At 35.6% G+C, this 129,757-nt stretch overlaps 3 protein-coding genes across 4 annotated transcripts; 1 reads left to right on the top strand and 2 right to left on the bottom strand.

The window, feature by feature from the left end:
• Positions 1–4,471: 4,471 nt before the first annotated feature.
• LOC136801352 (pre-mRNA-processing factor 17-like) lies at positions 4,472–23,077 on the bottom strand. The gene is made up of 22 exons (XM_067057990.1): positions 22,849–23,077; positions 15,533–15,622; positions 14,925–14,985; positions 14,748–14,816; positions 14,511–14,544; positions 13,830–13,867; positions 13,521–13,613; positions 13,244–13,293; positions 12,207–12,300; positions 11,719–11,842; positions 11,421–11,511; positions 10,876–10,921; positions 10,340–10,441; positions 9,969–10,033; positions 9,631–9,681; positions 9,459–9,499; positions 8,631–8,723; positions 7,444–7,520; positions 7,200–7,300; positions 6,782–6,825; positions 5,637–5,705; positions 4,472–5,142 (listed from the first exon to the last, which is right to left on the bottom strand). Exons 1-22 carry the CDS (start codon positions 23,020–23,022, stop codon positions 5,034–5,036), a joined length of 1,716 nt encoding a protein of 571 aa, XP_066914091.1. The 5' UTR covers positions 23,023–23,077; the 3' UTR covers positions 4,472–5,033.
• A 142-nt stretch (positions 23,078–23,219) lies between these two features.
• LOC136801351 (cytoskeleton-associated protein 2-like) lies at positions 23,220–44,391 on the top strand. 2 transcript variants are annotated; one of them, XM_067057988.1, is made up of 11 exons: positions 23,220–23,350; positions 32,566–32,670; positions 38,057–38,110; positions 38,531–38,563; positions 38,950–39,795; positions 39,965–39,997; positions 40,160–40,349; positions 40,637–40,807; positions 42,747–42,840; positions 43,212–43,344; positions 43,615–44,391. In XM_067057988.1, exons 2-11 carry the CDS (start codon positions 32,582–32,584, stop codon positions 43,880–43,882), a joined length of 1,911 nt encoding a protein of 636 aa, XP_066914089.1. In that variant the 5' UTR covers positions 23,220–23,350; positions 32,566–32,581; the 3' UTR covers positions 43,883–44,391. The 2 variants fall into 2 exon arrangements, with proteins under 2 accessions (XP_066914089.1, XP_066914090.1); XM_067057989.1 differs by lacking the exon at positions 32,566–32,670.
• Positions 44,392–71,244: 26,853 nt separating this feature from the next.
• On the bottom strand, positions 71,245–104,448 carry LOC136801346 (uncharacterized). The gene is made up of 22 exons (XM_067057981.1): positions 103,618–104,448; positions 102,076–102,126; positions 101,685–101,793; positions 101,249–101,411; positions 100,573–100,762; positions 94,544–94,615; positions 94,131–94,161; positions 93,602–93,633; positions 93,232–93,324; positions 93,023–93,070; positions 92,693–92,752; positions 92,455–92,490; positions 92,206–92,322; positions 91,917–91,964; positions 91,631–91,675; positions 91,202–91,249; positions 90,788–90,890; positions 80,562–81,497; positions 77,657–78,592; positions 76,674–76,817; positions 75,878–75,937; positions 71,245–71,593 (listed from the first exon to the last, which is right to left on the bottom strand). Exons 1-22 carry the CDS (start codon positions 104,437–104,439, stop codon positions 71,331–71,333), a joined length of 4,407 nt encoding a protein of 1,468 aa, XP_066914082.1. The 5' UTR covers positions 104,440–104,448; the 3' UTR covers positions 71,245–71,330.
• Between the last annotated feature and the right edge of the window lie 25,309 nt (positions 104,449–129,757).

The raw sequence follows: 129,757 nt of genomic DNA, 5'->3' as shown, positions 1-129,757 counted from the left end.
GTACCCGATTCCGTAATTCCGCCAATTTTTTCTCCAATTTCCGTCAAACCGTCTTAAATTGAACCAAAATTCCGTCACCGAAAATTCCTTTGAAATTCAATATTTTTGTCGAAAATTCCGCAAATTTTGAAAATCTTTTACCAATTCCGAAATTCCGCAAATTTTTTTGCTAAATTCCGTTTTTCCGCACTAAGCTTGTCTAATTTTCCGTCTCCGTCAGAGAACCCAATTTCCGTAATTCCGTCTAAATTTTCGCCAAATTCCGCCACTCCGTTCGAAAAAAGGGCCGATTCCGCTCCTCCGCCAACAATGAAACCCCCCCCCCCTAGTTATGACACTGAGCTAAATGACTAAATCTGATAGTGTTAGCGGAAAAGCATTATCATAATTGAATGTATAAAACATGCCTTGAAGATGTTTTTATCAAAAGTACGAAAATCCAGTCGACAAAATTTGTTGTCGTCTGAACGACATGAAAAGGTTCGAAACTTCCACGATTTTCCACTGTGTGTTTGGGGAGATTGATTCATTGCCTGGTTTCTCATTACACGTATTTTTTGTTTTTTTTAAGAAATTAGTTTTACCAAGCAGCCTCAATGTTTCGTAAGAAATTCATGATATTCATGACGTAATGTTTTCTACGGAAATACCCAGGTTTTAGCCAGTAGTGGTAAATTTGAACTATACAAAAGTTGCATAAAATTTGCCACTACTGGCAAAAACCGGGACCTTTCCGTAGGAAACATTACGTCGTGAATATCATGAATCGGCCTTTTGAGCCTTAAATGTTTCTTAAACTTTTTGACATAATCAGCCTATTTATTTTTCATGTAAAGAAAAAAATATTTGTTTCGATTGGAAGATTCTTAAAAAAACCGAATTGAAAAATGTTATTTTCTCATTCTCAGCCTCAGCATGTTTCTTAGATTTTTTTCGTGTTGTTCTAGATAAAACGTTTAAAGTTTTACATGACTCCATGCAGGACTATGTTAGGATTATAATAATATAAAAATCGGACGTAAAAGCTTTTAACTGATTTTTAGAGTGTCCTTTTTAAAATATTTTAAACGATTCTGAAAATGGTAAAATTTTCTGCCAAGCTGTGTAATATTCATAAAAAACTGGTTCCTTGCTAGATTGGGAAGTTCCTCAACGATACCTGGAGGAGATGAAATCATTGTTATTGTAGACCGCACAAAAATCACCGAGTCTGTTTCATAGACCTGTACAAGATACACTTCCTAGGGGTCTTCCTAGAAACACTTTCGTTTGAGGACGGAAAGGATAGTCTAAAAAGTTTAGAAGCCTTCTGTTCCTCCCCTTGAAATACTTTAAGCAAATTAAGATTTTGATTAGAGTGTTTTGAAACCATACATTTTTCATATCATTTTCAGATCAAAAGACCAAAAAAGGTCCAAATGGGCGATTGTTAAAAATTGTCGAAATGGACTTTTTACAAGTGACTTTAATTAAATATTTCCTTTGAGAAGGAAATATTTGTTAAAACGGTAATTTTTCTTCTCCTTCTTCAAGTCTAACGCTCGGTTTTGGTCAATTTCGTGAGTTTGTACATGAGTCTCTTTTTAAATCAAGCTCCGGCGGTAAAGACAGTACGATGTTCTTTTTTTCGAGGCGGAAGACGTCATTTCTTCGAAAAACGTCTATGGTAAATATCCGTACGGCGCTCTATTCTCCTTGTCGATCGGGCAACGTCGGCCGTTTCAGAAGCGTATTGTTGATCGGACCATACTGCTTTGTTTCTAACTGTCAAACCAAAGATGGCAGAAAATAGACAACAACTTTTGCTCTTTCGCTACTTTTCTTTGCTTTGGTTTTTATGCTTTGATGAGTTGAATTGGATCATGATTTTTGAAAGATTGTCACAAGGAATTGTCGATAGTGAACTTTTCTTAATATTTCTTTCTGGATTTGATGTTTCGTTCAAATTCTGTTGGTTTGGAATGAGCTGGAATGAGAGATGATGTAATCTCTTGGTCTTGGAAAAAAAGGACATTTTATCAACTTTCACAACAAACTAACTTCAATTTTGTTTGTATATTTACATAAATAGTACGAAGGCAAGTGACTGTGAATAAATCTGACCATTTTATACCTGAAAAATTACACTATTGCAATATGAAAAAAGTTTGCACCCAACGAATGCAGCAAATGCGCCGGCAATGCAACAATGGGAATGGTTGATGAACTGATTTTAGCTAAAAATTTAAACATGGAGCAAATCTGACTGGTTAATGATTGAATTTTGGTTTTTTTATCTGCAACAATGAATTAAACTGCTGTAGTGACAGTTAGTGAAAACTCGTTGCAGTTATAAGTTTCAAATTTTAAAGCTGATAACCGGATCCGGAACACCACGGCCCCAATATGAAGAATGTTATGTTATACTTCTTAAAAGGTTTATTGCATTGAATATGGATGTAAATAATTTGAAATCACCTCACATATTATTAAAATTTTTCTTGAACTTGGAGATTTTCTTCCCCGCGTGCAACGTGTGTTTTAAACGTGGAAACATTTGTCGTGAATTTGGAGATTTTCTTACCATCAACTGCTCCAACTTGGACTATCTGACAAAACATGGGACGGCAATTTGGCCACCATTTCACCGGACCTCCAAAGTCATTTGATTTGAGTTAATGAACGGCGTATTAAAAAAATGGCAAAACGATGGAGCGTTTGACATCACTCGCGCGGCAAGTTACACACACGTTATTTGTTAATCCCATCGGGCGATAGGCGGTTAGGCGGCGGGTGTTCTCTAATTGGGCTCTTCCAGAAAAAATCCGTTCATGGAGGGTGGTGGATGAATTGTCCAGGGGTATTGAAAAAATTACCAAAAAATTGCAATGTCCAGGGGGTAAATTCCAATGTCCAGGGGTAATTTTTTGTGTCCAAGGGGTTGATTTGATGTTTGTCCAGGGGTATAACCCGTGTCCAGGGGGTTAAAAATCTAAATGTCCAGGGGTAATTCATGAAAAAAATAATATATCCACCCCCCCCCCATGAACAGATTTTTTCTGGAAGAGCCCATTCTCCGATCGGCACTATCAGTGAAAGTTATCGTTACATGTTACGAAAGGAAGTATGATTGATAGGCTTGGTGGAGTTATCAAAACAAATTTGTTGTCAAAGAGAAGATTTAACAAGTTAGTGAAAATACAGACCAGATATCAAACAGTCCCATGTTTCGACCGATCGTCCCAAGTTAAAGCAGTTGATGGTATGTACATTTAAAACGTGGAAACTTTTGTGATAAATTTGGAGATTTTCTTACACGTGCATTCAAAACATGGAAAACTTTTGTCGTGAGCTTGACATTTTCTTCCACATGCATTTAAAAAATGAAGAAAACTCAAGTGATTTCCTGGCATGACAATTTATTTTCTTTTCTGACATTTTTTTGGAAATTTTGATTGTTTCCAAGTATGTGACATTTTTTGCTCTTGCAGCATGCTTTTAGAAATCATAAAATGGCCTCTGTTTGGGGAATTTATTCCTATCGCCATTCTTTCAGATTATGAAATGTTTCCCAGTATGAGATTTTTTTTTTTTTTTTTTTTTTGCATTCTGTCGGAAAATATCAAATTGTTTCCCTGTTTTGAAAGATTTTTACTTTTTAGCACGTACATTATTTCAAAAAACTCCAAAAGTTACTTTAAATTTTTACATTTTTACAATATTTTATATATGAAAGTATAATGCAAAATATTTCATCTCATTGTTAAAATTTTCTTTGGTTTTCTAACTGTGGAATATTCTCCTTTTTGTTATTCTTTCATTTTAAATATTTGCCCTTTTTGGCTACATAATATTTCTGGAAATCCTGGGAAATCAGCGCTTAAAATACTGTAATAATTATATATAATCAGGTCTTTTGATGTGTTCAACAACACTCTACTTGGCGGTGCGACGCCGGGTGACCGCTAGTATAATACTAAAATCCATTTAAAGTCCACCTAACGAAAATTAAAGTTCTAGCCAATTTGATTACTGTATGTTGTTCTCAGTCGGGTTCAGCTTGGATATATTTCGTGGTCCGTAGCTTTGAACCTACAGTCATTTTATGAATAATCCTGTAAACTGGCAATAACATAAATGGAATTTTGAAATTCTTAGGGACTTGTTGCTTGATGTTATCTGAGATTTAAAGCACTTTGAAATCTTTTGAGGACATCAATTATTATTTTAACATTTGTAAAGGAAATATTTATCCGCATCTTTGCGGCTCTTGTTTTTTATCCAAAAGATGAAAAATTGGAAATAAATTTGAAATCAGCAATATTCAAAGTTTACTCAGCGCATATCTATTTTCCTGCAGCTATCAATTTAAAGATTTAACGGACAAAAGCAATCGTCTACTTTCCTTGAAAAAGAGGGCATGATAGAAAGCACGTTTTTCGATACACGGTGGTCTCGAGTGTTTCCGAGGAGTGATTAAACCATTGAGTAATTGGTTTTCGATCATTTTCTTTTTGATATTAATTATACATAAATAAAAGTACACAGCTTCTTGTCTTGTAAAAAGCTGATGTAAAAAATTGTTAAAAATATCTGAAGACTTTGTTTATATCAAAGGGGGTGTTAAAAGCTTCCAGTAGAATAGTACCCAGAATGTAATTTAGAAAATCTTTGAAAGCGATGCAAATTGGTAGGTTAAAAAAGCTCACTATGAAATCCTTGAAACGGTTTCCTACTTATCAGTCCTGGTATAAAATGTAAAATTCAAACAAGTTCTTGGCGAATATTGAACAATGATGTCTGTAAAGCAATTCGCTTCTCAAAATCAAATCATAGCATTGTAACTAATTGTTCCTTGAATTTAAAGCGTAATACATCAACGAAATTCCGAACGCTAATGCTTGTAGAAACAGACGAGCATCACCGTAAGCACCTCTGTATACTTAAACTGGTCGTGAACCAATGCTCCTTCCAATGAAATATCTGATCAAAATGATCTCTAGATAATCAGTTACTTTTTCTCTCTCCATTCTTACTATCTCATAGTTGTTGTTTTAATCCCATAACTTAATCAGTCCGTCCCAACCACAAGTGACAATCTTGGACGTTTCGTGGGGCAGCCACTCACAACCAATACAAACTTCACTGTGCGCTTTGAATTTACTACAATTGAAAAGGAAAGTTCCATTAATCTAAAAATCTATCTTGAGAGCCGTTGAAGTTTCGATGCTAGGATAAGGCACCCCCTGTATCAAGTAAATCTGAAATGAACATTGCCAAAAAGAAATTTAGCGGCATTTTCAAAGCTCCTAAAGTGGTTTGAAGTGTTACTCTCTTTTAAGGCTTGGGACACAAGAAGTTTTTTTCGCGTTGGTGCAATGCAACATGCTCCATCTCAACAATCTGAAAAGCTTTTTCGTGTCTCCAACCCATTTTTCTTTCTACCAATAAAAGTGAAATCTCACTTTTGTCCCTGGCACAATGGAGCAAAATTGATTCGAATCAATTTTGGTCCATTGTCCCTGGGACAAAATCAGCATGTCTTTTGGGTATTTCCCTTACTTTTTGTCCCATGAAACAAAAAAAGAAACGCGAAAAAAACTTATTGTGTCCCCAAACCTTTACTCTTGACCAGGAATTTCTCGATTTAAACTTACCAATACAGCTTGGTAGTTTTCCAGTCCCAAATATTCAGTTTGCCATCTGCATCTCCTGATACCAAATAACTGGAGAAGGAGGAAAATAATGAACATCAAGTTATTATCAAAGAATATTAATAAATCCTTAAAGGTTTTCTACGGGAATAAAAGGAGCTTATTTTAGGCAATGTCTTCATGCTGAGCCAGATAAATTAAAGCTACTTTTTTTACGCAACAATATCCTGCAAACAAATGAAAGATCGAAAGTTAGTTCGAGATGTAACCTCACATTTTATTGCTTTTGTAAACAAAAAAATAGCAAAGTTGATTTCGAGCAAATTTACAATCGAATGTTTGATTATAAGATAGAAAACTAAAATTATAAACATAAAAACATTCGAAAGAGTATCAGTAAAAGTCCCTTTGTTTGAGGAATGTTTTTTGTCCAATGTATTTTTATTTTTTTAAAACCTTTTTCTAATCATGTCGCACTTGTTTTTACTACATTAGCATCATCAGACCTTTCAATCAAAACAAAACCTTAAAGAACCATTCAGAAAGTATGTACGCTCAAAAATAAGGAAAATTCACTCGCGTACGCTTTTCCGATTACCCCCACCCCCCCTACTCTACGAAAAAGAATTGAAATTATAACAGAAATTGACTGGCGCAAGCTCGGTCTTGTCAAAGTTAAAGAAACTTAAAGATCATAATAGGTTGATAAATATGCATAACACAAGTAAGACAAGTAAGAAGTTATAATGTTTATAATATTTTGATTTTTCAAATAGAAAGTTAAAAAAAAGAAACTGGAAAAACAGTTTGAAAAAATTTACAAAACACACATACATCTTCTTGTTTGCCCCCATCCACCATGTACGCTTCCGTACGCTTTTCGAAGGACACGCCTTCCCCTTCAGAGCGTACGTACTTTTTGAATGGCCCCTTAGCGGATCGTTTTATCAGAAATATAAAAACTTGGCCTGAATCAATAGTCACAAAATTGGAGTACGTATGAAATATAGACGTGGCATGAAAAATCATTTCTGGCAGATTTTTGCAATTTTTTTTCATAAAACTATTCCTATGTATGTGGTTGTCATTTTTATTTACTGTACTTAATACAAAATGATTTCGCAGAATATGTGTGTGAGATACTTTACCTCATATCAGGGGAGAAGTTGACTTGACAAGCGTAACCAGCGTTCTAGAGAAAAAGAATTGCACTTAGAGTTGTGACACTGGCATATAGCAAAAGGTGCGGGGCTCAAACTTAGTATTTCACCAGATTTGTATACACATCTACATCCTCGCTTCTTATTTTCTATTTAAACCTTTAAATGGTAAGCAGATTTGTGTGGAAGCGAGTAAAGTCAGTAAAATCCAACAATTGGCACAGCATCCCACGTGGTCTAATAATTGAAAGTGTCTGATGAAAATCCAAATATTTTGAAAGTCTCTAGGATGATTATCAATCGTAAACCGATACTGTTCTTGGCCGATACGATTTTTATCTAGGCTTTGGAGATCGACAATCGAAGGAGATCAAGAGAATCGGGTGGAAGAAACCACGTGACTTACCATGTGACCTTTGAATACTTTCTTTCTATTTTGACGGAAACGACTGAGAACGTTGTATATCAATATCTGATTATCCATGGACTGACACGCAAGCCATTTACCTGAAAAAATACCACAACAAAAATATTAATGGAAAGCCTAAATATGTAAGCTAACCTGGTGTTTAAAAGGTCCATTTAAATAGCTGTAACATTTTGCGAATGTAAAAGTGAATAAAAAATCTAGAGAAGAGTAATACACCCACCATTAGGTGCGAGTGTGACTGCTGGCATGGAATGCATGGTAGGGTCTTGTATTAGTTTTGTGTCCACTGGTATATCCCTACAGACAAAAAAATATCAAAATTATAGTTAGAGTTAGCTATAAATCATGTACATGTTTTTTTTTTATAAGCATATGTTTTTTGGAAAACAAGCTCAGTTATGCTTAGAGATATTTTAGACTCAGGCTCCAAGTATGTTTATCATATGCTTATTTTTCCGAAAAATTCCAGTCTCCAATTTTTCCAAAATCTGTCGTTGCTATACATGAGGATGGGGAAATAGGTTATGACACAAAGATTGTTCAGGAAAGTTGTGAACGATTACCGCGTTTACGCTTGTATTTTTCTAAATTAAAATTTTCACTTACACACCTCAAAAGCAAGCTCAGTAATATGCTTGTAATATGCTTATTTTTTAGACAAATTCAGGTCTTGGTATGCTTATAAACGTTATGCTTATAAAAAAAAAACATGTATTGCATCAAGGAAATTCAGAGAATTGCTGTGTTCAGACTACTTTAGGCGTACAAACTTTCGCGAGCAGAAACTTTCGCGAGGACGAAAAATCGCGAAATGCACGACATTTACTTTCGCGAATTTGATGAAAAAATGTTTTTCGCGAGCATAAACTTTCGCGAATCGTTGGATAAAAATGAGAATTTTCGAATGAAAATTGCCTTAAAAGTGAAAAATATTCCTTAAATCTGATAAAGGCGGTTGCTCTTCGACTTTAAAAAGGCATAAAGGATAAAAATATGCCGAAAATTCGATATTTATTACGATTTCGAGGTTTTATAGATTTCCACTTTTTTTTGAGAATTTTTCGCGAGCATAAACTTTCGCGAATTGCCCTATTAAGAATTTTCAAATACATTTACTTTCGCGAAAAGGGCCAAAATTCGCGAAAATCGCGAAAGTTTCTGCTCGCGAAAGTTTGTACGCCTAAAGTAGATCAAATTGTGTTAAATGCGAAAATTTGCCCAAGATTTAATCGGCTGCCGAGATCAAGTCATGGTCATTTTGCACCTTGGGATATTTGGGGCATTATAGATAAGGAAACTTCCAAAGCACTTGCCATCCTCTCCTAGAAAGAATACGGAGAAAGGACTGGTATCTTTATCAACAACCTTATATCCGAGTCATTCTGAAAAGTAAAAACAATAACATACCACTCCCATATACGGATACTCTTATCATCAGATGTGGTGGCGATACGTTGATTTCGATCGAAAAATGTGATGGTATTTACTGCACCTAAATGCCTGTTGAAAAGAAAACAAAAAGATTTAAATGTTGACAGTCGCGAACCTATACAGGAAATACCAATCGAATACATTTGTACAAGTAATCTCATGGTTATGAGGGAATTTGGGATAAATTTCCCGAGGTCAATTTTGAAATTTTTTGAAATTTCTCAAGTGCAACGAGGGAAATTTAAAACATTTCAAAATTTGACCGAGGGTAATTTATCCAGAATATCTAGTACTAATCTCATGGTTGATTGAAATTCGATTGACGTTTTTGCTTACGTTAATTTGTAATTTCCCGCGAACCTGTAATTTCCCTCCTAGTTTTTGTAATTTCCCGCAAAAGTGAAATTTTCATCGTTTGGAAATTCATCACCGACTTTCTTACTAACTTCAAAGGCTTAAGTAAATGGAATACTATCCAATTAAAACTCGATTCGCGTTTCTATGACGTTTTTGAGACCTCTTTTTAAATTTTCAGATTGATTTCCAGTGTTAAATTGACGTCTTTCAGAATTGTTAGAATTTCGATCTAAACCATGAGATTAACCAGGAATCCCATGCTTGTTTTCGTGAAATTCTGGATAAATTACCCTCGGTCAAATTTCGAAATGAGATTAAAAAATAAATCTTTAGCCTCGGGACCAAATCTAAAACATGTTAGACTAGTTTGAGAAAACAAAATCGAACAGTGAGTAAATTCAAGCAACGAAACTATCCAAGTTATCTACAACACAGGAAATGACAAACCTGTCGTATTCTTGCACAATTTCGTTTTCCCTTGTGTCCCACTAAAAATAAAAAGAGTAAAGACTTGTAACAATAAAGCATGTAGTTCAAATTTCATACAAGTCAGGTCCATTACTTTTAAAAGAACAAGAAGGCTTGCTTTGGTCAATTTTTATATATCATTAAAATATACCGTTATCATTTTCTTGTCGGACATTCCAGCGATAAATAGATGTTGTTTATCCTATAAAAAAAATAACAAAAAGAAAGTAAATAACCCGAAACTAAATCCCAAACATAGTAATGCTACCAAACGTTTGGAAGAATGATAATATTGAATAATTCAGACATAGAAAATATGGATAATAAACGACTCCATTCTAGAGGGATGAAAGACTGTTAGGTGTCAAATATGATGGCAAAGTAAACGGCAAAAATCCCCAAAAAGGGACAGAACAACAAACCAGATAATAAGAAAACACGCCTATCATAGAAAATAATCAAAAGAACAACGAAAACAGCAAAACTTACCTCGTCAGGGTTGAACTTTACACAATAAGGGATTTTCTTATTGGAATATCGTCCAAGACATTCACCTATAGAATCAAACCATTTCAAAAAGGTTTTACTTTGAAATAAAAGTATTCAGATAACAGGATAAATTGATTCAAAAAAAGACAGTCAGTCAGTGCAATATTGCTTTAAAATTTACGTCATTGTGTCAAAGATACCCTTGAAGAAAACTAATCAGAAAATATGTTCTAGATATAAGGACTAGGAGGTGATAAATAATATCTTAATTCAAAAATTAGTAAAACTTGTTTATGAGCTCAAAATGTAATTCGATTTTCAGAGAGTTAGATATACCAGCCAAGAAATTAAGAATATCTCCTTCATCGTACCAGTTTCAGTATCCCAGAGTTTGATCCATCTGTCGTATCCACAACTCAAAAACTTGGTGCCGTCATTACTGAAACAAATGTCGCGCACTGCCTTATTGTGTCCTGAATGTAAGAAAAAAATTAAGTTGTGCGCACCTCAATAAGTCTAGATTGTTACAATTTTTTTATAAACAATTTCAGATTTCGGGTCAGGCCGAGGTTGCTTAGTATTCTTGTTCATTTTTTGAAAAATTTGCTTTGACCACCCCTGATATTATACCATATTATGGTCAAGGGCTATCGTTTGCCATGCTTAGATTAACAATAAAGCTTTTACTTTACGAGATAGTGAAAAAAATGACTAATTTCAGGGCTCGAGCCTTAGCAACTTGTTGCTTATAAAAGAATGTGTAATTTTTCAGCCCCAGTTTGTTCGTGGCTTTCGGGTCTAATATTATAGATAAAGAAAAATTCAAAAGATATGTTCGTATAACGACAGCAATTATTAGCGTGACATATGATTTTATCATTATAACAGAAGAAGTGTATGACCATACCAAGATAGGTTCGAATGTTTCTGCGTTTGCCGTAAACCTCCCAGATCTAAAAAAAAAATTGGAAACGAACTTAAAGTAACGAAAGGCAAGAGGAAAGAATTGCATAAGTAAAGATCTTGGAAATACTAATTAGTAATTCAAGTCAAGACCCCGGGGGGGGGGGTACTAGGGTTGCGAGCTGACGGGGGGTGCCGCCCGACTTTCGAACTTTGGACCCTTACCGGGACTAAAAAGGAGAAAACAAAGGAAAATTTTGGGAATTTTACGACCCTTAGCAGGACTAATTTGACCAATTTTGACCAAATTTTGATCTTTCAGGGGGTAAAAAGTTGAAATTTTCCTATTTTTCCGACCCTTACTGGGACTGAAATTTGATTTTCTGATTTTTCCGACCCTTAGCGGGACTTTGGAAGCGGTTTGGAAGTCCAAAAAAGGTACCCTTAAGGGTGGCACATACCGTACCCTCCATTTGCCTAAGTACCCCCCCCCCGGGTCAAGACTAGGATTAAAAGCTTTACAGCAGAAAATATTTGTGAATAGCAAACCTTAATTTTACAATCCATGCTGGCTGATAACAACAAATGACCAGATTTTGGGAATAAGCGAATCGCTGCAACTCCTTTTGAATGTCCAGACCTGAGAACAAAGAAATTATGAAAATTTAGGGAGCAATTTTCCACCAACAATATACAAAAATAAAAGGATAGCTATCAGAACGACATGATGAATAAGGAAAAACTAGTGTCTAGGGAAAACGAAACATAACTTATTAGCCAGAAATCTCTTACAAAGCATCTTCATCCTTCATGTAAGAGACATGATTATGAAGCGAAAGTAGTTTACCATGTGTGTATGAGACGTTTGGGGAGGAAACATTTATCTGGTGGATCGTCCGATTTGAGGTCAGATTCTGTATCGTTTGGTATATGTAAGAATGAACGGCCTTGGTAATCAAACAAGTCGTCGACTGTAAAAAGAAAATTTTGAATTTGATTTTTGTTCTTCGTCCAGTCATCTAGATAACATGAGGGTGTATGTACCTAAGGTACCACATTATAAACCAGGTATGACAATTGAAACCAGCAACCGTTTTTAAAGCGTTTAATAAAAGCGTTGAACTCTTGTATCCTGTTTTGTTTTTGAAAAGAATACACAGAGGCTAGCAAGCTCTATCTTTGCTAGAAACAATACAATATTTTACAAACACTGGGTACATTATTTTCATTTCTTTTTGCCATCAGATGATTGGCCCGAGAAAATACTACTTTTTTTATTGGCACTTACGAAGACATTTTGAATAAGAAAAGTTGGGATGAGTTTTAATTGCTTACTATGAGCGCGTGACTTTTCTTCGATTTTTTCTTCTTCTTTTTTGGAACTTTTATCTTTCTTTTCTTCGTATTCATCAAGGATCTTTTGTTGTTCCTGTGAAAAGAAAAGAAATCAAAGAACTTGAAAATTTCTTGTACAAATCTAATTTTTTTATCTTCCTTTCCTCGAACCTTTTGGTTGGTTTACATAATGTGACCACTCTGCTTGTAATAGATAGGTAGAGAACTTTACACACATTTTAAAAATTGGCCTAAAAAGTATTTAGGTACCTTATAAAATCTAGGAGAACACGACAGTTAGACGAGGGTGTAGTATTTTTAAGCAATCTCGCACCAAATTCACACCATACTATTTCCCTACAACCAGAGGAGCTGTAAAGAGATGGAAAAACAGCTTTTCTGATTACTCAAAGTTTAACGATCACTTCTTTTGAAAATTCTATTGTAAAAACGTTGATTAGGTCATTAAATGAAAGTCCAGAATGGCTCGCTATACAAATCGGACGGTTTCTACATTTTGATTGACGATAAAAATAAAAATTTGTTTTTCCTTTTTTGCCGATTACTAGTTCAATTTCTAAGAATAAGGAGCAATATTTTTACCAATGTATAGCAAAAGAAATTCTTAACGCAATGATACTAAATTGGTTCTTGTAAAACTGTCAGAAAAATCAAGATGAAGTTATAATTTTCTCGAGCTCTAGCTTTCCATATTATGGTGCGGTCATGATGCGGTTATATCGCTAGGAAATTCTGAGCAAGAAGATATAGGTACCTTTTCGTATAGGAGAGGTGTACCCAAAATATAAGCCCTAAAAGTTTGCGCATAATCAGGCTTGAAACAAAAGAATCTTGTCACAACACGCTAATTATGCAGATTTTTTATAGCGACAACAAAAGAAACCTATTTACTCGACACAAACTCCCTTAAGGGCAAGAGACCTGGTATATGACGAGCCATTTTTCTATTGTTTTCAAGAAGCTGTTTTTCCATCTCTTTACATTCCTCTGCTACAACTACCTTAATGTCAACGTACCTCTGTTGGTTTGGCTATTTGCTTTTCATCTTTAAATTTTGCCCACGGTCCTAGAATCATAGAAAATTGTCAGTTGAATAGTAGGATGCAAGTCATGCTTGATAGAGTCGATGTTTTGTAAGGGAAAATGAAATGTGCTTTCCACTTTTCATCACAACTTTTCATCAAGAAGGTACATTTTAATGATAGATATATCTATTGAAAACGGAAGCCTGAATATTGATTTTAGAATTATACGTTCCAACGTGGATGATAAAACAAGATGATTGTCACAAACCTAGATATCCTTCAATTTCAGCTGGATCTCCTCTTTCTTCACGTTTTCTTTTATCACCTGTTCGTTTTTCAATATTTTCGAACACACTCATCCCTAGAAGATCGAAATGGTACTTTTTTCACTATAGAATGAACATTAAGTTTTTCATTATCAAAAACACCACGACCACACAATTCATGTTCTCTGATACCCCTAGATTTTGTAGATAGGTATTAGAAGTAATCTGGGGAAAAACTATAAAATATACAAAATATCAGTTTCACCAATTAAGATTCCAACCATAACAAAAACTTGCTATCCCTTTCGTACCTTTAGTATCAGGAACTTTTTCAAGGTCTCCAACAAATCTAGAAAACGAAAATGAATTGAATTTTTTAGAGGATAGTAACGGTAAATATTTTTTGTGTTTCATTCTCGGAGTAGATTTCAGAAATATCATGAACTTTTAAAAAAGATTATCAAAATATATTTCGTATTTTCCAAGGAAAAGTTTAAATTATTTTGCATCTGTAGAATTTATAAATTAAAATTCCTTTGAATCTATGAAATTTCCATGAATTGGTTTTTTGTTTTTCAATTTTAATCAAACGAGGTGAAATCATAATCAAAGGGCGCTCGATAAACCAACCAGGAGTAGAACATCTTCAATCAAAACAAAAGAACCGAACTAATCTCCAGGTGCCGTCATTATGAGCAAATTCTTTTTTAAAAACTTTAAAGAAGTACCTCCAGACATATCAGATGTCCCTCGTGACTATTCATAGTTTTACGATTTTATCACTTTTTAATCAGCATTTTACCAATTTTGTAACATATGTTTTCACACAGCTTTTTTAATTTTTTTAGTTACATCTGATGATTGCTTAGAGCATGAAACTCGTTTCAAACTGGTTTCGAAATATATTTTGATATTTTCAAATTTTAGAAAATTATATATGAATTATAAATAGAAAAGTTTATGATGAAACAATTAATTATTAAATCACTTACTTCCCTCCTTCAGCACTCGGGTCTACTGCATAACCTAAGGATGGTATATAAGATAAATATGTAAAGGGCCATTACATTAAAAGTCAAACAGTTTAAAAGAAATATAACAAGTTGCATGCATCGTTGTGTAAACTGCCAGAAAAAAATGTTACAAATCGCTTTTGAAAAAAAATCTTGAATGCATTTCTAATTTGACTGCTTCAGGTTTTATAAATTTAGGTTGGAAATAAACTTTACCATAACTTGCAAATGTTTTTTGCTGGTTATCAAAATGGAATGCACTGAAGTTTGCCTCTTCAACAAAACCTAAAAACATAAACAAAATGTTTTTGTGATCCAATATTACTGATAAGATTCATATCGATTTAAAATAACTATGCAAGTAATAAAACAGATAAATTCAGCAAAACGAACCTGATAAAGTATTTTTCTTTGCTAGTTGCTGGCGTGTTTTGAATGGGTTTTCAGGGCCAATCTAAAGAGCAACAAAATACTGTAATGTATTTCCTTTATGAGTGCTAACCCTAAAGAGGGCCACACCTAAATTAGAAAGTTGAAAAGACTGTCACCCTCAAAATGTTGTCACCTTCTAAAGAGCAGTTTTTAGAATTTAATCCTACTAGCTATAATTTGATGTTTCAATAGATAGAATCTTTACCTTCATAGTTCGGCCCCCCCCCCTTTCTTAAGGGGGGGGGGATGACACCTTCCAAAAAAGTGAAGAAGGGGGGATCAGAAATTTTCATTAAAAGGGGGGGGGATAGCAAGGAGGGGGGGTCGTTTAAGAAGGGGGGCTTACAAATGTTGTAGATTTCCACACTATGACCCTTTTGAACAAAAAAACTGCCTACCAAGGTTTAAGTAAAAATGCTGCAAAAAAACTGAAAAAGAACAAAAGAACTGAAATATTGTAGATGTTTTATTTATTACTAATCAACTACAGACTATATTCTAGCAATTTTAATCCTAAAAATAAAGATTTATTTGGTTTGAACATAAAAAGTAAAAATTCCAAGCCTTACCTCAGGAGCAAACATATCATCGTATTTAACATTGAGTTTTGTTTCCTTTTCATTGAAAGCCATTAAATGTCTTGAGCTATCATTTTCATACTAAAAATTTGAAAAGAAAAACTATATTATATGTCTTCATCAAAATTTTCCATTGCAAATTTAGTGGATTGAAAATAAAGCCATGCCCAAAAAGCCAGAGTATATGGGTTATTGAAATATTTTTGTAGAATCGTTATCAATCTACTATTAAAAATGAATTAAGAAGAATATCAATTACCCATATCAAAGAGAGCAACCTTAAATCCCCTTTTATATAAATATCATTGCATTGATCATTGGTTGGATTTTTCCGACTCAAATTAAAACATTTTTTCTGAAATATTTAGAAGAACTATCGGTTAGAGGACACAAACCAAATGATCAATTGGATCTGGCCTATTTCTACAGATTGAGCTGCTTTCGGCGTTTGATTGACACCGCCTAGTCCTATCCATCAATGGATTGGTTATTGATTGGGTCATTGTCGTCAATTGAATTATTCCAAAAAAAATTGTACAGGGGTATATTGACAACTAATCCCCCTGGAAATTTTGGATAACAAACTATCCCCTGGAAATTAGAAGTTGATACCCCCGGAAATAGGCCGTGGCCAGTGGCTGATTCAAAAATTCAAAATGTCTGTGCTTTGGCAATTGATTTTGGTCAATTTGAGGGTGCTGAATCCGAAATTGAATGTTACCAAGCGTTAAAACCCCCAGTTTTTGCATAATGTTTTGCGTTTCCAGGCAAAATTGCAAGAGGGTAGATCGTCAACTACCATTTTTAGCATGATGTCAAAAAAAACAAAGTGTAGTATTTTTTTGTGGAAATTTTATCTATTGTAAGACATTTTGCACAATTTTTAACCTCCTAGGTCAAGAATCCAGCATTCCCCAGGGGGGTCTTTGATTCGCACTAAAGCGAAAAATGAGTACTAATGGCATTTTTTGCCCATTTTAAGACTACAAAAGGCCAGGAAAGGGTCAAAATGGATTCTAACAAATGGTGTCTTGTACTAATATTCAACACAAAAAGACAAAATAATCCAAGCGAGATTGCACAATGTTTCAATTTCAGGCTAAAAAGGCTGATTTTCTCCGATTCTGGGTAGCAAAATGCATGAAAGCAGCATTTTTGAGGACCCACAACTTTTAAACTTTTTAAGGTACACACTTGAAATTTTCAGCAATGAAACACTTCAGACAAAGCTCCAGGAAAAATCAATTATGAGTTTTCAAAATTTCCTATAAATCCATAATGGCGCCCTAGAAATTGAGTTTTCATCCTAAATGCCAATATTTCAAGCTAAAACTTGGTTTTCTGGGCTAAAATCTCAAAAATGGTTTCAAATGGTGTCCTGAAATTTTTTGCTATTGAAAGTATTTTGAAAATACTCTGGGAGAATCTAAATGGTTTGGGTCAGAAATTTGCACTAGTCTGCCATTATGGCATTGCATTTCCAACTAAAACGCGGTATTTAGAGTTAAAGTCTAATTTTCTCAAGCTAAAATCTCAAAAATGGTTTCAAATGGTGTCCTCAAATCTTTTGGTGTTGAAAGTATTCTGGATATACTCTGGGAGAACCAAAATGGTTTGGGTTAGAAATTTTCCAAAGTCCGACATTATGGAATAGCATTTCCCACTAAAACATTTTTACTCAAGACCCCCCCTGGGGAATGCCGGATTTTTGACCTAAGAGGTTAAAAATTGGGCAAAATGTTACAATAGATTAAATTTTCACAAAAAAACACAAAAAAATACTACACTTTGAATTTTTTGACTTTGCCATTTGACGACCTACCCTAGAAGGCTTGAAATATCATGATTTTTGGGGGTCTTCAAATTAACACCATGTGATAGAGCTCTTCAAACTGAGCAAAAAATGTACTACATCAAAGTCTCAACTTCTCTAGATAAAAAGATATGGGCCTATTTGTGGTCAAAAAGTGATGGAAAACAGGGAATTTTCCCACAGGGTGGCCACTCAAAAAAACAAGTCAAATCCCAGGACTTTTCAAGGACTTTTCCAGGATGTTTTTAAACTTTTCCAGGACTTTTTATCCTAAAAGAAAAGCATTTTCTTCCGGAACTGAGCTATGTATGTGAAAAATATTAACGAAAAAATGAGGTGCAAAGCTTTTTCTAACTTGCTCCAAAGCAACGAAATAGAGAATGGGCCAATTTGATTTTAACCAAGAAGACAAGAAGCCCAGAGGGCACGAAGGCCCAGCGAATAAAAATATGAACTGAACAAGACTTAAGTAACAGAGAGGATTTGAATCTAAAACCAATAAAGACAATTGAAATTGTTTTTATTCTGCCAATCATGTTCTAAAAGAGCCAATCAAATTTTTCACAATATGAAATAAAACGCGTATCGCCTAGTAAATTGTTACACACTGACACCGGGCAGAATGCTAATGGAAGGCCCACTACGCTAAAGCTAGCTGGGCCAATAAAGCTAAGATTTGCATAGACAATCACATAGCTTTAAAAAGAATCTTACAAATTGCTATACTTGTTTAGGATATTTTTAGGTGACAAAGATTTTGTAAAGTGAGAGTTAACCGTTGTACATTACTCTTGTATTTTTGTTTTTAAAGTAACCAATACGGATTTCGAATTACTTTTCGAGCGAAAAAAATTGGGTTATATGTTTTAAATTGCATTCAGCTAATACACTCTTCTCGAGATGCATAAATTTATTGTTGTCCTCGTTTTCAAACAGATCTCATTGCTATAAAATTACATATTCACAATGATAATTGTGTTGTTTACACCTCATAAAACATTTTGAATTTCAAGTACTTTTGTTTTAGAGTTCATGTTTGCCTTTTGGGAATTTAAATTGGTCTAAATGTATAATTTCATAGCAATGAAATCTGTTTGAAAACGAGGACAACAATAAATTTATGCATCTCGAGAAGAGTGTATTGGTCATGAGGCGCACAGTTAGATTACCATTCGAAACTGCTAGATTGTCAAACCCCCCCAAAAAGCCAATTTCAACAATTTTAGTGGTGCATCATCGTTTTCATCAACAATTGGAAAATATCACTTTTTTAGAAACAGAAACATAGGATTATCTCTTTGAAACGCAACAAGATAATATTTTCGAAGATAGGACGTGATATTCTGAAAAACTTCAATGGGTGTATTCATAAAGCTGGTGTTTTATAAGTGTCTCATAGGAACCAGTTTTTAGACGATAATGCTTTTGGCTTTTAGCCAAACTACTCTTGGTACCTAATAAGTGTACCCCTCGCTAATTAATTTTTTGAAAAATTTTCCACCCATGACATTCTTATTCCACCCATGACATTCTTATTCCACCCCACCTCCCGCTAATTAAGTTTTGGGAAAATGTTTTTGATAGTTCCCTCTTTTGCCCTAATTCTTCTGTGTTAGCCTGCTTTTTTTCAAAAGTTTTCCACCCAGGGCATTTTAATTCCAACCTCCCTGATTAGATTTTGAGATTTTTTCAAACCGCTTAATTCCAAACCCCGTCCATTGGTACCCGAGAGTATGCCTTCATGTTTGACGATTTTGACAGTATTTATGACTTCTGCAAACACAGATATTAGAATACAGAAAATAAAAGCAATAAATATCTGATCAGAATACAAATTCCCTCACGCTTGATTGCTTATAGAGAAAGGTTAAATTCCGGGACTAACAAGAAAAAATATTCCAGGACTTTTCCAGGACTTTAATCAATTTTCTGAATTTCCAGGACGCTTTTCCAGGACTAAAACAAAATCCAGGACTTTCAAGGACTTTCCAGGACTTTCCAGGACTAGTGGCCACCCTGTCCCACAATCTGCATAATTTATGCAAAATTATACATATTTTTTGACCACAAATATACCTATATATAATTTCTGGACCAGTATGCTGAAGCTCTAAAGATGTGGGCAAAAATACACAATCTGAAGAAGAATATGGTCGCGCATATTTTCATTCCTAGAACTTTTGCAAAAAACAGGAATCACATACTGAATTTGAAAGATCTTCTATGTGGTATTTTTTTGCAAACTGCAAATAACTGATTTTTGACCTGCTTTGGCTTGGGGCTAGAAATGACACGAACGTGTATGAAGAGTTAAGGGTCTATTTATTTATTTATTTATTTATTAAAGAATTACAGTCCAGGCACACGAGGGCCTCTAAACCGATCTTGTACAAAAAATCTTTTTTAGGTACAGTTTGTCACGAGGACTTCCCCGCACCCTCCAATTAAAATCTTCATTTGACTTGGATTTATTCATCTCGTCTGCTCTTCTTTTCCATTCTTTGATTTGCTCTCTCTCCATTTTCGTTAAATCGTCGGTGATGCTCAATTTTACGTACTTCTCGTGCTGTCTTAGTTCAGTCAACTTCTTCATGAAGCGGTACTTTATATGGCTGTCTTTGAAGGCGACTTTGATTGGACGCACACCATTTGATTGTTTTCCAACTCGAGAGACGAAGGTTGGTTGAGTTTTTACGTTGACGTCGTTCAAAAGTTCGTTTACGAAATCGATATCTTCTTCATTTTCTTTTTCACGCACCCCGTGGATGATGATGTTTGCGTCTATTGACAGCTTTCTTTGGTCTTCGATTTGTTCTTCGACTTTCTCCCTTCTGAGTAACTGCTTCATGTTGTTTAGGTTCAACGAACTATTTACTTTCGCAGCGTCGGCAAAACTTTTTGGTTCTTTAGCCACTTGAACTTTCGAAATCTTAGCATTCACTGTCTCTTCAATTTTGGTGGATAGCTTCTTTTCCAGGACGGAAAATTGGCTCTGGATTAGATCAGCTACTTGATTTTTGTCTTTTAGGTATTCCTGACATTTTGCCTGTAAGTCTTTGACCACGGTGTTAAGTCTCTTTTCATTCTCACTTTTATGGTGTATTATGGTTTCACATGCGTCAATTTTTTTATAGCTGTGTGTACAGCATTCTATTCTTTCTGCTTGATGATGGATTTTTATGCTGAGGTCTTTTGCCGGAGAACAACAAGTTATGCATTGGTATTTTCTGTAACCTTTATTCAAAAACATATTCAGCTGGTATGATGGTAGTCCAGTGCAGGCATAATGTAGCATTCTTTGACATTTATGGCATTGAATCTTCATTTTTTCATTATCTTTAATGCAATTATGCTCCGTACAACGGTTGTTGTCAATCTCATCTTCATCAAGGGTCAGGTTCTTGTCAGGTGATGCCAGTTTTTGTCGAAATTTGGTTGTTTTTTCCATTTTTTGTAATTTTATTAAAAATTCTCCATTTTTTTGAAAAAACGAAGAGCACAACCTTTCTGATTGACGTCAAATTTAATTGGTCTATACTGTACTGATTCAGTGCTGCAAATAACGGCCGGTGACTGTTAATTACCGGTCATTTCGTAGTTTCTACCGGCCATTCTGAAGCTCAGTTTTTCATTTTGTTCGGTTAAAATTTGAAGATTAGAGGTTTAGATAAATACTTAAGAGCCAGTTTTTTTAAGAATGGGGCAGTTTGGGGTAGTTCCAATAGTTTGAAACTTAGATTTTTTTCACTTTTGGATTGTTAAGTACAATGAACTGAGTAAAATCCCAAAATATTTTGGGCTGAAAGTCCATAACGGCGGATTTATGCCAATTTGAAGTTTTTACATTTTTGGGCATTGCACTTAACCTTTAGAAGCCGAGAGACGTACCACGTACACGTCATAATATACAGGCCGAGAGACGTACCACGTACATTTTGATACTGGGGTCCTTTCAAAGTTAAATAAAATAAAGACCAGTTTGAATTTTTCTATTCTGTAAAATTTAGCAGACAGGATAGGGGTGAAGGCTCATTCATTCAAAATTTTACGGGTCCTGCTTTTATACATCTCGAGATATCGGAACTCAATGTCGGTGTATTTTTCAAATGTCAACAAAACATTGTTTTAGTGGTGGACAGAGGGTGTTTGATGGATTTTTGGACTGAAAAGTCATGTTTATGTCTGGTTTTTTCTTGGTTTCAGCGTATAAATATCATTATATGAGATAGAGAACCTTTATTGGCAGTTTCTATGTGGTTTGAAGGTTGTTGTTGTTAATTTTACAGGCTTAGGGTAAGTGCAGGGCCAATTTTAGAGCAACGGGACCACTTAATTTACCTGTTGTGGCCAGAGTGTCAATTTTGGTGGAAAAGTGTGCTTCACCGAAACTTAGATTCTGAGATGAAATGAGCTTCTTTAGCCCTGAAATTTCACACAATGGTGGCTTATAACATAAACTAAAACAAAATAATTTTTCTGGGACCAATCTTTACCTTGTACCCACTTTTTTCATTCAATTTGTCAAAAAAAAAGAAAAAAAGTGAAAAAATCATAAACATGGAATTTTTACTGTTTTGATTTGAGGCTGTGTAGTCAGGTTTAAAAGGGTTTCCTTTTTTTTAACGGCCTGAGGCCGTTAAGGTTCAGACCCCCTCCCCCTACGTCTTAGCGGCCAAAAAAAATCTTCAAAAGTAAATACTTTCACTGGTCCATGGCGGCCATGTTCTTTCCTCAAAAGTTCTTCTTTTCGCACGGAATAAACATGTGGTTTTAAGCCGTGACCTTTCAATTTTGAAACTGCAAGCCCTGCAGCAAGTCAGGGTGGGATGGGTGGAGCAAGGAGTTAACTGAGGCGGAGGTAAAAAAATTGCAGACTTTCGTCATGTGACCAGTCATTTTTCTCGTCGAAGCATTAATTGGTGCTCGGGATGGAATAAGGTGAACGTCGTGTGGTTGCTTTGGTCTTAGCCTTTCTTCACATGTTTCTACTTTTTGGACTGATGAAATTTGTAAGTGAGACTTTCCCTTTTATTTTTAACTTTTTTTAACGGCATTTGTAGTGACCCCCTCCCACCCCTTCTTACAACCCAGAAGCCGTTAAAAAAAAGGAAAATCGTTTGTCGACGGCCCCTAACGTGTTTAGCCAATCTAATAATCAGATAAGTCAATCTGTAATAACAGACTACAAAGATGGTTCCGCCAGACCCCCTGCTTGTTACACTCAAAAATTTACCGGCCAACTGAAGTTTCCCTATTTGCAGCACTGTGATTATTGATGTGAGTTTATAAGGAAGAGCCCCTGGAAACCTTTAATAACCCCTTTAGAAAATCTGAAAAATGAACCAAAACCCCTTGGAAAATCAAAGACTCAGATCCCCTGGAAAAATTCGTCAATACCCCTGTACTTTATGGTTAATAAACAGAATAGCCCATTCCATTGCATTGCCATTGACATTGTGAGCGGGAAAAAGTTTTTTGTGATATTGTGACTTACCTTTTTGGTTTCCACAAAAGGTGCAATTTGAAGTTGGTGTTTTGATTTAAGATCTTTCATTGAAACCTCACTGGAAAGATGAGCATGATCTTCTTCGTTCTTGCTTGGTTCTGTTGCATTTTGTTGCTCATCGCCTGAGTCAGATTCAGAGCCATACGCTGCTAAAACGTCCATTTTTTTTTTTCCAAGTGACTTTCGATATCTCACATTCGTAGATATATTTTTTAATATACTAGGGAGGTAAAAACCGAAAATAACTCAATCATTTTTTTGAGTTACTTTTATCTCCCTGATATTTATTTTAGCTTTTAGCCTGTCTTCCACAAATATCAACTCGGCAGGCTAGAAAATTTTAAATCTTCGCGGTTTTTTCAAAGAAAAGCGAAATTTCCAGCCACAAACTTTTTTTTGAGGCGCCAGACGTCGCCAGACAGCACATCATCAGACATTTTGTCTAGACATACAAGGCGCCATCAAAGAGAGCAATCTGCTTGATACACAGGTACAGTTAAATTTATTTCTTTACAACTTTTCTTGAAAACTATATAACGAATGCAGCTCATGGCGGCCCCTACTTCTACCTCTTGTGTACCTCTTTTTGGCTTTTGCTTGAACAGCTCATCCAACTCGTTTGTTGAGTCCAATCAGTTACATCAATATGCCTTCTTACCTGTCTTTAAAAATATAAATAAAAGTAATCACGGAAAAGGACGCGAAAAAAAAGACATAAGTGTGAGAACAGAGTAATCAAACTCGTTAGAAAAAGTACCATTCGAAGTCATAAAAAATCAACCTGAATAAATGCAATCGAAATCCCAGAGAACTTCATAATTCCCCAAACAACATTACATTACTATGTCAAACTCCCATTACATAAATTGTACAATTACGTCAGAGTAGACTACGCTCGCCACCAAAGAGGTTTATTTGGAAAGGGTAATTACATTTTATTGTTCGCTTCTTTTTTAAAGATTGGCCGGGTTGGAAAAGTATGAATTTCTTTGTACATATTTTATCTACCCCAAATATTAAGGAGGCTGAGTTTTAAACAAATGGTCAAGTTGAAACGAACGATAAATGTATCAAGGTCTGTTTTATTTACCCCCTGGTGACTTAACAAAGAGACTTAACTCGATGTTACAATCCAATTATTGAAAGTTTGTCTCGGCCTTTTTATAATGAGCGAGACATACGTTCTCTGATTACGCAATTTTCATATTGACATTTTCGAGGCATTTTGATGTAACTGCCAATGCTTTGATGTTTCCTTAAGGATGTTGGAGTCAGCTTGGCTAAGGTTAAAATAGTGGGCAAGTAGAGGTTCATCCGGAACAGTTGTGAGGAAGGTGTCTAAGTGTTTTTTGAATACTTCTTTTTGGGGTAGTTTGTCAAATCTCTTATCGGCCAGTATGGATTTCGTGTAACTAACGCCAAAGATCTTCGGCGTACAACTGAAACGTTTTTTGGCGCATTAGCGTAAGGGTACCGTAGAGTCGTCTAATCTCGACATACGTCTTGCAATCTCGACATAGCTTTAGGCTGGTCTTCGAAATAAAAAATCAAACATAAACAAATACATACCAAAGTTATCAATTAATCACTAAAATGTACTCTCTCTTTATCACGTCACAGATTGTTAATATAATATGAGAAATGTGAAGTGTTATTACTTATATTTGAAAAGAAAACTTTATAACGATGTAGTAATCGCTAAAAACTAATTAGCATACTTTCAACGAAGATGTCCAAATCACAACAACACAACATTTTGCACGCGAGGAATTTTTTGTAGACATTTTTACCGTGAACCGAAAATAATAAAAAGAACCCGGTTTCCTTTTGAATTTAATGTGACCGCCATACTGGCCATCACGGCATGCGGCCTGTTAGCGCCTAGAGCGTGTGCTTTTATATATAAGGAAGGGGAAACCAGGCTAAGCGCGCGAATTATTTTTATCACGTGACTTGAAGCGTAATAAAGTTGTAAAATTTTAATGATGGACACGAGAAAGTTACGAGGAAGTTTGCATGCGTTTCGTGTGTTGTGTAAAACTGCTTATAGTTTGGCTGTTTTTTTAATTGAAAGGATTGCAATTTTTACTGAACTTCTAGTTTGATGGATGAACTTGTTCGATAAGAATGATACCAAGAATTTCATTCAAGGTTTGTTTTGATTATTTTACAGATCCGGTGTCGAGATTGCAAGACGTATGTCGAGATTAGACGACTCTACGGTACTTACAAAGATTGTTTGATTTTCAGTTGGCGTAAAGTAATAATTCCAGCTCAGCTCGGCGTGAATGACTCCATAATCCATCGAGCTTACGCTCGCGTCATTCCCATCATGCCAAAAATATCTTCGATGCGAGATTTCGTGGAATCCTTACTGGCTTAGTATTGGTCTGCTGGGAAGGGTGTTGAATAATCAAGGGCCTCCAGATATTTTTGTGTTTGATATTGACAGCTTTTAGATTGCAAATTCTCCCCAATCTCTGTTTTATATGGCAGGAAATGCCTCCTTTACTTTCGTCATAATCAAAATTCGGGACGTTGCCTTCAATGACGATCCAGGTATAAATTATTTGATACCGCTCTCTCCGTCTTTCAAGGCTATACAGTTTTAATGATTGAGTTTTTCCCAATAATTTAGATGTCTGAGGGATGGAATTCCATGTAAAAAAGATTTCTGAATTTCTTCCAGTTGCTGGACAAGGCCACGCTTCCAGGGAGACCAGAGTTGAGAGCAGTAGTCCAAATGAGGGATAGCTAGTGCTTTCCATAAAGTTAACATGGTTTCAATTTTCCTTGATTTGAATGTGCGGTATATCCATATGCACTTACCGTCAACTGTCCCATCTTGGGACGAGTGTATGCAACATGGGACTTGTTAATATCTGGCCTGTATTTTCACTTACTGCTAGTTAAATCTCTTTGACAACAAAATTGTTTTGATAACTCCACCAAGTTTATCAATCGAATACTTTCTGTCATAACATGTCACGATAACTTTCACTTATAGTACGCCCTTTTTAACTTTTGTTTTCATTTAAAATGACCGAATGGAGAATTGGAGAACGCCGGCTGCCTAACTGCCTACCGCCCGATGAGATTAGTGTGTAACTTGCCGCACGAGTGACGTCAAACGCTCACATTCGCGCGTGTTCCACTTCTGATTTTTTTCATATTTCAATTTAAAAGCCTACTCAGTGCGAAAGAGAAATCGTGTATTTTCTAATACGCGGCTCATTTAACTCAAATCAAATGACTTTGGAGGTTCGGTGAAATGGTGGTGGAATGGCCGTCCCATGTTGCGTAAGATAGTCCCAAGTTGGAGCAGTTGACGGTATATTTTTTACTTTTTTCATTTGTTCTTGGATATGTTTCTCATAAGTCAACTGAGTGTCTAGAGTGACTCCAAGGTCTTTATCTTCGTCTTTATTTTCGATCAACATTGCTGTGTCAGAAAAATAGCGTGAACTTTGCTTCAGAGCGTTGTTTTTCCCGTAGGCAAGGTGCTCAAATTTAAGACCATTCAGCTGCATGTTGTTGTCTTCTGTCCACTTATAGACAGTGTCTAGATCATTTTGTACTGATAAACATCCTCCAGTTTGGATATTTCTTTCATAAAATGGGTGTCGTCAGCAAACAATGCCAAAAAAGAATGAAGGATGTTGTTATCAATATCTTGAATCATGATCAGGAACAATAGCAGTCCCAGCACAGATCCTTGCGGCACACCTGAAATAACATCTGTTTCTGAGGACAAGATTGAGTTTACTGAAACTCTCTGTGTTCGATGAGTCAAAAAGGATCTGATCCATTCAAGGAGCTTATCCTTTATGCCATTTTTCTGAAGCTTGTGTAACAAAATGGTATGGTCTACTCTATTAAAAGCTTTACTGAAGTCTAAATATATAACGTCAATGTTGTTTCCATTCTCTAGGTAATGGATCAGTCTTTTGGTGTGTTGAAGCAATTAACTAAGACAGGAGCGGTCTTTCCTAAAGCCATGTTGATTATTGTTATACAGATTGTTTGCTTCTAGATGATTCTGTATTTTGGCTCGTACAATCTTTTTAAAGACCTTTAAAACGTGGGATGTGAGGGCAACGGATCTATAGTTTTCAGCAAGTCCTTGATTCCCTTTCTTGTAAACTAGGGATATATGTCCAGTTTTTAAAAGTTTGGAGTGATTCCTTTGTTAAGTATGTTTCTTCAGATGATTGAAAGTGGTAGAGCAATGTTATCTTTAGTTTTTAGCAGAAGAATGGTTTAGATTTCGAGAAGCGATTAGTGTACAAGTAAAAGAATTTTGGGTTGGATTTGATTTTAGAGGTTGCTTGAGCTTCTTTCTGTTCCCTCTCTTGAGCAAAGGATTATTGAAGTAGTCAGTTCAAGGTGCTGGCGGGATGCTCATTAGTAAGTGTCTATAGTTGTGAGAATAGGCCTCTAAATTTAGAGCCTTTAAAGCCTCCTGTAACTCAACCAAATAGAAAAGAAAAAGAAATTTCATGCCAAAATAGCCGTTGATAAAAGGTTAGCCAATCAGATTTGCGCACTTTCAATCAAAACAATGATATCACGTGATTTCAACAATTGTTTAACAACCAATAGAAATCTGCGGCCAGATTTGGCATCTACAAAAATACCCGGCTACTGTAACTCTGTTGTTTTTATATTATTTTTCGTTTTAACTAAATGTTATACTTCAAAAACACACAAACAGAGTAGACGGGTCTCCCAGCTAGGGTATTAATGAACTTTTCCAGTGGTCAAATTTTAGATTTTCTCTCAGGATTTTCAGAGGGCTCTCTCTCCTCATAAAATGACATCAATGTTGTTCTCCAACTCGGTCTTTTTCACAAAATTTCAACTTTTCCATTCCAGGGGGTTCTACCCTGATTTATTCCAGGGGATAAACATGGCATTTAAATTTCCAGGGGTGTTGGTGAAAATGTCAAGTGACAGTGTAAAATTTTTGATTTGATTGAATTATTTTTAAGTTTGGAAAAAAAGTATATACTGATGTTGTTGGGCAGTTCCAGAAAAAAACCGTTGCCCCCTGTGGATGACAGGGTTTTTGTTTTTTTTTCACTTGGAAATCCTGAGAAATTTGAAAAAGGTTTCGGAAAATCCAGGATTTTTCCTCGTTATTTAGTCATATGTATCGAAAGTCCATGAAATTTGCTCTATTTTCTTGCTAAGTATCAGAAAATCCAAGATTATCAGAAAATCCAAGATTTTCCCATAAAAAATCTTGAATGTTACAGAAATACTGAAGTTTTTCAAAAGTAAATTGTTACGGAAAATCCTTGTTGTCCACAGGGAGGTAACAGACTGTAACTTTAACCGCCCAAGATATTGAAATCCAAAGTTCCAAATTCAGGACATCTACACTTTGTGGAAGCAATATAAAAATGAGAAAATTTGAATTTGGAAAACTTCTGTTCATACCAGCTAGTCATCAAACTAAAATAATCGAGAGCAGGCTAGAAGGATACCTGTAGATGAGTTCAATAATTTTGAATAGTAGGATTGATCACTAGCCACGTATGGTTGTATGACATTTAGAGATGATCTATACCATAAAAAGTCTAAAGTAAATTTTTTGATCCTGTCCTCTAATTTTCACCTAATATGGTTAAGGATACCTGAAAGTTTGAAATCAAACTTTGTAATTATCATTTTTGGACCTACCCCGGTGGGCTGTAGGTCCTATAAATTAACCTCTGTTCGTTCGTCCGTTCGTCCGTTCGTTACTAGCTTTTCTCGGGATTGGCTCATTAGTTTTTCCTAATTTTTGGCACAAAGATGCAAAATGGTAATGCCCAAAATGTGACGGAGCCCGATTTTCGAAAAAAATTCATTTCCGGCCGAAAATGCCGGAAATATGCCGGAAAAACCGGTTTTTTGGCATTTTCTCGAGATTTCATCATTAGTTTTTTCTGATTTTTTGCACAAAGATGCGTATTAGCAATGCCTAAAACATGGATTAGTCCGATTTTTGAGAAAAATTCAATTCCGGCTGAAAATGCCGGAAATATCCCGGAAATCGGCCGTTTTTTGCAGATTTTCATTGGACTTTTCCTTATATTTCGTTGTTTTTTTTTTCACACAAAAACATTATTTGTAGCAATGCCCCCACCATCAAGCATGGTTTTTAATTGTCAATAAAAGTGATTTTTGAAGCCGGAACTTTCTAAAATCGCCGGAACAGCCTATTTTCGCCGGAAAAAATGGTATTTCTTTGAATTCTCGAGCTGTCTCTATATTTTTTCATGAAATTTTGCACACTGATGCAAAATGGCAATACCTGAAATATGACAGAGCCTGAGTTTTCAATTAACGACTTTTTTTTCCGGCCGAAAATGCCGGAAATATGGCCGGAAAAAAAACCGTTTTTTTTTTTTTTTGGCATTTTCCCTCGAGATTTCATCATTAGTTTTTTTCTGATTTTTTGCACAAAGATGCGTATTAACAATGTCTAAAACATGGCCTAGTCCGATTTTTGAGAAAAGTTCTATTCCGGCTGAAAATGGCCGGAAATATCCCGGAAATCGCCGTTTTTTTTGCAGATTTTCAATCGGACTTTTTCCTTATATTTCGTTGTTTTTTTCACACAAAAACATTATTGATAGCAATGCCCACCATCAAGCATGTTTAATTGTCAATAAAAGTGATTTTTTGAAGCCGGAACTTTCTAAAAATCGCCGGAACAGCCTATTTTCGCCGGAAAAAAAAACGGTATTTCTTTGAATTTCTCGAGCTGTACTTTCATATTTTTTTCAATGAAATTTGCACACTGATGCAAATGACAATACCTAAAATGTGACGGAGCCCGATTTTCGAAAAATATTTTTTTCCCGGCCGAAAATGCCAGAAATATGCCGGAAAAACCGTTTTTTTTTACATTTTCTCGAATTTTCATCTTTAGCTTTTTCTGATTTTTTGCAGAAAGATGCGTATTTGCAATGCTCAAAATATGGCCGAGTTCGATTTTTGAGAAAAAATTTTTTCCGGTTGAAAATGCCGGAAATCGCCGTCTTTGCAGATTTTCATTATATGTTTTCCTTGAATTTCTATGTTCTTCACTCAAAAACATTATTGATAACAATGCTCACCATCAAGCATGATTCAATTGTCAATAAAACTGATTTTTGCGACCAGAACTTTCTATTAATTTTCCCTACAACCCTTCCCTCTCCCCCCATCAACAATCAATGATGAATTTATTGCGTTATGCATTTTCGCTAAACGATATATTTTCTGACTGATTTTTTTCTCCTCGCATTGCTATCTAACTTTCATCATCAGGTAGGTCCATTCAGCATCTAGCTTGTTTAATATGGCTTCTACAGAGTGTGAATGTCTTGAATTCAGAACTTTGGATGTAAATATCTTTGAATAGAATCACTGTTGACAACTTTGACTTGAGTTTTTCTAATGCTTTCCATGATAGCTATGCATGGATTAAGTTTTATTTTTGGACCTACCCCGGTGGAGGACCTATAAATTAACCGTTGTTCATTATGAGCTTTTCTCCAGATTGGTTATTCAATTTTTCTGATATTTTGCACAAGGAATCAAACCCTTGAATGTGACGGAGCTCGATTTTTGGAAAAAAGTTTTTCGGATAAGTTTCACATAGGGTCCACCACCCCCCAGAAATTTGGGGGTACCTAATAAAGAAAAGTTAGTTAGTTAGTGTTAGTGTTAGAAAAGCCAGGTACCTGGAAGTATTCTTAAATTTAGGGGTACCTGATATGTTTGGGGTTACCTGCATTTTCACAGACAAGTGGGGACGGGGGCTGTTGTTTTTGTATGAAGTCATGTTGGCGAGCCATTTTAACTTTCAGAAATACTAAATTTTTCCCACTGCGTGGGATACGAACATCAGTGAATTAGATGAGAAAACATACTTTTGGAACCCCTGAGATTAAAGGGGATATTCCACGCTCATTCTTAAGGGGTTTACCCTTGAACCTGTTAAGTGCCACTGGGATTATATGAGATTGGCAGGTCTGGGTGATTTAGAATGGGTGGTTGTAAAATTATCAATTATCAGCCAATCTAAAGCATTGAAAATCAAAGATTTTCTCTGTTAGGCCCAACTATAGTTAGGCCCGCCTTTACCACGACTATAAAGAAAGTATCTGGTGAAGAATGTTATTGAGGTCCTGTTCAAAATCAAGGGGATTGAAAAGACTGATTTGTCTGAAAGATTTCAAGGTTTTTATGATTTTATTAAAGAAAACGTCTAAAATACCCCTAGTATTTTATGCATTTTAAGGTTTTAAGGGAGTTGAGGATTCAACCTTGAGAGTTTAAAATTCAACCTTTCTCCCACTGTCGATAGATTTCCTTGAAATCCTTTAAAACTAGCAAAGATCAACTAAAAACCCTAGAAACCCTTGAAAGTTTGTGTTAAAAAACCCTTTAAACCCTGGAAAATTAGTCAAAAATGACCCTTGAAAACCTTTAATTTGTTGAAAAAGATGTTCATCATGGAAGTATTTTCCCAGGAATTGGAATTTTGGGGGTACCTGAACCCTGGAGGACCCTATGTTTCAGCAAAAAAGAACAGCTTAATAAAAAATTGGATCATTAATTTTTTCTGATTTCTTGCATGAAAGTAAGGTACCATCATAGGCAAAAGATGGTTTCAAAAAACATATCTTTATCCTGTAAGAATCACTATTTATAAGCATAAATCAATGTTCTTAGCCAAATCAATCAATTTTTTGATGAGATTGATGTTTTTTTTTTAAAGAATATTTATGCTTAGACGTGTTGTTATAGAAAAAGAGGCTAAATTCGATTTTTTTTATAAGCACATTACCAATTACTTAGTTATTAACTTTTCTCGACATTGGTTCATTCATTCTTTATGATTTTTTGCACAAACGTGCATAACTATAAACCCTCGAATGTGACTGAGCCCAATTTTCGAAAAAAGATTTTGGGGCAAAATCCAGCAAAAACAGCTTAAAAAGGGTTTTTTGGACTTCGTAGAAAACTGGATCATTAATTTTTCCTTATTTTTTTGCATGAAAGTAGGGAACCATCCTTTGTTAACAATGGCGGAAGCAGATTTTCACAAAAAAAACTTTCACCCTAGATCGGTGTTCCTAACCAAATTACTCAAATTTTAGATGAGATAGATATTCTCTAGACATTCTTCTTCCTTCCCTTAATACCCCCAATTGGCACAGGGGACAATCAGTGATGAAAGCAAACGACGAATTTTAATAAATCGTCACTTTTTGTGTTCTGGTTGTTTTAACGGGCACGCTCACGTAGATATCAATAATATGTGTTAAATGCATAACCAGGTAGGGCCATAAAAGTATCACTTGTTTATGCAGGAATCCCTTTAAATTCAAAATCACCTTTCCACTGATCTACATTTCTAATGACCAACCAATCATTCTCATTAAATGTGATAATAAGCCTCATTTTAATCCATTTTTGTTTTCACACTTTTCAAAGAAATTTGTAATTACTTGAATAAATTGTGCTATTTCAATGGATTACTCAATCCCCCACGGTCATCATTATAAGAATTTAAAAAAGAAATCAGATCAGGTGAATACTTATTCTTGGTAATCCACACAGTTTCATTACAGCTTGTTGCTATTATTGGAATCAATCACTTCACTTATTCTTGGTAATCAATACAGTTATTGGAATCAATCATTTTACTTTCTTCTGTATCAGGTCAGAGGCGCTCGTGATGGAGAAATTGAAGAGACAAACCACGCTCACTAAAGCAAACCAAAGTAATATTTTGAAACCAAAAAATACAAATACCATAGCTAAGAAGTAAGTTATTTTAATTTCTTTCATATTGTAAGAGTGCTCATTCAAGTTTTGATTTCAAAGTGCCCTAACTTAGTTCTGGACTGTAGAGTTTTACCATTAGATTTAGCACTTGGGAGCTTAGAATCTCAGGATTCTCAAGCTAAAAATGTTCCACTAATGCTGAGAATGTAGTCCAAATCGAAACACTCAATTAAACAGAGGATTTTTCATATGCGAGTTACGAGTTACAAGTTACGAGTTACGAGTTGCATTTAGAACCACGAGTTGCGAGTTACTTTTTACGAGTTACGAATTACGAGTTGCATGTTAACAAAATAAAATCGCGAGTTGCGAGTTACGAGTTGCATCTTAACACACAAAATTCGCGAGTTGCAAATTAAAAGTGCGAGTTGCAAATTGAAGGTGCGAGTTGCATATTAAAAGTACGAGCTGCAAATTAAAAGTAGGAGCTCCAAATTAAAAGTTCAAGTTGCAAATTAAAATCAAGTCTGAGATTGTTATCTTAAATAATAACAGCACAAAAAAAAGCTAAACCCAAAGCAAAGCATGGAAAACTCAGCCAAACTGTTTACGTTTTGTGACTAAAGTTGTGAAACCACTCAAATCACACATTTTTTCGCTCATTTTTGTATAAAACAAAACAGAGCATTACATAACTTTAAGTTTTTAAAGGAAATGCGCGTGTTTCTTCCTATCGAGAAACATCTTTAATGTTGCTTTTAATAACGTGGACGTTACCTGTCATTTTCAAGACAAAGTGACACTTTTTGACAAAATTATTGACAGGCTACTTAAGTGTGATACCTGCAAACTTTATTACACCAAATATTTTAATTGTACAGAATGAGATGCCTTTGATATAAATAGATAAATATTGTCAAGAGACAAACTTTGGGAAGGGCAGTTTTAGAGATAGAATTCTAATCAATTATTCTATTGTCCTTATGTTGATAAAATCACTTATTTTTATGAAATAATGATCTGATGGTCAAATATAAAGCTTCTTTAAGCAATCCCAGCAAAGGTTTTGTCCCCGGGGGTGGGGGGGGTACTATCCTTGCCGACCGACGGGGATGCTCCGCTGAGGTTCCAAAATATGACTCTATATGGGACTCGTTTTTCAAAAATTTTGCCGAAATTTGCAAAAAGAGTGACCCTGATTGGAATTGAAAATCCAAAATTTTCTAAAATTTTCTACTTTTACCCCAAATTTTTCGAAAAAGGCACTCTACGAAGGACTGATTTGGGGTTTTATCACCTATAAATTTGATGCTGATAACACAAAAGGATAGAAATCGACAACCTATTCAAGCTTCAATAGCTTTCAAATGGCTGTTCTACAATCATGTTAAAAATCTATTGAGAATTTAGCTTATTTCCTTGTTTTTCAAAATTTGGAGTTAGGGCGAGATTTTGGGCCATCTCTTAAATATAATTGGATATTTCATTTGGCACGGGTTTATAGATTTCCAGGCTATATTCTGAGCCGTACTGTATTGGACCATTTTTGAACTTCTGGATCCTCAGATCCCAAAGTCTTAAATCTAGCGTTAAAACTCTATCCTTCCAACCTAACTTAGAGCACTTCCAAATCGTTGTTAGTTTTGAAAATTCGTGGGAATTTCCCTTTTTCTAAAATATTACGACCATGATTGTACACGTTTTGCATGTGATCTTATAATTACTGTAGGTGAAACAACCCCTTAGAGCCATCATTCTCAGCCTGTTACCTTGTTACCCCCACCCCCCTATTACCCCCCCTATTAACCCCGTGTTACCCCACCACCCATGTTACCCTTTTAGTAACAACGCATCCAAACTTATTGCCCCCGCCCGGGAGCACTTTTCTCTACAGTTCTTTACACTCATGCAATGTAAATACTTTTTGTACATTTTTTTTCTTTCTCCACCAAATATTTGCTCTTCTTATGTATAATAGTGAGCAGCAATAATCATTTAATCATCAATAGAAATTTTCACTCTTACTGACTTTTCGATTTGTAACACGCACTTTTAATTTGCAACTCGCACTTTTAATATGCAACTCGCACTTTTAATTTGCAACTCGCAATTTTAATTTGCAACTCGCACTTTTAATTTGCAACTCGCGAATTTTGTGAATTAAAATGCAACTCGTAACTCGCGATTTTATTTTGTTAAAATGCAACTCGTAACTCGTAACTCGCAACTCGTATATTATCATATCACATTAAACAACTCTACCGAACTTAAAATACTTATCAACAACAAAATACACAGAAATCTCAGTATATTTTAACTATTTTTGAGACAATAAAATGTAGAAATAGAAATTTTTTTTGAATTTTTATGATATATTTTTTTTTAAAGTAAAAAATTTATAAAATGTTAAAAGAAGATAAAATTAAGTTAAATAAATATAGTTAGGAGTTAAAATATTTCGATTAGTTTTTAAGTATTTTAGTAGAAAATTTTTTAAATGAGTTTAAAATTCATATTCAGTATAGCCTGAAGAAGGACTTTCGATTTTGTCGTGTTTATCATCAACGGAGTAAAAGTCATTCCAATCTTTATCGAACTCTTTGCAGTATTCTTCATTTTCCTCTTTCTCTCTTTGTTTTCGTTCCTTTCTCGCCTCCTCTGCTTTGTGAATCGCTTCTTTCATTGTCATGGCAATTGGAAATCGCTTTTGAACAGGAGTTACTTTCAATAATGATGGAACTGTTTTTGTGTCTGTTTCATCGAATGCGTTTAAGTGAACTGGAGATGAAACTCGCTCCTGTGAAACGACTCGTGAGATTTTTGGACGATTAGCTGATGTAAGGGATGGAGCTTTCTTGATTGACATTTCTTTTTCAGTTGACGTTTGTCTTAGTTTTGGGTTTGTGATCATTTTCATCAGGCGTGCGTTTACAGGTCCTGGTGCATGGACCTTCATGTTTGATCCTAAGGCGTTTTTGGGTCCGGTAGAAAGGTCATCTTTCTGAGCTTTCTGAGTTAGTGAGAGATTGACAGGCGTATCCTCGTAATCTTGGAAAGATACAAAGCCTTTCTTTGATTTTTGAGCGCTTGAACGGAAGCCAGCGGCTTTTGTGGATGAGACTTGGGCGTTGACGACTGAGGATTTCTGTCCCTGAAGAAGAAGAAGATGAGTTTTTGTTTATACATAAATAAGATTAGGAGAATGCATTCGATATTTAGCCTCAAGGAGGGAACCTGCGATTACTTTTTCAATGTTTTGAGATAATTAATAATTATTACCTGGTTCTCCAGTTTAGCTTGTTGTTGACGTCTTTGTCTTGCCAAGGCCAATTTGACATCAGTTGAACCTTTTTGTTGTTTCTTTTGTTTCACCATATCAAGTCGTTCTCTGAGATTCCTATCTTTTTCTCGTTGATCATTTATCAATTTTTGTTTGTGTACTTCATGATCAAGTTCTTTCGTTTCTTGAGAATCTTGAAAGCGTTCTTTACGCTGATTGATTTTTGCATTCCTCTCTTCGATCAGTTCATCGCGTTTTTTCTTGGCCAATTGTTGTCCAAGAGATATCTCTACTGCTGTACGACGTCTCATTGATCTTAATGTACTGCTGGACAGTTGTGGACGTGGGGTACTGGCTCTATTGCAGGGACCAGTCAACTTATGATCTAATTGCCAAGAGAAACCAGATTGACCTTTTTCCAAATTTGGTGTTTGGCAAAGTAGCAGCTCTTCACGTTTCTTATTTTCTTTCTTCGCGGGAACGTTCCTTGCACAGGCCGCGCGCATCGCGCGTTCAATCTCCTCATTCACTTCATCCGCGAACTCGTCTATGCCACTGTCGAAAGAACTTTTATTTGTTTCATCCAATGTGACATTTGAACAACAGTCTTTGATCTTAGGTAAAGGACGTGAGGTGAGTTGTTTTGAAATAACTGGAGCAGGTTGTTCCTTTTCTCCGCCAGTTAATTGATGAGACCAAGGGTGTGGTCCTTTATTGGCGATTTTTGGAAGAGGTCTCCTTTTTGCGAAAATAGTATTTTCGACTGGTGGGAAATCCACCACACTTCCAATCCCGACTGTTTCCAATTCATTACTATTATTTATCTGGGCTGGTGTACGGAGTCTTGAAGAATCAATTTCTGGTGAACAGCATTTTGTATGGAGGTTGTTTCTTCAGATGAACTGTCAGAAAGCGAAGAAATGATTCTGAGTGATTCACATTCCTCATTGGTTTGATTGGTGGGAATTTGTTTGCCAACAACAAACAAGGTCGTGTCAGCTAAAATAAGAGTTTCAATGTAGTATTAAGGATTTAGAAAAGTTGAGTTCTTAAAACCCAATGTTCTGAAATTTTCTCAGAAGTTCTACTATTCCAATCGATTCCGCGAAAATGTAAGCCAGTTTGGGCGGGTTTCATTTTATTGTTTTATGTTCAACAAACAAACAGAAAAATTAGAATCAGAGAAAAAGTAAAAGACTCACCAATTATGAGACTTTCGCTTTCTCGAACATCTGCAGGCAGTGAAAAAGAATCTTCTATCAAGAAATCGTCTGGATCTGCCTCTCCTCTGCACCAAATCAATTTATGATACCACCTTCGATCAATAGCAATCGTCTCCTCTGCATTCGTTAACTTCTTGGCGAGTTTTCGCAATTTGTCGCGTTTCAACCTGCGCCATAATCGTTGAAGGATGTTTTGTTTACGTGGAGACACGTATGTCACTGGAAAATGAAATATAGGAAAATTATTTTGCAAGTCGTGCGTCAGTTGTTTATCAAAAGCAATCGAGAATTATTCGAAATTGAACAAAATTCGAGCACAAATCTTTGACTGAAAGAAATTTGTAGCTGTAGTTGTTTCACTTATAATGAAAGAACACTTGCCCTCATATCTTTGAGCTCTTGCAGAGAACCCTTCACTCATATCTGTGACGTGTCGCATGGAATTAATTTGATACTTATTTTTGCCGTCCATAATTCTGCAACCGACATCTTGCTTTGTAGCTACTCGGAAGTGATTTGAACAGCAATCATCGTCTTTTATTGAATTATTCTCATGAATAGAAGCAGCCAATCTTCGATCAGCCATTTTGAAGTCTTTTTTGCGTTAATAAGTCACTTCTTTATTCCTCTAAAACTTATCTGAAGCTTTTCTGCTTCTTTTTTTGACTAGTAACTCTTATTTTTTATTTGACGTCAATCATTTCGTATTTATTATGTATTTTAAAGTATTGACGTCACTCACTCAATTGAGGCATTGTAACATATAGAAAAAAGCTTAAACATAGTACAAATCCTGAAATCTGGACCTCCACCGTTCAAAATTACTACCATGGGGAGCCAGTTTCCTTTGTTTTTAATACGACAGGGTGGGGCGGTGGTCTTGATTAACATTGTTTTGAAGAATTTCTTTCCGCTTTTTCAGGACATCGAGCAATATGAAAAAGACGAAACGAAAGGTGGAAAGTCTTCAAAGAGGGTAGGTTTTTTTTGTTTGAAACTTTGACATTCTTTAACCAGGTGTTTTTTGTGCGTTACCGTATACCTTATCGGGGAAACTTCGTCGGGGAAAAGTAACGAAATTTTGGCCAAGTGACGAATATTTTTTCCCGACGAAAATTTTCCCCGGCCTTAATGCGTTTACCAACTACCAGCAAGTGACGAATATTTTTCCCAGACGAAAATTTTCCCCGACGAAAATTTTCCCCGACAAAGTTTTCCCCGACGAAGTTTTCCCCGATAAGGTAGATGAACTTTAGTATTGAAGTTTTCCGTGCATTGAAATTTTTACAACATTTTCTTCGCACTAAACGTGTTTTTAACAAGAACCTTTATAATCCAGCAGGTCATTTTGTTTGAACGTTGTATAATTATAATATGTTCCCAATTTTCGTTTCAGTCAACTTCTTGAGCAATGGAGAAAAGAAAAAGGGTGAGAATTTTCTTATGATCTTTGGTTTGTTCTCATGTTACATACAAGACATAAAAAATACCTAAGATGTTATGGAATCGTTCTTAATTGGTTCTTCTCTATTGTTGTATCGAAATCATTCAAATTTCTAGGCATGTCTCCTTATGTCGTTTATAAAGAAATACAGACGTTCGAAGTTCAAAACCTGTCTAAACCGTAACAGATTTCACAGGATTTCTAGCTTTAAATCGTCATACCATTTTGTGCACTTTTGCCAGGCCTAATTCGCGGGCCTCCTCTCAAAAAAGTTTCTAAATCTTATCTACACTTTCGAAACAATTTTAATAAAACATTTAAGATGTTTTCGTAATGAGGTTTTGTTTCAAATGATGTTTTCTCTCCTTCAGAATCTCAAAGAAAGAATCGTGTCATCCGTTGTTGAGTCGGAAACGATCATTAGCGGCTGTCGTTTCCAGTCCTTCCTACAAACCCAACAAAATAGAAGCCAAAAAAATTAAATCAGAATATCATTTCGATCGAAGAAAGACCTTTGTAGTATCCAAAGAGAATCGATTGGACATCAATAACAGTCTTCCTAACGTTCAAAACAACAAACGAAAAACGATGCACAGTTTAACCGATTTAAAGAAAACATCATCTGTCGAGGACAACAAAAGGCGAAAAAGTATGGCTCCGTCTTCTAAAATCACATCAAAAGCCGAACAATTAACAAATGAAAAGATCAATGCAATTTCGACACGTAAGAGTTTAGCAGTGGAAAGAAAATCTCTTAATATACTTCACCCTCAAGAACGAAACACAAGCTCTCGTAAAAGCTTGGCTCCTAAAGACTTCGTCAAAAACAACATTCAAAACATCAACAAAAGGAAGAGTCTTGCTCCGAACAGCAAGATAAATACAAACGAAGAACCGAAGGAATCTATCCTAAGCATCAAAAAACGCAAAAGTTTAGCACCGAATTTCAAACCAAACGACGACAAAGTATCGACTTCTAATAAACGCAGAACCATTCACGGATTCCCGGTGAGCGAAACCAATAAGACGGACGAACACAAAGAAAACATCAAACAAAACAAACGTAAAAGTATGTTGCAGTTTTCACTTTCGTCAAACAAGAAGTTAACGTCACCAAAGCCGTTCGCCAGTGAAGTGAGAAACAAAAGGAAAAGTATGGTTGATTTGGAATTCAATGCCGCTGCCACACCTTGGAAAAATGAAACACTTTCTAGAAGGTAAAAGTTTCTGCGAAATATATTTAGTCTAGGCATAGAAATCTGAGAGCTTTTAACTTCTGATTGCAAGGAAAGTGTGTGATTCTTTTATGGTGTATTTATTACGGTCCAATATGTTCCCATGAGTTTCGAGACTTGGTTAAATGACTTTCTTTTTCTTTGCTTCTAGGGAGCGACTTGATTTGTGGCTTGCTGCAAAAGGGTAAGTGCTTCGTTGTTTGCTTTTAATGAATAGTAATCGTTAAATGAAAAATAAAACTGAACGCTTTTACACTATTAATGTCTGGTCAGAAATACATCTTTGCTTGACCCTACGTTTTTCACTATTTCACCTTTTTGCACCTGTTTTCTTCTTACCAACTAGAAAAACTCCATCTACTGATCGAAGAAGATCAACGCTCTGTAACTATAAAAGTCCTCATCCAAAGAAATTCAAATCTTCAAACGTCCAGGAACAAGTTGAAACTCAAGGATCGTCCTCTGAGAATGTCAACATCAATGTACTTGATGACCTCGATAATCAATTAGAGGCACTTCTGGAAGATGTTCAAAATGTAAGAGAACAGGGAAAATCTTTTTGAAACTCCAGTTTCACCCCAATATAAGATATAACTGCTCTTTCATACCTTGACGACGTTAGAGGTATTGGCCTCTTGCATGTATTACTTATGGGGTAAAATGTAGTGAAATGCGGAAAAGTAAATGATTGATTTGCGTCAAGCTCTGTGGTTACAGCAGACTATTGATAACTCTCCATAAGATGAGAAATCTTATGTTCCCTTGTGTTTTCGAGTTAGGGGGACAAAACCGTACTCATTTAAAACTCATTTGTAACTTTCAGGACCAAAAGAGAGTCCGTACCAAACTCAACGAATTATCATCCAACCACGCGGAAGTGCAAAGGCTAGCGAATTATTGGATTTGTAAAGCTAGACTGGAATCTGTATCATCTTCCTCTAACATTCAAAACGTCATCTCTATACTGGAACAAGCGTGCACTCATGAAGCAAAGGTAAAAACTAAATATTTCTTGAATCTTTCAAAATCTCTTTGATAAAAAGCTTACAATTAGCCTCCGTCTCGGAAGAGGACTGGGCCCGAATTTGCGGACGTTTTCACAGTTTCACTTTCGTTTTCGGCTATACGACAGCGTTTTCAAGCAGAAAGCAGAGGAAATCTGTGAAATTATGGCAGGGAATGCTAACCTATTTTTCCAGTGTTTCTCAAGATTGGAGCAAGATTATTGTTCTAGAAAGTTCATAAAGGCCTAATAGTTTCAGATTAGTATGATTTCATCAGAAAAAAACATTTACACCAAAGCTCCTTATTGATATGTGAAGGCTACCAAAAATAGCAATGTCCTCCATCAGAACAACTTTAACATAAGGGACAAGGACAGTCAAGAAGTCTACTTCTTTGTTGAAAATTTGCACAAAATACTTAGAGAAAATGGTACTATGGAAGCCCATTCTATACTCCAAAATGATAGTTGAAAGATCAGCAGTTGAGAGGGTTGATTAAAATAGAACTCAAAGCACAAAATAAAGTATACATATATATTTGTCCAGAAAGAACTGGCATGTTTTTTGCTTTGTTTTGGTGTTTAAAAATATATACTTATCAGTCATAAAAAAATACAAATTCGAATATAATGAGGGCAATGAGTCTGGTTAAATGTTACTATATTTACAAGAAAGGATTACTGAAAAAATACTACTGTATGTATGTACTACTGATGAACTAAACTCAAAAACTAAAACTTTACCATAAATTTACATTACGACAATTTAAAAATCTATCTTTAATAGCAACAAAGAAAAAAACATGGCTCAGAGCTAGTCGGAGCCTCAATTCAGTAGGTATAGAGCTTTCAAAATTTGAAAACAGACACTGCATTGGTTACTACAAGACATACTATCCACACGGTTTTTTCGATTCATGAAAAAAATAAAGTATTTATCAAAAAAAGGTTCTTCCATCAATTCCAACAAACAACAATCAATATAACAGTTTTTTGAAAACCATCCCACAGTGTAAACATTATCAACCAACTAAACCCACACCGCCAAAATTGTAAAAATAAGTCAATATAATTTATATCAACAATTTCTCGTAAAATGTTTTTTTCCAACATTCTGATACCAATCATGGCTGGAGGCATCATGTGTAGAGTGACTGTGTGGCGTTTCATTGCTTTTAATGATCACGATATCAAACATTAACCAAACAAAACTGAGGCCAAGCCAAATCTGTCGATTAAAAATTTCCATTAAAATTATAATTGAAACTTATCTCGTAAAATGCTTTTTTCAACATTCTGGAGGTGTTCAAAGTTAGAGGTATCATATGTAGAGCCAAGCAATACATGAAAAGTCATTTGCTATCCCATTTGCCATGAGATATATGAGTCAACAAATCAAACAAAAACCAACAAATCATGTCTCTTCACTTTCATGTCACATCGTGTTTATATGGGGTATCAGAAAGCCAATCCACAAGAAGAGCCATCTTCCTTTATTATGGAGTGTTCCAAAACTATTGGTAGGTTGTTTGGAAGTAAAGAAACCCACACAGTTTGTTTTATTTTGAAGATTTAACTTGAAAACAAACTGCATCTTTCCAGTAGAAACTCATGTTTCAACCTGCTACATAACATTGGTCAGTCGGGTCTGCTACTAACATGTAATAGTTTTATTATAGCCGAGCTTGAGAATCCGTAGGCAGAACTTGTAACATGTATTATGTGTATAATTATGTCAGTCGACTTGAACTATGATACATTACTCACATTTCACTGGATGCATTTTCGCTGTGAAATTATCCGCAAAATTTTCTGACCGCGTTCTGAGACGGAGGCTAATACTAGATGAATTTCCCCTGAGTCATTAATTTTTTTCTCGGTATTTTTCTTACCGGCAATTTAAATTTCATTTCATCTTACGTCACTTTAGCCAGATGAGAAGATACGAGAGGAAATTTGCCGCTTCTTGCAACAAATTGAAAACGAAGATCAAGAAGAAGAAGAAGAAGAAAGCCAACCCAACGGTATGTTTTTATTTCCCTATTATGTTGCTCTGAATAGTCCTAATTTGATATGAAATTAAAAGGTTGAAAAGAGGCAGGAACATTTTAACAGTCGCTCAGTTTTGTGTATCAATATTATACTGTAGTAAGGATTTGCAGCCGCATTCGGAGGCGACCCAAATAAAATAGCTGTCTACCTGTAGGAGGGCTTCACTCTTTTTCCTGGATTTTTCCCGCTCACTTTTGATCCGTCTCTAATTGCTAAGCATTAAACAGTGAGGCATCCAGTACCATTTTGTGAGTCTTTCTGAAGGTTGATCCCAACACCTTGTACACTGTAGCCGAATCTATTTAGTTGGCATCAACAGTAATTTGATTTTTTTGATTTTCAGGTTCTCTAAACCGATTGAACTATGCAATTACACCAGGGCGTCGAGTACACTTCGCCAATAGAGATAGTCCAATCGATTTCAAATCTTCCATCATCAGATTCTGCATCGTTGAATCCACTGCTTTCAAAAGAAGGTATGAATTGTTGATTTTAAAAGTTTTTCAAAAGTTGTCTCACTTCTTTATCTTTCCTAGTGTTTGTTTGTTTGTTTGTTTGTTTGTTTGTAATTGTTATTTATCGTTGACATAATGTCAGATGATAATGGTGAAGTTTGCCTGTGAATGGCAGTCTTTCTTCGATATTACCTGTTGTTTTCTCTACCTCTCATACAAATTAACAGCTACTCTTTTCACAGTGTTTCTTCGACGTAGCGTCTAACGTTTGATCCATCGTCATTTTTTCAGGCTTAACAAACAGTTGAAAAGGAAAATCATGACACCCGTCCGAAGATCAGCAAGACTTCGAAGATCGGATATTCCGAATTTCCTTCGAGAAGACGATCGTCTCATTGACTCGCCCACTCAAGTTGAACAAGACATTATTGAAGGAAATTTAGGCTTTGTACCAAGCAAATTTATAAATACTCCTTTGAATAACGGCTGGTTGATCGAGGAAGAAGAAAAAGAACCGGTAGACGAAGATTGCGCATGCGAATTATCTTTCATGGAATGATAAAAAATTTTTTCGATTTTGTATATAGAAACACTTGTGAACGATATCTGGTTTTGAATTTGTATATATGGGATAACTTTGAGTTGTTGGTTATAAATAATCTATTTCAACTACATAGTGATGATAATGTTCAGCCATTTCTAAAGTATTTCTCGATATAATTACCAGTGAAAACAAAAATGGCTGTTTATTAGTGTATTGAATTCTTTAGATATTGAACCATGTGGATTATGACGTAAGTTCGTGAAGACTCTTTCAGGATAAAAAATATTGAATTGGATTTCTAAACTTTCTGATACAGTTACAATATGAGTAACGAAGAAGGCTTAGTCTTTGATTATCCTCTATTACTCTCTATCATATGTATCTTTTTCAAAAACATTTCATATGTAAATATGTTGTTTTCTTTCATCTGTGGTGGTCTTACAGCTGATTTTGTACATATCTTACTAAGTATTTTTTTCTTCACTTGCTTTGTGAATATATGCGGCACAATATTTGAAAGTCCATTACTCTACCTTTACTTGTCATTTATATAACCCTTTTTGTTGACCCAGTTTCAAGCTTTTCGTCGCTGTCCGTGGTGCTGCATGTCCGTTTTTGAAGAAGCGGCGCCTTCTGCTACGAAAGCCTGTCTTCGTATCTTTGATTGATTAAGACATATCCTTACAGATATGTCTCCACAGTTAATTTCAGAGAAAGCTAAGCTGTGTTATTCACGATATTAAATAAAGCCACGCTAAATGATATTCCACAACTCAAAGTGACGTGGACCTCTTAATACTTGAAATATAGATAGAAAGACGGATAGAAGTGATAATGTAATAAAAAGTCAAAACGCTGCTGCACAACCAGCCAAAAATCTTCTCAGCATTGTCCACGTGCATCCCAGACATTATTTATGTTACTGATAGACACCCAAGAATATTATTATCTGGCGCTATTCAGTACTCTCGGGTACCTAATAGCCGCCCCCCCCCCGCTAATTAATTTTTCGAAAATTTTCCAGGCAGGACATTCTTATTCCAACCCTCCCCCCCCCCGCTTATTAATTTTTGGGAAAATGTTTTTGAAAGTTCCCTCTTTTGTTCTAATTATATTGTACAAGCCTCATGCATTTTCAAAAAATTTCCACCCAGGACATTTTTATTCCAACCCCCCCCCCCGCTTATTAAGTTTTGACATTTCTTTCAACCCCCCCCCCCCCGCTTATTCCAATCCCCCGGCTATTAGGTACCCGATAATCCACACGCAGGAAAGGAGCTTCAAAGTTCACTTATAACCTCACTTTCTTATAATGAGCTCATAACGAAATTTCGGGCACAAGCAAGTAGGCACCTCAAAGTGTCGACAAGTCGAGGACACTCCATTGATTGAATCTAGCTCTTTCTAAGGCTGCTGGCATCCACTAACGGATTGGTGCTCCTTATAGACTATACTACCTGGGGTTTTGTAGAGGTCTGCGATTCAGGCTTAGCTCTTTCTTTGTTTTCAAGCGGCATATTTTTCGAAATCTGGCGACATTGTTCAGCCCTATGCTCAAAGCTGCCCCTCTTTATTTGCTTTACCATCTAGGGGGCCATAAATTACCGAATTGCGTAATCGGATTAATGAATTTCATTAAAAGTTTCAAATTATTTCGCTGTGTCTACAGTTCCAGCAGGTTATTTTTAACTTGCCGCTACATATCTACTTACATTTAGAGGTTGTTACGTCGACCAAGGGCAATACTTTCAGTACAGCCCGAAAAAACTGGTCATTATTGTATTTGTTAACCGTTTCCTTCAGCTTCGATAGATTTTTAGCTCTTTATCTAGGAAAAATAGCGAAATAAAGTGAAAAATACAAGCGAAAAGAGAGCCCCCCCAGCGGAGCCTCAATTCACGCAATCACGCAATTTTTTTTCGAAATTCACGCATTCACGCAAATTTTCTTCGAGTTTCACGCAATAACCCGATTTTTCAGAAATTGGAATTTTTTTTGGGAAAAATCGGGGAAACATTGGAAAATCGGGAAAACTGTACATAATCGGTGGAAAAAAGGGAAAATTCACGTATTCACGCACAAATTAGCCCAGATTCACGCATTCACGCAATTAAAAAGTACATTTTCACGTTCACGCAAGTTTTTTCAATTCACGCATTCAGATTCACGCATTTTTTTTCAATTTTCACGCATTGACGCAACCGAAAATGCTCATTCACGCAATCACGCAAACCGCTGGGGGGGCCCCAAAAGAGATCAAATGTTATAATTTCTGACGTCAGAAATAAAAAATGAGAGAAATGATGTCAACGCATTGTTCATTTTCCTTTGAAAAAGTGACGTCACAATGAATTTTCCTAACGATGGGCAACTCTGGGCAGTGTAGGCCCGTCGTCATGCGAAAAGAACCAATTGCATTGCGCAATGATACTGAACGTCGCTTGATGGCTTTGCCGACGAAATTCGGGGGACTTGGTATCATAAATGTAACAGAAGAAGCGAAATTCCAACACGAAACGAGTCTAAGTGCGACGGCCGAATTACGAGATCGTGTCGTAAAACAATGTGAAGAGCCCGTTGATTATACAAGTTCAATTTCAATAATCAAATCAAGAAAAAACCAACGACTAAAGGACTATGAGAAAACCCTTCGGGAAATTGAGCCTTCTTTACCATCCATTGAACGCAAAGCACTGGAAATTGCTCAATGTCCGGGTGCTTCATCGTGGCTGACAACTCTTCCTTTGAGGGAAGAAAATTTCATATTGAACAAGCAAGAATTCTCCGATGCGATTTTCATGCGGTACGGTTGGCAGATGAGGAGACTACCAGTCAAATGTGCATGTCAAGCATCCTTCTCCATCGAACATGCACTTTCTTGTCACCTCGGTCGTTACGTCATTCATCGTCACAACAACATCCGTGATGCGTTGGCGATGATGTTGAAAGAAGTTGCACATGATGTGAAAATTGAACCCGCATTATTGGAACTCACAAGAACTGATAGTGCTGATTTTAAGAAATCAGCTATTTGTGGTAATGAGGCAAGGGCCGATGTTAGTGGTAATGGTTTTTGGACACGGTTTCAGAGAGCATTCTTTGATGTTAAGGTTTCAAACCTTCTAGCTCCGAGTTATCGTGAAAAATCTGTTTCAACTACATTAGCAAGCTTTGAGAAGCAGAAGAAAAGAGCTTATAACCAACGAATCCAGGAAATTGAGAGAGGGACTTTCACACCATTGATTTTTGGTGCTACTGGTGGAACTTCCAGTGAATGTTCGATATTTCTAAATAGACTTTCTGAGAAAATCTCAGAGAAGCAAAATTGCATGAAGAGTGTCGTGATTGCCGGGATTCGACGCAAGATTTCCTTCATATTGATCCGATCAGTTGTTGCTTGTCTGAGAGGTGAACGTGCGAGTCGCACATTTACCCCAGACCAAGTAGCACTGAAAGATCAAAAGCTAAACGAAGTCTTGTCGTCTTTCCGTGAGTGAGGTTGTGAGGTGTAATATTTAAAAAATATTTTCATTTTTATTTATTTATTTAAAGACAATTAACTTTTGTAACACAAAAGACCCGTGCCGGGACTGGCTCCGGTAATAGTATATACTATATATAGCAAATTTGTTCTAAAGTTTATTTAAAGAATCAAGTTAAAAGTATATACCATCGGAGAGAAATAAAAAAATTTCATTGCGCAAAAAGCCGTGAAAAAGTAACCGGTTAACAATCAGCTAATTCGATTGACTTCAAAATATGCCATTTTTGCCTGATTGCCAATTATTTTGCATTCGATTGACAAAAATTTGGCAAATGTGGCAAAATTTGAGCGCCATAAAAAAAGATGTGGTGAATCTGGCATTATTGGCATTTTTGGAGCTTACCTCGAGACCTGAGTTCTTTTAGGCTACGTCATCTTCCTTCGTTTCGAGCGTAAAACTCCTACTCTTCGGGCTATGAGCACTGCTCTTGTTTTGAATATTGAAATTCTCCAGATAAATCGCATGCGCACTGAGGTTTTAATGAAAAAATAGAGAGTTTCGAAACCTAAGCCAATCAGCTGTGTTTTAAACATTCTTTTATTTAAAATCTCTATTGATAAACATCTTTTGTGAATGTTGTCTATTATGTTTAAACCTATTAATAAGCAATTCCCGGTGGGGGTCACTAGTGGCCGCCTATAGCAGTGCCTATAGACCAAGAGTAAGGCCTAAAAGCCTGGATCTGTCTATTGTGTAGACTAGAGTTCTTTTCGCTCCAATTTTGCCACTTTTGCCAGATTTTGAAAATAGAAGACCTTCCAATGCTAAAGCAAAACAATGCCGATCGGCAATTTGATTGCTTAAAAAAAACCAGCCGGGCGCGTATAAACAGCGAGATTATGTATCTGGAATTCTCTACGGGCTACGGTTGAAGTGGCGAGGGTAATGGCGAGTAAGGCAAGTAATGGCGAGTGAAAGCAAGTTCGATATTTGACGTACGGCATTATGTCGACTTTGCTTCTACGGTGTTTTGGTGTTTTTCCCGTACAAAGCAAAGTAGACAACGACATGTCGCCTTTGGTGACGACCCGTACGGGCAGCCCCTCAACCGTAGCCGTAGAATATCTCCGATACATAATCTCGCTAACACTTCGTGCTCTACAACACAGAAAACTGCTGACGAAGCATCACAAAACGGAAATCATAATGGCGGCCTAGCGATGTACAAATTTGCCATTAAGTTATGATCTTTTGACGGGAAAGATCTAGTTTCAATCACCAATTCCGCCCTTCTCCTCTTTTTCTCTATTTCCTATCTCTAACCTAACTCTGTTTTTTTTTATTTCTAGACTTAGTTTTTCTGAATTTGACTATTTGAAGCTATTTTGCTAATTCTGAAACTATACTCCCACACCTCGGTTCAAACCACCAAATGCAAGCAACTATGAAGTTAGATCGCAACCAAAATTCGATCCTTCAAGTCGTCCCGTCGTACTATAAGTCGTCCCGTCGCAATTTTCGGTAGTCGAATCATCCCAAGTTTCAAGTCGTCCCGTCGCACTAGAAGTTCGCAGGTCGTAATTCTTTTAAGTCGAACCATACCAAGTTTCTAGTGGTTCCTATCAGAACAGATCAGAAGTTAACTCGTCGGAGCTTGGTACATGCTCCAATCATGTATGTTTAACTGTTTTCATAAGTGTTCATGTCATCCATCAGATATATTATGGAGATGAAAGTATAAATATATAAATTCTCATTGCACACCATACCACACGAACATAACATTGTCTCCACAATATTTTGATTTTTGATATACGAAACCATAAAGTTTTTTTTCGGAATAGCCTAGAGTCCAACTCTCTGGGATGAGTCGACTGCCGAAATTTGCGACGAGTCAACTTCTGAGGCAACGACTCGACTTAAAATTTGGAATGTTTCGACTTCCGAAAGATTCCGACTTGCGAACTTCTAATGCGACCTGCGGACTTCTAGTGCGACGGGACGACTTCTAGTACGACGGGACGACTTGAAGGATCAAATTTTGGCGGCGATCTAACTTCATAAGCAACCTTGGTTTCCAAACCCGACTCCTTACCACTTGCACTATCGTCGCACAGCAAAATCACGCAATTCATAACATATTATACCGAACTGGCAAAAGACGGGGGTAATGTTATTATAATATGGGTAAAAGTACCCCTTTTTTAAACCTGAATTCTCGGGCCATACTCGGGCTTTACACGAATTCCAATAAAAGTTTTGGCCCGAGAATTCTCAGGCCATATCGAGGGTAGTAAAACAATCTGCCGGCACTTTAGCCAGTCTGTTACGGAGCTATGGCGCGCGGAAGCGCCAATAAATACTATCTTGTTTAAAACGAAACTATGTCATTTAAACTCGATTTAAACCGATAATATCTCGTTTAAAAAGAAACTATGTTTCATTCAGGGGATACTATTTCCCTTAAAAAGAAACTAAGCTTATTTCATTTAAAACGAAACTATGTTTCATTCAGGGGCTACTATTTCCCTTTAAAAGAAACTAAGTTCATTTCAGGAGAAACTATCCCATTTAAAACGAAACTATCTCATTTAAAAAGAAACTTTCATATCTATTTAACCGAAATATCTCAGTTCGTCGGAAACTTACGTCCTGAAAAGGCGAGTTACAGTAAACGAGTTATAAATACGGTTTTATAAAAAAGCTGAGTAAGGAAGAGTTGCAACTCGGGCTTGTAAAAAAAGGCGTGCTTTTCTCTGAAGTAGCCAAAAAGTCAAAATTTTGATAAGTCATTCAGTCACGGGTCGCGTTTTACTGTCTGCAGACACTTTGAGAAAATGGCCTCTTTGGCTAGTTCTTCTCCTAAGCTCGAGTTACAACTCTTCCTTACTCGGCTTTTTGATAAAATAGTATTTATAACTCGTTTACTGTAACTCGTCTTTTCTGGGCGTAAGTTTCCGATGAACTCCTTTAGAAATGATAGTTTCTTTTTAAACGAGATTTTCGTTTTAAGTGAGATAGTTTCTCCTGAAACAAAGTTAGTTTCTTTTTAAGTGAGATAGTATCCGCTGAATGAAAGATAGTTTCTTTTTAACAACATAGTTTCGTTTTAAACAAGATAGTATTTATTGGCGCTTCCGCGCGCCATTCGGAGCCGCTAGACTAGAGTAACGACAAACTAAAAATAACCTGCCGTGACTATAGCCACTTCGCTAAAAAATATATAACGCGCACGCGGCCCAGTTTGTCTTAAAGAAGTAAATGGATTTGATTCCCGGTTTCGGGGAGATTTGTCTGATTGAAGAAATTTTATTGGCTAAAAATTAATCCATCCGCCTGAAAACCACTTACCGTAAATCCAGATGACTTCGACCACCCTCTGTTAACTTCGGCCGACTTTGAAGGGCTGTAACTTTTTATAAAATGAATGAATCAGATTCATTTTTTCTACACGTTTGGCCACAATAAAGGTCTTTCGGATGGTACAATAGAAAAAACAAGAATATTTATTCCTAGCGAAAATGGGGCAAAAAACAGAAATCTTTGACCATCTTTTTTGAAACCGTGATTATAAAAGATTGCGAAAAGATATCTGTAAAAATTTTACACAGCAGTGCTGTATATAGACCAATTGTAAAGTGTAAAAATTCTTTTTGAAAAATGATGAATCGATTATTTTAATCGATTAAAAAACACTTAAAAAGAGAGCAATTCTTTCCTTTCAGGCCATCCTTTTTTGGACCTACCTCCGGGTGCCCCGGTGGAGGTCCTATAAATTAACCCATGTCCTTTCGTCCTTATCTGATATTCCGATGGTGGATTGGCGGCCGCCCACGCTAAAGCTCTAAAGGGAGCGGGCCAATTTCCCATCGGAGAGGAATGATAGTTGGCCTTTGATGTGCCGTATCCTCAGTCGGGTTCAACAGCCCTTGCGCGTAAAGTCATAAATATTTTGGTTGGACCCGACAATCCCCGAAAACGAGGGCTGGGTTACCAGACCTCCCGCTGCAAAATTCTTGACGCGGTTTCGCAAAATTCCGTAATGTAAACCTTCCAGATGTTGAAAATTTTCCCGACCTTCAGAGCTTTAGCGTGTCGGATGAAAATTTCACCATCTGGGTGCCAGATAACGTTCGTCCGTTCGTTCGTCCGTTCGTTCGTTCGTTCGTTCGTTCGTTCGTTCGTTCGTTCGTTCGTTCGTCCGTCCGTCCGTCTGTTACCAGCTTTTCTCAGGATTGGCTCATTAGTTTTTTCTGATTTTTTGCACAATGATGCGAAATGGCAATGCCCAGAACGTGACGGAGCCCGATTTTTGAGAAAAAATTTATTTGGGCAAATTTGGGCCAAAATCCTGTCATTACTTTTTCCTGATTTTTTGTACAAAGATGGAGGGCAAGATTCTCTAAAGAATGGCTCAAGTTGTTTTTCCCGGAAAATTCTTTTTCGCCTTAAAAAACGGATTTTCGCTTTAACCAAATAAGAAAATATAGCTTTTCTCAAAGTTGACTCATTATTTTTGTCTGATTTTTTGTACAATGATGCAAAATGGTAATGCCTAAAATGTGACGGAGCCAGATTTTCGAAAAAAAATATATTTGGGCAAATTTGGGCCAAAAACTGCCTAAAATAGGGTTTTTTGGACTTTGTGCAAAATCCTGTTATTACTTTTTTCTGATTTTTTGTACAAAGATGGAGGGCAAGATTCTCTAAAGAATGACTGAAGTGGTTTTTCCCGGGAAATTCTTATTCGCCTTAAAAGACGGATTTTCGTATTTTGGGGAAATTCCCTTTAACCAAATAAGAAAATATAGCTTTTCTCCCCGGGGGGGGGGGTACTAGGTTTGCGAGGTGACGGGTATGTCCGAGCCGAAAATCGAAAATCGACCCTTTGAGAGACTAAATTTTCGTGATTTTGGGACCCTTTGAGAGACTTTTTCCTAAAGTTTGGTCCATTTTTTCCAAATTTTGGTTTGATTTTCACCAAATTTTGGTTAAAATTTTTGGAAATCGTGACCCTTTGAGAGAGAAATTTTTGATTTTCGTGATTTTGGGACCCTTTCAGAGACTAACTTTTGAATTTGTACCCCTTTCAGAGACTTTTGAGGATTGAAAAAAGGTACCCTTATGGCTCGCACATACCTGGCACCTATTTTGCCTAAGTACCCCCCCCCCCCCGGGCTTTTCTCAATGTTGACTCATAATTTTTTTGCTGATTTTTTGCACAATGATGCAAAATGGCAATGCCCAAAATGTGACGAAGCCAGATTTTTAAGGAAGATTATTTTGGGCAAATTTGGGTAAAAAACAGCTTTAAAGGTTTTTTGGGCCTGAATGGTTCAAGTGATTTTCGTATTTGGGGAAACTCCTTTTTACCATTTTACATTATTCAACACACAAGAGATCCATACTCTCTATTCAAACTTACACCACATAAGCAAAAATCCCATCAGAAGTTACTCATTGAGAGTATGGTATTTTTAACCCAGTTTGAATTTGTTTACATTTGGTTTGAATTTGGTGCCAAAAAAGCCGTTGATAAGGTTATTCGTACTTCCAATCAAAACAATAATATCACGTGATTTCAACAATTGTTTAACAGCCAATAGAATTCTGCGACCAGATTTGGCATCTACAAAAATATCCGGCTACTCTGTTATTTCCATATTATTATTCGTTTGACTAAATGCTATACTTCAAAATCACACGCACCATTCCTCTGCACGCACAGAGTAGACGGGTCTCCCAGCTAGTTCTCGGCATTGAGTTTCAAGCCCGAAGGGCTAGAGGTCAATCTCTTTGGTAGGATTTGAAGCCAACAAATCCTACCAAAGTTGCGCGGCCTTGAGCGACCCGCCTGTTTTTTACACAAATGACAGATTGAAACTAAAATTTACCGCTTAATTTCGGGTAGGTAGAAAACCTGGCCCACCTCTCTGGCCCGGGCCATATGGCCTACCCTTGGCCCACCCTTTGGCCCACCTTCAAACATTTTTTTCCCCGATTTTATTCTCGGACAACCAGGTTATAATGATATGTGTGCGTCGGGATGCGCTATAATTTCATTATGATTTTATCATAAAGCGCGTTGTCGTTATTGCATCAGCCGTTTTACGACAAACAATTGGTCAAATCTTCTAAATGCTTTGAGAATTCGAGAATTAAACGCTTTTTTTTATAAGAATAGTGTACTTTGGATGAGAGGTTCGATTATTCTTAAGAAAGTGCCAAAATTGAGGGTGAAATATTCTTAACGTAGGTCTTGTCTATCTGACCAAGGGATCAGACCCTTAAAACTTTTAGCATAATTTAACAGAAGTCAGCCTAATGGTAGCGCATTGTGCTTTCACACTAGGGATCCCGAGTTCGAGTCGGGTTCGGGTAAACGTCAAAGTTTTTCGCCAGGTTTTGATACTTTATGTTTTTTTGGGTGAAGATTTCGAAAAAAGGGGTCCGAAGTCCTGAAAAGTTGAAGAAACAGCGCTACGGGGGTTGTTAGCACCCGTACAGGACTTAACCAGACCCTCTCCCGGGGGTCCCCTTAATCTATGTCAGATGTGTAAAATGCAGACTCAAAACTTTTTATTATTTTTTTGTTTATTTCAGTCTCGTTGTTTTTCTAAATGCCAGAAAAACCAAAGTCCAACCTCAGAATTGGTTTGCAGATTTTCAGAATGACAAGAATCAAATCTTTTTTAGAGTTGTAAGGTGGGCCAAAGGGTAGGCCAAGGGTAGGCCATATGGCCCGGGCCAGAGAGGTGGGCCAGGTTTTCTACCTACCCAGGAAATGGTTTGTTTTTTCTTCATCACTGTATATATTTAAGTTTCCATTATCAAAATTCTAGAAATGCTAGTTTGTATATGGCGCGCCAAAAGGCTTTTTAATACTAACTTTTTTTTATAATATCAACTTTCTTTTATAATACTAAATTTTTTTTATAATACCAACTTTCACTTTTATAATACCAACTTTAATTTTTATAGTATCAACTTTTTTTTATAATACCAACTTTTTATTATAATACAAACTTTCATTTTTATAATATCAGATTTTTTTTTTAAATAGCAACTTTTTTTTATAATACCAACTTTTTTTATAATATCAACTTTTTTTTATAACACTAACTTTCATTTTTATAATATCAATTTTTTTGGTCTCGCTTAGTCAATTTTCTTTTTTCACCATGTAGACGGACCTTTACAGTTCTTCACTGGAAAATCTACATGAGGCACATGGTCATGGATGTCCTGTCATTGACTTGGCTGTTGGCTGCTTGGGTAAAGGTCCAAAGACTGCTGGTAGTTCAGCTTATTTTTATCATTTGTGTTGTTTGTTCTCTCTCTGGCTGGTGGATTGATTCTTCAGACCAATCAAATCGGTTGGCTAGACGCAAAAATCTTTAAATTTTTTCAAAACTTTGGACCAATAATAAGTCGTCATCAGCGCGCAGTGGCCCTGATTACCCATTAAGCTTTGCGACTGTGAAATGGCATCATCCAGTCTATCAAAAAACCTTAAGTGGTCGACAGGCTAGGTGTAATCGCGCTAAGACTCTTTCTACACTTGATCGATTATACACGCATAGTAAGCGAGACAAAAGTTGGTGTTATGAAAACTGAAAAAAAAGTTGGTATTATAATAAAAAAAGTTGGTATTATAAAAAAAAGTTGGTATTATAAAAAAAAAGTTGGTATTATAAAAAAAAAGTTGATATTATAAAAAAAAGTTGATATTATAAAAAAAAGTTGGTATTATAAAAAAAAGTTAGTATTAAAAAGCCTTTTGGCGCGCCATATTTGTAGACCATATTAGAAAATGGTTATATATTTCGCAAAATAAACACTCACAAAAGCTATTACTTACTATTTTTACGCCCGCTTTTTAAACAGCGTCTTCTGTGGGCGTGATATCAGGCGGAGACAAAACGCCCACATCGTAAGATTCTCGGGTCGTCTTATCAGTGTAGCTGGAACCTCGATATTCCAGGATTAGAAAAAGCTATACCTGTTATCTTTTTTCTTTAAAGAATCAACAAGCCATCAATATCGATAAATTACACACATTCCCTCAGAAACTTTTAAAATTATCTGCCATTATGACTTTCTTGAAGCCGTTCCGAAATTAACCAATCGGGTTAGGTATCGGAATTCCTATGGGAGTTCTTTTCCCAGATTTGTAAAATAGCTAAGTCAGCAAAAAAACTTTTCCCGGGGGTTTGAGGAATAAACAGAACTGTTATCATTCGTTTTTTATTTAACCGATTATTTAAATTTGTGCTCAAAAATACTTTAATAAATAAGTTAATAATATTCAAAGAGGGAAATTGTTTCGCTTACACTTTTGCCACTTTTGCCCTTGTTCCCACTTCTGCCACCATCATGTTGAAACATTTTTAAAAAGTGTGAAAAGTGGCTCCTTCAGCTAACTTGTGTCAGGCAATGTGTAAAAACGAGACCACGTTTCTTCTAATACGGGCCCGAAACAGTGGTCCTTCTATGTAAAATTCCGACGGCAACAGAGCCTTATTCTAGGTCTTTATATTACATTTTCAATCGGTACAACATAAATTATGCCTTCTGCCATCTTTGAATAAATGTATTCTCTAGTTACATACAGTCTGTTCCTCTAAAGGATCCTGCATTGTAACACGCATGCGTAATTTGTCGTTCTTTTAGACCACATGTAGTTAATTCCCGTGATAAACGAAAGGGAATGAATCGCTAGGGATGGTACAGGCACTTTCGGTCGGGGTTGTGGACGGTGAAATATGTCGTTTTTTATGAAATTTGTCGTTCTTTTTGTCTATTTTTAGTAATGCAGGATTCTTTAGATAAACCCCCTCATAGCCACGGATAATTAATGCAAAATTAAAATCAAATTTATGCAATCGAAAGCTGCCATTTTGTTTACCACTTTTCACACAAACGATCATTTGGAATTAGGTGGGAAAAAATGTAAGCACTTTTGCCACTTTTAGACACATTTTGTAGAAACAATTTGGAACCTGGTGGCACTTGGGGCAAAGATGTGAAAAACAGCAGCGAAACAATTTGCCCCAAATATACTATTTGTATCTCTCAGAAAATAAACACTTACAGAACGACATAGTTTATCATTTAGACTACCCCCGTGTTTGGACCATTCTATCGTGGACGCAAAATAGGGCGGAAACTAAGTAGCACCCTCAGTGCAAGATTGCCGCCTCATCTTTATTCGACCACCCGAAAACGAGCTAGTCATTTTTTTCTCGCGCGCTCAAGTGGAAAAGGAAAGTGATCGATATTCTTTGAAGAAAAAACGTCAGAAACAAAGACCAAAAGATGTATTTTGTTGTTGAGAATCGATCCTGTGAAGATGAAAAAATTTCTGCTATGCGTTTTTTTCGGAACGCTGAAAAACTCTAATTTCGATCTTCCTTAAGGTAAAGCTAGGTTGCGAGCCGCCATTTTACAAATTCCGAGAATTTGAAAAAATCAAAACAAGCTAAATAAGTGGATTTTTAACATACGAGTTGCGAGTTGGTCCTACGAGTTGCGAGTTGCTATCAAATATGTGAGTTGCGAGTTACGAGTTGCTATTTTAACCAAATAAAAGTGCGAGTTGCGAGTTGAAAAAATTTTGGCGACATTTTGGCATAAGTAGAAATAAAGGACCAATCAGGGTTGTAAATCACTAAAGAAGGGTCGTAAAAACAGCTAAATCCAATCTCTTGACTCTTGAAAGCCTAATCCTAACACTTTCCAAAATTTAAGAAAAGTCGGGTTTAGGGGCCTAACCTCAAAATCGGAAAAGATGTGTTTCCTCTTCCACGATTCATATTTCGATTTTTATATGTTTTTTTTTCGACTCGTTGTCGGACAAAATTGTTGTCGGAATACTGACACTTTCGTCAAATCCAACGTCGGACATTTTTACTGTCGGACTAGAAAGTGTCGGACTACTGACGACCTCCATACAAATTAGTATGGTATATACAGTGTGTATATTGGACTAAATTTGACAAAAAAATGTTGAAGCTGGAAGTATTTTTTTTATCGGGATAAAATTTATGCAAACATATAACAAATCTGTCATCTAGATTATCAATTAATGACATTTAGACTTTTTTGGATTTCAGTTGAATTTATTCTGACCTAAAGATTATGTTTCACTGTCGTCATCATGTTCTGATTTGCTACATAACAAAATTTTTGGAAAGTTTTCCATAGAGTCTTCAGTTTTTAACCTATTTTGAGGAGTACAGTCATCTAAAGTAACATTGACAAATTTTTTTTCATAAGCTGTATTAAGTGTCAAATTTTATTATTTTATAGATGAATATTTCTGGACATTGTTTCAAAAGATAGCAATCAACTACATTTTGGTCAAAATTTCAGAATAGAACTTTAAGATTATATATGTCTTTTCAGTTCAAGTTCTGTTATTTTGATACAAAATGATTGAGAAAATTACTACAAAAAATTGAATACATATCTCTGCTTTTTTTTTGTAAATGTCACATTTTCTTTGGAGCAAAGCTGTTTCATTTTAAAGCATCTGATACTTTAGTCTGGAGACCATACTCTGTACAAAAATATTTCTATCCTGTTAAAATCCCAACAACTTCACTGAAATACTACTGTCTATACTTTGATATTTTTTTGAAACCACATAGACAGAGAAGTCGGGTCTCCCAGCTACTGATACTTTGAAGCTGAAAGGACTGATAAAACAAGATTAATTTTTGGAACTTTTTTCAATCAAAAATTACGAACCATTAAAGGCAAAAATAAAATTTGGAATTTGTACTTTACCTTCACTGTTCTCGAGACTTGACAAAATTGATAATAATACCTTGAACTGTTGAAGGAAGAAATTTTGGCAGGAATTTAATTTGGCGGGTGGTTGAAAAAGTTTTTTCAGAGGAATTTAATTTGGCGGATTGCTAGAAAAAAGAAATTAGGCGAGAATTTAATTTGGCGGTTGAAGGAAATTTTTGGCCAAAAATTGTTACCAAATAAGCAAAAACCTGTTTTTAAGGTCTGAAATAGCACAAATTTGGAGAATACACGAGATAAATTAAATTTGGCGGGAATTTAATTTGACGTATGGCGGAAAAAAGAAACTTTGGTGGAAACTTAATTTGGCAGATTCCTGGTAAATCCGCAAAAATTTTATTTCCGTCATAATTTATTCCTTTTAGGTAGTCCTAAACAATCGACCTCTTTTTAATATTGAAATTCAACAAAATCTAATATTATTTTCAAGCCTTTCCCATGAACATTTTCCATAGGACCAGTAAATATTTCTAACTTTTTTTGTTAATTGAATAAAACGAAATGTTCCAAGTTTATTAAAGTTTCATGTAAAATGTATTTCTGCAGATTTCTTTTGATCATCTGCCAAATCTCTAAAAAACTTATTACACCATGTTTTTATTATCAAAACCCTGATTCAAAAGAAAAATCTTAAAAATGGCACGTACAAAGATTCACACAAGAATATCAAATTCATTTACTAAGAAAACTCTATACAATGATTTATAGCTAGCATTAAAATTTTCATAAAATTTCGAATGGGTATTTTACATAATTCAATGTGTTCTAAATAAATAAATAAATTCTTAATGAATGATAGTAACAGGAACAAAATTCACCAAAATTAGTTATCACCAAAATTGAAAGAATTGCTTCCTCACCCTGCCTCGCCATAATAAGGGCCCCTAATAAGTTCTTGCCAGAATTAAAATTTCCAGTGATTTTCCTAAGGGGCCGTCCACATAGTACGTACGCACTAAGGGGGAGAGGGGGTGTCTTCTCAAAAGCATATGCTTGCGTACAGAGGGGAAGGGGAAGGGGAGGGGTTGAAAGAAAAAGTAAGTACGCAGAAAAAAAAATTCACAGCCCTTTTTTTGCTTGTAAAATTGATTGAAAGAGAATAAAAAGAGAATTATTATTCGCTTGTTCCTTAAGGTCGCTACCCACTCAGCATTTTATGGTCGTCGAACAAGGCGCGCGGCTTAATTATTGCATAAATTACATAAATCAAGCCTTCAAAGGTCGCCTTGAGCGCAACAAGAGTTGAAACTTTTCAACTTTTTTCGCTAGGCTGTGCGGCTTCCCTATTGTTCTTTTTTAAATAGCCAATCAGAAGAGACATTTAACTCTCTTGTACCGTGTGCAAAAAGATACTTTAACCGGATTAATTTTCGCGAGATTAAATTTCGCGGTTTCGCGAATTTTCGCCATTTTCGCGAAAATAAAACTCGCGAAATCGTTTGGGATAGCTCGTTCGCGAAATTAAATCCGCGCGAAATTTTTCAAAGGGGTCATTCGCGAAAATAAATCCACCTAGGTTTTTTTTAATTTTGCTTTTCTTAGTTCACTTTTTTTTCCTTTTATGACACAATGATATGAATAATACATCTTTAAAATTGACAATAGCTAACTAATCTATTGTGACTACATCACTTTCCTCATTTTCCACATTTTGGGACTTTTTCTCTTGAGAAGATAACAGCGAAGATGACGACGAGGACGCGTGGGTTTTGCCAGAGAAGCAACGCTCTGCATTTGACATTTTTGAAAATTTTGATGATGAGAAAGAATTGTAATTTTTGTACCTTAGTTGTTTTTAGCAAAATTGTCAAGTTTCAAGAAAATCGTAAAGATGACCGAAGTAAATTTCTTTTAAATTTCTTCCCTTCGCAAAATTAAATCCACGCGAAATCTTTGAAAAGGCTCATTCGCGAAATTAAATCCACGCGAAATTTTTCAAAGGACTCATTCGCGAAAATAAATCCAAAAAATTTCGCGAATTTTTGAACTCGCGAAATTTAATCTCGCGAAAATTAATCCGGTTAAAGTATCAACAATAGAAAAAAGAAAAAATGTGCAGCATATCTCCCCTTTATTTCGGATCAGTGGAATGGGAAAAGCGTTCTGCGACCAAAGCGCCCGAGCTGTGCGCCTTGTTCGACGACCATAAAATGCTGAGTGGGTATATATCAGCTGTTTCTCTCTCATGGGAAAAGGGGAAAACCCAAGCCTTTTGAATTTGATTTTTTTTTCAGCCAGGGGGGGGGTGTGAATGAAAAAAGTACGTACTCACCAGGGGGTATAGCTATTTGCATCTGCTTGCCTATAGGGGGAGGGGTATATATATACTCAATTTTTGACATTTTAGTGCATACGTACTATGTGGATGGCCCCTAAGTAACCCCAAAGTTCTATTTGAAACACTAATTTTTAGCATAAAAGAACCACTTTATATACTGTGCTATTTGCCCAAATTAGTTTTTGCCAAAATTAAAAATTGCATTTCTCTTCAAAACCACATTTATAAAAAATTCTATTTTATTTAGCTCCTTGCCAAAATAAGTTCTCTCCAAAGTAATTGTATTCCCCAAATTCTTATTTTTTCGCAATTTTTGCCTCTTGCTGATTTCACCATTTTATCTCCAATTGTCCCTTTTCGTTAAATAATTGTTTTTCAGTGAAGTGAAAGTAACAAAGATCAAGCATTTTCACTCTTAATTGTTACACAGTCCATAAAGTGTCCATCAATCTTTTCTTTCTTATTATTTAAACCAGTTAAACATCATAACAGTGGCCAAATGTTTAAAATTAACTTCAACTGACACTGATGACTGAGCAATGCATTTAGTTATTTAGCATCCTGGAAAACCAGGGCTAACAAATAGTGCAATCTCTCAGAGTTTTTATAGCTCATGCTTATTCCAATCAGCCAATTAGTCACAAAAGCAAGATGCAATGATGATGTTGAGGACATGATACTTTTCATGTTTTTACACACAAAAACATTATGTTGTTGTACAAAAATCTGATTGAATTCATCCTACTGCTACTGTCACTGTCGTTCATCGTTCCCAGCTGTGGTGACATGATATGGGTGGACAATTGGAGTTTACGTTCTTGAGGCTGGATATAAAAATTATATCGGCTACTTTTTGGATGAGCAGCATCAGCAGAGTCAGCAGCAAAGCATTAGAGCTGTTGAAAATGTTTTGTTTATTTTTCACATAATCTAAAAGTGAGAAAGACAAGAGCAGCCGTCGGCAGATTTTTTTTAAATATCTGTTCTTTTTTTCCAGGAGAGTAAATTTTATGGATAAATCTAGGAAAGACTTTCCTCCAAACACCCAGGTAAAATCCAGGGGTTGCCTTAAAGACATCTGTTCTTAAAATCCAGGAGCACATTTTTTAAGGAAAAACACATACAATTTTCCGGCGGACAATCTGTCCAAAAAATCCAGGAGCTAATTGTGAAAAACACAACCAGATGCCAGATTTTTTTCCAGAGAGCTTCATAATTTTCTTAAAAGGTCTCATTTTCTAGGAGCATTTTAACTTTTTTAGAGAATAGCTGTTATATTTTTCCAGGAGCATAATATTTCTAGAGAACAGATATACATTTTCCAGGAGTCCCATTTTTTCTCAGAACAGATGATATAATCCAGGAGAGCCCAGGATACAGAACAGATAGTTTTTTCCAGGAGAAAGGGACCTCAAGAAAAGATATTTCATACTTCCTAGCCGATGGCTGCTCTTGGAAAGAAAGCAATAATTTCAAGGTTGAAATTTCTTTAGATTTGCTGAGTGTGTTTCAAGCCAGTTAACTTATAGTTTTAACTGTTTAAGACCAGTTCACAGCAGTTTTCTGCACCAACCCTAAAACTTCACCACAAAAAAATATCCATATCAGAGAGCCAAATTTAAAAAACAGTAATTGGAAGTTGAGACTTATTGCAAGGGTACTAATTTATTTTGAGCCAGTAAAAAAACATTAAAAGACAGAGGAAAGCCATTCTCTATTCCAAACAACAAACACAGTCATTTTCTACTTGCATTTCCCTTCCAAATGTCCAAATCAACATTATTTTCTTTTCCCATGCCAAATGGTCATACGGAGAAAAACTATTTACAGCATTTTGATATAAATTATTTTAGTAAGTGTGCTCGCAGCTCGGCTGTACTTGTCTTCGCAACATATTGCCCACACTCAAGCCTCAAGCTGCCAGAGTCCAAAGGTCGAAAAATATCAAGATTCTTGATATTTTCTCTTCTAAAGTAAACGATTCCTCCAATTATACGGTACTGGCCTCTTTAAGTCGTAGAATCGTTTATCGGCCCTGGGCTCGCGAGGGTGCCAGAAGTCCAGTGGGAAAACATTATTCATTAAAGATCTCAAACCTGAACTAAACAAAAAGGATGAATACAAAAGCCGAGCACTAGTTATAAAAATTTAATTGTCCTTTTCTAATAAAATGTTTTTAATTATTTCTTTACGCTTTACTGATTTTTTCAATTTTTGATTTCTCCGATTTTTTTTTACAGTAGACATTTATTATGAGACGAGTGTTGTATGAGGAGGTTTTTTATTTACGAAGATGTACATGTTTTGGATTTTTTACTCACGATGCACGATGCACGATCCATGCATATATTATGTTAATTATTCTAATTATGCATTTACAGGTTTTAGTAATCACATATTTTAATTCCTTCTTTTGTATTCCTGGAAAACCAATGTAAAGAATGCTTGTATATATTTTAACCTGAACAATCAAATCAAATCAAAACATGAACTTTTTTGCCTATGCTTTGAATTGAATATCTTGTAACCTTTTTGCTTTCTTTATTTAAAAAAAAACGTTTCTCCGATTAAACCAACCAAATGCATTGGATTGAGACAGGGTCATAAACAAAAATTTACAATGTTGTGGTAAAGTAGGGAAGACGTTTTTTAATGAAGAGCGCGTGTCTAAACTCACCTTTTTTGAGAAAGATCAAATGAATTAACTTGATCATCAAACAAAGAAAAATATCAAATAAATAAAAGCACCAGTTATTGCAATTCAGTTGGTGAAATGCTTTTTTTCTTTCATTTTAAAAATGAGTGAGGCATGCGGCGAACATTTTCTTTCTCTCGCTATCAATTTTTGTTTTTTTCTACACAGAAGATATGAGTTATTTTAATCATTCTGATTATGATGATAAATTATTTCCCCTTCTTTTTTTAATTTTTTTTTCGTTATTGTTATAGGATGTTTGTAGCGAGTATTATGAAAACTTATTCGTGCATAATTAGAATAATTAACATAATATATGCATGGATCGTGCATCGCGCATCGTGAATCGTTGGATCGCGCATCGTAAATTACACAAACCGTTTTTCTTTTTAGATATTAATCTGAAGATGAGAATCAAATCTCAAAATATATTATTAATATAAGAGAAATACAAAATTGTTGGTTACATCCTGTTCAATAAAAACAAAAAGATTATCATATTATTTTGCATGAATTACGCTACCTTATACGTCATTATAAAATTATACAAAACGAAAGCGAGTCTAAGCCGGCCGCCTAGAGAGTGCGGGCCCTAATATTTTTTCTCTCACGGTCTTCAGGGGAAAACGAAAGTGATCGATATTCTTCGAAGGAAGAATTTGCCAAACAAACACCTTGACAAAAAGATGTATTTTGAGGTTGGGAATGGATCCTGCGAAAATGAAAAAATTTTGACTAGGCATTTTTTGGCAAAGCCAAAAACTCTAATTTTTTTCTTCCCTCAAGCTAAAAAGGTTACGGGTTTTGGGTAGGGTGGTCAGAGGAAATTTCAAACTTACTTGCAGAATACCAAACCAAGTTTAATGGAAAGCCATAACCATCAGAAAAAAAATGAGGGGTCATTTACCTTCCAATTCTTTAAAGTTCCAAAGATATTACATTTTGAAGTTCAGTTTTTCAAGCATTTTCGTGCACGCATCGCCAGCCATTTTGTACCTTCATTACGGCACCAAAAGCGAAAGTGTTTTATAAGAAATTCCGCGCGAGAGGTTTGGTGCGAGTTTTTTTTCTTACTTTTTTCATATTTGGAAAGAAAAAACATTGTTCTTTCTAAAAAATTCACGTTCGGTAAAAAAATTTGATTTTTTCAATGAAATAAACGCATTTTAAGTACATAATTTGACTTCCTGAAAAATATACGTAGCTCCAACCAACGAACGTGGTACGTCTCAAAAGCTAAACTATTGCGAGGAACGGTGCAAAAAATTCCAGATCGATAGCTGTTTCGGGTGGCTAGCGCTTTGGATTTTAGAACCCCAGGATAAAAAATTTTGCCGTGCCGCGAACAAGAAGTTTGAAAAAACTCACCCGCGAGTACTCATTTTCAAAGTTTGAAGGAACATGAAGACATGGTGTGCTGATTTTTTCTGCAAAAGAAAGCTGAATAAATTCTCTACACTTTGGAAAAAATACTTATTTTTTTTTTTTTTTTTTTTTTTTATCATCTCTTTTATCACCAATTTATGGTATAACTAATAAAAATGTACTTATAAAAATGTACTTATGTTAAAAGAGGTTTCCTTCCTTGAGATATGTAAGCTTGAATATTTTTTTTCGAAAATCTATGTTTTGTTACTGCCGCATGCCTAAGGTCCGACCTCCCTATTTTGGGCAATCGAGGCAAAAATCAGCAAAAAGCTGGTGTTTTCCGTAAATCTGAGAATCGCGATAAGATCCTCTTTTTCTAGCTATTTCCCGCGTGTTAGTGTAGACACAACTTTAATCCGGGGAAATGAAGCGTTTTCATTGATCTAAAATCACGGATGGTCACGTGACCAGAATTTTAATCCAGGGAAATACTGTGGCGGCAATGTTTTGCTTTAGTGAAATTGGCCATTTTGTTGTTTTGATTTGAGCGGGCGAAGTTTCTGTACAAACCAAAATATGGCTTCGTTGGAATACCGGCTGTTGAAACACTTGTGCTTATCATGGTCACGTGAATAAAAACACGCATTATGTTGAACCCGACTGTGGAGTGACAGAAATTGCAATTACATAAATTATATTGTGGAAGTGAACGCTTGAGACGAATGTTTGGTAAATCAAAAAGACAACTTTTGTAAAGATGTTGAGTTTTGTTTATATGGCACTCTACTGTGCGTGCGTGCGTGACGGACTACACTGGACAATAACATAAAACACAGTTCAGTATGTGAATTCTTGAAACCAGAAAAAACACAGGACAAGACTTTATCTTTAGCGTCATTTTTAGCATGCACCCAAAATCTAAAAGCAAGGATATCCATTAAATTTGACTCACAAAAATATAAATCCAAACAACAAAAAAACTTGGTTTTCGGTTCGAACTTTTTTTCAACATTCTCCATTTTCTCGCACCAAAATTAGTGAGTTCGTGATAAATACACACGAAATTCTTATAGTCCCTATATTCTACAGACCAATGTTTCTAAAAGTTAAAACTAATCTAGATTACTCAATTACTTTTTGGAAAAATAGGCCAGAATATTTTTAATTTTAAATCGATTTAAAGCGTTTTCTATTGAAAAAAATCATTTTTCATTTTTCTGATGGCGTTTTGAATCAATTTCAAGGGTTTTCTACTGAACAAAATCATTTTCAAGCTTTCAGATTGTGTTTGGAATTGATTTCTACTGTTTTGTACTGAGTCAAATCATTTTTCAAGTTTTCGGATGGCGTTTTGAATCGATTTCAAGCGTTTTCTACTTAACAAAATTAATTTTCAAGCTTTCTTACAGTGTTTGGAATTGATTTCAAGCGTTTTTTGTTAAAAGTGAAATCATTTTTAAGCCTTTAAATGGTGTTTGGAATCGATTTCAAGCGTTTTCTGCTAAGTGAATAAATCACCCCCTTAAAGTTTCAGATGGTGTTTTAAATCGATTTAAAGCGTTTTCTATTGAAAAAAAATCATTTTTCACTCTTTCGGATGGCGTTTTGAGTTAATTTCAAGCGATTTCTGCTAAGTGAAATCACTTTCAAGGTTTTGGATGGTGTTTAGAATCGTTTTCAAGCATTTTCTATTGAGAAAAATTATTTTTCACTCTTTCGGATGGCGTTTTCAATCGATTTCAAGGGTTTTCTACTGAGCAAAATCATTTCTCAAGCTTTCGTATAGTGTTTGGAATTGATTTCTACTGTTTTGTACTGAGTCAAATCATTTTTCAAGTTTTCGGATGGTGTTTTGAATCGATTTAAAGCGTTTTCTATTGAAAAAAAATCATTTTTCACGCTTTCGGATGGCATTTTGAATCAATTTCAAGGGTTTTCTATTGAAAATAAATCATTTTTCACGCTTTCGGATGGCGTTTTGAATCGATTTCAAGGGTTTTCTACTGAACAAAATCATTTTCCAAGCTTTCAGATTGTGTTTGGAATTGATTTCTACTGTTTTCTACTGAGTCAAATCATTTTTCAAGTTTTCGGATGGCGTTTTAAATCGATTTCAAGCTTTTTAAACTAAACAAAATCATTTTTCAAGCTTTCCTATGGTGTTTGGAATCGATTTTCAGCATTTTCTACTCAACACGATCACTTTTTAAGCCTTTGAATGGTGTTTTAAATTGATTTCAAGCGTTTTCTACTGAACAAACTCACTTTTCACGCTTTCGGATGGTGTTTGGAATCGATTTTCGGCATTTTCTACTCAACACGATCACTTTTAAGCCTTTGAATGGTGTTTTAAATTGATTTCAAGCGTTTTCTACTGAACAAACTCATTTTTCACGCTTTCGGATGGTGGTTTGAATCGATTTCAAGCATTTTCTACTGAACAAAATCGCTTTTCAAGCTTCCTGGTGGTGTTTAGAATCGTTTTCAAACGTTTTCTACTGAACAAACTCATTTTTCACGCTTTCGGATGGTGTTTTAAATTGATTTCAAGCATTTTCTACTCAACAAAATCGCTTTTCAAGCTTTCTGGTGGTGTTTAGAATCGTTTTCAAGCATTTTCTACTGAACAAAATCATTTTCCAAGCTTTCAGATTGTGTTTGGAATTGATTTCTACCGTTTTCTACTGAGTCAAATCATTTTTCAAGTTTTCGGATGGCGTTTTGAATCGATTTCAAGCGTTTTAAACTAAACAAAATCATTTTTCAAGCTTTCCTATGGTGTTTGGAATCGATTTTCGGCATTTTCTACTCAACACGATCACTTTTAAGCCTTTGAATGGTGTTTAAAATCGATTTCAAGCGTTTACTACAGAACAAACTCATTTTTCACGCGTTCGGATGGTGTTTTGAAGCGATTTCAAGCATTTTCTACTGAACAAAATCGCTTTTCAATTTTTCTCGTGGTGTTTAGAATCGTTTTCAAGCATTTTCTACTGAACAAAATCATTTTTCAAACTTTCGGATGGTGTTTTGATTTAATTTCAAGCGTTTTCTAATACGTGAAATCATTCTTCACGCTCCCCGATGGCGTTTGAAATCGATTTCATGCGTTTTCTACGGAACACAATCACTTTTGGAGCCTTTGAATGGTGTTTGGAATCGATTTCAAGCGTTTTCTGCACTTTCAAGGTTTCGGATGGTGTTTTGAATCGATTTAAAGCGTTTTCTATGGAAAAAAAATCATTTTTCACGCTTTCCTATGGTGTTTGGAATCGATTTTAGGCGTTTTCTACTCAACACAATCACTTTTTAAGCCTTTGAATGGTGTTTGGAATTGATTTCAAGCGTTTTTTACTATAAACAAACTTATTTTTCACGCTTTCGGATGGTGTTTGGATTCGATTTCAAGCATTTTCTACTGAGCAAAATCGCTTTTAAAGCTTTCTTGTGGTGTTTAGAATCGTTTTCAAACATTTTCTACTGAACAAAATCATTTTTCAAGCTTTCGGATGGTGTTTGAAAGTATGGATGGTGTTTGAAAACGATTTCAAGCGTTTTCCACTCAACACAATCACTTTTGAAAACTTTGAATGGTCTTTGGAATCGGATTCAAGCGTTTTCTGCTGAACAAAATCATTTTTCAAGCTTTACTATGGTGTTTGGAATCGATTTCAAGCGTTTTGTAATCAACACCATCACTTTTTAAGCCTTTGAATGGTGTTTGGAATCAATTTCAAGCGTTTTTTACTGAACAAACTCATTTTACACGCTTTCGGATGGTGTTTGGAATCCATTTCATGAGTTTTCTACTGAACAAAATCATTTTCAAACTTTCGCATGGTGTTTTGATTTAATTTCAAGCGTTTTCTAATAAGTGAAATAATTCTTCACGCTTTTGGATGGCGTTTGAAATCGATTTCATGCGTTTTCTACGCAACACAATCACTTTTGAAGCCTTTGAATGGTGTTAAGAATCGATTTCAAGCGTTTTCTGCTAACTGAAATCACTTTCAAGGTTTCGGATGGTGTTTTGAATCGATTTAAAGCGTTTTCTATTGAAAAAAAATCATTTTTCACGCTTTTGGATGGCGTTTTGAATCGATTTCAAGGGTTTTCTACTGAACAAAATCATTTTTCAAGCTTTCTGGTGGTGTTTAGAATCGTTTTCAAGCATTTTCTACTGAACAAAATCATTTTTCAAGCTTTCGGATGGTGTTTTTAATCGATTTCAAGCGTTTTCTACTGAACAAAAGCATTTTTCAAGCTTTACTATAGTGTTTGGAATCGATTTCAAGCGTTTTCTAATCAACACCATCACTTTTGAAGCCTTTGAATGGTGTTTGAAATCGATTTCAAGCGTTTTCTACTGAACAAAATCATTTTTCAAACTTTACTATAGTGTTTGGAATCGATTTCAAGCGTTTTCTAATCAACACCATCACTTTTGAAGCCTTTGAATGGTGTTTGGAATCGATTTCAAGCGTTTTCTGCTAAGTGAAATCACTTTCAAGGTTTGGGACGGTGTTTTGAATCGATTTAAAGCGTTTTCTATTGAAAAAAAAATCATTTTTCACTCTTTCGGATGGCTTTTGAATCGATTTCAAGGGTTTTCTACTGAACAAAATCATTTTTTAAGCTTTTGTATAGTGTTTGGAATCGATTTCAAGAATAATAAAATAATAGAATAATAGAATAATGTCTAAAAGCCAAAAAATCAGATTTCCAGAAAATCAGGATTTTGTCCCCACAGTGCACACACACTCCATCTAGCATGTCCCCATAGTGCAAAATTTTTAAATCTGGATTGTGTATAGTTCATGTCAAAAATACGATACACAACATTGTGGGGACATTTTTTTCTTAGTACCAAAACGAGGCTCGCAGAGGGGTTTAAAGGCTCTTTAACGTTATTTGCACTATGGGGACATTTTGTGCAAAATGTCCCCACAATGTAGGGGAAATACTTGCGTGTGTCCCCACAGTGTAGGTCGGGCAAGTACACACACACACACACACACACACACACACACACACACACACACACACACACACACACACACACACACACACACACAGACACACAGACACACAGACACACAGACACACAGACACACAGACACACACACGAATATAACAATCCGAGGACTTGATTTTTGTTACGACAATCCGAGGAACCGTTAAAAATCTAGGTTTCTCATGTTTTAGAGCAACGTTAGCAGCAACATTTTGGCTATAAATTAAACAAAGCTGCTCCTTGAAAATTCCAGTTAAAACACAACATAAAGCTCTAATTTAAAAAACCGCAAATCCGAGGACCTGTGTCGAACTTTTCGTTTGGCAGAAAAGGGTAACACGAGGACTCACCGTAATCTTAACTGTCACTTTTATAATTTGACAATTCGAGGAATTAGAAGAGCTTTTTTTATCGTGATCCCGGGAGTGGAATCTAGCCGCCGTTGTTCGACGTTTGAAGCCATAAAAACTGTACAGTTTTCAGTGAGGGGTTTTAAGAGTAGATTAGCATCAAACAATGGATGCAGTACAGACATACTACGGGGAGTACAAAACAAGAGACACCGAAATCGGTCTTGGGTTTTGAATGTTTCGGGCCGTGGGGAACTGGTCATTTTCCGAATTAAAAATTTTAAGCATGGGAAAAAGGCCAACCTTAAAAATGATGCTTATTCTGAGAATTCGAAATATAGGGCCAGGCTTTATAGACGATAAATGAGACAGAGTTTGATAGTTGACAAATAAAAATTTATCTTTCAAAGGTTTGGTTACTACATATTTATAAAAATGTAAAACTACGAGTTCAGGCTATTTGATCTACATATCTGGGTCAAAGAAATAAAAAAGGACAGCCGAGATGAAATATTAAAAAAAAAATGTGAATACAGAGAAGTACTACTTTGTAACAAAGCCTGTCTATCTGAAAGAAAGGATATTCATCCCAATTGACTTTGAACGGATTATATATTTTTGCACTTTCCGATAATCGAGTTTTGACTGCCTTAATCGTACTAATTTTCGCAGGGTACTAATTTTCGCGCTTTTCGCGGTTTTTGGCTAGTTCGCGAAAATCATGAAACCCGCGAAATATGATTCTTTGAAGATTCTTCAAAAAGCCCTAGGAAAATGAAAGAAGTTCGTCTAAAAATGACCAAAACCACGAAAATTACATGTTTTTTTATAAGCATTGCACTTATAAGCATATCTAGGCTCAGATATGGGGAAAAATTAAGCATATGGCAAGCATTACTTGAGCCTACGAAAAATGTTTTTTTCCTGATTTTGGCTTTTTTTGGCTGGAATTTTATGGATTTTCAGTATTTCCCTAAATTTATGCTTTAGATTTAAGCATCCTCTCAAGCATTTTTCAGCCTTATTAAGCTTTTGACTTAAGCATCTCTGAGCCTGTTTTCGGATTTTCGTATGCTTATAAAAAAAAATGCGAATTTTTCGATTTTTTAAAAAACCGCGAAAATTAGTACGATTATCAAGGTAGTAAAAAGCTCATAAATGAAGAACCAAAGAAACCCATTTTAAAAAGTAATGACTCAAATTTTAAATTACAGCATTCTCCATCTTTTAAAAAAGGATTGAGTTTATATCATTTATATTTCAGCCTCAAGAAGCCGAAAATCGTCCGATCTTTTCATTAGTCACCCGATAGGGTGTCAAAAAATATATAAGGAATGGAAATTCTTAAAAAACTTGATTATAACCAAGTGGGCTCAAAATACGAGAAGCAGCACTGGAAAAGGAATCGTATTATGATACTTGTATCAATTTTATCTGAAAAAAAATAAAACTATTCAATTACTTCACTGCCTTTTTTTTTGTCTTTTTTGTAACATTTCTTGCCGCCCTTTGTGCCAGTGTCTTTGCCTTTTTCGCAGGGTTCTTAATCTTATTATGAACATAGTATTTCAAATCAAGCCACTCTCTTGAGGCGAACAACGGAAAGTGTTTCTCCATAACATCGTCGCATTCTTTTTTCCCAGGGGGTTTGAGTGCTTTAAAGCAGGAGTCAAAATCTTCATTCATCACACTTTGTTGCTCCTTTGACCACTGCCTGCGAGCTATAAAAAATAGAAATACAAGTGTAATTTCAAGATCATTTTAGGCAAAGGTTATTTAAAATTAAAATTCCATAAATCGGCGTTTCATGCCTGAAAAACGAAACGAGTCCCTTGCCATCACGACAACTTGGGTAAGAAGAAAAATTAACTTTGCCCTCTTGAGTTCAGTTCTCCTGTGCCTCCGCGGCAGCAGAACTCCATAGAGCAAAGATAGTCTTTCTTCTTCGCTCTCATATAGTTCCAGTGATTCTGAACTTTTGTGTTCCTTCTAGATTTTTGACAAAAGTTATTTTATTTAACATATCTAATACACGTTTTTTTTTTTTAAGAAACACACTTTTAAGAAACATGAGGCTCAGAATGCCTAAAAACTAGGAAACATCTAAGGGACATGCCGAGGCTGAGAATGAGAAAATAACATTTTTTAATTCGTTTTTTTTTAAGAACCTTCCAATCAAAACTGACTATGGCTGATTATGTCAAAAAGTTTAGAAACACGTAAGAGACATTTAAGGCTCAAAAGGCCGATTTCTTAAGAAACATTGAGGCTGCTTGGTAAAACTAGTTTCTTAAAAAAAAACGTGTATTTGGGGTGCCGAGACTGCCTTCGTGCAAAAATTGTGTAGTATATATTTAATATTTGGCGTGCCGGGACTGCATCCGTGCGATTAAATAATAATAACAATAATAATATTGACCAATTTAACACGCTTTAACCTTCAAACCGAGGATATTTAAAAACTGGTCAGCACTGAAACAAATTGAACTCCTAATAATATTGACCAATTTAACACACTCGCTTCAACCTTCAAACCGAGGATATCTAAAACCTGGTCAGTACTGGAACAATTGAACTCCTAATAATATTGACCAATTTAACACACTCGCTTCAACCTTCAACCGAGGATATTTAAAACCTGGTCAGTACTGGAACAATTGAACTCCTAATAATATTGACCAATTTAACACACTCGCTTCAACCTTCAAACCGAGGATATTTAAAACCTGGTCAGTACTGGAACAATTGAACTCCTAATAATATTGACCAATTTAACACACTCGCTTCAACCTTCAAACCGAGGATATTTAAAAACTGGACAGCACTGGAACAATCGAACTCCTAATAATATTGACCAATTTAACACACTCGCTTCAACCTTCAAACCGAGGATATTTAAAAACTGGACAGCAATGGAACAATCGAACTCCTAATAATATTGACCAATTTAACACACTCGCTTCAACCTTCAAACCGAGGATATTTAAAAACTGGACAGCACTGGAACAATCGAACTCCTAATAATATTGACCAATTTAACACACTCGCTTCAACCTTCAAACCGAGGATATTTAAAAACTGGTCAGCACTGGAACAATTGAACTCCTAATAATATTGACCAATTTAACACACTCGCTTCAACCTTTAAACCGAGGATATTAAAAAACTGGTCAGCACTGGAACAATTGAACTCCTAATAATATTGACCAATTTAACACACTCGCTTCAACCTTCAAACCGAGGATATTTAAAAACTGGTCAGCACTGGAACAATTGAACTCCTAATAATATTGACCAATTTAACACACTCGCTTCAACCTTTAAACCGAGGATATTAAAAAACTGGTCAGCACTGGATGAACAATCGAACTCCTAATAATATTGACCAATTTAACACACTCGCTTCAACCTTCAAACCGAGGATATTTAAAAACTGGTCAGCACTGGAACAATTGAACTCCTAATAATATTGACCAATTTAACACACTCGCTTCAACCTTTAAACCGAGGATATTAAAAAACTGGTCAGCACTGGATGAACAATCGAACTCCTAATAATATTGACCAATTTAACACACTCACTTTAACCTTCAAACCGAGGATATTTAAAAACTGGTCAACACTGGAACAATACACTTTTCTCGAGATGCATAAATTTATTGTTGTCCTCGTTTTCAAACAGATTCCATTGCTATGAAATTACACATTTAAACCAATTTAAATTCCCAAAAGGTAAACATTAACTCTAAAACAAAAGTACTTGAAATTCAAAATGTCTCATGAGGTGTAAACAACACAATTATCATTGTGAATATGTAATTTTATAGCAATGAAATCTGTTTGAAAACGAGGACAACAATAAACTTATGCATCTCGAGAAGAGTGTATTGAACTCCTAATAATATTGACCAATTTAACACACTCGCTTCAACCTTCAAACCGAGGATATTTAAAAACTGGCCAGCACTGGATGAACAATCGAACTCCTAATAATATTGACCAATTTATCACACTCGCTTCAACCTTCAAACCGAGGATATTCAAAAACTGGTCAGCACTGGAACAATTGAACTCCTAATAATATTGACCAATTTAACACACTCGCTTCAACCTTCAAACCGAGGATATTCAAAAACTGTTCAGCACTGGATGAACAATCAAACTCCTAATAAATAATATTGACCAATTTAACACGCTCAATTTAACCTTCAAACCGAGGATATTTAAAAACTGGTCAGCACTGGATGAACAATCAAACTCCTAATAATATTGACCAATTTAACACACTGGCTTCAACCTTCAAACCGAGGATATTCAAAAACTGTTCAGCACTGGATGAACAATCAAACTCCTAATAAATAATATTGACCAATTTAACACACTCGCTTCAACCTTTAAACCGAGGATATTAAAAAACTGGTCAGCACTGGAACAATTGAACTCCTAATAATATTGACCAATTTAACACACTCGCTTCAACCTTCAAACCGAGGATATTTAAAAACTGGTCAGCACTGGAACAATTGAACTCCTAATGTTGCCAATTTCGAGACACTCACTTTAAGCTTCAAATGGAAGATATTTAAAAACTGGCTACCACTTGAATAAGGCGAGACAAATTTAGGTTTATGATAGATTCTTTCTACAAAATTTCGTGATCAAGATAAAAAATTATTGAAATTACTGAAAAGACCCAATTAGCCAGAAAACCTTCATTGTCAATAATGTGTCAACACAAAAAGAATTTTATAAGAGAACTTGCTAGCAAATTGCGAAGTGTCTGGGTATGTTCGAACCAAAAATTGAAAATCGACCCTTGGAGATAAGAATTTTTGACGCTTTGAGACGCTATAAAGAGATTCTTCCGGAATTTTCAATAATTCTGATCCTTTCGGTGAAAATATTTTGATTTTTGTGATTTTGAGACCCTTTAAGTTTATTGGCTTTTTTTTACTCTTGGATCGATTTTCAAGGTCTGAAAAAGGTACCCGTACATACATATTCAGCACCCGATTTTGCCAAAGCCACTCGGGACCCTCCTTTTGCAAAATTGCCTTAAAATTATAAAAATCAGCAGAAATTTTAGCTAGCATTTTTCATAAAAATTGAAATTTAAAGGTAAAAATGTTGTCAACATTATTTTTAGATTAAAACGTGCTCACTCAAGGCGGGATTCATGAATGAAAAGCCTTTCACACCTTGCTCTATGGTGCTTCATCTGGAGGAAAATTCAAAAGAAAATAAGTTGGATAGTAAACCTAAGAATCAGGAAAACCGTACAAATTTCAATTCCTTCTAAAATGGCAAAGTTTGGCATTCAGGTAGCCTATGAAACATTTCTTTAAAAGGAAATGATGAACATTATTTTATGTATACAAACACTAGAGCTTTATTCACGTAAGCAAGAAAAAATCAAAGAAAAAACCACGAGTCTCCTTTTCAGATAACTTGCTTTTTTCAATAGTTTCTAGGGTCTGTCTGAACTCTGGATAAATAAAAAGCTCTTCCAGATAAAAATCCGTTCATAGGGGGTGGAGGATGAATTGCCCAGGGGTACCGAAAAAGTCCTGAGAAATCACAATGTAAATTTGCTATAATATTGGGATAAATTTTGGTGTAATTTGATGATTGCCCAGGGGCAAAAAAACGAAAAGTTCCAACTTTGGAAAAATAATGTATCCTATACCCTCAACAACAATTTTTTCTGGAAGAGTCCACTTCGAGTGACTGCGATTTCAGACTATTTTTCTAATGAACATCTACGCATTAAGACAAAAGAACAATTATAACCAAAATTCTCTGATATTTCTCTAAAAAAATGCTTAAACATTCCAAAAACCTAGCATAAAATGCCAAATTTGAAAGAAATACGAAAAAACATGCAAATATTTGAATGGGAACTCTAGAATCTTAATACTGTAACAGCTTTGAATGAATCGACATTTAATCGACGAGCTTTATTTTACCTACATATCTTTGTCACACTCAAAAGTCTAAAGGATTACCTTTGACTGGTGTTTTCTTTGATTCTTTTTTCTTGGAGATAGCCTTCTTTTTCTTTGCAACTGAAATGGATGAAATGGAAACTTTCATTAATTATTACTACTACAAAACACTTTGAAAACACTTCGACTTTCAAAACAATTTTCCAGAAAAATTTAAAACAAGTGATACTTTTATGGACCTACCTGGTTATGCATTTAACACATATATAATTGATATCTACATAAGCGTGACCATTAAACAATCATTCAAAACACAAATAGTAACGATCTGTTAAAATTAGTCGTTTGCTTCTTATAAAAAAACACGTTTAGAAACCAAAATTTCATGCTCTTGAAATATTCTTTCATATTCAAGACTTCGAGAGCAAAAAAACATCTCTCTTTTTAGCTGAAATTTACCCCAAAATTTTTCGAGGGTTTATAGTTATGCATCTTTGTGCAAAAAATCATAAAGAATAAAATAGCCAATCTCGAGAAAAGCTAATACCTAAGTAATTGATAGTGTGCTTATAAAAAAATATCGAATTTGGCCAGCTTTTCTATGAAAACAAGCCAAGCAACCATAATCTTATTTCTAAACACATATATTCTTTAAAAGTAAGCCCTCCTGAGCAAAAAAACATCTATCTCATAAAAAAATTGAGTAATTTGACTAAGAACATTGATGTATGCTTATTAATAGTGATTCTTATAGATAAACATGCGTTTTTTGAGCCAACAACAATTTTTTTTGCAAAAGTCTGCTTGAACCGTATTTTGCCTATTTTTTTTATGTTATGGAAATCTTAATGGTTACCTTTTATAGATTTTGGTAGGTTTTCGTCTTTTTCTTTCTCTTTCTCTTTCTCTTCCTCTTCCTCTTCCTCTTCGTTCTCCTCGTCCTCACTATCGCTCTCGACCTCATCGTCGTCGTCACCATCCTCCAAGTCAGAGTGAATTTCTAGAAGAAAAAAAGTCATTAACCAATTTCTTTGGGTAAATCTTTCAACGGAAGGATATACCATGGCAAACAGTAGTATCAATCGAGATAAATGTTACAGCAATTAAACAAATTTCACCAGCTTTGAGATAAATTTTTAGAATCAGTTTCCGAAGCCTAACAATACTGTGAAAAATTGCCATTTAAAATTGAAAAAATCAAATGAGATGCACACGAAATAAGTTTTTTCCTTAAGGGCTCTGATCATCATAGTGAAGAATCAATTTTCTAATTTGAATAAAAAACCTTATGTGAAATTGAAAAATTTTTGACATGTGTAGGAACAAACTGCTTTAGAAATATTAAGTTTAACTGATATATAAGTGTGGTACGAAGTTAATCATATACTTTTTACAAAAAATGCGTACCCTTCATACTTTTTTAATTGGATTTTTTTTCACAGAAAAATGCACTATTGAAAATTTTTCAAAAAGCACTCTTCTGAAGATTTTGAAACAAAGAAGCGATAACAAATATTTTTCGAAAATCTATTTTTAGTTCCTTAGTAGACATTTAAGCCAACATTTTTCTTAAAATACTATTCTTCGCCAAAGTCTTCCATTTCTTTTTCATGAAACTTTTTCCTTGCGATTTCTATATTTTTAGATTCACCTGGATTCACAAATGATTGGTCTAACAGAAAATGCATAACATCATATACTTTAACGGTCTATATAATATGCACAAATTAGCATTTAGTGCATGCCAAATTACGAAAACTCACTATGGTCAGAGCCCATTGATTCCTCGTAAAATTTGAATTTAAATTTTTGGACGTTTATAAACATTAATTCACCTACCATTGATATCCAAATCAATTTCACTCAATGATTTTCCTGCGAAATCCGCCATCTTTCCCTGCTCCAACAACATTAAGATTTTGCCACACTTTGCAACTTGTAGGGTAGATTCCTGAAGACGGTAGTACTCTTTGTGGATTTTGACGTCGTGCCCTAGAAATGACGCAAGCATTTCGACCTCGCTTTCTTGAAGATTCAAGACTTGACTTAGAGTCGCAACATGCTTTCGCAACTTTGTTGACGTAATCGCCACGGGGCAAGATAATTCACACAATCTAACATGCTTGCGTATAGAATCGCTGCCACGGAGATAATGTAGTGAGTGGGGTACAGCAAAAAAGTATCTGTTATCCTCAAATATTCCAACTGATTTTCGAGTATTAGCTAAAATATCCATTGATTCGGCTAACTTTTTGCTTAGGAGGACTGGAACCTTTCGACCAAATTTTCCTCGGATTTCCAGACGCTTAAATATCTTGCACAACTCGAGTTCAAAAGGAGATAGGGATTTTTCTATATCTGGATGAACTTTTACTTTTTGATTTTTTAGTGCTTCCTCGAAATTGGCAGTTTTAAGTTTTGCAGCTTCCCCACTTCGTCTTCTGTTAAGTAGAATGATAGCTGTCAGGGTTGCAGTGGCCAGGTTTCGCCAAGCTTTTGTATCCGAGTTGTCGCGGGCCAGCGCATCAAACGACTCCTGGCGGATGTCGAGGAGGTGATTTTTCAGCTTCTTTAAATCCTCGGTTAAAGGCAGCAGCTGTGGCTTATTCCATTTCTTTGCAATACGTGAAACTTTCGCTATTTCATCATTCCATTTCATTGAAACGAGAGTTGCAAAATCGTCCGCGTCTTGCTTTAAAGCCGAATTTCCTTCAATGATAGCCTCGCCTTTGAGGAGGTAGCAAACTTTGTTTAGAAGTTGCCCCAATTTGATTCCTATAGGAGAGAAATAGGAAGGTATAAAATCATTAAACATAGCTTGTCAATTTAGTTTTCGTCAAATTACTTAATGTTACGAAAAAAATTGGTTATTTTGTGAAAACTTAGTGATTTTTTTGCACAGAGTACTCTACCGCTTAGAGTAGATTGAAATTCGGAGCAGTTGCAACTTTTATTTATCTCAACATTTTGATGTCACAGAGCTGCCAATTTTCTCAATTCTCAGGAAGAGCCCTGTATCATGTTATATCATTCGAATGCTCTCGGAAAATGATATAGAGGACTTTTGATCGACATGGTTGATTTCACAACCAAACCCTGCCAAACCTGAGAAAATCAATGATTTATGACACCAAAAAAAGTAGTGAAGTTTAAAGTCTGTTCACGATAAGTGTCCACTCTTTTTTTGTTTTCCCTGTAACTTTTTCAAGAATTGCTTCATTCCTTTTAAATTTGGTAACGTCGGAAAGATATTAATGAGTGGAATAATTTGTGATAAAAAGATGATTAACATGAAAAAAAAACTTCTTGCAAAATTAAGTTATGATTATCATTTTGAAACTTATATCCTAGTGTGTATTCACTGAGAAAAAAAAATTCAAAAATATTCATTCGATAAAAAGATATTACACAAAGTTTGCTTCTAATTGACCCCAAAAAAGAGCAAAAAAGATGCTTTTTAGAGGTCAATCAGCTGCTAACTTTGCCCCGCAAATTAATTTTTCGAAAATTTTCCACCCAGGACATTCTTATTCCAACCCCCCCCCCGCTTATTGATTTTGGGGAAAAATGTTTTTGAAAATTCCCTCTTTTGCCCTAATTCTGCTGTATCAGCCTCCTTTTCGAACATTTTCCACCCAGGACATTTTAATTCCAACCCCCCCCCCGCATATTAAATTTTGAGATTTTTTCCAACCCCTTGCTTATTCCAAACCCCCCGGCTATTAGGTACCCGAGAGTAAATGGTTTTGGAGTTTGACTTTTTTGTAGGTTAGAATTTTAGCTTAGAAACTGCAAAAACCGTTGCTAAGGCATCATTAGAGGCACAACATTTTTGACACCACCTCTAAATCGAATCTACTAATGCTGGGGGACATTTTTTGCAAAGTTTGACCGACTGTTCTCAATTTAAACAATTCGACCATTAAAACCTCTACTACACAGGAAATTAAGTTAAATTTTTTGCGAAAGATTAACACTGCAATGACTTCTTGCCAAAAAGTTTGAAATCGAAAACGAAAGTGACAAACAGAAAGACTTACAAAACACTGCTATTAAGATATAGATATCGAAATTCAGAAACAAAATTTATATCAATTATTAGCTTTATCTAAATCTGCATCTTTTCATATCAAGTTAAATATTTTCAAAAAATTCTTGTACTGTAAAAGTGCCTGGTTTTTTTTGGGAAAGTTAAAAGTGTTGCCAAACGATTTTTGTACCTGCCCAATATGTAAATTGTGGTAGATTTTTATGACTATTTTGGTAAAAGTTTGATTTTATTAGTAACGGTTAAAGCTTTACTGTATCAGGGTGTCCACTCAAAGTTTAACTATGCTTTTCCTTTCATTTTCCTAACAATTTTGAGCTAAATTTGCTGACATTTTTCTAAGTTGTTACTGTCCCTTGTACTTGAGAAAAATATAATGCGAGCGAAGCGAGCACGAAATTTTTGGAATTTGACACTGTTGTGGACTTTTACAAGCCATTTTTCTAGAAATCGATCAAAAATCCTGACTTTTCCTGACATTTCAGGAAAATCCTATTATTTACTGACATTTTCCTGACAATTTCCCCATTTTTTTGAATTTCCTGACATTTCCTGACTTTCCTGACATTCCTGACAAAGTGGACACCATGTGTATTTATCGAGGACATTAGGTCACATCCTTTTTTTACCAACTGAAAATAAATTGATAAATATAAAAAATGCATTTTGATAATATTTGAAAATCACTTTTCTTACCTAATGAAGGTGTTTCAACCGTTCTCTGTTCTTCATTCCAGCCACACAATTGATGAATGCTTTCGATAACGGTTGGAAAGTTTTGAGGTCGAATCATTCCCTGCAGATCATTTTGGCGCAATTCTGGGTTTCTTTGCATTGCGACGAGGAATCTTCCCAGTTCGCGTAGTTTGTTGCTAATATGATATTCTTGATCATCATTGTTGAGGTGCTTGCGGCAAAGCATGTTACCATATTTAATTATTGTTGGATCCATCTTAACTTTGTTTCCCACCTCGTCTCCCCTCATTTTAGAAATGATCTTGTTCAAGTCATTTGAAACTTCCTTTCTCACTGGTAGCAGAAGGACTGCCTTGCTCTGGACACGTCCCTCAACTCTCCTGTCACTTCGGCAAGGACAGTTTTCCATGTGTCGACGGAGATCACGGCGGTAGTAAAACTCCAAGCAAAATTCGGAAGGAAGGAATTGTTTAAAGCTGGTCGCTTTGATCGGGCGTTTCTTCACGATCAGTTCCCCCCTCAATTCTGTGAGAACCTTCATGTTGTGCCTGTAATTCCCTATTCGTCGCAGTTTGTCAATAATGCGGCGCCTTGCTTTCTTTTTATACTTTCGTGTTTCCAGACTGTCACTTTTTTTATAGCTTAGGGAAACCAGTTGGGCAACGTCAGGCTCTGACCGGTGCCTTCTCTGCCAGTGTCCAACAAGTTTTGCTCCCTTCTTCGGGCAAAACAGGCAATGATACTTCTTGTCCCAAACCCTTTTCTTATTCCTGTGGCGAGAGCACTTCACGTAGATCTTTTCAGTTGTTTCAACTTCAGATTTTTCTTTTTCTCCTTCTTGTTCTTGTTCTTTTTCTTCTTCATTTTCACGTACTTCTGGATTTTCTTCTCTTTCTTTTTCTTCTTCTTCTTCTTCGTCTTCTTCTTCTTCGGAACCTGAATATATAAATTAAACATACTACAAGTACCAAACCAGAAATGTTTTTCTAATCTTGAAATATCTTTGTTGGAATTTTTGACACTTTGAACCTTTGCGAAAAATGAGGGATAAAGGAAATAGGGTTATGCAATATAACATTCAACATTAAGATTAGAGATACATTGGCCAGGAACGGCTGTTTTGTCCAGTTTTTCCATTTTACATTATTTTAAATAGTATTTTTTTTCTAAGAGATCTAGATACATCGATTCAAAGGTAGGCTACTAAAGCAAAATCTTAGCCCCTAAAAATCGTCAATTCTGTGCAGGCGAGCAAATTTTTGAAAGTTAATAAATTTCTATTCAAATCCATTGGATAGCTGATTTCAAGTAAATCTGAAGAACTTCTTGTAGGGAGTCAGGAAAAATCAAATCTCGTCTCAAATCTCTTCTCCCGAAAATTTTCTCAGTCTAAGTTTCACTTTTAGTTGCCTGCTGAGGGTCTTTACCACCTTATACTGGTAGGTTGTGATGACAAAAATCTTTGAAATTTCTATTTTTTTTCTTTATAATTCGAAAAAATACATTACACGTACGACCATAACATATACTACTAACAAGACAAAAATCCCCCCACCCGCAAGGCACGAAAATTATATCGCTAAGGATACTAGACTATAGGAAAATCAAAGATTTGAGAAAAAATATAAAAGGAAAAAAAGGAGAGCTATGTGAGTAGGAAATTTCAAGCTAAAATAAGACACTACTAAACCGTTCAAACTCGAGAAGAAATTCAATGACAAAATTGAGCAGTGCATTATTTATGTCAAAAGTAAAATTAGAATGGCCATACAGCAAAAGAATGAAAAGCTTTAAAAATTAAAAAGTTTTCTCCAGTCAAACCTACAAACAAGAAAGAATGACCGAGCTATCTTTCTCTTAGAAAGACGATGTTACATCGAAAAGGTAGCAAATCTTCACAAGGGCCCAATGACTTTTCCCCCGCTTGGGACAGGCTGGCTGTCATTAACCCTAGTCATCATATCAAGATGACAACAAACTCCAGGTCGACTGACAGGAGAAGAAACCCCGGGGGGGAGTACTAGGGTTGGCGAATGAGGGGTATGTGCGGACGGGACCTCCGAAAACCGACCCTTAGAGAGACTGATTTTTGCTGAAAAGGTGACCCTTAGAGAGACTTTTTGAATTTTTTTTTCGACTTTTGAAAAAAGTCATACCCTTAGAGAGACTTTATTACAATTTTTTCTCTGGAAATCAAAAAATTTCCTAAAAATCCTGAATTTTCCGACCCTTAGAGAGACTAATTTAAAACTTTCTGATTTTTCCGACCCTTATAGAGACTTTGAAAGGTGAAAAAACCGACCCTTACCGTCCGCACATACCCATCACCCATTTTTGCCTAAGTGCCCCCCCCCCCGGGGAAGAAACAATATGGATCAAGAAAGGTGTCAACTCCTTGGGCACCAGTCATCGACGACAATAGACATATTATAGCAGTAGAATAATTTGTTTATCCTCCATTCATTTACACCGCTTTACTTATACCTAGTTTTGATTTCCTCTGTCTTTTAAATTCCCTAATACTTTTGACAGATTTCTAAGGCTTGGGTCTTAGAAATGCAAAGATTGCTTTTTTTAAAGTGGATACTGAAGGAAGATCTCTTATACGACCATCTAGGTTATTTCACTGTGATATGCAGTAAGGATGAAAAGAGTTTATTCGGAAATGCTCAGTTCGGATATTAAGTGGATAAATTGGAGTTCTTGTTTTTAAATTGCCCGGTGCTGCGAGTCTAGCTGGGAGGTAGTTACGTAGATAAGAGGGAGCTAAATTATTTAAAATTTTGTAAAAGAAGATCATACTTTCGCTATAGCGACGATCAGCAAGACTTTCAAGACCAAGCTAAGAATATAGTTTTTCTTGAGACGTTCCATGAAAACAGCCTGTTATAGTATATACTCGAGCCTATACACGGAAGTAGAATTTCCAGGATGGTCGTATATGATATCTCCATAGTCTAAAGCGGTCTGATGTAAGATTTGTATAAAGTGAGCAGAGATTTTCTAGGTACATGTTTAGGAAGTCTATTAATAAACCCAATACCCTTGTTGACCTTTTTGATTTTTTCATCTTCCTGTACCTGATTGGGATTATTTTCAAAGCAAGTTTTCTTTCCACAACTCAATTTTGTCATCAACAAAAACTTTCTATTTCAGCAATTTCGAAAGAAAAATTTTCTCTTGTTGGGTCGAGGGAATGTACAGTCAGAAACCTACATTTTGGGGGCCTCAGACCTGCATTTTAAAAACCATGTCACAATGACTAAATTTTATAGTTGGTATAAATTAGTATTTAATTATAACTATGTAACACCAACGTTTAATAAATCGGAAAATAAAAAAAAAAAAAATATCAAACAAAACCATATCCAATTTTATTTAATTTGAAACTATGGTCAAAATTTCATTTCAAAAGCTTAAGTAGATTTGGAAAAATTGGCAGATTCCCGAACCTAAACTTTGAGGGCCCCTAAAAATGTGGCCTGTTTTTAATGGATTTAAAAATGTGGTTAAAATTAGTAAAAAAAAAGAAAGGAAAATAGAGGTGTTGAAGTTTTGAATAATCCCAAAAAAATGGTGGCATATCATTTTTGCCGATGCTAGAGCAAATTAAAATTTGATGTACATTTTGGGGGCTATCTACTGTAAGTGGTAATTGAAGGAAAGTTTTGAATATAGTGGGAGACCAAGATGCTTCTGACATTTGCTGGTATAATTGTTGTTAAGTAATAGTTATCGTACGACATTTTCTTCGATATTAACTTTTCATTTCATTGTGGAAGCTTTTCATTCTAATTTTCTTTCTATATAGGAGATAACATGAATAGAAGCATTCGTTCCGAGATTCTTCCGTAATATTTTTCAGAGCCTTTAGGCGAGGAAAAATATCGGAAACAATCCGACAAAATTTAATATCAAAGAAAAAGTTAAATTTCTCTCAAAACTCAGATTGAGTACACAATTAGAGCATTTTATATTTTTTAGATGGTCAGACAATGGTTACAACAAGAGCAGAAAAAAAAAAATTTTCTCAGATTCCCCACCTAGTATTTTGAAAACGATTTTACTCCCTCCCTATTCTCATTTTCCAAAAAAAGATTACCCCTTTTAAAAGAGGGGAGGACACTATGAAGTCTGGACTTTCTTTCAAGAACAATAAATAGAAGGCTTCCGTTGACTGATGGTTGAAAGTTGTCGAAACCAAGAATGCTTTCCGGAGAAGAGAAAGAGAAGAGAAAGCTTACCGTTACAAACTCATTCAAAATTAGATCTCCTTTATGTTAAATAGGTATTTACCAACCTAGTGATTGCTGATCCTTGCTTGACCGGATGCAATATAAACCAATATAATAAGTCTTCCCAACAGAAGACTTGATGAACACAATCCAACTTGAACCAACACAAGAATCAATATGAACGTTTACCATTTACAGATTACACATAAAGCCCCACTGGCTATCATATATTATTGTTTATCACTTTGTATTATTCATCTATAAGGTAGAGATTAACAATCTCCCCTTTCTTTGTCTTTTTGTATTTTTGACAAAGTCTTATTCAACCAACAAAATCAATTTCGTTCCCATCCCTGGTGACCCCCTGCAAAGTGCAGGTTCTACCGTGTCTTGGCAGGATAGTTGAACGACAAAGTTTTCAATATATACATTATATACATTTTTGAACATTTACCATTTCGTTTCGTTTCTTCTCTTCATATCTCTTCTTTTTTTTTTTCTTTTTTTTTTTTTTTACTCATTTTTGTTGGTTGTTTTTCATAAAAGAAGAGAATAGTATATACATCATTATTAACAGGTAAATTTTTACATTAAAGCTGATTCGTTGTCAACACATTGACAACCGAAGAGGTATTAGCACCCTTCTTCGTTAAGCAATCAGCTAATTGAGATTTTGAGGGAACCCAAACAAGTTTTGAAATCTCATTATTTTGCAACATTTCACGAATGATTGCAACGTCAACTCGTAGTCTTTTATCAGACAACGACGTTGTTGAATTAGCAGCATTATACAGTGATTGACTGTCTATATAACACTCAATTCTACAACCTTCAGTTCCCAAAACCTCATTGAGAATGCTTTGGAGCCAATAGCACGATTCAGCTGCTTCTACAAGTGCCAGCATTTCAGCTGCAAGAGTGCTCTTTACCACTCTTTTGATCCTCTTTGCCTGCCAAGCAATTGGTGACAGTTTCTTTGAGATATCGTCTGATAGCAGTATGATATAGCCTCCTTGTGATCCTCCATCATTAAGGTTGGCATAGGATGCATCAGAATGCACAACAAATTTTAGGTGATTGATGTCTTTCAATGGTGGGAGCTTGATCATGACATCATTTTGCAATTTCTTCAACACTTTATTAGCATCTAGGATGTCGGCTACAGTAGCATTCTTCATCTTTGATGCAAGTTCACAGCAATCAAACAAAATATCTGGTCTGGTTTGCGTAGCAGCCCAATTCATCTGACCAACCAGCATACGTAGCTGCTTTGTTTCACCACTTCCTAGTGGTAGATTCCTTTGGGTTTTTCTCTCTTTGCTGACAGGAATAGGCTTTATTGATTGACAGTATCGTGTTTGTTCAATTTGGATTCCATTCTTTGTCTGTGTGATATTGAGTCCAAGATACTTGAACGAACCAGTTTCTTCTGTTCCAATCTCGAACGTTTGTTTGAATGGTTGGATAACTTTCTGCACAAAATCCATGGTGCCACCCCAGAAGAAATCGTCTACATGAATGACAATTATCCCTTGTAGACTTCCATTTTTGTGAGAGTAGAATAATCCTGCATCGTGTTTGCAACATCGAGCCCCAAGTGAGGCCAAAACCTCTTTGACACGAAGGTACCATGCTCTTGGTGCATCTGATAGTCCATACACACAAACATTCAGTTTCCAGATGTTTTTGTTTTCAACTTCTGGTGGGGGCTTAATGAACACATCCCTATCGATTTGTTTGCCTTGGAGAAAGGCTGCACGAACATCGATGCTGTTACATTTCCATCCATTTGTCATCATCAAGGTTGAAGCAAGTCTCAAAGCTTCTTTACTACAGGTTGGTGAATTGACTTGAAACGAGCTGTCTTCTTCAAACCCTCTTGCCACTAATCTAGATTTGATTGATTTCTTTCCATCAATAAACTTTTCAGTGAACACCCATCTTGTTGACACACACTTTTGTCCAGCATCGGGAACTTCTTGGTAAACGTTGTTTCTTCTCCAATTTGCCAGCTCTTTTTCTTTAGATTCGTTCAGCAAAACTGGGTCAACATCCATTCCGTTGACAGAGTAAAAGACGGTTTCAGCTTCTTGGGAATCCTCAATTATTGCACCATTTATGCCATTAGCCTCCTCATCACTTGATTCATTTGGATGCCATTCTTGAACACTGTTCTTCCAATCAATGCACTCGACTGTATTGTCTTCATTTTTAATATTGAGCCAATGTTTGTATTTTCCATTTGCTTTACCAGCCCGAGAAATGACTTCTACAGTTTTCCAATTGGTATCATCCCTTGGAAGATATTTAACTTTTTGTTTTGGTTTCGGTAGTGTGACATTTTTCTGTACCACACTATCTTGCATTTGTCCAGCTACTGATCTAGCGATACCATTCTCTTCAGTTTGTTGCTCAACATTGTTTGTCGGTGTTATTTCTTGTGTGACATCATCATCGGAATCGCTGTCCACACCTTGAGGGAGCTGTCTAGGAGTTGATGGTGCATCTGGATTTGGTACATCCTCCTGATTTCTTGGTGGGTTGTATTGAACTTCTGACTTCTCGGGCATGAGTCGGCAAGGGTGTACACGCACATACACACTTCCATGTTTAACCAACACCTGTTGACCATCTTGCCCAATTACTGTACCCGGACCTTTCCATTTTGGATCATTTTTCCTTTTGTAATACACAGAGTCCTGAGTGACATATTTCACATCCACAGAACTTCCAACATTGTGTCGCAGAGCTCTTCGAATCTTCTCTGATGCTTCAGAAGCTACAAAGGCCTTTCTTGCTGAGTGCATGGCGTTTAAGTTGTCACGTACGACTTCACTTGTTGTCTTTCCTTCAAGCGCAGGTAGTTTGTCGGTAAGTACTGATGGGAAATTCGGATTTCTACCAAAAACAAGCTGATTAGGACTGAAACCATGGATATTGTGTAATGCATTCTTTGCGCTAACTGCCCACGATAATGCGATTCGTAATTCACAATCTACATCCCTCACAATCTTGGTAACATTCTCTCCAATGATTCCATTATGTCGCTCAACCAATCCATTGCTCCATGGGCTTTCAGCAGCTGTAGTCTTGATTTTGATATTGAGATTTTCACAAAAATCTTGGAACTCTTGATTGTCGAACTCACCCCCATTGTCAACAAGAAACTTATTTGGGTAACCAAAAATCTTTATCCAGATGTCAAATAACTGTCCAACGATAACTTCTTTCTTCTTGCTCTTGATGACCGATGATGCACTGTACCGAGTTGCATGATCAACTAGATGCAAAAACCATGTTTTAGAGGATCCTTCTTTCCACTCCTTCAAGTCCATAGCAACAGTTTCGTTTAAGTAATGTGCCATCGACAAACCAACAACAGGTCTTTGGGGTGTCTTTTTGTACACTTGACATATCTTGCAAGACTCGCACACCTTTTTCAGAACGTCAATATTTTCTTGATCATCAACGCCAGCATCTTTCAAAAGACTTTTGATTCGGTGATAGGGCGCATGACTAAACTGTCTGTGTAGTTTTTGCATCATTCCTTTCTTCTCTTCTACTGAGTTTGTAGAACCAAATAAAGCCAAGCTATCGCATTCAGATTTTCTGTTGCTGTTGAGATCATTTGTGCAATATCCGAGTGGGATGCAATAGTGACCAGAGGAAGTGAACATAAGCTTTTGAGTTTGTCCAAAAATTGTGACGTTGTCGTGGATGAAATCAATATTCATTTCAGCCTTTTTCATGGCATCTTTGCTCAAAAGTAAAGGTAAGTCTCCATCGATGACATCAGTTTCGATAAATACATTCTTTCCTCCAATGTATGCTGGTACCTTTACTTTCTTCAAGGATTCCACACTATCTCCATTGCCAAACTTGAAGCTTGTGCTGCTTTTGAATTCCTTCACAGTTGATAGTTGATTTTTGTCCAGTGTCTCTAGATAGCATCCAAGCCACGTTTTTCCACATACATTCTTTGTACATCCAGAGTCCAACACTGCTGTGCCAAGGGTTTCTCCCACAAACTGCTTTAAAGTGTCACTAAATAAGGCTATCTCGTCATCTTCTTTGCTCTTGTTCTTGTGCTTCATTAGATTGTCATATGAATCAGGACAATCCCTGGCCCAATGAAACACTGATCCACAAACCATACAAGTTGAAGGAGCACCGTCTGGTCCAGATGGGTTTCGTCTTGGTTTTCCATCTTGATGTCTTCTTTCCGCACCACCATGCTGTCCACGACCTCCTCTACCTCTAAAATTGAATCGTCCACGATTAGGTCGAGATCTTCCACCACGATTTGATCTATCACGGTAATTTCCATAGTAAACTTCTTCTGCTTCCTCGTCTCTGCTTGTTGTCTCAAATGTCATCTCATCTCGCGACTCAAACTTCACCTGATTGTTTACAGCACCTACATCCTTGCTCTTGTTTGAAGATACCGAGAGGCTCAAATCTCCAAAAACCTTGCGTAGTTGGTCTTTCATTGAATTGTAAGATAGCTCAGTCATTGTTGCTCTAATTAACTTTTCGTGTGAATCTGAGATGTTTGCATTATTGAGGAACTCGTACGCTAAGATACCATCAGGAAGAATCATTTCGTAAGCTTTGGCTTTGTTGTACAGGCGTTCAAACTCGACAACAAAATCTGCAATTGGCATATCATTGGGTCGTTTAAACTTCCTAAAACTGTCATATGCTTGAAACGAGAGTTGCAGCTTATCTTTGAGATACAGTTTATCTAGTTGTGCAAGCACCTTGCTCACACCATCATCTTTATTTAACTCGTCCACCTCTAACTCCAGCGCAGCTTCCCTTGCTTTGCCTTCAAGAGATAATAAAATTGCCAAGCCCTGCTTCTTCTTCTCCAACGAAGTGAAGAGCTGCCAAATGGTTATTTCCTTCTTCCAGTTTTCGTAAGGAACATCCTCCTTCAATGCCGGCGGGGCTTTGATATCATTCTTGTTTGCCATAGTGGATCGTTGTTCCCTCTGCTACCAAATGTTAAATAGGTATTTACCAACCTAGTGATTGCTGATCCTTGCTTGACCGGATGCAATATAAACCAATATAATAAGTCTTCCCAACAGAAGACTTGATGAACACAATCCAACTTGAACCAACACAAGAATCAATATGAACGTTTACCATTTACAGATTACACATAAAGCCCCACTGGCTATCATATATTATTGTTTATCACTTTGTATTATTCATCTATAAGGTAGAGATTAACACTTTAAATGTTCGAAAAGGAAGCTCATCGTATTTCAAATTCAAGTGCGAACAATTTTTGAAACGAATCGAAGAATTGGAAAAGTCCGTGCCTTGTTTAGAAGAAATCCCGGATCTACTCTACGACATAATCAAAGCGGCCGGTGGCAAGTGGCAGTAGAAAAAAGAGGTAAAGGAGATAAAGAAGAAGAAACACATGGAAAAGAAACAAAACGACAAAGAACTATTTTACAGGTGCAAAAGCAAATTTTTCTGTGAAGGTAAATGTGCCGCCTCCAAACTGAAAGAATGCTCGGTTTGTCATAATATTCTTCATCGTCATCATTGTTCGACCGCAATCGAGACAATGGATTCAACTCGCTGGCGCCAGGAGTCGCAGTCGCACATGGCAGTGTCCAAGTCACTAAACCTCAGCCCAGTGTCCCTACAGATAGTATCTGGAAAAGTTAACTTTTAAACTTAGATTTTTAAGGGACTAATTCAGGTTTCCACAACAAAAGAGAGGAAATAACCTCAGAGGAAGCACGATAGCAGTGTCCGGCGAACTGCGCTCGCCTTGCTCGCAAAATCACCAAGCCAGATTTCAGAGATCCATAGATGATTTTATTTTAAAGTGCATTTTGAATTATGGTCAATTTTCCAAAAACCTGCATTCTGTGGGGTACCTGCATTCTGTGGGACAGGGACTGTTTCAGTCATATTAGAGGACATTATGGCATTTCACAGCAAATGCAAAGTAAAATAGAATCATACTATGTTCTGGAACAAAATCCTTGTCATTTTCATCATCATCGTCAACTTGGTTGTTTTCACCACCACCATCTTCTTCTTCTTCTTCTTCTTCTTGGTCAGTCATCTGAGAAAAATAAAGCTTGCTGTATACGCTAGTTTGACTTCAACAAAACAGTTTCAAGCCGAATGCAGAATGGAAATACCTGACATTCAAGATATAACTCGTGACTTAATATCCGTGGGGCACTCGATATGAAAAGCGACCGTATTTTCGGCCAAAAAAAGAAGTAAATTCTGATCCTTACAGTGAATTCTTTTCTAATTTTCTCTGTCAATAGGGAAGGGGATTAGTAATATTTTCTAAAATTTTCCTTTTTTGCAACTACCCTTGAAGTGTGAAAGCTTAACCTTTAAATAGTGTACGAGCAATCTTACCTCAAATGAAGGAAAGTCTCCTCCAAGTGCTGAATCACAGGGAATGCTCTAAACAAGGAAACGAGGTAACGCTTAAAAATATGAAACTAAAAAAAAAGTTTAAAGTAATGAGCTAAAATTTACAGGGACATATGCAATAAAACCCATAAAAGATTTAACAGCAATTACAACGTTAACTTATTTTGACGAGAACTAATTTCGGCGATCGACGGTACTTTTTATTTTGACGAAAGACCAGGCAAACCTTGGCTTGTATATGCATTTTTCAGCTATTTACATCGAAAATAGGGTTTTTTTGTGTGATTGAGGAGAACTTGGTGAATGCCCCCATCCCTAAAAAGAAGTGGCAACTTTCAAGCTCGCTCGCAAAATTCGCCAAAATAAGTTCCTTTATTAAGTTTAAAAATAAATTCTGACAAGATCACAAACCTCGTTAAAGGATTCAGTAGCTGATACTTCATGATTTTGCTGTATCTGTGAAAATAAAATTCGCACATTCAATGACGATGATGATCCCCTAAGATAAGTTTCCTTTAAAAAATTAATATAGTAAAAAGTGAAGCAAAAAGCCCAAAGTATCCTAAAAAAGAGTCATCGAAAAACATTGAAATGAGTTTTGCAGTAAGTTTGTAAATCATTTAAAACATGTTCCTAAAAGAAACTAATTTTCACTGAAACTTTCAAGTATTCACAATTAGTTAAAAATAAAAATTACCGGATCAAAGAAGCCTTGCTTATGCAGCACCTTGATATTAACCAAAGGCTTAAAGATAAACAGAGATGAATATGATACCGAGGTTGTAAGAGTCAAATCAAGTCAAATCAATTCTCAATTTCTTTTTCTCCTTTTATTTCAACTTCATACTTATATGTATGAGCTCACAAAATAGTACATTCACCATAGCTTCTAGAGCATCCTTCCTATTGGGAGAAGATGTCGCGATTTTTAAATCAAAAGATTATTACTATTCTAAAATGAGATCCAGAACCAAATCAAAACTTACCTTTTTAGAAAAAGGGAGAACGTCATCATCATCATTAACGTCATCATCATCATTAACGTCATCATCATCATCATTCTCATCATCATCATCTCCATCATCATGATATTCAAACATCTCCTAGTAAAACAGGAAAAATGCGTTGCACAATATTGTAAATGTTGTCTCGAAGTTTAAAAACTATAATCTATTGCTTGACGATCGCAGAAGACTTTACGTTACTTTAATACAGATCATTTTATACTCGGTTACCTTTTTATTCAAAGATTCCAATGGTGATGGCTGTATCTAGGAGCGAAAAGAAAAATAGACGAATATGTAATATGGAATAAATGAGTGCTTGAAAAAATAAATATAATATAATATCAACACGAGTTTCTCCCATTTTTACTATGATCTCTTAACGATAAATAATGCTCAATTCCATTTTTGAATGTCAAAACAATTACCTACTAAAATAATCTATAAAAATAGACGAGCAAATATTAACCTGTTGGTTACTAGTTGCAGCGTTTCTGTTTGAAGCCTTTCTGCTTGATGAATGTTTTCTCTGGAAATTTAAAAAACAAAATGCAAATGGAAGAATCTCCTTTATCCAGAAAACAAACTGTTACAGAGAATGTTAAAATATAAAATTACAGGTAATAAAATTCCAAATTGGATCAAGTTTAAATTGAGTAGTGTTGTATGGAATTTCAACAGAACAACCAAACTTAATTTTCATAGAAGTTCACGTAGTATCTCTTTATCTCCCTCGACACTTTATAGACATGTTAGAAACAGCGCAAAACCAGTACGAGTTAAGTCATTGAAAGTTTACCTCAGGCGTACTTGTTTCATTTACAATGTCGCTTGTATTTGAAGCAAACTAAAAGAAATAATTCATTGTAAAAATAGTACATAACACAAAATTCAAAATGCTCAAATTATACCATGCTTTGATTACACAAACACTTGAATATAGAATAGCGAAAGACAAAGTAATTCAAAAAGAAAGGAGACACTATACAAGGCTGATGATTATATTACCTCGTCATTCTGAAATTTGGCTTTCTTCGACTGTATAAATTTTTGAAAATGTATGTCTTTCCTTTTCTTTTTTGGATGTTTTACTTGTTCCACCTTAGGAAAAAAAAGAAAGAAAGAAAATAGAAACAGACATTTTGGAACAGCTGGGAAGAATATTTTCATTTCGAATCAACGCGTTTCTTTATTCAAAACTTTCCCATAACTACTTGGTCTACTACTTGGGTCGTTTATTTCAGGGATATTTTCAAAAGATTTAGATTCAGAGCAAGTTACAAAATATATCGAAAAAAGGTTAATGGTTTGCAGAAGTCGTCAATAGTTTATCGTATTCTTTAAGATTTATTTTAACAATTCCAAACATATTACTTACATATTCCACTGATTCATCAGATACATCAAAATCTAAATAAAATGGAATATGATCAATTCAACTTAAAATAATAAGTATAACGTTTTTGGTACAGGTTGAGACCACTTTAACAGGCAATTTTATCCCTTCTTTAAAGGACTGTATCTTTTGACCTAAGTAACATTATGAAAAATCTGAATACAGATTTGAAATCAGCGAGGCTGAAATATTCTACAAATCCTCAACTGGTTTCTGCTTTTTAAGAGTTTTTAAGAATAACTAATTACTGATCAGTCTTTGAACAACTTTCTACATATTTTTATAACAACTTTTGGGTTATTTCAAGGGCACAAATCTTTAACAACTCAGTCGCTTATAAAAAATGTTCATTCAAAAGATTAAAATATAACAGGTAACAAATGCACCTTAAGTTCTTATTTCGAGCCAAATTAGCTGGGCTAAATCTGAGAGAAAATTACAATCTAAAATATCTACTGTCTGAAAGTTTCCTAATTTTGATGCTAGTGCTTTACAATAACTGAATCTAAACCTTTTATGTCTTTCGATGAACAACGCTCAGTCTAAAAATTAAAAAAAAATCACATATAGATAACAAATTAGCAAACAAAATCTGTCTGAAACTTTGAAATAAAAATAAGCAAGAGAAATTTTGATGGTTTCACCGGTTTTGACAGAGAGCAGAAGAAATTTTCTTAGGGTAATGAAATAATTAAAGAATTTGGGGTGAAGGCAAAAGTGATATCTTAAGGAAATGAATTTTCACAGAATTCAACTTAGTCATATAGGTCGTTAATTATGGAGAAAATGATTTTATTGCTATTATCACTTTTTCTAAAGAACATGTCATTTCTTTTATTTCAAGTAACCAATGAGTTAAACATCTTGTAAAAACTCCAGCTCATCCCAAAGCAGACACAACTTATTGATATAAAGCAAACTAACCGTAAACAACTGCTTGCCATTAACTGGTAAATCCTCTTTCTTCATCGGATTTCTGAATGTTTGAAATTCTTCCTAAAAAGGATCATTTATAGTGTCTAAGAAACCTAGCTTTTAAAGTCAAATACATTAAAGATGCAAATTACCCACAAACATAGCTGTGCATGGATACAGATAGCATTTTAAAGCCTACAATATACAATCTACCTACTACATCACCAGCATAATTTTGTTGGCAATTTTAGGTACCTTATTAAGGGAATTTATTTTAGCAAATTTGGCGAATCGAGAAAAAATTTGTCAAAATTAGTTATTATTATTATTATTATTAATTTATTTGTTAATGCAGGTCAGGTTCTATATACAAAATTATATCATCTTCAGAATGACATCATTGATTCTATCAGAGTTGCACTTAACAGGCTAAAGAAATCGACTTTGAAGAAAATTGCTTCCGAAATTATCTCACGTGGTCCTTTGGTTTCTCTTGACTCTTTCTCTGAGCAACACTATCTTTACATTTTGGATATCATCGAAACTCTTATTTATATTCCACTCCCTAGTAAAGCAAAGAAAGTAGCACCAAAACATATTTGCAATGTATTTTTTGACAACAAAGCCATAGAACTCATTCATCTTCCTTCTATTTTAAACCAACCTGACATTTTAGAACTTCTTCCTGAACCTTTGACGACCAAAGAAAATAGACCAGTTGTCACTTATTCTCTACATAAAACTATACGAAATAAAATTCTCAATTATCAAGACGCTGTAAATTCTATTTTTATCGATGATGAGGTCTCATTTACACTTGACTCTGATCGTTGTGAATGTGTTAATTCAGAATTTTGTGATCCTTTCCACCAACACATTATAACTGGTGATTTGAGAATTGTAGAAAATTCTAAATTACGTAAACTTTTAACTAAAGGCCCCAACTACCGTGAACCAAAACGTGTAAATTTTAAAACAGCTTTAGAAAATATCATTACTAGTTTAGATGAATGCATTGATACTTTAGAGCAAAAAACTAAATTCAAAGCTAGGGCATTTAAATTTTGGAGGGACACAATTATTTCGAAAGTTGAAATTAAGATTAGAAAACTCAAAAAGAAAACGAAAATACATGACACTAAACCTATTCTAAAGAATCCAGAAGTGCTGGCATATCTGGAAACCTTACAGAAAAGATTTGTCATTGTCACAATCGACAAAGCATCTAAGAACTTTGCTTTGATTTGTAAAAAGTTTTATGTTTCTAGATTACTGAGAGAAATCTCTGGAAATAACACCTATCAGCCTTCTAATCTTGATTTGAACTCCATTTTAGAAAATAGCGAAAACTTGTGTAAAACATTTGGATTATCATTATCTGACAAAATGAAAACTCTCCCCATTATGTATTGGATTCCTAAAATGCATAAGAATCCTATTGGTTGCCGCTTCATCATTGCTTCCAAATCATGTAGTACCAAACCGCTGTCTCGTGCTGTATCCATGGTCTTCAAAGTTCTATACAAACATGTTGAGCAATTCCATCATAAATCTCGTTTCTTTTCTAGTTTCAATAAGTTCTGGGTTGTACAAAATTCTTTGCCTGTTATTGGACATCTTAACAGAATCAATGCTAAGAAAAAAGCAAAACGAATTTCGACATTCGATTTTGCAACACTGTACACAACCCTTCCACACGATCTTCTCATTGAAATTTTAACCAAAATTATTAACTTTGTGTTTGATTTAGGTTGTAGAAATAAACTTGGTTTTTCAAATACTTCAGCATACTGGACTACAAAAGGGAAGGATGATAGGTTCTTTACTAGTACTTCACTGTCTGAGTGTGTGTCCTTTCTGATAAAAAATTGCTTTTTCAAAGTTGGCAATTCTATTCTTAAACAGTGCATTGGAATTCCCATGGGAATAGATCCTGCTCCTTTTTGGGCAAATTTGTTTTTGTACCATTTTGAATCTGAGTATGTCAAAGGTCTCATTTCTGCTAGTTCGCCTAGTGCCTATAACTTCCACTCTGTAGGTAGATTTATTGATGATTTGTGTGCCTTAAATGACAGAGATGAGTTTCATAATTGCTACAAACAGATTTACCCTAAAGAACTAGATCTCAAAGTTGAGCACCATGGAAACCATGCATCGTTTTTAGATTTAGATATCACCGTTGAAAACAATATTTTTAGATATAAACTTTTTGATAAGAGAGATGCCTTTCCCTTCTTCATTGTAAGGATGCCACATGCCGACAGTAACATCCCATCGTGCATTTTTTATGGATCCGTCTTTTCAGAAATTTTACGGATAGCACGTAGCACACTCATGTTTGAAGATCTGACTCCTAGAGTCACTGAGCTTTTCATTCGAATGCGAAACCAGGGTGCTTCAAACGCTTTCTTGAAGAAGCAAGTTGTCAAATGTTTTTCCAGGTTTCCTGACTGTTTTATGAAGTATGGGAAAACCGTCGAAGAATTTTTACATATTTTCAAATTGTGAAATTGTTTCTTGTGTATTGTATGTGTGATTGTGTTTTTTTTTGTTTTTTTTGTCTAAAGAATTAGCATTAGCATCGGAGGTATTCATTTCCTGCTTTTCTTTGCCCTGTGCGGTTCTCCCGTCGCGGCACGCCGAACCGGGTTCTCGGCCAACTTACGATTCTATTCTTTTCAGTTTTTGTGTGATTTTTTCTATTTTTATGTAAGATTGTGTTTGTTGTAGTATCTGTTTGTTGTCTGTTATTTATTTGGAAGCTGCTGGTCAGTTCCTTTTTTTAGTATGTTTTCCGAAGGCGACTGAGTGTGGGCCCTTAAACACGTGGAAAGTCACTATGCCAGTCACAAGTCTGGGACTTCGGGTTTTGTTTTGTTTATGTATCCTTTTTTTTTTTTTTTTTTTTTTTAAATTTATTTGATGTGTTTGCTTTTGTATTTGTCCCCATTTTGTATGTATTTTGATGAACTTACGGAAGTGTGTTTATCAAAAAAGTTTTTTGCAATTCATTGTTTCTCCACTATTACTTTTCTTCTATCTTCATTTGGATTAGGTTTTTCTTTCACATACCACTATTTAAATTCCCTTTAACTTTTTGCTAAATTACCCTCTGTTTCGGAATGATTAAAAAATAAAAAATACCAAAAAAATCGTAAATACACACAATTAACAAAAATATTCTTAACTTTTTTCGTTTTTATCAGTTTGAGTTATTTATATATCAATACTTTTCTTTTTCTAAAATGACAGATATTACATATCTTCACTATATATATATAAAGCAGAAATGGTGAATGAAAATGTTCGTTTTTCTAAACGTTTTGGTCTTGCTGTTTCTGAGAAGGACTTGGATCTTCCATGTATCTATTGGACTCCAAAGAAACACAAGACTCCTACTGGTAAACGTTTCATTATCGCTTCAAAACATTGTTCCACCAAACTGATTTCTAGATCTGTCAGTCTAGTTTTTAAGCTTGTTTACAGACAAGTTGAAAATTTCCATACCAAAGCAAAGTTTTTGAGCAATTATAATAAATTTTGGGTACTTCAAAATTGTGATCCAGTACTAGATTCACTCAACCGAATCAATAAAAAGAAAAACGCCAAATCTATTTCCACCTTTGACTTTAGTACATTGTACACAAAGATTCCTCATGACAAACTGATTAAAGAACTATCAGAGGTCATTGATTTTGTATTTGATGCAGGTAACTGCAAGTTTATCGCTATTTCTAAAAATGATAAAGCGTATTGGTCAAAAACAAAACCCAAATCTTCTGTGTCTTTTACACAGAATTCTTTGAAAACTGCTATGAAACATCTGATAAAAAATTGTTTTTTCAATGCAGGTGATATTGTTATGTGTCAAGTGATCGGGATTCCCATGGGAATCGATCCGGCGCCATTTTGGGCTAATCTTTTCCTCTACCAATACGAACAAAGGTATATGAGAAGGATCATTGAGGAAAATAAGGTTAAGGCTCGCCATTTTCATTCGACTAAAAGATTCATTGATGATTTGTGTGCGATCAATGACGGTAACTTGTTTCAGTCTGTGTATAGAGATATCTATCCAGATGAGCTTGAACTCAAAATTGAGCACTCTGGTAATCATGCTTCTTTTTTAAACCTGGATATTACCATCAAAGACGGGATATTTATTTATAAGTTGTTTGATAAACGGGATGCATTTCCTTTTTCCATAGTCCGAATGCCACATAAAGATAGCAACTTGCCAGAATCGATTTTTTATTCTTCTTTTGTTGGTGAACTTCTCAGGATTGCTCGTTCTACGTTACTTTTCGAGGACTTGAAAGTTAAAGCCAAAGTTTTTATACAAAGAATGCGATGTCAAGGTGCTGAAAACGCAAAGTTAGATTGCAGTCTTCGACGGGTTATAGTTCGTCATTTTTCAGAATTTTCAAGATTTCAACTCTCTCAAGATTCACTCGTTCGCCAGCTCTTGCGGTGAGCGGTCACGGTGTACGGGGCTTCGAACCGGGTTATAGTCCGATTTTTTAAATTCTCATTCTTTCCCCACTCTTTCCATCTTATTCTTTGAACTGTAAAATGTGTGTGAGAGCCACAGGGTTGGATAGTGGCAATCCAATCCCAGTTCCTTCTCTTCTAGTATACTTTCTTCAACGTTGTGGCAGAAACGTGTCAAAGGTGTGGCAACTTTGTCTAGTAGAAAGTATACTTCTTTTCTCATTGTAATTTTAGTTTCTTCGGCTGGTTCCGTGTTACGTTTTAGTTTATTTTATATTATTGCGCGCGTTTTATACTTTCAATAAACACATCTTTTTACTATCTTTTATCTGTGGTGGTGTCTAATTAACACTGCTTGGCCTACCTACACAACCCTATTTCCATCATATAGGAGGATATTTTCACAAATGGCCGAAATCCTGTGTAGGTCGAAAACTGAGGAACAGATAATGTGTTTTCTTGAAATATTTTTTGACTCATATTGAGTTACTTCTTTCCATCTTAACTCATATTGAGTTACTTTCTTCCTTAAAGTCATTTTAGATCACTAGTTTTACATTGACGGATTTCTATGTCATCATATTTTCCTATTCTACTCCAACCTGATTGATTTTCTGTGAATGTTCATTCTAGATTTTTGTTGTATTTGTATTGTCTTTTTGTTTTGTGGGTTTTTGTATTTATTGTTTCCATTGTGAGTAGTTGAAGGTTTTATACTTCTAGACTATATATACTATATATATATTTTTTTTTTTTTTTTTTTTTTTTATTTATTTGATGTGTTTGCTTTTGTATTTGTCCCCATTTTGTATGTATTTTGATGAACTTACGGAAGTGTGATTATCAAAAAAGTTTTTTGCAATTCATTGTTTCTCCACTATTACTTTTCTTCTATCTTCATTTGGATTAGGTTTTTCTTTCACATACCACTATTTAAATTCCCTTTAACTTTTTGCTAAATTACCCTCTGTTTCGGAATGATTAAAAAATAAAAAATACCAAAAAAAATCGTAAATACACACAATTAACAAAAATATTCTTAACTTTTTTCGTTTTTATCAGTTTGAGTTATTTATATATCAATACTTTTCTTTTTCTAAAATGACAGATATTACATATCTTCACTATATATATATATTATATACAATTCCATATACATTGGCAGTAAAGACTGATGTGGACCTGCAGGCTAAAAAACGAAAAAGTAAAAGCAACCACTGCAAAGGCAAAGTGTTTTTATACATGCAAAACTTGAGGAGATGGGATAAGGTTTGGTGTTATTTCTGTGGGGAAAAAAAAGTTCCCACCATTCTTCCCAAATTACCCAATTATTGGACCATTTTCGAGTTTTTAGATCCGGATATCCTAAGCTCCTAAGTCTTAATTCTAATGTTAAAACTCAGTTAAAACTCACCCAAAGTTACAGCACTTTAAAATCATTTTTGGTTTTAAAATTTTGTTGGGAATTTCTTCGCCTCATATAAATGTCAATGATTGTAGAGATCACCTAGAGACAGACTAAAATCAAGTTAATCTATTTCAAATACCTGCTTTCTCCAGAAGAGATTTCGATCATTATAATTATAACGAACTTCCATTCCTTCTTGTATATCTTTTATGGCGAAAATTGATACACATGGGATGTTTTGACTATTTTCAACTATCTTCACTGCACAATTGGGTGTCTTCGAGTCGTTTATGTACCGGCCAAGTCTATCTATTTTTGACGCATCAATACTGTGAAATATGTAAATAAAACTAAATAATTCTTCTTTTTCTTCATAAAACCTAAAAGTAAACTTTCAAATTTCATTTTGTAAAATCGAAGAGAGTAGTGCCACAAAAGAAAGTACGAACAATTTTTGCAGCCAAATATAATGAAAGGACAAGAAAAAAAAAAAAACTAGAATCTTTTCTATATTTGAATGAATTTTCCCCTCCCCCAAAATAATGTTGAGTATAAGGTAACCGTTTCTATCCTTGTCTGAAAATCAAAATGTTACAAAGAAATTTGCTATTCAGAGTCCACTGACCCAATATGATAGTTGTAGTGTAATGAAAAAATTAAAGACAATCTTTTGCTTAATATTCACCTTCCAGAGTTACTTTTCTATGTTAGAAAGTGCTTGACCTCCCCTCCAAAATAATGTTGAGTAGAATAGCACACTATCCTTTTAAACAACATTTTTTGGGAGAAAACATATCAAATGAGATTGTAGTTACCAAAAGTTAGTTTTTCGATGAGATACAAAGTACAAGTAGCTTTTGTCGTTGTCGTCTTGCTTGCTCAATCTATTTTCACCTTCTTTGCAAGTTATCCTTTCTCCTTCGTAAGATGCAATGAATTCACCTTTTGTAATCAGTCGCTTAGCAAAGACACCATAACCTAAAAAAAGGTAAACAAGAAGTTGAAAAGGAAAAATATAATTTCATTAAATGACAGCTATTCTACAAAAACATCTCAAGAAAGGTCTGAATCCATTCTAGCAAAGTCCTATAACTTTTTAACAGTCTCCTCATTACTTGTTACTTATGTTTCACATCATCAAGCTTTTCCCTTTATTTATTTTTACAACCGAGAGTCTCTTTAACCAATATTGAAAAGTTACATAACATTTCAAACTCAAACTTTGGTACGTCACTTTTAAACAAAACATACCAATTAAATCATGTATAAAAAGTTTTTCAATGTACTCGGGATCTTTCTTTAATGCCAACCATTCCAAAGCAACCGCGTTATTGTCAACTTTGATTCTTTTGGGCAACACCTAATTGATGAAATTTTTATTGAAATATGTAAAGAAATATATCCAAGTACTTTTATAGCATACCCAGCTAGTTTATTTTTATTCTCAACAATCTTTAACAAACAGAAATCTTGAAATTTTTCACATTGCCTGACAATTGCATAGCATGAAACATCATGTAGCATTATAAGATTAGTTCTATACTTGTTCGATATTTTTCTTGAGCACTCTGTGACTATTTTCTCATGGTCTTTAAAAACAAATACAAATACGTACATGAGTTGGCTCTTCGAACAAAGTTACCTTTTTAACACGAGATCCTGTTCCAAAAATACTTCCCAATGCATCAACTACCTAAAATAAAAGATAGAGCCCAGTTTGTTTATCCCAACCAACCTCTTTCTTTGTATTTTTCTTTTTTGCAACATATACTCTTAGGTTCCAAATAAACGGGGGGGGGTTCGAATAAACGGGGGGGTTGGAAAATTTTCTAGATTTTAATAAACGGGGGGGACCTAATTGCCGGGGGGTTGGAAATTGTACTTCTGAAACCCAAAAATAAGGTAAAAATAGGCTAAAACTACGCTATTTAAAGCAAAATAAGGGACCTTCTCTTTGAAAGCTGAAAATATTCTTCGAGATTAATAAACGGGGGGGGGGGGTCCTAATAAGGTCCGGGGGGGTTGGAAAATTTTCGAAAAATTAACAAGCGGGGGGGCCCGTTTATTTGGAACCTAAGAGTAATGACTTCATTATTTTTTTTTCAATGGATGAAAATTTAAACATCAATGCAAAATTTTTTCATGAAAAACAGTGTAACCCATGGGCAAGAATAATTTCAACGATTAGCAGCCCTTATAACAAAACTTGCTTTGAGGTTGTTTGTCCTCCTTTTAAACAGAGGTGGGGGGGGGGGGATTTTTTCCCCAAATTGGCCAAGGGGTGGGGAAAATAATTATCAAGATTCTAGGGGGAAATCAAAAGGGGGAGAAAAAATCAGAAAAAAAGTCCAGTTTTCTGTTATTTTTATAACATAGTCTGACCATCCGTAATAAAAAATGTGAGTTCAAAACAGAAAAAAGGTTAAAACACAGTTTCCTTCAGGGAAGAAATTTTGCAGCATTCAATTTCGATAATCAGACCCAATTTTGCGAGATTAAATGCTGCAAAATTTCTTCCCCTAAGACTTTAAGACTCTAAGACTATTACAAGACTTTGTTAAGAGCTTTAGTGTATTGATATTATTACAGGGTTACCACGATTTTGTTTCGATGAAAATTTAGGAGAATCTAGTAGATTTTAGGTAATTTTCAACTATTTTTTTTTGGAGAAACTGAATTTTTTGGTTAAAAAATTTAGGAGTTTTGAGGAGATTTTCACACTTTTTCAATGAATTTCAGGATTTTTGAAGAGAAAATTCTACAAAATTTTCATAACTTTCAAAGATATATTTTTTTCATAACTTCCAAAGATATATTTTGTAATAGCATTAAATGATGTACAACCGATCAAGGCAATGTATGTATCTCAACATCATACTACCAGTGCTTCATTTATTACTTTTTGAAAATTGAATAATCAGAGTAAATTGAATTTTTGAAATATTATTTAGGAGATTTTAGGAGACTTTTCAAAATTTAGGAGAATTTAGGATTTTATCTTTTATTTTAGATATGACGAGAATAAAAATCCCAAAGCAAAAATGCAAAAATAATGCTTTTTTTTATAAACCTGAGACTAAAAGAGGGGGGGGGGGCAAAGAGATTTTTTCAGTTTTCAAGGGGAGGGACCATCTATTAGGACACTATGTTGTGGATGGAATCAAACCAATTAAAAAAAACAAACCTCTGAAATCTTGGGTCTAACCGAGGGGTCAGTTGACCAACATCCTACAATCAACTCCTTAATTTTCTTCATGTCTGCTACGTATAGCTGTTCAATCATGCCAAAATCGGGTCGTTTGTTTTCTGCTAGAGCGTTGATCAGTAGTGAGTCGTTCATGAAGGGTAACACACCTTCCCATATAAATGGCTTGTTAAACAAGATTTGAAAACAACACACGGCCAATGAGTATATGTCAGTCTCGAAAGACGTGTGGGCAGATGCTCCAGAGCATATTTCTGGAGCAGTGTATGCAAGCGTCATTCCAGCTTGCCAGTTGGTGGTACTGCAGGTTATAGCAGTCTTTAAGACAACTACATCGTCAAAATCAGACACTTTGACCACAACTCCAGTATCACTTTGTTGGACTAAAAAATTGTTTGGTTTGATGTCACGATGAATGATCTGTTTGTTGTGCAGATAGGAGATTCCCTCTGAGATTTGTCTCATAAAGTCAAGTCTTTCATTGAGACAAAATGCTTGAATTTCATTTTTGTAGTTGACGAGTTGTGCCAAATTGTTGAACTCGTTTCCATCAATAGATACCTGACAAAACTCAAACACCAGTGCAGAAGGTTTGGAAGAAAATCCAATGAATCTTACCAAATTTGGGTGTTCCAACTGCCTTAATTTTTTCGCAATTTGCGATATTTTTCTTTTAATAACTTGGTTTTTGAACAGCTTAACAGCTGTTGCTTTTCGTTTTAAAGTTATTTTGTGGATGGTTGATGTACCACCTTCATCAAACTTGGTTTTGAAATTTATTGGCAAACTATCTATTTCCATATTTTTTGAAGATCTAAAGCAAAACAAAAAGTAAGCACTGTATAGGGGAAGCACAACAATTTGGGGCAAAAAGTTGGAGTCAAGCGAGTATTCAATCACTTTAATCCAGCAGTCAGTACTCCATTTGATGGATATCTTTTTGTTATTACTAACAGATAACCCTGGATAACCGATTGATGGATGGAAATCAACTTTAATATAATCGAACTCCACTACAAACAGATATTGTTAGAGTTCCATTAGGTTTCGATTCAGTTCAGTAATCAAACTCTAATCATTCGATTAGGTTGATTGGAATTAATAAGTTGAATTAATAATTCCCTGGTAAACCTATCCTCGTAGAAAAACCTACATTGGCTTTTTTTACCATCTCTTATTCTAATTATCTAATCTGTGATTCTTTCATCTGAGCTAATTTAAAGATGCTACATGTGGAAAGTCTGTAAGAGATGGAAGATTTTATTTTCTTCAATATTTTTTATTTGAAGATGTGGAACAAAATTTTAAAGCATGTAAAAGTTTGGTTTTTGTCCATAATTTAATATAAAGTAATTTATTAAAATAAATTTTTACAATCTTGAGGAGAAATTACCCTCACATTAAATTATTATTAATTTTTTTGCTGCCATCAGCTTTTTTATTTACAAATTTTACCCCGGACCAAAAAGAATGTGATAACTTGTTGCTTTGATAAAATTTTCTACTGATTTAAAAAAGTAGAATGAACTAGTTTGGGTGAATAATTTTAAAGTTATTAGGTGAGCAAGACAGCAAAAATCCTCTTTCTCTTTTTGCAGTTTTTGTGTGTGCAAAAATAGCATTCGACCTCCCTATACAGGGTGACCATTAAAAAAGTCAACAAAATATTTCTAATTCGCAAAGCAATTAGTTCTATAGAAATTAAAAAAGATGGAGAGATTCTCTTTGTCTCTTCGCGTCATTTCATGATGTCCCAAGTGAGGTAAGGAGAAATTTGCATTCCACAAAAATTGGTATGACGTAAAAATCTCATTGTTTGAGACATTTTTAGAAACATTTTTTTGAGAAGAGCAGTGATTGAAATAGCAGAAAAACCAACCAGGAAAAAATCACTGACCCAAAAATTTTCGGAATTTGTGAGAATAACCGACCAATATTTGAGTGACTTAAACTAATCTTGCTGTTCGGTTATTTATGGACTATCTACTTTATTACTAGTTATTGATAGTTTTAAAAGCTTTGAAAAGCACTTTACCATTCTTTGTTTCAAGTTAATTTAAGCAACTAATTGACATGAAGAAAAGGGTTTTAAAGCCATCTAGAAGGGAAAAATTTTCAAAATTTTCTGCTCCTCAGGCCAAACAATGCTCGGCCTTTGGGTGACACTGAACATGACTGATTCACTAAAATAACCGACCAGAAGAAAAAACCTTATTTCGACCACCGGAAGAGAAACATTTTTAACTTGCTAGCGTGTCAAAACAGAACCAAGAATAATGGTTTGGTTATTAAATGACAAAGAAATTTACTAGAGGAATGCATTGTCAGAAAATTGGTAAAAAGTCTCATGGTACATTAATATACGCCATTAAGATACAGAATTTCTATACCAAGAATTGCTCTGTGAATTAGAAATATTTTGTTTTTTGACTATTTTTATGGTCACCCTATATATGAATAAACCAACATTTTTTAAATACCTTAATCCCTTTAATTTTTGTGCACCTTTTATTGTCGCGTCTTTAATTTTCACGCTCTCTTCAATAATGGATATTTGCGTATTATTTTTCCGTTTTTCCAGGTTGTAGAATTTTCTGCGGGAGGACTATTTTCCTCAGATGTATAATTTTCAAGCGTCTTTAGAGGTTTACCGTGCGCGTTAGAAAATTATGAACATCTGTTACCAGGTTACTTCTTCATTAATTCGATTAAATTCCATAACTTAGCACTTCGATCATATTCGATTGCCTTTGATTGTTGTTTATTTCAAAACAATGTCAATTGAATAAAGAACCTGGTCTGGAAGAAATTTTTGAGGTTGAATTTTTTTTAATCCCAGTCGTTTTGATCACATGACCAAAATAGAGGATAGAGATTGGTCAATCGCTTGTGATTGACCATCGTTTCGATCACGTGATCAAAATTTAACCTTTTAGCTTGGACTTCCTGACCAGGTTCTTAATTCAATTGACATTGTTCAAAAACAAACCTTCGCGCTACGTTTTCCGTGCCCTTTCCAACAAGAAAATATTGGCTCCAATCATGTATGTCCGCTATTGTTTTTTTTACGAGGCGGGTGGAGGGGTGTCAGTGGGCGTTTTTAAAAATCCTTCCTTGTAAAACACTTCTTGTGCGAGTTGGAATTCAGTGCAAGTGAAATTTAGTGCATCATGCGTTCTACACAATACATCTTATTGGACAGTTCACCACTTTGATTTTTGGGAGGTAAAAAAGCCATTGATCTCTGATAATATTTTAGAATGAGCTTTTGGTGACTGGCTAGGATCTATCTAGCCACTTTTTCTAGACCTCAGTGTTTGTTTATACCTCCTGATTTCGGACTTTCTGATAAGGTTATTATTGCAAAAGAAAAAAGTACTTCAGTGAGAAAAGATTAACAAGAGAAAACTTTTCACCTGACTCAGAGTTAGAGAAAGTCTGGCAATAAATAAACATTCAAAAAACCGAAAAAGACCATCACCATCAATAAATGAATAATGGAATACACCTTTCCCGTATATAGCGAAACATTACGTAATTCATGCACTCCACCACTGTGTCAAAAAGTTTTGGGAGGTAAACAAACCCGTTTTTGCCTGCGTCTCCTTAGGGAAAGTGAGTTTTTGTCTTATATCTTTTGATGTCCAGTTTTATTTGAAACAAAAATTGGAGGGTAATATATTGTATTATGGGTAGTAGAAACATACTTAAATTTGAAAAAAATCTATTCGATGGAAGTTGAGAAAAGTCCAGAAAACCACCTTTCTCCAAGCAAAAGCAGGCAAAAATTGGTTTGCTTACCTCCAAATCTAAAAACGGTGGAGAGCAAAAAATATGCGTGCCCAATTTTTGAATTACGGGAAAGGTGTATTTTAATCGAAGTTGATCAAACCAGCCAGAACCATAAAATTAAAATTGAATGGTAATATCGAAATTAATTGATTTTTTACATTTCCTTATGGATTCGATTAATATTCGATTAATATTCGATTAATTAGACTATATAATCGAATTTTAATAAGCGTTCGATAGACTTCGATTAAATTTGATTGATTTGATTAACAATCGACGTTCGAATACCTTCGATATTATTAACATCACCTGGTGTGTTGTTCTTAACTGTTTTTATAAGGCCAAGATCACAACTAAGTTGAGTGTGTGTCGCCCAACCGATTCACTTTCTATGTTAAAAATCCGACCCTTTTCTAGTCGGAAAGTGGGAAAATCTGTCGCATTTTTTAACGATATTATTCAAAGAATTTTGTAGATTCAGCGTACAGTAGCCAGCGTTTTGATCATCGAGTGTTTTTAAGACTTCTATCCGCAATTTTTCAAAGATTTTTTGCGTTAAAAAGCGCTATATATGCAACTGCTTTTTGCAGTTAGTCACACTAGCGTCCCGCCAAAATGCGTATCAAAGATTAATGCTGCAAAAGCGCTATATCATTTACTTGACTCTCAAGCAAAAAAAACTTCTAAAGAGATTCATGAAAAAATAACCCGGCGCTTTTTAATGAAATTAACATTTTCAAAAACTTTGAGAAATTGCCTAAAATTTGAGCCATAGATGAAAAAATTTGAGCCAAGCCAACCTTGAAAACTAATTTGAAGATCAACTTCACAAGAAAAAGATCTACGGGGGAGGCGGAACCCACCTAGATCCGCACAGCTGGATAGGCTATTTCCCGGAAATTTTGCCGGACCTCAAACAATGACCCATTTACATGTGCGGAATTATTTTTACTTTAGCGTATAAACAAGGCCTTGTCGAAGCGCTGTCTTGGGAATTGAATGACAAATTTTGGTTGGTTGATATTTGCAATTTGGCTGCTGCACGTTTTATTTTGTCTCAAACTTTCAAGTTTTAATTAGGCGGTAATCACAAATATCTTCGTTTCACGTCGCCCAACCGACTCTCGAAAATTGAGCAGAATTGAGGCGGGGAGTCGGTAAATTTGTCGGACTTTTTCTGTCAATGACCTTTCCTTCGTACTCAAAAATTTTATAATTGCCACTTTTTTGCAGCATTTTGACTTTGTTTATCATTACATGCATAAAACTGGATAAAAATTCTGGTCACGTGACCATCCGTGATTTAAGACCAATGCAATGAAAACGCTTCATTTCCCCGGATTAAAGTTGTGTCTACACAAACACGCGGCGGGAATTAGCTAGAAAAAGAGAGAAAAAAACGGGGGTCAAATTAAATGTTTCTCCTTTCTTGCGGCAAACATAAAAGCTCAGCACGGACCGACTGCCTATATGTTCAGAGCGCATTTTTCCGATGATTTCATGTGTTGACCGACCGACCGACTCACATTTAGGGGCTGGAAATGACGCGAACACAACTTATATGTGACCCAGGCCTAAAAGAGACTCTCCTCATTTCCCCTTTATCATCTTCTCAAAAATATAGAAGAGATGATTGAATGAAAAAAAAAAAAAATTTGAACAAGAAAATTACCTCAATTTTATTTTATGTGAAGCATCAAAAAACCTACTAGAGGAAGAATTCAATTTTCAGGCTATATCTTCCATTCATCCACTTCCAGTTTGTCATTGAGAATCTAAACCACAATGATAATATTAATGATAATCCTGCATACATATTTTTGGTATACCATGTACATTTCAAAAGGGTATTAGGTATTTTTTGGTACCAACAATAATCAACCACTTGCACATTCAACATATTGCATGCATTCCATGCCATGTCAACCATCTTTCTTACCGCCATTATGGCGCGAAGTGCGCGAATAACATGTGGCGTGTGAGGCGGGGGCGTTTTCGTAAGGCAAAAGCAGTTAATCTGAGCCAGTTCGCGAAGGACGAAACACGATGAACTTGGGAATATCATACAATGCGAGGAACTTTAAGCCATAAGTTAAGGGGTATGGAACTAGTAAACCATCAACTTCGATTTTCAGAATATGAATTATCTTCTGACAAATGACATGTGGACCAATATGGCTCGCTGCAATGTTTTTGTAATTTTTATGGAAAAATTTAAAATAAAAAGAGGAAAGAGGCAACAAAAAGAAGAAAGCTACTGCTCAGAATTGTGCACTGAATTTGTGGCAAATTTTTATGCCAGAGCCGAGTCTTCTCATACGACTTACATATATTTGTAAGTTTGTGTTTTTTTACATCTGAACTCAGAAGTCAGAGTCAGGAGTTTGTGGGACTTTTACAGCTCGTAAAATACGTTAAAAATTAATTCCTTACCTATAAAGTAAAGCGGCCTATATTTTATTAGCCTAAAATTTCATTTTTAAAAGATTCAGTTAGCTATAACTAAAATTTCATCGAGTCAGAATACAACGTTCCTCGGATTGAAGGATTAAAACAGGTGAAATCATTACAATCAGGGGGCGGGACTTAAAATGTTTAATAGTTTTCGCGCGTACCGTATTTCCTCCATTTAGCACCGCCCTCTTATAAGCACCGCCCTGTAATAAGCGGCGCACCTAAATTTTGAATTTCTGAATAAGCGCCGCCAATAAGCACCGCACCTTCTAATATGCGGCGCTTATTAGAAAAACTTATTGACTGGGATATAGTATTATTAAGTTCCTTTTCATTACTAGTGAGACAAGGAAGATAAAAACATCACACGCTTTTTTTTATAAGAATAGTGTTTTTTTGGCTGAGGGTGAAGTATTCTTAGAAATCTTCCCAAACTTAGGGTGAAATATTCTTAGCACATTCTTATTTTTCATATGATATTTCTTCTTATTATTTTTCCAGTGTTCCATTTTTATAGTATGTACCTTAAGGGAACTGATTTTTGCGGGAACTAAATTTTGCGGTTTTTGCGGATTTATTAGGCCCAAACCGTAAAATTAAGTTCCCGCAAAATTTTTCAAATGCGAAAAACAAAGGTCGAATAATTCACATTACGGCTCTAATTTTCTTTCAAGTGAGAAATCCGCAAAATTAAGTTCCCGCAAGTATTAAATATTAAATCTTGAACTGCGAACCGCAAAAATTAGTTCCCGCGAAAAATAGTTCCCTTAAGGTATTTTAACCCAATTTGCAGCATATCTTTCTGCCTCCAGAGCTAAAAAACGTCCATTTATGAACGTATCTTTTAAAAATTATGCTTACTTTTGATTTTCCCACCCTTTATTCTTACCAATTTGAGAAATCTCACCCTGGAGATATTCTTAAGATATTCTTACGATTCAGTCGATTTTCACCCTGGTATTATTATTATAGACGCTATTCTTATATAAAAAAAGCGTGTACAATATAATCATTCTTCATCCCTACTACCAAATAACTCCTAAAGAGCCATTTCTCTATAGATATCAAACCGAAGAATCAATCAAATCTATAGAGTAGACATAATTTTAGAAATCTGAAATCTCAAATTTCGAAATAGGCGCCGCCCTCTAAGCACCGCCTCTAAAAACACGAACATTTGAGGAAATACGGTAATTAATTTTCGGCCAAAAATGAAAATAACATCCGACACGAACATTTGAGGAAATACGGTAATTAATTTTCGGCCAAAAATGAAAATAACATCCGACACCCAAAAATAGTCTTCAACAACGGTTTTTTCCTTCCTTTTCGAGTTATTTTTTTGGATTTCAACTTGAAACATTTGAGGGTCAGAAAACACTAGTTACGTAATATATGAAGTCATCAGCAGGGAATAGGTGTTCCTCGTCCCATGAAAAACTTAACCCGTTGAGTTAATTAACTCGTGAGAGATAGTATAGGGTAATTAGGTCATGACCATAATGAGATTGGTATAAAGTTGATCATAAGTTATAACGTCATAATCCATAATAGTCATCGCCAATTTTGGCCAAAATTTAATTTGTCCATTCAGTTTCATTTGGGCAATGACTTTAAAAAAAGACTTAAAAAGATTATATCGTCTTTTATTTGGATTAGAAATTAAAAAGCATTCGTCAGGTTTTGATAGCCGTTCTGTTTTATAGCTTTCACAAACTCGATCCAAGTCATTATCGGTTACCCAGCACAGGGAGTAAGGACCTTTCTCGCAATTTTATTTCATAATACTGCGCATGCGTAATTTTCAACCGGTAGTGGATATTTAATGGCTAGAACCAAGTCAAATAATCCGGGAGGGGTAGACTCACTTTATCGGTAGGGGTTGTGGAGGGCCTAAACCATTTTTTTGATTAGACGAAAATGTGACGTTTTTTAGTGACGTATTGTGACGTTCATTAATGACGTATTTGTCGCTTATTGGGTCACTACACTACCAGTTAGGGTCAGGGCTGGACTCGAGAGTCACAACTGAGTGCCCTGGACCCATTTAGAGTCACTTTAGAGTCAATTGGACCCACTGACAAAATTGAAAAACTTCGTTTTAGTAAGATTTTAGATTGCTGCGAATAAGGTCCTTTCTTCCCCTCCCAGATGATATTGAACGGAATATAATTCAGGGTGTCCGGAAAAAAAAAGAAGAATATCAAAACATGTCGTTAAGTAGAGATATTCTTTGTATTATAGCGTATTAATAAAAGAAAAAGACAGAAACACAAAACTTCTACTTTATTGAAGCTGTTTTAATTTTCTCCTTTTTTTCGGACACCCTGTATAATGTTAATTTATGCCCGCTAAATACAATTCTTTTGCCTTCTAACGTCGGTTTCATTGAATATTTTGTTTTAAAAAGACAAAATAAATACAGTCGACCCTTTTTATCTCGAACTTTCTCACTATGTTGAACTTTTTCTTCGGTTCCTTGAATTCTGGTAGGCTAAAAAACGCCCGCTATCTCGAACACTCGTTAACTTGAACTTTCAAAATGTCGAACTTTTTTCTCGGTCCCTTGAGGCACATTCTAAGCTAAATTCCGCTCGTTATCTCCAACTTTTCAAATAGTTTTCCAGGTTGATAAAAAATATTCCAAAGCTTAGGTAGATTTTCAATTCAAATTACAACGCAAACAGAAGATAGTTATATTCAGCTAATTTCCGTTAAATTTATCAACTGTTTTCGTTTTCAACGACCTGAAACGATCTCAAACTTTTCTTTCGGTCCCTTGGGAGTTCGAAATAACGAGCGTCGACTGCAACTTTCATTTCATTAGCCCATTTCGTCATCTACTCTTTCAAATATTTTCAACCAACCATTTTAAAATCATTTTTGAAGACTTTTTTAAAATGATGTTCTAGGGGTTTTGTACTGAAAAATGACGTTATAGGAAATTCCACCAAAAAGGGTTCAAAACTTGTCCACTCAATGGCACTCTTTTCTGGTGCATTTTTAGTCTAGATCTAAACTACTAATTTAATAATGATACATTGTTCAAACTCTCTCTCACGGGTGTTGTTATGACAGACTTACTCCCTTTTCGGCTTTATCTTTGTGGCAGTATTACCCTTATGCGAAATAAAAGAATAATGGTCTGGAAATCGAGACTAGTGCATTTTTGACCCCTAAACGACCACTGTGCAAAATTTCAGCCATATACTATTTCTTCAAAGTTAGGGCCTTTCTTGAGCTAATTTTTACGTACTAAGTGGAAAAAGTCTTTTCCTTTTAGGTCGAAAAAAGAAGCGACAAAGGTGTCCAAGATGAACATCCGCCCTCCAAGGTCAAAGATTTAGTTAGTTATTTTTTAATTTGAATTACAGTATCGCAATATGCAAAAAATTATCGTTACAATCACTTTTAATCTCTTGAAACAGTTGTCTCTCCCGTTAGTGTCATCTTATTAAAGGGACAACTGCGATCTTTAATACCTAAATTATGACAGATATTTTTGGAGTTTGGGGATAATTTCTGTGGCACCAGTAAACCAAATTTTATTATGTATGTAACACTTTTTGAAAATCCTATTCTAGGGGTCACTGAAAAAATGACGTCATGAGAAATTGGCCCAAAAAGGGTCCAAAACTTATCTAATCGATAGCTCTAATAGAAATCTTGTGCATCTATAGAGAGGCCCCCAGCAGTTGGCGCGATGGTGTGATTGACGAGGTTACTTTTTGGCATGATAACACGAATTAGAATAATTTTTGGCGTTATAGCATGACCAAGAGTCTAAGCACGATGCTTGATTTGGTGAAATGGGTAAAAACACTTACGCGTTCTGGTGAAATGAAGTAATCCAAACCTTCTTTAGTGTGTCAGGCGAAAATTTCTACATCTGGCGTCAGATAAGATTTAGACTATTTTTAATTGAAAAATGCGTGATAACAAATTTTGTCGATTTTCGTGATCTTGAAGAAAGCAAGTTTTGCGGACCTTATTAGGACCTCCCCGTTTATTAATTTTTGAAAAGATTCCCAGTTACCAAAGCTCGTTTTACTTTAAAAAGCTAAATTTACTCTCTTTTCACCCTTTTTAGGGTTTTTAGAGGTCCATTTTCCAACTTTGAAACTTTTTCCACCCCCCCCCGTTTATTTTGGACCCTCGTTTGTTCGGCACCTTAGAGTAAGAGGTTAAGCTCATTTAATTTAGGAGTGGTCGAATATCAAGAATTAAGATCTTTCACTTTTTTAGAAAGTTTTTTAACTTCTAAGGGCTTCTCCTAAGGACGAAGTTTCGTAGTACTTATGTTATATTCTATATTTTTAGTAAATAGTGAAAGACTAACAATATAATACAATGGATTTCAGACCAATTCTATCAGAAGTAGAAAAGCTATCATTTGAGGAATCTTATGAGTTGTTGAAGTCAACCTACGCTGACTTCGAAGAAAGTTATATTGAGAAAGTTCTGATGGAAAATGAAAAAGATTTTGGTAAAACAGTTACAATTTTAAACCAACAGAAGCTTAAAAAGGAAAATTTGAACAGGACTATCAAAGAAATCTTGGAGGAGGCAAGACAACAAAGGGAACGCCCTGTGGAAAACGTAAATCCAGTAGTGGCTAATCTCCTATCTCGATACAGACAGACAATAAAGTAGTGTTTTTTATTTCGTTGCAGTATCTAACCTCCCTTAACCTTTATTTATAGTTTTACGCAAATTTTCTTTTCGTTAGGTGAATTAGTCTAGTTTTTTTAATGACATTTCGTCAACTACAATAGGTCAAAAGATATTTTACTTTTTCGTTCTCTGTCAGATGTCTCTTGTATAAGTTTTATACCCCACCTCATTTCCAAGTCTGCGCGGGAATTAATTTTCGCTTTTTTCGCGGTTTTTCGACAAAACCGCGAAAATTTGAACCCGCAAAAAAGTTAAGAGTTGAAAACCACGAAAATTAATTCACGCGAAAAACTATGACAACGACTGACAAAGGACAAATTCAAGAAAATAAGTCTGATCTTTTTTAAATATCAGTTATTTTATAAATTTCACATAGTTAGTATTTCCGATTTAAGCATTTATGAAATAACAGAAGAATAAAAAAGAAAATCTGATTTATTTTGAAAAAACCCTGAGAATTAATTCGAACTTAAAATTCAGAATCGAGCTTACTGCGAAAATTAATTCCCGTGATATGCAATTTTTCCGATTTTTTTTTTCGACCGCGCGAAAATGAGTTCCATTTTAGTTTAAGGTACCTAAAGTAGAATTTGAGATATGATTGATTTTTTTCGCGAAGGCGAATCAGCTTTTCATTTTTTTAGCGGAAACAACTTTATCGAATCTACCTAAAATTCACGAAAATCGCGAAAAGTTCGTTTCCCTAAAGTACTCCACGCTATTTCAGCAAAACGTGTAAGCCGAGGTCAATATCTTCCAAGAGGGAACAGGCTCTGAGGTGGAGAATCCATTAAAGAACTTTCCCCAGTTAAAAGTTGTATTTCTTAGAGGGGTGGAGGATACAACAATTTTTGCAAGTTTCCCTTGGACAAAGTGACTTTTGATCCCCTGGACAACAAGTTTTATCCTTCAGATACACACATTTAACCCCGTACAGAGCACATTTACCCCCAGACAAGAAAAAATTTTGATGATCTTTCACTACCATCCGGACAATATATCCTCCACGCCCATGTACGAACATTTTATGGAAGAGCCCGATAGGCATGTAAAAATAAAGAAAATACCAATTATATGTTTACACTTGAAAATGATGGACATTTGAGTTAAAGACCTATAATGAAACCCAGAATCGACAAGAATCCCCGGTCTAATCAAAATACTTTCTGCATGGGCCTTTCAACCCAGTCAGAAATCATTTTCTTGAGAAGGCTGAATGAAGACGTCAAGACGAAACATACTTCCCACGGTTATTTTATTTCTGGACTTACACAAAACATTTGATAGCTTCAAATGAATTGATTAACGCAATTGACATTCTATTCTACGTGCTCATACAAAGATTTTGTTCTATCCTTAGCACCCGGTTCTGGGAGTGAGTATTTCTTTGCAAGAGAGATGACCAACACAATTTTTGCACACGATCAGGTTTCTCGTTGATTCACGGTTGCATTGGTCGCAAATCTTTTTCTCCTCGAATAGCTTCCTCTCCTCGAACATTGTGGTAACCTCTTGTCATCTTTAGATTTTAGCACAGTAATCCGCTGTTGAATAAACTCGTTACGGAACTGTGTTAAAATTTTCGCGTCTGCAGTTTCTTCAATCATGACCGGTACATCCTTTGAAAACTAAAAATGTTTCTGCTTACATTCTTTCTCCCACTGTAACATATCCTGTCCTACTGCAATTTGGGCGTGTACTGTAATTACACTCGAAGGCATTGTGGATAGGGGAGACAATTTCCAATTCTTGCCAATAACCTGACCATTATCGAAAACTGCTTTGAGGTCAACATTTGGGATATTTTTAGGGAATGCGGCCTCACGCATAACCCATTCTGTGATGGTTGGGTATGAGCCTGTTGGGGAAAGTTTGTAGGCCACTTCGACGGACTGTTTGGACCGTGTAACACGATGGAGCATCAGATTTTTCAAGAACGATATCGGAAGCACCATATTGGGACTCCAGCACCCATAAATTAGCTCGATTACCAGGGTCTGCTTGACAAAGCCATTGCCGCTCGAAGCATCGGTTATGTTGCATAACTGTCTCATCATATTGACAAGTAACTTCGGTCGCCTCTGTAGCCATTCTTCAGCCTGATAGTGATGGAGATGCTCGAAGTCAAGACTTTCCTCCCGTGCACGTGGTAGGTCCCTTTTGATGTCTTCAAGTAAGAATCCAGTGTTACAACCGTCGGTGTATCATCTATGTCCACGCGTTCCTCCCTGACAAAAATGTCACTTAGCCCAGCCTCACAGCAACGCTTGCAAATGTTTGTTGTTTGTTCTGTTATCACATTTCGTTCTTTAAATTGCTTCCTCTGTTGAGCATTTAGATTTGGCCCATAAACCTTAAGAAGTTGCTCCTCACATGTATTTGAGCCTTCACTTGCCCCACAATATTAAACTGTTAAGTTAGTTATTATACGGATTAATTTTCACGAGATACTAATAAATGAAATAGAAATAGGAAAATTAAATTCCCGTCGAAATTACTTCCTTTAAGGGTACCGTATTACTTTGAATAAACACCCCCTTCTTTTAAACGCCCCCTCGAATAAACGCCCTTCCTAAAATCCGAAAAATTAAAAAGACGCCTGTGGTAATACGGTATTCTGTTTTGATAGAACGAGATTGAAACAGCCAAAACAATCCTGAAAAAGTCTTTACCAAAAACGAAGGAAATTTCAGAGTGGTTTTAGAGACGCGTATATGACTTTGACAATTCTTAATATACCAAAAGTAAAGTTTGTCTCAATATACTTTGCACTAGGGATGAAAAGGGCTGCAACTTTCATAGTATTGGATTCAATAGCAGTTTCAGGCTCGTTGCAAAGATAATAAGTAGTGGAAGATTGCAAAATAGAAAAAAATTAAACAGATTGAAAAATGAAGAAGATGAAAAATGAAAAATATTGATTTCGTGAATTAATTCGTAACTGCCATTTTCCCAACAGTGATTCTTTGATCTTAGAATATCATCACTGGTAAAAAACTATTCTGCTGACAAGTATTATAGCGCACAGTTTATCATTGACCGACTTTAAGTGTTGACCAGAAACAAACTAAAAAGACCCCGTTTTAAAGTCAACCAGACAGAAATATCGTTGACTAAATAAATGTTTCTTTCAAACTTTTTCACAGCGACATCGCTTTTAAGTTCCTAATATTAAAATGAAGAGCATAAGACGATTCTAAAGAAACTTTAGATTTTTCATTTTCACTTTTCTTCTTCATTTTCCAAATGTTTTTGATTATTTTTCTATTTTGCGATCTTCCACTCCTTATTATCTTTAGGACAAGCTCAAAACCACCACGTCAGTCAAATTCTGTCTCTTTTAGTGTATATTGATTATCGCATGGGCCTGGTTATTCAAACAAAGTATTATTAACCCTATTAGCCCCAAGAGCTTTTTTATTTTTTTTTGGGGGGGGGGGGTAGAATCTACCACCCTCGATTATTTTTTATCTAGAAGAGCTATGAGGCCCCCCCAGCGGACCCTAAATTCACGCATTCACGCAAAAAATTTTCGCAATTCACGCATTCACGCAAGTTTTTCTCGAAATTCACGCAAACCCGATTTTTTGGGAAATCGGGGAAATTTTCGGAAAAATCGGGGAAATTGTCAAACATTTCTACACATTTGGGTGAAAAGCCAGTTTGCAGAGTCTGAATTATCAGAGAAGTCGTTTGTTTTTGTTAAGTAGTCGAGAGTGGGGCAGACGTTAGACATTGCAATCTACTATAAATGGTAGAATGCCCTCGTATACGAGGCGCCCCAGCGGAACCAAAATGGCAAGGCTGCTACACTCGAGATTTTTCGACCGGATCTGGTCATGCACTTGAGAAAAACTTAACTCAGTAGTGATTTTTTCCTGTACACCTGACTATAAGCACATTAGCTTAAAGCGCTACGTAAGTTTTTAACTTTAATCACATGCCATCACGCAAAATATTTTATTCTTCTAACTTGTCAATGTCGTTTAGAAAAGGTGAAACTTCTCCAGTTAAGGTAACGCGATAGTAAGTGAAAAGATATTGTACAAAAAATATCTTAATCATTATCAAAAATAGGTCAAACAAACTCCAGGGTGACACCATAATGCTTAGCTAAGGGGTAAGGAGGCGCAACCATGGTTTGCGCAGAGAGGAAATTTTTTGCATTTCTGTCACCTCGCGTTTTGCTAAAAATGCTATCTTTAACACCATTGAAAAAGAATGTAGTCTAAATTCGTTAAGAGGCGAGGTACGATCGCTTGATAGTTTGCAAAATGAGGTAAAAGGATGAACATTTGTTGCGAGCGAAGCGAGCAAACAAAAATTTTAAAAAGAATAGTTTTAATCAGGGCTCGCGTCTTGATTTCCTAACGTGGAGTGGCCGAAAACATAGTGACTAAGGGAGGCGCAACCATGGTTTGCCCCGACAGGGGAAAATTTCTATTTTCACACTCTGATGTGCTTAAATACGACTCCATTTCAGACTGATTTTGCCAAGAAATGAGGTTCTCAAAAGTCTGCATCATGGGTATTAAATATTTCTTTGAATTAAAAATTTGTGGTGAGGCCTGACTAAACTATTCATGTTTTTTTTTTATAAGCAAGTGTCTGCCCCTACATCAGGCTCGCATTATGCTTAGCATTCTATTGTTCTCAAACAATAGAGCCATTGTTTAGTGACCAAAAACTGAGCCTGCATATGCTTATAAACGTTATGCTTATAAAAGAAAAAATATGTACTTGCACTCGACTTTTGGCGAGTGCTGCACTCAAAATCTCGAACAAACGTGCCACGTTCTGCAAACTGGGTGAAAAGGGAAATTCCCCGAGTTCACGTAAAAAACAGGGCAGATTCACGCATTCACGCAATAGAAAATGGATTTTCACGTTCACGCAAGTTTTTTTAATTCACGCATTCACGCAATTCTTTTTCAATTTTCACGCATTCACGCAACCAAAAAAGCCCATTCACGCATTCACGCAAACCGCTGGGGGGGCCCCAGCTATGGCCATGAAATTTGGTACAGATGTTCTCCATCATGACAAAAATTTCCAAGAAGAACAAAAAATTTGATGATGTCATTCAAAAACCGATGACGTCATCCCAAAATTTCCACCTGTCGGAAAAAGGCCCAAATATATGGTTTACAAAATTGTATATTACAGGCGAACTAATAAGGGTATCTAGATTTTGTTTGAAGATTCTGAAAGATAAAAGGCTGCCCTTTAACATAACTGCCGGTTTTGCATTTTCCATGAAGACTTTTTCTTAAAATCTGTTCTGAAGATGAGTGAAATTTTCAAAATTTGATGACCGTTTATACCGTTAGTGGCTATCACGTGTCAAAATTCGAAAATGATTGAATTGAAATAGTTCAGAATTCTAAAATTTCGAGCTGTAAGCGATTTTAGCTGGGTTTTATGTAGCTGGGAGACCCGACTTCTCTGTCTATGTGGTTTCAAAAAAATATCAAAGTATAGACAGTAGTATACAAGATGCAAGAATTAATCGCAGAATTTGATTGGCTAATATCTTATTGTTATGATTTGATAAACAAAAGTATGACGTCAAACAGCTCTATTGTTTCAAGAAGTAGCGAGCTTTTGAATTGTTTTGAAAAAATAACGGTTTTTTCTTTTGTGATTTGAAGTGATTTGAATCGAGTCAATAATTCCATACTCTGTATTTCAGTGAAGTTGTTGGGATTTTAACAGGATAGAAATATTTTTGTAACAGAGTATGGTCTCCAGACTAGGTTTTATGTCATTTTTCACAATAAAGTCATAAAACCTGATCTGGCTGAGATTGTACGTCTTCCTTTTTGCACTAGTAATTTACCTTCAACTATGTTTTATTCTTGTTTTGGTGCTGAAATCATCCGGATAGCACGGGTTAGTTCATCTTTGGAAAATTTTAGCTTGGCGGGTAGAGTTTTAATGGACCGCGCTTTGAAACTTCGTTTACAAAAGACATTGAAAAAAATATATGGACGCCAGCAGGTATTCCATTCCCTTGCTAGCAATATAACACTATTCTTAGAAAGTCTTCTCTAGTTTTATTTAATCATCATCATCTAAAACATTTATCGGATTTGTCGTTTTATTTTAACATTTTTAGTTTGAAAATTGTGAATGTCTCGTTTGAACTTATTAGAAAGTCTAGTGGTTGGTAGCGCTCCACTTGTTTGCAGGATATGTGAATTAGCGACTCACATTAGTAAAAAATTTTGGTTAAAGAAGTTCACACGTATTGATATAAATTTGAGTGTTTTTTTGTTTGAAGTCCTCATTTCCTTTTTCTTTTTCTAACGTACGGCCGCTCGGATACGGCACGCCGAACCGGGCTCTGGGCCAACTTTTCAAACTTCGATTATGCGTCTTTCTTTCTAAATCTTTTCTTTTCTAGATTGTGCTTGATCAACACTTTCTTACCTTTGGTTAGATGACGGGCGACTCTAGAGTAGCAGGGCAAGCTTACTCATGGCCACACTTGATGCCAGACTTTGGTCTTTATCTATCCGCACTCCATTTATTTCTCAACTTTCTTTAAATTCACTTACCGGTTTTCTCTATGCTAAATTTGTACATTTATATTTATTGTTTGTCTATTGTAAGATTGTTTATTTGTGGGTTGTTACTTTTTGGTTCTTTGGTTTTATTTTGTTGTTGTTGTTGGTTTTAAGGTTTGTTGCTGTTTTGTTTTGTTGGTTTTCAACTTTTGTCCTTGTCGCGTTAAGTTGTGAAAATATTTCTCGCTCAGTTTGAATGTTTTTGATTTTTAGTTTGACACGCGCTTTCTGAATTTTGATTAGCTTTTTCAGATAATAACCCTAACATTTTGCACAAGTACTGCATAAGATTTTGTTAAAAGTCAGAAAGTTTCAGATATCTCTGAGATATACACAAAAGAACTCCAGTGTGGTAGATTCTACTCTAAAAACACAATTATCAAGATGTATCAAAAATTGAGACAGGTTTGCAGAAACGATTTGCAGCGAAATCCGATCAGGGTTGGTGGTGGAGGTCAAAACTTTGTAGTTCAAGTGGATGAATCAATGATTCGTCATGGTCAAAGAGTAAGTATCATTTTTTAGTAAATGATTTATCTTCAGAATACCAGCATACCATCTTCTTTACTTTTCTTAACCTTCTTGCCCTGACCTTTCTAGCAGTACCAGTCTTTTTAAGATGCGGAAAAAATTGCAAATTGGCAGTTTGCATATATTTTAAGACTGCTCTTTAAAGAAAAGTGCTGTACACTCTTTTTTTTATAAGAATACACTTTATAAGAATGTCCATGATGAAAATGGCCAAAAAATTAAGAATAATGCTAAGAATATCACCATGATGGAATTTTGCTACTCAAGCTAAGAATGCCATTTTTAGACCATTTTCAATTATAAATTGTCAATTACCCCAAGTAAGGAAACTAAAAGTAAACTTACCTGATTTTCTTATCTATCTTAGTTAATAAGTTAAAACTCTGCTAAATCGTTCAAAATACCCCAAAACGGGTATAGCATAGGTAAAGAATAGACCCACTTTAGATTTAGTAAGCCAGCTGTAATTTCCCGTCCGTCATTTTCATCATTTTTCTTCTTCACTTTCAATTTCAAGATATTACTTTTATTACTTTTTTTACATCTAAATGTGCGGACTGCCAATTTCATTGAAACAGATTACCACTAATTATTACTTTGTATAACTAGGGTGGCAGGGGAAGACGCGCAAATCCCGTATGGGTATTTGGACTCGCAGATACACAGTTTCAACCTGCCAAGGGTTACATGGAAGTAGTACCACGCCGTGACCGTGCTACTCTAACAGGAGCCATCAATAGAGTGCTTTTGCCAAACACAGTCATTACTAGTGACGAATGGCGTGGCTATCTGAGGTTGCCACAATTTGTTCAAAATTGCATCAGGCATGATTCTGTCAATCATACGTACAATTTTGTCAATCCAGCAAATGGTGCCCACACACAAGTAGGTCGCAGATTTGAATGTATTTTTTACTATTTACTTTTTATTATTTACAAAAGATGACAAATAACAGATTGATTTTTTTGTGTTCTAAAGGCTGTCTTAAAGTATCTCCCAAAACAAAATCGGCTGCATCTTTTTTATATGATTTGAATAAAATTTTGTGCTCAATGAAAGGGTATTCATAAGTGAGAAGCTGAAAACTTCATCTTGACTGACTTCATCTTTTTCACAGTTACTAAACAAAGAGCGAAATTTATCTTCTGAAATCGTAATTACCTAATTATTCAAAATGAAGCGCTTTTTGATGATTTTTCACCTATAGAATAAAGCAAATCGGCCCTCTATAAAATCTTTTCAGAATATCGAATCCTATTGGAACAAATTTAAACTGGTCATCAAAGCAATGAAGGGCATAGAACTACAATATCTACAAAGTTACATGGATGAGTTCATGTGGAGGTGAGAAAATATGTTATAAGAATTAGCATTTTAACATAGGTATTTGATAACCTAATTTCAGGGCGTAAAATGAGGTAAAAAGTTAAAATTTTCAAAAAAGTTGCGAAGCTATTTTGGCTCAGAATCCATAAGCAACTTTTGGCTTGAAATCATGAAAATCCTTAGCAACTCCGGCCCTGAGCCGAAAATTGGAGTCGCTTATAAAAAACAATGTGTAAGCTTTAAAAAGTCGAAATGAAAGGTTCAATATATTATATTTTTAAATATGCTTATTTTAACAGAGATTGGAGAGGATTAGAAGAGCCACTAGAAAACATCATCAACTGCATCAACATTGACTATCCATAATTTTCCATCATTTAAAAAAGATGTACATTGAATATAGCCTTAGGCTTTTTTTCATGATAAAAGAATTATTTTAATTCTTGAGAGGATTTATCACTTCTTTTAAGTGTGAAGCATATCAGTGGAAGGGTGTGGTTCTAACGCGTTTTGGGGTGCGAAGCGTATCAGTGAAGGGTCTAGGTTCTAACGCGTTTGGGTACGAAGCATATCAATGGAAGGGTGTGGTTCTAACGCGTTTTGGGGTGCGAAGCGTATCAGTGAAGGGTCTACGTTCTAACGCGTTTTGGGTGCGAAGCGTATCAGTGGAAGGGTGTGGTTCTAAGATGTTTTGGGTGCGAAGCGTATCAGTGAAGGGTCTAGGTTCTAACGCGTTTTGGGTGCGAAGCGTATCAGTGGAAGGGTGTGGTTCTAAAATGTTTTGGGTGCGAAGCGTATCAGTGAAGGGACTAGGTTCTAACGCGTTTTGGGTGCGAAGCGTATCAGTGGAAGGGTCTAGGTTCTAACGCGTTTTGGGTGCGAAGCGTATCAGTGGAAGGGTCTAGGTTCTAACGCGTTTTGGGTGCAAAGCGTATCAGTGGAAGGGTCTAGGTTCTAACGCGTTTTGGGTGCGAAGCGTATCAGTGGAAGGGTGTGGTTCTAAGATGTTTTGGGTGCGAAGCGTATCAGTGAAGGGTCTAGGTTCTAACGCGTTTTGGGTGCGAAGCGTATCAGTGAAGGGTCTAGGTTCTAACGCGTTTGGGTGCGAAGCATATCAGTGGAAGGGTGTGGTTCTAACGCGTTTTGGGTGCGAAGCGTATCAGTGGAAGGGTCTACGTTCTAACGCGTTTTGGGTGCGAAGCGTATCAGTGGAAGGGTCTAGGTTCTAACGCGTTTTGGGTGCGAAGCGTATCAGTGGAAGGGTGTGGTTCTAAGATGTTTTGGGTGCGAAGCGTATCAGGGGAAGGGTGTGGTTCTAAGATGTTTTGGGTGCGAAGCGTATCAGTGGAAGGGTGTGGTTCTAAAATATTTTGGGTGCGAAGCGTATCAGTGGAAGGGTGTGGTTCTAAGATGTTTTGGGTGCGAAGCGTATCAGTGGAAGGGACTAGGTTCTAACGCGTTTTGGGTGCGAAGCGTATCAGTGGAAGGGTGTGGTTCTAAGATGTTTTGGGTGCGAAGGGTATCAGTGAAGGGACTAGGTTCTAACGCGTTTTGGGTGCGAAGCGTATCAGTGGAAGGGTCTAGGTTCTAACGCGTTTTGGGTGCGAAGCGTATCAGTGGAAGGGTGTGGTTCTAAGATGTTTTGGGTGCGAAGCGTATCAGTGGAAGGGTGTGGTCCTAAAATATTTTGGGTGCGGAGCGTATCAGTGGAAGGGTGTGGTTCTAAGATGTTTTGGGTGCGAAGCGTATCAGTGGAAGGGACTAGGTTCTAACGCGTTTTGGGTGCGAAGCGTATCAGTGGAAGGGTGTGGTTCTAAGATGTTTTGGGTGCGAAGGGTATCAGTGAAGGGACTAGGTTCTAACGCGTTTTGGGTGCGAAGCGTATCAGTGGAAGGGTCTAGGTTCTAACGCGTTTTGGGTGCGAAGCGTATCAGTGAAGGGTCTAGGTTCTAACGCGTTTTGGGTGCGAAGCGTATCAGTGGAAGGGTGTGGTTCTAAGATGTTTTGGGTGCGAAGCGTATCAGTGAAGGGTCTAGGTTCTAACGCGTTTTGGGTGCGAAGCGTATCAGTGGAAGGGTCTAGGTTTTAACGCGTTTTGGGTGCGAAGCGTATCAGTGGAAGGGTCTAGGTTCTAACGCGTTTTGGGTGCGAAGCGTATCAGTGGAAGGGTCTAGGTTTTAACGCGTTTTGGGTGCGAAGCGTATCAGTGGAAGGGTCTAGGTTCTAACGCGTTTTGGGTGCGAAGCGTATCAGTGGAAGGGTCTAGGTTTTAACGCGTTTTGGGTGCGAAGCGTATCAGTGGAAGGGTCTAGGTTCTAACGCGTTTTGGGTGCGAAGCGTATCAGTGGAAGGGTCTAGGTTTTAACGCGTTTTGGGTGCGAAGCGTATCAGTGGAAGGGTCTAGGTTCTAACGCGTTTTGGGTGCGAAGCGTTTCAGTGGAAGGGTGTGGTTCTAAGATGTTTTGGGTGCGAAGCGTATCAGTGAAACTGGGTGGAGAATTAGGCGGGGTCTAGTTTCGGTCAGTAAATTTACCTTTGGGCGCCAAGCGTATCAGTCACTCTCACTGATAGGCTTGGTGCCCATGGGCCCTGTAATGTCAACCTGATCCAGCAAAACTTTACGATAACTAAACAATTTTTGTTATTTTTCTGCGGGCGCATTTTTTTAATGACAACTTTTGTGATGCAAATACTGCATCCAGTAGTTCTAAAAGCATCTTGTGCAGCATCGAACTATTAAAAAATAATTCACATCATGATGCACATGATGCGTTTCCAGGCAATCTAGGCATTCTAAATTTTAAATTTTTTCTTGGGCGAAACTCTTGGAACGCCGCACCGGGTACGACAGGTACGTCGCTCGCCGTACCATATTTTTGCCAACAAATGGTCAGTGTTAAATAAAATCAAAAATTGTATGACCAAACAAGGCATACTTGGCTAACAATAGCGTATTAAGGCCGTTTTTCAATAACAAAGGAGAGCGAAAATTCTCGAAAAATTTTCGCACTCGCTTCGCTCGCGTTCTTTTTATAGTTTTTTTCTTTCCTCCGATAGGGGGGGATAAACTTTAGAATTCGTGTCCTCTAGTCCCACCACAGCACCACCTCTATGAAGCCTGTGTTGAAGTCTACGGCTTCTCAGACCATGATTGGCCCAAACCTCGATTTTGAATTAATTCTCAATATAAAAGATATCTTATGGGTCTGCGAAGAAGAAATTATTGAGGGAAAGGCTTATTTTTGCATTTGCCTCCCGTAACAAGCAAGTAACTTTGGCGCGGCAGACCTAAAATATTGCTTTATGAAAGCTCAAATAGCTGTAAAAGAGGCCTTAAAAAGTGGACGATATCGAGAATTAGGTCACAAAACTAGCAAAAAACTTTATTGGCGAAAATGTTTGGTATATAAGAATGGGACAAGCTGGAGGTTTTACAAGCTCTCGTTTGATTTGGTTGGTCGTTAACCTGTAATAAAACAATTTTGTTACTTTTTCTAAAGAACGCGTCATCTCTATTACTTCAAATAACCAATTAGTGAAGTCTCTTGTAAAAACTCCAGCCCATCCCATAAGAATAGGTCAATCTGTTTAAAAGAGACCATAAAAAGGTTAAATTTAGCCCAATAAGGTCACAATCGTTTAACCAAAGATGTAAAAGCAAAAATGGTTTTTTTCGCGCGTGAATACGTGAATTGGCAAAAATTTGTTTACTTTGACTTTGGATAACTACTGCTAATCACTACCCAGATTGAATTTTTTATGTCATTTCTTCTCCCTCTTCTCTTGAGGTGGCCGCTCGGGTACGGGACGCCGAACCGGGTTCTAGGCCGACTTTTCAAACTTTTCTTTTCTGCTGTACTTAACTGTATGGTCAGACTTTGTGCCTATGTCTTATTTTCTTTCTTCCTGATAAGCTGACGGGTGACTCTAGAGTGGCAGGAGATGCTTACTCGAGGTACCGCACCTGATCTCAGACTTATTACTTCCTTTTGTGTCTTGTGCATTCCTTTTGTAATTTATTCTGTTCTATTGTTATTGTTAGTTTTTATTTTTTGTTTTTCTTCCATGATGTACTTGGACTTTTACACGTTTTTCTTTTTACAAGAAACACGTTTATAAGGAACTCGAGGCTGAAAATGGTCCAAAAAATAAGGAATTGTTAAGGAACTGCTCAGGCTGAGAATAAGTGGATTTGAAAAAAAATGTACCTTATTGGGACTAATTTGACCAAATTTTGATCTTCCAAGGGGCAATAGTTCAAAATTTCCTATGTAAATAAGGAACTCGATAAGGATCTTTGAGGCTGAAATTCTCTGTAAAAATAAGGAACTCCAGACTCAGAGCAAAGTTAAGGTTCCTTATAAAAAAAACGTGTAGTTACAGATTGTTATGGTTAGCTGCTAGTTTGTATTTTCTTCAGTGCATATGACTTTATTATATCTCTCTCTGTATATCAAAGGTACCGACATAAATTTTTCTGTACATTTTTCGACAATGAATGAAAAGGGGAGAATGGTAGAGAAAAGGTGACTGAAAAAAGAGAAAGGCCAGTATAATAGGCAACTAGGAAATTTATAAATTAGCTGCAAAAAAACCTTTTTTAACTAAATTTTTTAATCATAATGACTTGATTAAAAAATTTGCATTTGATTTTCAAGATTTGGTAGGGAAACTGACTTTAAGATTTTTCTTGTATCATCACTCAGGAAATCCGGTTCCGCTATGCTAAGGTCATGCCGAAGAAGCAGAAGGGATTGAATTGAGATTGAAGTGCGGTGGGTTTCGGCTGAATTCGTTTATCTAAAGATTTATGACAAAAAATTGTTAAGCTATTTCATAACCATTAAATATTTTTGTGATTATCAAACAAAAATAATACTACAAGTTCAGGGGGGGTCTTAACCCTATCCCATTATAGGACAAACAAACCTAATGCCCGCGAAAGTTTATTCAATTAAAAGATTGATAAAATCAAAGGCTTTGATAATCTCAACAGATTGTTTCTAAAACAAAACGAGTATTCTTGTTTAAAATTATTCTAATTAGTACAGCTTTTAAAAAAATTCTTACTTTCAGGGATTTGATATAAGTGACATGAATTTTGTAGTAAATACCAACACAAATTACACTTTTTGTTGCTAAATTACTTTTATTCAACTGCATTATTTTGCCAGCAAAAAAAAGAATTTGAAAGGCTGGATTGCTTTAATGCAGAATAAAGCTGAATTTGCAAAAAAAGAAAAAAAGTACTTAAAAGTAAATGAAGATTAACAATTTGCAAAGATAATGTGTTTTTAATAATGTAATTACAAAGATAGTTTTAATGCTGCACAAATCTTTAGCTTCCTTGATTTTTACTGTTGTAGTTTAAATATGATTTTTAGGTCGGACAAGGAGCAATTTGGGTTGGACAATGTCCGGTGTCTGACCGTTATTTCAAGCCCTGGAAAGAGTTAAATTTCTAACAAAAATTACTAACAAAAAACTTTAGTACTGAGTAAACTTTAGCTGATAGCTGATAGCATTTGCTCGACTTGTTGGATAATACCACTGACAGATTTTGATTTTGGAAAGACTGCGAAAGCTTTTCCATACATATAGAACAATGTCAAACAGATTTGGTTATCGTTAAAACGTTCTTGGAGCTCGATTGGGGCCATTCTCGTTTGGCTCACCTCTTTTTTTAAACAATTTCCAACAGTATCCTGATAGACTTTTGTTAACTCTCCAAAAGCTAAAACAGGACTGTTTCCTGCATATGTTCCAAGACTGTAATACACCCTTTAATGGTGGCTTTTTTAGTGTCCTGTGTTACAGATCTGAGTTTGTCTTTTAAGTGGGTAAGGGCGTTTTCAAAGGAAGAAGATTTATCTAAATGTTCATCATTTGGAAATTGTGCAATCTGACAATTGTTTTCTGTGACTGTTTCTCTCGTGAGGCGCACATCATCCCTTTTCTTGTTTGTTGTAGCAAGTCTTCCTCTATTGTAGAAAAAATCATCGGATAGCTCCGGAAAAGGAAGGGAAAATTGATCAGCCATTAAATTTCACTCTTGTTTTTACATTTCTATACTTTTAACTGAAATAAAAAAGAAATAAAGATCATTTTTATGGTACGTACATCAATAACTATTAATAATCATTGCTAAATTTTAACTAAATTACGGGCCAAAGTACTATACTAAAAATAGGCCAAAGATTTGAAAAAAAATGTACCTTATTGGGACTAATTTGACCAAATTTTGATCTTCCAAGGGGTAATAGTTCAACATTTTCATTCTCTGCTTCAACATTTTCATCCTAATAATCTAGTGTGGTCCCTTTATCATCTTTTTTCAGGGGGGGGGGGTCTATATGCGTTGAACAGCGAAAGGATTCTTCTTGAACCATTTAAATTGAGAACCACCTAGTATTTCTTTAATATTACATTGATGTCTTACCTCCAGTAGCTAGGTCCTTCATTGTGTTATGAATAGAATCGTAATCAACGTCAATATCTGTTAAATCCATTTCTCTCAGCTGATTTGTCTTCAGCTCTTCATACTTTAGCACATCTTTCTCGACCTAAAGATATATAAACATTTCTCATCATTAAAGCGATTATTTGATTGGTATAGATCGTGGTAAGAAGAGGTAACTCAAATTCATTTTATTTTGCATTAGCTGTACATTCTTAAACAAGATTTGTTACCCTACGATACTTTTTCATAATGTCATCAACTAAGTTCAAGGACTTTCTTTTATTCCAAAACATTGCTGCTTCAGTTAAGGTTT

The sequence above is a fragment of the Clytia hemisphaerica genome, unplaced genomic scaffold (assembly GCF_902728285.1).
Source record: "Clytia hemisphaerica strain Z4C2 unplaced genomic scaffold, Clytia hemisphaerica genome assembly, whole genome shotgun sequence".
Lineage (NCBI taxonomy): Eukaryota > Metazoa > Cnidaria > Hydrozoa > Leptothecata > Clytiidae > Clytia > Clytia hemisphaerica.
Note: the sequence above shows the minus strand (reverse complement) of the source record. Positions and strands in the feature narration are given on the sequence as shown.

Bases quoted from the DNA above. Each gene is read 5' to 3' on its own strand.
- LOC136801352 (XM_067057990.1), bottom strand. From the start codon at position 23,022: ATGGACGTTTTAGCAGCGTATGGCTCTGAATCTGACTCAGGCGATGAG. The intron at 10,034-10,339 runs GTACGATGAAGG...TTGATTCTATAG, and splicing joins ACTCTGGGATACTGAAACTG to GTGAATGTCTTGGACGATAT. The intron at 7,521-8,630 runs GTATGTTATTGT...TTTTGTCTGTAG, and splicing joins AGTATCCGTATATGGGAGTG to GGATATACCAGTGGACACAA.
- LOC136801351 (XM_067057988.1), top strand. From the start codon at position 32,582: ATGGAGAAATTGAAGAGACAAACCACGCTCACTAAAGCAAACCAAAGT. The intron at 38,111-38,530 runs GTAGGTTTTTTT...TTTTCGTTTCAG, and splicing joins GTGGAAAGTCTTCAAAGAGG to TCAACTTCTTGAGCAATGGA. The intron at 39,998-40,159 runs GTAAGTGCTTCG...CTTACCAACTAG, and splicing joins TTGTGGCTTGCTGCAAAAGG to AAAAACTCCATCTACTGATC.
- LOC136801346 (XM_067057981.1), bottom strand. From the start codon at position 104,439: ATGGAAATAGATAGTTTGCCAATAAATTTCAAAACCAAGTTTGATGAA. The intron at 94,162-94,543 runs GTTAGTTTGCTT...TTTAATTTTTAG, and splicing joins ATGGCAAGCAGTTGTTTACG to ACTGAGCGTTGTTCATCGAA. The intron at 71,594-75,877 runs GTAATCCTTTAG...TATTTTTTATAG, and splicing joins AAAGAAAACACCAGTCAAAG to CTCGCAGGCAGTGGTCAAAG.